Genomic DNA, 106,255 nt, shown 5'->3' with positions numbered 1-106,255 from the left:
CGCGTCTCTGTTCATGATCGCGTCTCTGTTCATGCTCGCGTCTCTGTTCATGCTTGTGTCTGTGTTCATGTGAGTTCTCGTTTCTGTATGTGATAGATTAGTTTTTTTTTATAATAAGTTTTCTGTATCTATATAATCTAGTCCCATAATTCAATAATATGTTCAAGTTCTTGTTTTAATAGTAGGTATTTTTTTACTGTTTATGTTAGCATCCAACCAAGCCTTAGGGCTTGGTAACGATACCGATAACGTTAACTCTGACGTCATTAAGATAACATAATATGCATATTGCATATGTAAAAATATAAAATGCATAGGTAAGTATGCGTAAGTTAAAAAAATACTTTCACGTATTAAACTAATAAATACCTATTAAAGTACTATTAACTTTTACCCGTGTGTAACCCATAGATGAAGTAAAAAAAAAATAGATAATGCGCGGCCTTTGTTGTTACTGAAGCCACAAAACTCGGCTCCTTCAAGTAAACACACGCGCTCACGCACACATATGCATCAAACTACGCTCATTTTCGTTAGTATCTCACGGGGCCTCGTACAGTAACTTTGCCTATAAAATGCCGTTCTTTTGTAATTAAATGGTGCAAAAACAATACCAAAGTGAACAAAAAGTCTGAAGAAATATCGTTTCACACATAAGTACATACAAAACTTTATATTTTTTGTTATTCCAAAATAATATTGAGGTTATTCGGAACTTATAATTTCTATGTTGTTTTAAAATTTATCCCCAATAGGGAAAGGCAAAGGACTATAATCCATACAGCCTATAATTTCTATGCGCCGAAATGACGTACCAAGGGAGTGTTACCAGTAATTCTTATTTCCATTAGCCCAAAATGCGGGTAAGTAAATTGTAGGCAATCATAGAAAAATAATTAAGTAGAAAGTGGACATCATTATTGTGTTTTTTTTTTTTATCGTGTGATTTTATGTTTTAATTAAATTGAAGTCAATATGAATTTTTAACTCGTTTGTGTCTATTTAAATTTGTGAATTGACTATTCATGTTTTACTACTAAATATCATGATTTTAGGTTTATAACGAATATTTTAAAAGGAGATAGATAGAATAGGTAGCTGCTGTGCAACTGAGCTGAAAAGAACTACAACGACAGCCATCATCATCTAGTGTGGTTTGTTCAAACCTTTTTGATAAAGCTGACATGTAAGGTACAAAACGTGGACTTCGCAGAGTACCATCACGTATATACTACTACTTACTACTAGGTATTTTAGTCGTTAACCAAGATTCAATCTTTGATACACCTAGAAAACATAAACTAAGAGAAAAGTTAAAAAAATCAGGAACTTTATTTAAAATAATTGTGTTTGCTCGCAAACGAAAAAAAACTGACTTCAATTACATCGACGAGTAATACAACGTAGATCGACGAAAAAATACTCATGTAACTGCGCGTTATCAAAGATTACTCAAAAAGTAGTTATCAGATCTCAATGAAATTTATATGTGACCACGTGACAAACATCAGCTTTCGATTAAATTAAAAATTATCAAAACCGGTATACCCAGTAAAAAGTTATTGCAGATTTTCGAGAATTTCCCTCGATTTCTCTAGGATCCCATCATGAGATCCTGGTTTCCTTATCATGGTACCAAACTAGGGATATCTCCTTTCCAACAAAAAAAGAATTATTAAAATCGGTACATCCGGTAGAAAGTTATGCGGTATAATACAACGTAGGTCGACGAAAAAAGCGTCAAGTAAAAATGCATTATTAGATATAGCTCGAAAAGTAGTTGTTAGATCTCAAATAAATTTAAATGGGACCAATTGGCACACACCACCTTTCGATTAAAAGAAAATTTGTCGAAATCGCTCTACCCAGTCAAAAGTTCTGATGTAACATACATAAAAAAAAATACAGTCGAATTGAGAACCTCCTCCTTTTTTGGAAGTCGGTTAAAAAAATGAAAAAAAATTAAATCATTACAGCAAAGAGTTAAGACGTCTTTAAAACAGGAACTTGCCCTTCAGAGGAATCATCAATTACTTAAAAACGCAATTTTCATTGACACAGATTTATATAATTCATTAAATCAAAACATGGCTGCAACAGATTTATTTAATAATTTGAAGCAAAAAAAGGAGTAAATATATTTAAAACTATAAACAGATTTTTATTTTCGCATACCCATTTTACCTATATTAAATTAATTGTGTTTAATGTTTAATCCCATTTAATAAAATTTTTAGGGACTTTTTTTAAAAAAGTGTCAACACTTCACTCACTCACACATATTTAAAAAAGTGGCTTCAATTTTTTGTTCTAAGTGCGTTATCTATTTTTTTTACTTGATCTATGGTGTAACCTTATAACAAAATACGTCCAAGGTTAGGGATGAGTTTGCTTTGGAAATTTTGTGGCTTACAATAATTACCGATACATTTTTTCACTATATTACTTCAATCTTAACGAATATATTTTTTATAAATTCTCAAATTTTCAGAAAATTTTGTTATCCTACTTTTTTTCTATTGAAAATAATTTCATTAATTTAGTCTTAAATATAAGTTTATAATAGTTATTTTTTAATTTATACAATTATTCACAAAGGGTACAAAAATAAAACATCCAACATCATTGCATATTATTCTTTTTATATTTTTTTCTTCAGTTTAAATGGAAAATACAATTTCATTTATTTATAATGTTGTCATTTATTTATTGTAAACAAATATATTATAAAAGATTTACATATTACTATCAAAACAAAATATTCACAAAATGGCAGACTAACTAAACAATTAATTCAGCTGTTTCATCAAGCATGCTAACAATTGCATCTTTTTGAGCTAAACAAGAAGGAGAAAGATTTGGCACTGATCCCATAATTCAATTACAATGAAGATGGCATAAATGCACATTGCAGCACAACTATCCGACATTAGGATAAGTTAGTCTGCTTATCCCGATTTTGAATAGGTACCTTTTATAACAATACTCTTCACAATCTCTCTTCCGCTCATTTAATGCGTGATGTAAAATTGACTTTTAAATCTTCCGCATAGACTAAATCGGCTTTAGACTTCAAGTCGTAGGGACTACAAAAGACAACGCCAAAGAGAGCCTACGCCTGACTATTGTTTTTGTGGTAACTTGTTAGTTAGTAACTAATCGCTGCCTCATTAATCTTCGAAACTGAAAATGACTTAATAAAAAACAACAAACTCTTGCTCCTTTCATAACAATACAAATTCCATTGAATGGACTAAATCAACTCAATAGAAACATACAAACATATTCGCAACCTATTTTTAAAATAAAAAAGTACCTCTTCTCATTTCTGCATTACCCTGCCTGAACAAAATATTATTATACAATTAGACAGTTGGCGAAACAAAAAATAAGCAATGGAAGAGGACGTGAGCAAAAGAAATCACAAAAGGAACATTCAACACTAAATTCGCTACAACGAGCGATGAATGCTCTAAACTTAAAACAACTGTATATAATATAGTCGATTTCTGAGTAGCAAGAAAAGCGAAGTCCCTTCCACTGTTACACATAATGCCGAAAAGAAAAGTATAATTCATAAATTGTACCTATATTTTGTTTATAATCTAATTTTTTTTACATTTTAATAATTTAAAAACAACCAGCACTTGGTCGAAAAATTTATATCCATTTTTTTTTGTGTATTTTATTTTTCATGAATTATTTAAAAGCTAATTAACGTGAGCCGATGTCAGGATTCATAGCTAGTCGTCGTTCGCTCGAACCGGCTGGCAAGTATCGGTCTCCTGCGCCTGACTCGAGCTTGTATAAACACTTCTATACACAATAACACTACCGCATCGCCTATATATCTTGACTAATATATAATGCACTGATATTTCGAGGGGCACAAGGAATATCGCAGCATCGTTTCGGCCGCAGCCGAGCCTTTGGCCCGTACCGACACTCCTATATAATTATAATCTTTTACTTTCCCGTCCTATACAATTTATAGCGATTCATAAAAATAAAAACACTACGATTATATTCCTTAACGCGTCTATATGTCTAATTCGTACTTTATTTACATTGACATAATACACAGTATTTAAGTTGTTCGGTAAATCGACAGTCTTGCGAGGTCGCCGTCGGGCCCGAAGCGCGACCGCGGCCATTTCTTTGTTAACTGTACAGCAATTTACAATAACGTTTGATCAGAATACGCAAACTCAAACATCTACATCTAAAAATTATGTAAGGTAAGGATTTTGACATAACGTCCGCCTTAAGCCGCTATTATATCAGCTAGGTTAAGTATAACGTGTTAAGTTTGACACATGAAAAACGCGCTACTTAATACATTTCAGTGTAATCTATGTACATGAATATATAAATCAAATAGGCCAATAATTCATTGTTAAGATTACTAATGGGGTTAATACAACCTGATTGACTCACGACCTACTTAATTAAAATGAAAACGTTATAACGCGAAATAGGATTCGTCACGCGTTTTTCATGTACCAAATATCAATATACATTTGGGAATTAGTATTACTAATATATCACTAACTAGGATTTAAGAAAAATGTTTGATGTTACTAGATTCTAAATATCCCCTACACTGTACAAATGGGCTATGATATTATTTTCTTCGAGTCATTTTCATTTGTATAAATATGACAAAATACAAATATTTCTGTCCAACCTTCTAATAACTTATTCGGTAACAATCGAGCAACGTTTGACATCTCCTTTGTGACGGTACTTTAGATATCGTTTAAATTGCCAAGGGGTGATATATCTTTCTATATAAAATTTATTTACAATTATAATGGTCTGCACATGGTATGTAATTGATGCACTCATATATTATATATTAGATCACACGGCGCACGCCAGTTAGTCTGTACTCTCAGACTTCTAGTTAGAATATTGAATACAAATATCGAGACGATCGAAAATAAGTCTAAAATAGTCGTTTCTCAACCATTAGTAAGTGCATCACTGAACAGTGCCCAACAGAAACTCGAAACGAATGGAATGCATCTTCGTAATGTCCACTTCAATCATAACAGTTTCGATTTCAACATAAAAAAATTACTTCTCGAGAAAACAAATGTTTAATAATATTTTATGGATATTATATACTATAATAAAACAATCGTTGCTAAAACTACTGGTAACAATAACATTTTAACGGTTTCGTCCCTACCGAATCGTTTTTTGTGTTTCCAACAGAGGATGTTTTGTGATGATCGTCTACGCTAGAGTCGCGACCACTCAAGACCTCAGCGTTAGTACGGGCAAGCAGTTTCACGTAGATGTTCAACACGACAAAACCATACGTGGCATGGATAATTCATCGACGCGTTCACTATATAAGAATTTCAAATGAAAGGATGAGTTCGAAAATAAATAGTGAAACATAATAAATTAATATTCCAAAGCGAAGTTTAATTATCTAATATCATGACCGCAATATTGAGCATTTTTATGAGTAAAATGATAAAATTAACAAACGTGTGAGCAAACAAAGGGCACTTACTTGTGTTAAAATTGACCAATTTAATTACATACATAGGTAAACATTGTGTCGTTACGTACAAAACAATTGACCGTATTCTTTACAAAAAACAAATAGTGAAATAGCAACGCCGTTTGACATATTAATTGACAAAAATTAACTGAAACAACAGCATCAATAACAAGGTTTCGTAAACCTACATCAATGTGTTACGCTAGTATATATATTAGAAAATATATATTAAATACGAATTCATAACAAATCAGTAGTTATATACATTATACGAAAACAATTTTAAGATGATAGTAAAAAATAAGGACTTCCATTATGAAGCCGCATTATCTTAAAGATGTTAAAAATGTAGTCAATTTTAATTCAATATGAAGCTGTTTAATAGTAATGATTATCTTAAAAATTTACTTGGACAAGCATTAAATGAATGAACAAAAACAAATTATCGCTCTGTACATCAACTTTTTAAAACAAGATATTGACCACATTTTTACAATCTTTAACTTTGACGATTTTGCAGCTTATAATGATTCCGTATCGGATACAGTGGACTCACAAAAACTAATTTATTTCATTGATTCAATCAGAATTACTTAACGCTAAATCATTTTCAAAAATATGGACGTTAGTTTTAGGACAAAATACGAAAGACGGCTTTTCTTACATTGGGTTTACGACGGAGCTCTCTTTCGAGAACGTAAAGTAAGTAAATTCGTAAGTAAATTTAAAACAGGTAGCTCATTGTTAAAACTAAATTTGATAATAATAATCGAATGTATTAAAATTAAATTTTAATTGATTTATAGAAGTACATATATTCACAAGCAAGGTTGAAAAAGGCTCCATTATACATCGAAAAATCCCAATGCAGACTAAAAAAACTACATTTTATTGTGAATTGGAGGGTTATTCTGAAGAGGACCAGAATGTTTCCTTACTTCTAGTGGATGTTCAACACTGGCCGGTTGTTGCTAACTCGAGACGTTTTTTAGTAATTAAAAACTAATTAAATATAATATGTATTTATAATTTTGGCAAAAACTATGACCACGTATACGTATTCAATCTCGGTCGTATCATTTCCGACATTTTTTTATAACTAATTGTTCATCTCTTTCGAGAGTTTAATTTGTGACATCAATGAGTGTTTGTTTTAAAGCCATTGAGATATTTACAAGATCTTTTAACGTCAATGACACGACCGAGTCAAAACAGTTGAACAAATATTAATATAATAATAATGTGTAATTATATTATTAATAAAGAGGAAAAAACTGAAAATATTACACTACCCACGTTAAAATTTAACAAGAACATGATATATCTTTCTATATGTTACTATATACAACATGCAAGCTGGGCAAGACGCGTACAAAATGAACGTCCAACATTAAAAAATGGATGGATTGTTTAGAAGCGAAGGGGACGATATAGCGTCAAAGATATAATCGACAGTGTTTTTAAATTTTTAATGGTCAAGTTCTCTCAATTGACATCAAAATTGAAATTATTGACAATCGATCCATCCTTTTAAAGGCGATGTATAAGAGAAATGATATTGAGGGTAAACGCTGGCAACTTTATAAGTGAATTTTATTTGGACAACAATAACATCAGACGGCAATATTTATAGTGTGGAATAAAGTGTGGACGAACAATCATCTACTATTGGACTATTATGTACTTATTCGTTTATTAAAATATATAAGTTTTCAGATATTTACATTATAAAAACCAATGATAAAAAACAAAGATAAGGACCTATAGAACATTGAAATGTCGCTTGCGATCGTCAAGATCCTTCACTACTAACAATAGCAAATAACATTATGGTACAATATTATTAACCTTATTTTGTAGCTTTCTGCTTTAATCAATAATCTATTAACATGAAATTTCATTATCCGAAGGAGAAAGTAATTAAAGCAGAAATATACAAGCCATTGGTAAAAAAATAGTTTGATATACATTTAATACAATTAATGTCCGAAAATATGTAATAATATAATTAGCTAGGTTTATAAATGTTTTCTTAAAATTCAATATGGGCCCTCATATCCGGTAAGGCGAAGGCATACGAGTATGCCTGCGCTTGGTGTCTCGATTTGTCATTTCAAATAGATCGTTTCCTTTTTAGAAATAATGGAAGAACCGTAAAATTAAAAACATTCAGCTGCAATGTAACAATTTTAACTAAATATATTTGACCAAACAACAATACTTACATTTACCAAATTGTCAGAACGCTTATGTGTGTAAATACACATATAAAATTTCGACCGATTCGTACATTATACGATAAAATTTAAATCTTTCATAATCGATCGCTACGTTTCTAGTTTAGCGGGGGAACCGTTGAAGACTGTCGCCGTCGCAAACGAGTCTGTCGCTAGGAGGAGTCAAAAAAAACTAACAGAAACTGTGTGACCGACAACTAAAAAAATTACGGTCAATATTTAAGTTTTGTATGTAAACTAAATTTTTCATACTGTTATAAAAAATTATTATATTAAAACCAGCGACAAATACGAAATATAAAGAAATAACGTTTGAGGACAGAACTCGCAGCGACAACGACACCTTTCAACGGCCGGCCCGACATTAAGGCAATAGGAGTATCGACAGTACAAATCTCATCCCACTCTCGAGGCACCTAGAATACTGCAATTTGGCTCGCGGCGCTGGAGACGACGGTCGCGCGGCGCGCGTGTCAGTACGCCTGCGTCGTGCTCGCCGCCGGCACGCGCTCCGCCTTCAGGTGGCGCTGCGGACAACACGCTCGTTACCTCCGCGCTGCACAGTACGCGCTGCGCACAGTACGCGCTGTGCACAGTACGCGCTGCGCACAGTACACACTGCACAGTAAAGACAGTACACAGTACACACGAATTAAACCATCTCAATTCGTTCTATATACACATTGTCGTGCAAATACAGTTACGAAAATGTAAAATGCGCACGCAGTTATTATTTTAATACACATATGACTAGCCCGTTGGCGCAGTTTGTAGTGACCCCGCTTTCTGCTCCGAGGGTTGTGGGTTCGATTCCCACCCCGAGTCTGGGTGTAATATAAATATTTATTTATGTATTTATATATGTATTATTTATAAGTATGTTTATCGAAAAAAAATATATGTAACCATATACCAGTTGGCTGTTACCTATAACACAAGCCATTAAGTTGCTTACTTTAGGAACAGACGACCGTGTGTGTATTGTGTAAATATTTTTATTTATTTACATATAGAACGTGTGAATAGATAATTTGAAATATTTACTTATAATTATACTTTAGCGTATCAGATACTAAAAGTACAAAATATTGTCATTGTACTCTGCTGAAGCAACAGTAATAAAAATGAGTTATATCAACCACATAGCTATTGCATTGCAAAACCAAAAGGTTGTATTAGTTATATATTAAAACGACGTCAAATTAAATTGTGTTTATTAAAAATTGAACTTGTGTTAACATTTTTTGATTTAAAAAAAAATACGAGGAATGAAGGATAAATAATATTTTGTTTTATTCCATGTTCAATGTTAGAAGCATGGCCATAATTATCTTCTACCATCGTACAAATGTAAACTAAGTACATATCAGTTACTACACAAATATTCTAACATTTCCAAGTATTTCGAAATCATAACGTGCAATGTTTTGCGCAAACAATATTATTTACCATAATTCATTGACGTAATTGATATTTAAATATTACGTCAATGTGGTTTATAATCGTGTTATATATAAACAAACCTCGAGTGTCTTTAAAATTCAACATAAGGAACCGTAATAATTTAATTGATCGGCCAATCTAATTATACGACGAAATTATTAATTAATATTATAATTTGATAAATTTATTGTTTTCGTTTCATCAAATACTTACTGGTATATCTCCATAGTCCATTAATCGTGTTACAGACTTGAAAATTTATGTACTAATGAAGGTTTGTTTAGATTTGATTAGATTTACATTTTTACAAATTTGAACGATTCCCTTTCATTTGAATTATTTTATATTTTAAATTTATTACTTTCATGCAATAAAAAAAAAAACCAAATGAGTTGCGCAATTTGAAAAAATATATAATGCACCGATTTAAACGATTAATTTAAATGTAAGTAAAATTCATTTTCATTTAATCGACTTAAGTTTTGGATATTAACCCTTTATTGGAGTTGGAGTTCGAAAATAAAACTAAAAAGAAAATTGTTTACAGAAACTGAATTTGTTTCATTTTTAACTAATCGTTATTTTTATGTCTTATAATCTAAAATTGCTAAGAAAAATAATTTCATAATTCTTATTAGTCCCATAGTTTAGGGATATAGTATATATATATATATATATATATATTTACTAAAAATATTAATGCGGTATATATACTTCATAAAATTTAAAAATTTAATTGTAACAAGCTTTCATAAATGTTAAAACAATTTAAGTACCTAATAAACTAGATTGAAGCAGATTTTTACAGAGCTTTGAGAACAATAATCAGTTTTATTACGTTATTTTTGAATGGATTTATTTAAATGGCCTTGATTTTTTATGCAATATATTATTATCCAATTTATACTGGTCATATAATAACGTGCATATATTAGGAAATAAATAACATAAATATATAACGCTAAAATAAATCATAAATTGTTTAAATTGTTAATTTTACAATACAAAACAATGAAAAAATAGTAATCAGATCAAGAAGCAGATTAAGCAGAAATCTATAAGTATATCATGGGAGAAGAAATTACGAAGTTTTGTACCTACATTTAATGCAGGATATTTACCAAAACAAAAATATAATATTTATTTAAAATATACAAAGTAACTAACTCGAAATAGCAGATATATTTTAATCACAGTCAAATGACGATGTATAAAAATGTCGAGTGGGCCTATCAGAGGTATCAATGTACATAGACTGTTTAGACATAGCTTTTAAATTGCAATTGGACTGCACTTTAGACATACTTGTTTGCAATAATCAGTGTCTTAATGACATTTATCTTTGACACTTCATCGGACACGGCTAAGTATAGAACATCACAACTTATATGTGCGACATTGTGGATGTTTAAATGTCATTTTTTTACATATATTTTCTGAATACAAGGACACTGCGCACTAACATAAGGGTGCATCACATTGTTGTTGAATTGACACTCACTATACCGATTTATAAATATTCATACCTATGTGTAGGTATGTAAATGAAAAATAATTTAAAAAAAAAAATAACGGCCAGACCGTTGTTTTGATTAATATCTAGGTATGAAATTGCAAAATATGTGACGTGTGATGGGGCCTCTGTGACCAGGTGAGACGTAGACGGAGGAGGGGTCATCGTAATATGTGGATGGCTCGTAACTGGGATCGCCGGAACGGCCCGTGCTAAGCAAGTACGGCGGGGCTCACCAGCTGGTCGTAGTGCTGCACCATGCGCTTGATGTGGTTGAGCTTGCGGTGCAGGAAGTTGACGCGCCGCCTGTCGCGCTGGTACGTGAGGTCGTTGCGCGTGCGCTGGTACTCCTCCACTATGCGCTGTTCTATGCTCTGGAACACAGATAATATTCTAATTGTAGACTCATTTAACATGGGTAATAAAAATTCTAATTATTTAGAAACAAGTTTAAAAAGTTAGAACGAAACTATGTTGATATGTACGTATATACAGTAAATTATTGTTGTTAATTAAAAGTAACAATTACCGATAATTGCATTCTTCGTGTGCACTTATTTAAAATTATACGCCCCGGAAAGTTTTAACCTTGTTAAACCAACTTTAACATGTATTAATGGCAATTATGGAAAGTATTGACCTCACTAAAATTTTATAATAACATTAGAAACAAAGCAAGATAACTATTTAAAATATATTTTCATATTCAAACAAAGTATAAAGTTAAAATCAGTATTTTTAAATAAAAAATGTATATTTAGTTTATTCATAAGACCTTGAATCGAGCTAACCGCTAACCTTTTTAGAGTCGTAAGGAGTTGGCCTTGCTTTTAATAACATACACGAGATTGTTTCGAAAAGAGAGTAAAGTTATTTATATCATTACTCTATATAGAAATACTTAAAAGAGAAGTGTGAATTTGTTGTAATTTTCCATTACATACTTTTCAGGTCAGACTACACACAGGTATTTTAAATGTACGCAATTTCTGAACATTTATATTACAATTAAGGAACTAATTATATGACATTCCTTAAAAAAAATTGTTTGTTATATTGTGTTATTGTGAGACCTCTAACATTGTATTGTTTTCCTGGCAACGTTCGTATAAAATAAACAGCTAGTTAAAATATACAGAGCCAGTTTGATTGATGTAAAAAAAAAACTAGTAATTGAGTTAATATGGTAGTGTTAAGTTACAAATGGTAGTGTTATGACCTGCAATAACTTACCCAGTAAAGTGTATGTATGTCTAGTAAAGTTTATTAGTGTGTGGTTGAGCTAGTAAAAGAGGTAGGTGTGTATTAAGAGTATCCAACATATGAACAGAGAACAGATATAATAATAGTAAAACATTTCAGAATGCGAGAAACAAAAGAAAGACACGTTTCTGCACTGGTCACAGCAATTGGCTGATGCAGTTTATATAAGATATACATATCTTTGTCTGGTGTTCATGCTTGTGTGTTGTGTGTGTTTCCAGATCCTCGTAGTAGTGTTCCAATAAACTCATTGTAGAGCGAATCGAGTGCTAGTAGAGTGTAAATGGAGCACGTGTAGAGTAAGTGTAGAGCGTGGGTAGAGTGAGTGTAGAACATGGGTAGAGTGAGGGTAGAGTGAGTGTAGAGCGAGTGTAGAGCGTGGGTAGAGCGAGTGTAGAGCGTGGGTAGAGGGAGTGTAGAGCGTGGGTAGAGGGAGTGTAGAGCGTGGGTAGAGCGAGTGTAGAGCGTGGGTAGAGTAAGTGTAGAACGTGGGTAGAGTGAGTGTAGAGCGTGGGTAGAGTAAGTGTAGAGCGTGGGTAGAGTGAGTGTAGAGTGTAGAGCGTGTATAGTGTAGCGCTTGTGTAGAGTGTAGATCGTGTGTAGAGTACGCACCCGGTGCTGCGGGGACCGTGGCTCCGCGTGCTTGAGCTGTTGCTCGAGGCTCGTGAAGAGCGCGGCGACCCGCGCCACGCGCTCGTACAGCGCCTGGTACTCGGAGTACAGCGTCGCAAACTCGTTCTTGTACGCGCGCCGCGTCGACGACGACGTTATTGGCGGGTATTGTCTGGAATATCGACGATGTTTACTAACATCATAAATGATTATATATTATTTATATAGTATTTATCGAATTCAAAAACACGAGCATTCAGTTGCGCACATTAGGAACAGTTCACCGTGCGTATGTTATAGATATTTATTTTTATATTTGAGAAACAATTATTCAATTAGTGGTCCGCACACCACAGTTGACCTATGGCCACCCGAGATAGCCTGCGAAAGCAAGGTACAAAGTGAGTCTCACTAGTCTGTTACTAAATACTCCCACTGTTTAACAACTAGAAATAAGTGCTCCAGATTTTTACCCAAAAAAAAAAAACCCTGTCTAAACACTGTCTTAAGTTTTATTTTAACATTACACAAATTCATCTAGTACGAAGTACTATTTCATGTTAATAATAGTTACTTCATCCAAGTCTATTACATATTCTACAAATCACAGAGAAGTCATTAAAACTTCATTATTTTATTATTGTATAAGGAATCATTATTATCACCTTTGGTTTTATAATCAAGACTTTTCTGGTATGGTTTGTATAAATGTACTTTCTATATATATGATAACTCTAAGTAATAAATACCTTTCAAGATCTACCAATTCAGTCACATTCTCTTCAGGCACAGACGTTAAAGCTGTATTTTCTATAGGTTCCGGATTTGCGATGTCTTTAACTGGAACAAAAAATATATTTTTTTTTATATTTTAGTATTATTAGATCTATTAAAGTAAGAACGTAATATAACATTATTATCATTGCATAACGAAAAGCATGTAACTTTATTTGTTATGTAATAATACTCTTAGATTATTAACTGTAATAGTTAAATACTAGAAAAAAAACTAAAATAGAGTAAATATTACATAATTATAATATTAAAAATAGCTAGCAGATACTTACCTGTGATAGTTGTTTGCTCTACTGGAGGACTACTTCTACTAAAGCCGTTGGTCTTGACAGGACTGGGACAGAGATCCTTGACTGTAGTAAAATTGAGTGTGTAACCATTGTCCTTTTTAACTGAAAGAAAGAAACAAAAATACTTATGTTATTATTTTGCAATATATTTATGTTCATTTTTAAATATAGGTAACTACAATTTATTATCATTAAATACTGACTGACATATCATGTCAATGATGATGATAAGATCCACACTGAAAATTCACCATCTTCACTCGTTTTGCTTGTAATTATAGTTAAATATTAAATGAATTTATTTTGATCATTTTACTATATTTTATTACAGTCTTATACACAAAAGAATATGATTGAATTGTAAATGAGTATCTCATATTGTATTTGTCATACGAAGCACATAACTACACAAGTGTTAAGTAGGTTGGTAGTCAGGTTAATGTATGGAATAAAGTCAATAACAAATTCACACTGAGTTACCGTTGTGTTATCTATCTTTAATTATAAAAACGTTTAAGTACACGCTGAAAAATGACAGAATTGTTCTAATTTGAATATACAGAATGAAGAGAAAAAACTAATTCTAAATTTCAAGGTTAATTAATATTCCATTACATTTTGTCGGTATTGTTGATCGTGACTTTTTTGTTGTTTTATAAAAAAAGTTTTCCTTGACTCTTCTATAAATATGAGAAATTATTTCATTGTTGACGTACCATTATAAATATTCTCAATAAATGTAATGTTATACAGTTTCCAAGCCACTTAAGAATTTCTATATGAAAATTGAGCATGATTTTTAGTTTAAAAATATTACTTAACATTCGATTTGTACATATTAACCATTAAATTATCTTGCTGTCGTTATTTTTTTCTTTGTATTCTTTAAACTACAAGTTTCGTAGGATGTGGTCGAATTGACGGAAATTAGTGGTTCGAAAATGTAATTACGATAAATTTTATATAATTGTCATGGAGACATTTGCATGTATATGAAAAATGTTGAGCTGACTGTTTAATATTTAATATACAAACAGTAATAATATTTAGTACGTGTGTGTGATATAATATATATATTGTTTTTTGTAAAGTTATAAAAACACTATATAATTATATTGCTTAAAATAATAAATGTACTTAGTTTGACGAGGATATTTTCTCATTATTTATTCAAGATCTTTAAGGAAAAAAACAATAATGATAATATTGTCTTTGTTTTGTGTTGGTAATGTGAACATTTTGTTAGGAAATATGCCAAATTTCATAATCCCGTATCTATTTGGACAGGATTGCTTATTGCATTAGTAACGAGGTCATGTACATTTTCTATTTAAATATGGCTAAATGTGTAAATGAGTAATTTAAATAACGTTTGGTTATAATTACGAAATGACTAATTGAAAGTTATATCAATATTTGCTGTTGAAAATGCAACAAATTCGTAAGGAATATACATTATATGAATGGATGGGAATTACGACTCGCAACTGTCAAAAGCTTCCAAGACTTTGTTGGCCTCAGAAACTGATATCATAAACTGTGGGTTATGGTTTGTCTTCTTTTAAATATTTTTGGTGTTTTGTATAACAAGAATAATCTTGACCCTTTTTTTTCTTTTTTTGAATAAATACATATTTACGTATACTTGATAAAACTTGTGTGGGGGACACACGTAAAAAGCATAAATTGAGATGATAATTATACTTGAAAGAGTATGGAAATTAAATAGATCTCTTCCTAAAGTTGTCATCGTATGTTTGTACCAAACACATATTCTAAGTTAACTAAGACACGAGCCTAGTGAAAGTACTACTAGACCTACCTAGACAATTTAAGATTGATACTTGATAATACAAGATAAATATGCTCTCAAGTAGTTTTGTGTTTCTGTGGTAAGTTGACCAGAGCTCCCAGGGATGATCGGGGGTAAAATCAATGCCCTCGCTTCTGCTCTGGTGTTGCAGCCTGACGTTTACCGTCAGATGGGCATTAAGCTTGTTTGCTGACTTCGCATTCGCATCGCATCCAGCCTGTAACCTCCCACTGCTGGGAATAGGCCTCCTTTTCCATGAAGGAGAAGGATTGGAGTTTAATCCACCACGCTGCTCCACTGCAGGTTTGTGTACATGTTCCCTTTTATGAGCAACGATCAGATCAGGTATTTATGATAATAACCGGGACCGATGGCTAGCGTGCTCTCCTAGATGCTGACCTAGACGTGTAAACAAATCGACACCAACAATTTATACTACGCCAATTCGATTTTTCGATAAGTTTGTTTTTTAATGTGAACTTGATAAAATGTGTTTTTATATGTAATAAAAAAAAATTGTGAAATTGCAATGAATAAATTAACTATTAAAGATACCAAATTTCAAATAAGTTTCTTAATTAATATAAAAGGTATCACGTTTTTCCCTTTTATAAACCTTTATTGTAAAGTTCACTTTTAAGAGTTAGCTTAGTATAAATTGCTGGTGTCGAAATGCACGGGAAGCAGCGGTGCCGCAGCGCCGTCACTCACCCACGGCGCGGTCGTCCTCGGTGTCGGAGGCGTGCCGCTCGCCCGAGGAGGTGGTCGCGTACCCGGAGGAGGGCGGCGAGGGCCGGCGGTAGTGCGAGATGCGCTGCTTCTTGACGGCGGGCGCGTCGTCCGCGGCGCCGGCGCGCTTGCCGGGCGAGGCGCGCGGCGACAGCGAGTTGGCGGAGTCGCTGCTCAGCGGCGGTGTTAGATTTTGAGGTTTCCGCCTGTGGGTTATTTTAACCGACTTTAAATCGGAGTTTAAATACGGTTAAAATTTAATTTTCGAGTGTTTTTAAAGCTAGCTCTTCACTCTCGTCGAGGTCAGGCGAGGGAACGCGAGCACGAGAATGCAGTCGGAGCCCTCGCGTCACATCGCCGCGCCTCGCCTCGCCTCGTCTGGTCTCCGTCTGAAGTCGGTTTTTTGGGCGCGAGTCAAAGGACGCGAGGTCCGGCGGTAGACGAGGCAAAGCGCGGCGTCCACATTCTCGCGTTCATTCCGTCAGTATGTTATGGTGTATAGATGTTATCCACCATCGCCTTCTTCTCCAACGCTTTTTAACTTTATAAGTGTGATATACGTTAACAAAATTCATATACGCAAAGACGCATAAAGTCGCGGCACTTGTTAGTTCGAGCACGTGCATTATGCACGCGACACAGAGAGAAGTGAACAAAGGCGAGAGTGAAGATGGATACAACCTCGTGTTGTCTCGCCTCGCTTAACTTCGTCAAACCTCGCCTCGCCTGACTTCGACGAGAGTGAAGAGCTAGCATGAAACGATTTAAAGAATAGGAGACATTCACATTTCAACTATTTTTTATATTCGTTTTTTTTTTTTCGAAAACTGTTGATTGAATTATCCTTAATAACCCGTTTTTTAATTTACTATTTTTTAGTTTATATAGCTATTTTTTAGTTAGTTTTATTACTTGTCGATGTAAATTGAAGTATTTTTGATAGCTAACGTGTTTACTTTATGTTACACCGGCTTTACACCCATAGCGATAAATGCTAGCTAGTCGTAACTAATCGTCGACGTGCTTGGTGTTAGAAACTGAGGACAGTGGTGACGCCCGAGTGAGATCTGTTATTTTTAATGGAAGTCAAGGACTATATCAATACGACAGACGATACAAAAGTGATTTTGGACCTTACTTGAATTAAGCTGATTTTGATTTCACGAATATATCGTCTTTTGAGAATTAAAAACATCTTAAATTCGTAATACTAACATCTGTTTTTCCTCAAAATACAATATATTAAAACAATTTGATTAGCATCAGGTTTCCATTTCCATGAACAGCGGAAGAAGATTACAATTAATAGTACAATTAAACATGTCGATGATATATTAAATTATGAGTCTACTTTGATGCTCGAAACTCCAGCTCACACTACTCCTTTTTACTCCAATTCTTTTTCAGTTAAAGCTGTACAACTTTGGAACGCTCTACCTCTTCCTATAAAACAAGCCCAATCCCTGTCTTGCTTTAAAAAATACCTCAAGGCGCACTATTTGTCACTTACATGTATTTCGTTTATAAATATAGTATTACTTATGCGATGTGTGTGTGTGTGTGTGTGTGTGTGTGTATGTTTGTGTGTATGTATATATATATGTATGTATGTATGTATTATGCTGTATATGTATTTGTATTTGTACTCGATAATTGATATAGTTCTAGGTGACTATCGTCACTTTTCTGTGTGCACTTCTCTACCGCTTTCACTACGCTGTGTCCTATATGCCTAAAGGTTGTCTGGAAGAGATCGTTCTTCTAGCGATAAGACCACCTTTGTACATTATTCTTTATTTGTGACATGTTATTGTGTCGAATGTTGTTGTTTAAAATAAAGAGAATTATTATTATTATTAAAAATTCCCAACCTCTTGAGCATGCGTTTCTCTTCCTCGGTATAGAAGGACCAATCTTCATTGACATCGTTCCATATGTGCCTACGTAAGTGGTAACAATTATCCTTGAGCGTCCCGATCTCTGGCAGAAACTTGTTTACCATACTGCGTTCCTTTTCCTTGAGACCCTCTGAGAAATAATATGAATTAGTGTTAAGTTGAGAATTATAACATCGTATTTCATTACTTGAATATATAATCTTACCGCTCATGAGTCTCGCGTACAACTCGGGCTTCTTGAAGGGTTTCAGTGCTAATAATTGTATAAGTCTTTCTCTGTAAAGAAAAAAAAAATGTTTTGTTTTACATTTAGCTGTGACTCAGTTCATTATAAACAGAACCATTTACGTTATACATTGAGGAAAAAAACAGTAATTCACGGACTTTAATGTAAACATTTTTTTATTGAACCTACTAAGCGGTAATTATCACGGTGTAATAATGAAGAATACTTATTGGCCATAAGATATTACTACTTTATTAGATTGTTCTTATTTTTATGTCAGTATATAATAAGTAAAGTTAGCCGGCGGTAGTTATGATGTCGGCAAAAAAAAGATAAAATTGACACGCTAGCGGAACGGTCACAGCTCTGGCCGTTGCAGGTTCGATCCCCGCACATGGCATTCATTTTTGTTAGCCATACAGATGTTCGCCGTGGTCTGGGCGTTTTTGCTTGTATATTGTGTGTGTTTCTGGACTCCCGACAATCCTGTGTCAATCCAAATCCTAGTGCAGGCTGTTGAGTGTAAATCGTTTATTATTATAAAAAATTCTGACTATGCTATTATTTATAAAAGTAAGAAGTCAAAATATTATTATGTAACTTTTAATATGAAATTAATAAAATGCATCAAAGGCATATCACCAAGCAACTGTCACATTTTAGCATTATTTGTCTATTAGCTGACAACGAAATTTTATTCGGAAAATGCATAAAATATTCCACCGACGCATTGAAATCACGAGTTCTGAATTATTGCCATTGACTTGCTTTGGCTTTATAATAATTTGTGTACAACCTTGGTTGCGCGTGAGTCAGCCGTCGCAAGCACTATAATCGCCATGTTTAAGTTAGGCTTACATTACAAAATCAATAATGGAAAGTGACACTTCTTCATTCGCATAGAAATCCAAAGTAGATCGCTTTTATTTAAGTTTTGTTTTTCTTCTGACACTCAAATGTTATTTTTTATTTAAAACCACAATTTCCCCATCCGAATATTATCACTGTTAATGATAACGATAATATGATAATATCATTCAAAAAGAAACTTAAAATTAGACTTGACTAATGTTGTATTTACACAACACATTTGGTGATTTTTTTAAATTTGGGCACACAATTAATTTCTAAGCATTTTAGGTTTATCATCTTACATTGACAAAGATATAGAAATAATTTAATGGATATTTTTTTAAGCTTTACAAGTTACAGGAAAACAACAACCATTGAGTAAATTATTACAAATGATAACTATATCTTAGAAAATTCAAGATAATGTTGAAAGATGTATATAAATGGTCAACGGAATTGAAAGACATATTACACTAGCATCAACTTATCGACCGATTATGATGCGCCACGTCAATTTATTGATTCAGTTGTTTATTAAATTTTATACTAGCTGATAACTGAAAAAATGTTTTTAATAAAATCATATCTGTGTTTTATTTTATAGCTATGTCGGCATACAATCGTACGGCTCATCTGGGCCTGTAACACCAGAAGCATCGCAAGCGCGTTGCCGACCCTATCACCAATTCCCGCTAGGAGCTTTGATCACCTTACTCACCAACAGGAACACAACACTGCTTGAATATAGTACTATTTAGCTGTGATCTCCTGTAAGGTCGAGATATTACCCTAGTCGTTTTGCTCCGTATTTTGAGCAGAAAATTTCCTGCTGTGCCCTACCACAGTTAAGTGTTGTAGTTAGTTTTTAGTATACATAAACTATGATTTTTTATTTGTTAAATAAAATTGTTAACATTCTTTTTTAATATCATTAACGCCTACGATTTTAACTGGGATAAAGAATTATTATTACTTTATTTGATGTTAAATATGTATACACTAGCGACCTCTGTCCGTCCATATTTTTTTACACGATAGGTACCCCCATATCATATACTAAAACCTTTTTCGAAACACGCTGCATTATGGTATATCATTCCGGTCGGTTCAGTAGTTTTCGCAGTATAACCGAACAAGAAAACTGCTCTCTATTTATTAGTATAAGATTTACACAACAATTTCATATTGTCAGTAGAACAATGGCAGATAATTTGGTAATATTTATTACTCCTTGAAATAGCCCCCATTTGTAGTAAGATGGGAATATTGATGGGAAATTCCCAATAACATACACTAATTATGTTCGTTAGCATGATAAGATAATAATATCAGTAACTGATGACCGGTTCAAAAACACCGTTTGTAGATTGAGTATTGAGTGTGAGACTGTAGTGAACTATTATTGTTGATATTACTTTATCAAATATACGTCTTAACGTATCTTTGCAACTATAATATAGAGCTAGTTTGTTTACAATCATTTTTTTTTAAATTAACTACATAACAACCACTTGGCCCTTTTTTTAATGTATTTTATAGAATTCGACTTAAAAAGTTCTTCGGATACTTACTTTAAGGGTCGCCTCGTCAAGTCGGGGTTGGGAGGAGGCCGTTGCGGCTGGTGGGGGTGTGGCTGAGGGTGTTGCAGAGGTGGAGCGCGGTTCGCGACTGGCAATACAACCGGCCTCTCCACACGTTCCATCCTTTCTGAACGTTCTTGTCTCTCAGGTCTTTCCGGCCTGTCAGCTCGCTCCGGCCTCTCGGGTCGCTCCGGTCGCTCAGGCCTCTCTCTTTCGCTACGTTCAGCTAACTGGGCCGAAGGCCCATTTGAATAGGTCGGATGTGCGGGTCGACGTGTCAGGCGTCGCCCTATATCCGTTTGGTTAGGTTTAATGACGCGGGTACTGAAATGTAAATACAGAAGTTTTAATACCGAAACATTATTATCAAACTTTTTATTACTTAAAAATTTAATTTCTGAAATGTATATCCATTTACGTTTTTTTTTTTTTTTTTTTTTTTAAATATATATGATTAAACTTCTAAATTTTCAAGAAACATTGTTTTTAGTAGCAGACCATTTGCTCTGTTCCGCAGCAATAGTCTTGGACATGCGGTCCTTGGTCGCCTCGTACGAGTCGTCTTTGGCGTGCACGCGCATCCTCCGCGGCAGCGGCCCACACGCCTCCAGGCGCCTCGCGCCGCCGCTCCTGACGCACTCGAACGAGCCCTAAAATACATTTAGAATTTCATTTAAGTAATTAAGCCGATTAAGCATATATTATTATCAGAGTGTTACATCTTGCAGACATTCAAATTAAATTAAAGAAAATAAATGATTAAAATTTTTATGTTGATCCCGACATTAAGTTCGAACAAACCAATTAAAAAAATTAGTTGAATATAATGTTATCTCATGCATAGATGTTTTAAAAAACAAAACTCTAGAACTAATTAGGTAGTAACAAAGTATAAAGAAGTCAACAAAATTATTTTAATAAGGTTTGATAGCATTTTAGTAGCTATTTATTAATCTACTACTAACTCAAATAAAGCATTCGATATAATTGCTTCCTACGTGTAGAAAAACTCGTTTACAAAATTATATTTATTTCATTTTATATTTATTTACAATGAATATTATTATTAAGCTTGCGACGACGAATTATTATCGTCGACCCAGTTATATTCATTTGTCACCTTAAACATATACCGATAATATTGTTATGAGATGAAATAATAATTCGCCAGTATATAAGATACTTTGTTGACTTGGCATTTATCCGTTAAATGATTGTTAATCACAGTACACATACAGGAGTCAGTCGATCGTTCTAGATTCTTTTGTAATCAAAATATTCAGGACACGAAGTTACGAAGACATACATAAGTTACTATGACAAATTCTTCGGCCTCAACTTATGGCAGCTACCGCCCAGCGACCTACAAATTGAATCGAGCACACCTTGTTCGTATTAAATTCCATCATATCTTGTGGAATATCAATTGAGCGTTCGGTCAAACTATTAAGAAAAACACCTCAAGGTCCAAGGTTGAATCGAGACAGGATTTTTTTTATAATAAGCAAAGTATTTATTTACCTTACTTATTATAACAATCGCTTGACGCAAGTAGATAGCGATCATACCTGCAACACTCGTAAAAACCAAATAACTTATGATTTTATTATGGGTACAGTATTAAAAGCAATTAACATTATAACTATAATTCTATGTTTTGTTTGAAATGTACAAAACTCGTTTTATACATACATTAATTTAGTATACAAAAGTACTTTAAAATGCACAAGTTTCTAAACGACATAAGTGTTCAAATAATATCGAAAACGAGCCTATTATTTGGGACTCGTAATTTTTGGAACGATATTGTTGTATTAAGCCGGCGAGTTTATATTAATTAGAATGTATTAAGTTTTGGGCTGGTTAGAGACCGGAAAAGAAACTAAGACGCGTTTCATCTCGATACGACGCATGTTAGAAAGTTGAGAAAAGTTTCATTCAGTCTCCTCGTACGTTCAGATTTTAGACAAACTGTTTATTTGATTAAAACAAATACTGCTAAAGCATTGCAACTTATAACTCATATATTAATTTATATCAATTGGGTATTTTTTTTTTCGTCGTATGTTTTTTGAATTGTTGAATTTGTCAAAAATAACAACTTTAAAAAGTACTGTTTTATGACGAAACTTGTGTGTAAAAACAAATAGCGTCAAAATGTTTTGATGATGTTTTTCTTGTTATTACTGTGTTTGTTAGATATAATATTATATAATGTTTGCGGTTATTACCTGTGGACCCTCCATTTCTGCATTGCTATTGATACTGAAGTGGAACGTAGACTCGCCCGTCTGTCCATTGCCACTGGAAGGAGCCGGAATACAGATTTTCTGGAAAAGAAAAATAAATTGCATAAGTATATTGACGCTATTTTATTTTAAAAATAACACAACACTCGCTATACAGTCCCGAACATTCGTGATTTTTATCAACGTTACAATTAAAATCGATATATAAATAATAATATGTATTCTATTTTTAAAATCTAATAAAAATGTGGAATTCCCTCGGTGTTTATTTATTCGTCACATCAGCGACGTTTTGAGAACATTTTACCTATTATTGACTAGTTTTTTAGCCGACTTCCAAAAAAGGAGGAGGTTCTCAATTCGACTGTATTTTTTTGTTTTTTTTTTATGTATGGTTACATCAGAACTTTTGACCGGGTGGACCGATTTCGACAAATTTTGTTTTAATCGAAAGGTGGTGTGTGCCAATTGGTCCCATTTAAATTTATTTGAGATCTAACAACTACTTTTCGAGTTATATCTAATAATGCGTTTTTACTTGACGCTTTTTTCGTCGACCTACGTTGTATTATACCGCATAACTTTCTACTGGATGTACCGATTTTGATAATTCTTTTTTTGTTGGAAAGTGGATATCCCTAGTTTGGTACCATGATAAGGAAACCAGGATCTGATGATGGGATCCCAGAGAAATTGATGGAAATTCTTGAAAATCCGCAATAACTTTTTACTGGGTGTACCGATTTTGATAATTTTTAATTTAATCGAAAGCTGATGTTTATTATGTGTATAAATTTTATCGAGATCTGATAAGTACTTTTTGAGTAATCTTTGATAACGCGTAGTTGCTTGACTATTTTTTCGTCGATCTACGTTGTATTACTTGTCGAAGTATTGAAGTCGGTTTTTTTTTTCGTTTGCGAGCAAACACAATTATTTTTCATGTAAATAAATTCGACTTAAGATTTTAACTTCGTTACGAACGAAATTAAATGAAGGAATTTAAATGGAGTTTAACTAGATTTGTGTATGGCTAAGATTTACTTAAGTTGAAACCAAAAATGTTTGTGAAAAAAAAAGCTTTTATTTAAAACAATTTAATACAGCAGAAGTTGTGTTATTTGCTCGTTTGTTAACCTTCCGTGCACTAGGTGGGGTGTGACACACCCCAGTCCTCGATAATTCAAAATTATTTGAAAACTATAAAAGCGCGGCAGTACATGTTCTGAGTAGCTGGAGATGCGATGTTGCCGCTTCGATTAGCGCATTTACGTTAGTCCGGTGACTGCCGCCAAGCTAGTTACGCGCGTTTTAAGTGCGCATGGGCATCACATACCCCACCTCGTTCAGCGCGTCGTTATAAAGGTATGTTGCATAATTGAAGATTTTTGGTTTTTTATTACTTGTTTAAGTGTCTTTCATTGGTATTAATTGTTACAGATTTCAATTTATAAAAGAATATGTCTAAATTGACAGACTCAGATATATTAAGAGCACTTTTAGATGAAACAAATGAGTTTGAGTCACAAAATGAGAATTTTGAGGAAGAATCTGAAAATGACTCCGATCATTTGAGCATCCAAAGTGATACAAATAGCGAATTTGAAGCTGAGTTGCCTTGTTCAGAGTCGGGCAGTGATGACGATATACCACTTTCGGAACTACGCCAAAATAGAACTTCATATTATACAGGTAAAGATGGAGTTACAAAATGGCAAAAAGAGCAATACAGAAGTAATATTCGGAGTAGAACTGAAAATATTATAACTCATTTACCCGGTGTGAAAACGGTTGCTAGAAACAAGATGTCACCTCTTCAGTGTTTTGAGTTGTTTATCACTGACGAAATGATTGACGTGATTGTGAATTGTACGAATGAAAAAATACGCATGCAAAACTATTAGTGATCATGAAAAACTTGAAACCACAAAGGAGGAGATGAAAGCTCTTTTCGGGTTACTCTTTATATCAGGTTTAGTACGTTCTGGTCGTCAAAGTACAATAGATTTATGGTCCACTGATGGCACTGGGATGGACATTTTTCGCGATACAATGAGTCGAAATAGATTTGGTTTTTTATTGAACAACCTAAGATTTGATAGTACAGCCACAAGAAGTGAGAGAATTCAGACAGATCGATTAGCTCCAATAAGAAATATTTTTGTACTTTTTATAAAAAAATGTCAAGATGCTTATATTCCGCATGAAAATCTCACAATAGATGAAGAACTGGTTGCTTTTAGGGGAAGATGTTCTTTCCGTCAATATATACCTTCAAAACCTGCTAAATATGGTATAAAAATTTATTCTTTGGTTGACAGCAAGACATTTTATACTTTGAACATGGAAATATATTGCGGAAAACAGCCTGAAAATAGTCCTTTTGCTGTAAGTAACAAGCCTTATGATCTGGTGGATCGATTGGTACAATGCGTATCACGATCATCCCGGAATGTTACCATGGATAACTTTTTTACCAGTTATGAAACTACAGAAAATTTACTAAAAAATCATAAGCTTACGGTAGTTGGAACTTTACGCGCTAATAAAACTTGTATTCCGCCAGTTTTCAAGAAAAATCGTGAAGTAAATTCATCAATGTTCGGATTTCAAAAAGATATTACCATAGTATCTTACGTTCCAAGGCCACGTAAAATGGTATATCTGATGTCTTCATTACATCATGACAAAGAAATTGATTCTGCAACTGGAAACAAACAAAAACCTGCTGTGATAACGTTTTATAATCACACCAAAAGCGGTGTTGATATGGTTGACAAGTTAAGTAGAACTTATGATGTATCACGGAATTCTAAACGTTGGCCACTGACGATATTTTTTGCTTTACTCAACCATGCCGGAATAAATGGTATGATTATACATATGTTCAACAACGGAATAGAGAAAAATAAAACAAATTTAAGAGGAAAGTTCATTCGTGAATTAGGCATTTCTTTAGTAAAAGAACACTTGAATACAAGAAGACAAAATCAAAAACTTCCAAAAGACCTGCGTACCAGAATATCTAGATATTTTGGGAATCCATCTGAAAATTTATCAGAGCCTCCTGCAAAAAAGCCCAATACGATGCAGAGGTGTTCAAAATGTCCTCGAAAAAAAGATAGAAAAACCAAATACTCGTGTAAAAAATGTTACACGCCAATATGTATGGAGCATGCTGATTTTTTTTGTCAAGAGTGCGGCAATTTTGATACCAATGATCTCAATTAAAATTAATGTTTATTACGTTTATTTCTAGTTTAGTTCGTAGTATATTAATTGTTGATTCCTAAATTTAAAGAATTGTGATAATTTACATGTGCCATTTTAAATTAGTGTATAGGGAAAAAAAGTTGTTTTCTTAAAGTTAAAAAAAGTTGTGTTTTTGTTCTTTTATTGATAAAACTAATAAAAATAATAAATTACTTCGTTTTTTCATTTAAACCTACTGATTACAATATACAAATATTATTCCATAAACAAAACACTCAAATAATTAAAACATACTAGTTTTATGACATCTTACATTTTTGGGTATGTCACACCCCACCTAGTGCAGGGCAGGCTTTTTAGTCACCTGGTGCACGGAAGGTTAATCTGCTTATCGTCAGACTAAAATAAACGTGATAGTGTTCACGTGTATATTGGCAATATCTCCGACGAATCCGTGACAATGTTATGATAGCTATAAATTATAGTGATAGAGAAAAAATAATATACGATTAATTTCAACTGCTAAAATCTATTTTTTACTTGGAGTACCTACGTTATTATGGAGATAGAAAAAATAGTTAAAATACGTGTAATTGTTTACACGATGCGTTTCATACGGCTTATAAAATTGATAGATGATTTACATTCCAAACGATTGCTTATAAAATACTATACGCGTAAATAACATTCAAATAGAAGACGTAGAAATATCGCGTGGTAGTTGTAACATAATACGCGATGAGTATATAATATTGCTATTAGTTTTATTCGTGGAATGTACACGCTTGTTTCGCTTAGGCACTTGGCAGCCGACTTCTTTGAATACAATCTGAATCAGTCAACTGAAATTGTGATAGTAGGGGGCGCCGAAATGTTTCTATTGATAGATCAATGTTAAGATTTTAGTAGTAAGGAAAATTATTCTATTATATGTAAACATAATTATATTAGTAGTAAATTAGGCGTTGAAAGTGTGCATAATATAGCGCGGGGGGCTCGAAGTGAGTAGGCGACGACTTTCATCGCCTGGAATGGCAACGTCGCGGCTCCGCAAGCATACAAGCAACCACTAAGCGCAACGTACCGTTTCGCCACCGGCTCAGCGTTACACGCGATATTTTATGAATTTACACGAGAACGTAATGTTCATTTTTAATTAAATCCCCCGTACCCATAAGCATTGAACCTTTGATAGTTAGTTTCAACAGCAAATAAGACGATTTTCCGTCTTAATATCATGTCTCATTTATATGCGATAAACACGAGCAAAATCAACTTATGTTTTTATAAGAACAAACTTAACTGTTTAAGTGCGAGCGTACTGAAAACAAAAAATTAAGTTGTTTTTGTTTTCTAAACTGTGATAAGGTAAAGTTGTTTAAAACGACCGCGCAACGCACGTCACCTACATCATACATGCGTGGCCCCGAACTGCTGTAAGGTCGCGAATCGCGGCTGACGTCTGCCAGCACCACAATGCCAAGCAATTAGCCCATTAAAAACTGTGCAACGCTGAGACTCGTGATGCAGACACAAATGGAGCAATAACCTGAGAAGTCCCTACGCAACGTCGCCGCTACATTGATTGTCTTCTTTGTTAAGTAAGGACGGCAATGGGGTTAAGGCAAACTAAATTTCCTATAAATACATATAGTAATAACGATTCCTCAATTTCCGACAAGAATAGTTCTAAGTAGTTCGATATAAAATTCAAATTAATTTTACATGAAAATTTATTCAGCAGTGTCGTTAGTCAAAGTTCAGAAAGCATGTTGCGACTGATGAACCCAAGGTGAGATATACTGTACACAATTATAGAGTTGATGAGGAAAAAACCCGCTACGGGACGAGTGCGAAGGTAAAGCGGGGGAGCGAGGGAGTGCGGGGCGCGGCTTTCTCTGCGGTAGCGACTTCAGCCGATATAAAGAGCGCGTCGCGATGGAATACTTCGGCATTCGGTGAACAGCCGTCTCGCCCGCTGCGTTTTGTACGCATCTACAGTTCAGCAATTGTTTACTTGTATTGTTTTAGTCCAAAATGAAGAGTAATTCTTTAATGGAATAATATGATTAGATATCCATTTGTAGGTAATGAGTGCAATGCATCAACGGCAGATTGTATCGTGTCAAGGTTATTTAGTTTCATTGTTTGTCTTTTAATGAAGGTCGTTCGAGTCTACGCCTCGGTTGGACCGGAAAATACAAGGAAATTCATCATCCGTTTTTCAAGGCACTACTAGAATGCCGTTCGAATAATTCATTTTTAAGGCCTATTTCGTTGCACGGCGATGATTACTTTTGTAATTTACTGTTACATAATTTTCTACCTGTAAATTGCAAATGAAATAGTTAATTAAATTGTTAAGGATTTCTTTATTGCATTGCGTCGTTCGCAGCGACCAAGGCTTTTGTTGCTTACCTAATTTCTCAGCAAGCGGTACACGGAGTCGCGAAGTGAGAGGGCGACCGAACCGGTTCGGTTCGCTCGAGAGATATAAGCACGAAATATCTATGCATTGGCTCATTTTGCTCTCAAAGTAGTTTTATTGACTAGGTATGGGTAGATAAATATCTCTATAATATTATAATTTTCGTTTCAAAGATTCGTGAGATTTGTTATTATAGAATTCTAGGTGACAAACCCGGACACAAAACAGGCAGCCACACGCCCCAGTCGGGCTAGTTAACGCGTTGTATCTTATTGACGTAACGCTGTGGAGGTGGAACGGATCGTTCGATGAAAATTCAACCTTAATGGCCAAGAAACAAGATATAAAATTTTTTGTTTCCATTACGGCATACGTCAGCACCGAACGATAATAAATAGTTCTCAACACGCATCGTAGCGGGAAATCCACGCAGCTGGGCTGTGATCGGCCCCATGTTAATTGCTTACCGGCTTGTTATTATCTTATTTTTATATATTGGTACATAAGTTGTCAATAAATATTACGAATATGTGTTTACACATTCGTAATATTTTAACCTCACGTATCCAATGCTAAAAACAAAGATGACCGATCAATAAGTTTTATTAGATTACGCTATTTATAACTGGTTTTATGTCAATCAGTTTCCTTTTTCTCTCATTGTCTCATGAAAATGAATGTTTCAATAAGACAAAACAACTGAATACGTTGTTTATGATCGTTTTTGTATTAATAAAAAACAGTAAATTGTTGAATAATTATTATTTTTATGATGCAATATTCGTCAATAGTCAATATAAAAATAATAATAACTTCTCGTTAAATTAAATAAAAATATAATATCAGCCCACCAAATCTAAGAGGAAACAAGTACAAAATAGTAAGGAGATCGTTCTTATCAATAAACAAAATTATAATATATATCGAAGTAGCCGACTCGTTGATAAACATTAGTTCTCTTTAAACAAATCATTTTTAATGATAAAACGGGTATCCATTATCTAATGACGAGGTTATCAAAACTAAAATCGAATTATCTGAAGTATGTTATAGTTGGAAAATTTGCAAATTTGGTAGATAGTCCGCGAAAGAAATTGTTCTAACAATTACTAACGGTAGTCGTCACTTTCATCGCAGACACATTTAAAGGCAAGTGAGTGGCCAGTTGTTCGTGAGGTTTCTACAATACTATTTGCATATTCACCGACTTTCTAATGGACGATACGGCCGTCTTGTCGCAATCGTTGGCAGTGGTGAGGTAACATCAATTCATTTAATTATATGTCCAACATACGTGCAAAAATACAATATTCAGGTCGCGGATACTGCTGTCACTGGACAATCTAACGCCAAGTTTTTAGTAACTTCGTGTCGTCTAGATTAAACATTATTTAATTTCATAAAATATCTCGTTCAATATTTCTTCGGTTTTACTATTTTATAATTATGTTTTAATTCTAAAAGACTGCTAAATAACGGCACGTGATCACGCTCATCAAACATGTTAATTACTGCTATTGCATTTTCTGCGTTAGCAAAAATACTGACAGTCACTACACAATGCTCATTGAACGTTTGAAATACATAATATTATTTTCAGCTATATTTTCCAATGCGGTGAATGAACTTTTCCTACGTTAATAGTTTTTTTTATATGTTACTGATTAGATTACTAGCGCACGCGTTGTTTACTTGAACACGTAATGAGTTTTTATTCTCACGATAACAATGGATGAAATCGTCAATTTTTAAGATAAGTAATATTCTACGTTTCAGATGATTCGATTGATAACGTAGAACTGAGTTATACAAAAAAAAAATCATGTTTATAGATTCATTATGCAATTTCTAAAATAATCTTAAGGCAGACTTGGGCGTGTCGCGGTGCTCTTAAGGATTCATTCCAGTGCCGTTCTCCTCGCGATATCTGTTCACGACCTTCCGACGGAGGAGGGGCGCCACTCACCGGCGACGTGACTGCAACCACGGCCTTACGACGCGAGGTTGTATCGAAACCTCTACGTAACGAAGCTCTTTCCAGCGGTTACCCAATGGCCGATAGAAGTTCCGTCGATACTTTATAATGTTTAAGCTATGTACACTTTAATATCACTAACATTTCACGTGAACACCTTACGTAATGAGAGTACAAACAATTTAATTTCACTTAATTTTTTATTATTATTAGATGAGTAATTAGGTTATTATTAATTTTGCGGCCACATAACAGATAGCTATAGGGCCCCTTCGTGTTATATAGTCCAAGTGATTTTATAAGCGAGATTAACAAACAATGGTTAAGTAAAAGGCGTGTGTTGTTCTCACTAGGCGACCGAGTTTATGTAGTTCATTCAAAGCACTTTTACTAAAATAAAAATTTTAATATCACATATAGCAAGGTAATAATTTAATCGTATAATAGAAATAGCAATTAGAAAATGAAATAAAATAATTTATCGTTACCTAAACTTACTATGGAATCTCCTATAGCTGAAACGACTACTATTGTTGTGATGATTGGTAGTGATGGAGATGGAATGGTTTCACGCGCGTTGTTTTTGAGGAAAAACGTACTAAAATATTTTTAAGCCATTACTGTGCAACTCAGGCGAATTACAAAGGCGCGAGTTATCTCCATAAAATTGCTGTGATGACGAGGTATTTTTCATTCGTAAAAGATTCAATGCCTGACTAACAATAATGCAATAATAAAATTGGATATCCAAAATTGCACACCTCCGCGCACTCTTTTAAAACTACTGTTTTCAGCTTAGGAGCGCCCTAACTTGTAGGAACTAATGATCGACCATACAACATAAGTTCGGTTAGTTGATTAGGTTCTTGAAAATAATCACAGATGGCTGGATCTGATAATAGATTATTATGATAGAAACTTAAAAATATTTATTGTGAAAATCGAAGAAACAGGCTTCATATACAATCTTCAACAAGGCTTCTTAGTTACTAGTTTCCTGACATAATAAAAAACTGCTTAATTTGTCAAGTGGGCCTCGCGTTATTATCCTATCATCCTTACATCCAAAGCGTTGAAATTCTACATAATATTGTTTTAACCGATACTTTTTACTATAATAGTATTCAAAAGACTTCAAATGATATTTAATTTATAGTTTGATGTGTATTCTGAAAGTGTATAGATTAGTGTAGTAATTTTATAGCATATTAATGCATTGTTAAAAAATATAGGGGTTTAAGAGTAAGAGCTTCCCGTACTTTTCATTTTGTGACAGTAAAGTATAGTCGGAGGCGTGAAATATCACCTTTTCATTTTTTTGTGATCATTAATTCCTTGTAGAGTTATTTTAAACCTATAATATCTTCTAAGATATTCATTGAAATCTAATGATGTCAAGGACAATTTTGTTCAAAAAGTGATAGTTGTGATGGATAAAGTATTTATTTAGATAAGGATTTATATCCTGTCTATAGAACGGCCTTCGATACTTCGAACGATAAAAAAGGATAAAATGAGTTAACCTTAAAATATAAACATATGCGCGGACTATTTTTTTAGAACTTTTAACGAACTCCCGTCATTCATAATTTTTGAGTAGCTTTAACTGTGTACGTAGTGCGTTTTCGTAACATTTCTTATTAATGGTCATAACCTATTGGTCGAACCGTAATGTTATACAGCTTTCTATAGAAAAATAATTTTTCAATTCGAACCAGTACTTCCTGAAATGAGCAAACAAACTTTTCAGTAATTTAATTTCATAAGAATTAATTACATAAAATTTTCTATTTTAGGTCTCTTTAAAATCATAGGTACAGTTTATAAAAATATAGCTTGCTATTTAATGTACTAACTTTTGACATATAAGCGAGAAGTAGGTAAAGGAATATACATGTAAAATAGTATACTTCATTGTAAAATAATTGAAGTTAAATGTACATCACATTTATTGGGTCGTTTTTCTTCACTGATCATTCAGTGTAATTTATACGAAAAGGAAATTTTAACATCTGATTTATCAGTCACAAAAAAGTCGAAAAAAAGTAAATAAAATTAAAAACAATATTGCGAATACTAATGCCACACAAAACGTACTATACGGTGTCTACACAATGTCGCAAGTATTTAGATCAAGGTGCGAAACACGCGTTCGAGAGTCGAAATTGGATCCGAGGCTTTTTAGTAGAGGATCACGCTAGCTTAATCAAATCGAATAAATGCTGTTATAATGATTATATAGGTAAAATATGATATTTATTTTCAGTAATATGAATATAATAAAGAACGACTTCATATTTTACAATTATTGTTAAGTTTTATGTATAGAAATATATATATATCGACGCTTGCAAGGCAATTTTTTTTTCAAAAAAAAAAAAAAAAACTGAAATACTCTAGTGTAAAGTTGCCAACATGTCGCTTGGTAATTATTGCCTTTCAAGCGTCGATATATAAACAAAAACAATTGTAGGCGTATTGTAAGAGCATGTCAAACGACGTTCGTTATCATTTAAGGAACGCTTATCTTTGAATATGAGATAACAATTAATTCAAAACCAATCTAGGTATGGGTGTGATATTTGGATCTAGAACAATCTCGTTGGCAGACGCGGCGCCGACGCGGCGTGACGACGACCACGCCCCCGACTATAGGGAGCTATGGGTACTAAATGTGGATATGAGTTACTCTTATTACTGATGCTGATGGTACATAAACACTATATTACTCTATCATATTGTACACGTACAATCTTCGGGATATCCAATTACAAGAATAATACCGTTTTTTTTTCATTGCTCAAGTATAGTTTACTGAAATACATTTTTGCGCTGCCAATTTTCACACTAGAGCGAGCGTTTGGTTTCTTACGATTACGTAAGAATATAAAAATACATGGCAAATTGTGCTAATTCTCAGTAGTTTTCAGGTGAATACAAAGACGTGAAAGTACAGTTGACTTAAGAAATACTAAAGTAATAATCACTTAAAAATAATTTAACAAAGACAACACTTAATAAAATTGTGTGCAACATTTCTAAAGCCGAATTAAAAATAAATTATTCCCATTGTATTCGTGCTTGGTAACAATATCAGTGCTACGTGTCGAAGTTGGTAAATAGAACCACATGTCAACGATAGCTGAGCGACATTCAATTGGGAAAGACAAACAACGGCAGCGAACACACACAATAAAGCAGACAAATTGACTGCGAAACCACCGAGTGGTTACATTCAATACAAAACCGCTAAAGTAGGTGTGCCGTATTGTTGTTTAAAAGCGGATATCCTCACGAACTGTCTCTATACTGACATATAAAGAAGTAGTTCAGTCATACGCCAATGTAGTGACTTATTACATGAAAAAATTATTAAAAATAAGGACATAAAAAATAGTTTACTGGCACCATTATTGCGTAATAAGTACTAAACCTAGAAAGTGTTAAATATTTTAATAAAATAAATTTAATATCTCCATACATTTTTCTGTTACAATACAGACGCTTTGCTAAATAAACGTCGACGTTTACTTAATTATCGTCAAGTTGTTAAGATTTCACTCTCGACAAATATAACCCAGCTCGGCTATAGAAATTTACTATTTTTGACAGATTTTTATGGACTACATCAAATGGAATAGCTTCATTTGACATAAAAATACAACACTGAACCAATTAAACTTTATTTTTACTTTTGATACGAGCCGGGAGGATGGTATTGTGTCTATCTATATTACTTAGATAGACCAACAAAGAAAATTATACACAGCAATTAGATATACGTTATAGGAAATTGACCACGTCTGGTAAGGCATAGATGCCACGTAACAGTTAGTCTCTAGTTCAGTTAATAAGATTTGTTGTATAACGGGTGTTACGAAGCGGGCGGTAGGCGACTACCAGGGCGAAAATAATTGTGAGACCGGTTCCTTATTTATTCCGTGATATATACAAGATATTGATCGAAAAGTCCTAGTTATAATGTTGTTTTAATACAACGCTTAACTTTTTTTTTTTTATTGAAATGAAAGATCAAGGCCTTAAAAACTGGAATTTTTAACATTATTCTGAACTATGGCATTTACGTATTTATTTTTTTCAATAAGGTTCATATTATTTTATGATTGAAAGAATAGTTACAAAATCCCTTTCTCTTGTTAAAGATTAAACATAATAATTATTTCAAGAAAAGATAAATGTCTTGATTTTAGAATTAGTGGCGGTCTCTTAACTGCAATAATGATTCTATATATAATCAGTTTAATAGATTATATCATTAACACCTATGCCTTGAGCCACAATTCAAAATTACTAACAATTGGTGATCGTGTCAAATCGACCTAATATCGGTTTTGAGGCGAAGGCCACGTTGAGTATTGCATTTGTATGCTGCTCGTACATATAAAAAAGAAGGGATCGAATCAATTATTTTATAATCACATACTCATTACTGTCAATATGAATATAACGGATATATGAATGAGTATTTTTTCTAGAAGACGTTTGAATTTCAGAATACTTGCAAGCGAGCGGTTACTTTTACCTGAGTTACGTAAGTTCGCCTGGTGTAATTTAGTATCGACTCCATAGCGAGCTTTCGTAATATAACTAAGCTAGCTCTATCAAGGCATTACATTATATCTCTGTTGTGTGCATTGAGATTTACAATATGAAACGTTTTATAAATTACTACTAATATAAATTAGATATAATTATAACATATTTAACTACGGTTATAAGTTTATTGTTTAATTATTTGATCGGTACTCTAATAGACGGAAGAAAATCATAAAAATTAATACGAGGTTTCCAATAATACATAAAACTAAATAATAATAAAAAACATCGAATATAAATTTACATTGGCTGAATTGGAAAAGCGACATGTTTTACGCGAAGTAAAGCCTGAAAAAAAAACATAATTCAAGTGAAAGCTGTAAGCGTGACGAAATCGGTTGAGTACTTTTTTTTATACTATCAGCCTGATACGCATAACACAACATTGTGTAGATGCTATATCGACATCGATGTTGTGCAATCAATCTTATTTAATTTTATCATGGAGTTACATAAAATTGGTATAATAATTTAGGCAACTTTTCCTAGATCAATTATGGTAGAAGGAAAATAATTAAAATTACACAACAATTATATTACAATATTTAATATACCTACTTAAGCCGACAAATTTGCTTTTCAGGGTTTCGTCTAAAAGAGATACACATAAACGTAATAAATTGGCAAGAACAAAAATTTAATGTAATTTGAAGAATGTCAAAACTAAAGAAAATATTATTAACAATAACCGAAATATATAAGCTTTATTGCTGTACTTACTTGAACAGAAATAAAATATACTATATAAATACGTACCTAAAAATTCAAATATAACACGATGAAAATATAATAATAAATCATCATATATAATACAATAAACACACTAACGCTAAAATTAATTTACAGACGTACCAAATCAGATTTTTACGCTTGTGCAGTCCAACCATGTCGTATTCCCTGAATACTTACTACGGTAAGGCTTATACTTAAGAACATGGACAATACATAGTTTGATTTAATTTAACAATTATAATTTTATGTTAATACTAGAATTCTATTAATACTCATCAGATTGTTATCATTTACGGTCACAACAAAATTCCCATGTCACATTCGGGTCATACAGCGCGTTCTAGAAATGTCGTCGGTCAAAAGCAGTCTAAAGGCTACCTCATATCCTAACTCGCAAACTTTTCTATACTATGTATTTATTTTAACATATCTTAATATATATAAATCTCGTGTCACAATGTTTGTCCGCGATGAACTCTTAAACTACTTAACCGATTTTAATCAAATTTGCACACCGTGTGCAGTTTGATCCAACTTGAAAGATAGGGTTTTGTTTTGATATATGTAATTATTATATTTAAGAAAAAAAATAAGGCGATACGAAGTTTGCCAGGTCAGCTAGTCGACTATATATTATTGTCGTGTCGTGTCGTGTCATGACGTGATGGCTAGCGTTTACATTATTATGTCGTGTTCTAACGCATCAGGACAATATTTTGAATCAATACAGCCGCAGCTCTAGAAAGGTCAAAATTTTAACTGTTCTAAGAATCATCGAATTCTGATTAAGATTTTAAAGAAGATATTCAATTTTTAATGCTGGCAACTCTTTTAAAAAAAAGAAAGAAAGAGAAGGAGATTTTGGATTCATTCAATCAATAGACAGAGAAGTTTGAAAACAAGAAATTTGAAAATAGTTATTTATACGATAATTTGAAGCGAGGACCTGTTTTTTGGTCGTCGACTGAAATTTGAAAACAGTTCTTCAGTATTTACACGATAATTTTAAGCGACGACCTTTTTTTGGAAGTCGAAGATCAACATGTCTAGGTATCGAGTACATACACATTAATCTGACGTGTCGTGATGGCGCCGTTTTAGCACCCCCCACAACCGCTTATCTGACGCGAATCGGGATCGGTTCTGATGCGACACATCGGAAGCCATCACGACATGTCACAACACTTCAATGTAAACGTTGTCATACAAAACGTATGATACCGATTCTGTACTGATGCGACACGACACGACACGTCAGTCAAATATAAATCCGCCTTAATTATAAATGTGTCATCAATCATCAGATGTTAAAGTATAATTACAATCGTGTCGTAAGGTAATCCATTTACCAATGTCACATTGCACATCTGATTCCTACACATACATACATGTTATTGTCTTTTCGTTTGATAAGAAATATAACAACGTTATCTGTTTTTCACTTAGTGCAGTGTCAAGTTGGTCGCCGTGTACTGTTGATATTGTCAATGACTTACCTACTGATTACAGTGCACAGATCTCGATCACTGTATTTAAAGAAATTAATGCCTTTTTGTATATTTAAATTGCATGTTTATATGACTTATTATAGAGGTGTATTTTTTTATATAAAACTAGCTGCACAGTGCGCGCATTGCTACGCTTTTTATTTATTTTGTTGGTTGCACCAACTCAGAAACCTTTGTGTGTCATGCAGAACACTTTGCTCAAGAGTATGATATGATCAAATGCATAGTTTACGATTCTATAAAGGACATACAGACAAACATACATTTTTATATATATATAGATAGAAGATTTACGACATTTTTTGCTTAATTTTGATTCAATTATTCATTCAGCATTAAAATTTAAAGCAATTTAAAACAGTTATAGATAATTTATATTTAAGATACAAAATTACCATTAATATTATGATGATAAAAAGTCAGCTTTTGATTGTTAACTTATACAGACGACATCGACATTCACATATTTACACAGTTCCTTTCACTTTAATTTAAAATGATTTAAATTAAACAACGAAGTAATTAAGAAATTAGTAATTAAAAACGTGGTTACAAATAAATTATTGCGTAATCAATTTAAACACTAGTTAATTATAAGTAATTTGAAAGAATAAAGAAATCTTTTACGAGTTACAATTTAGCGATAGGCATTTAATAACCAACAATGTACTAACCGACATATTAAAAATAATATAGTAAAAAGAAGTTTTACTTCAAAAATATATACGCTTCAGCCTTTAATATCCCACTGCTGGGCATAGGCCTCTTTCCCCATGTATCGAACAAACGATCGCTATCAGATGTATATAACAACCGGGACCGACGGCTTAACGTGCTCTCCGAGGCACAGTGGGGAGACCTACAAGGACTGACCACGGCAATTATCTGTATGGCCAATACAAATGTGTGTTATATGCGGGGATCTAACCCGCAACCACTAGCGCAACAGCCACAAACCAGCGCTGTGCACGTTGCGCCAACGCGGTGTCTAAAAATATATATGGCAAAGTAAATCCATCGACGGATCTGGAATGATTTTAATGTTGTTAAGACAAAAACAATCTGTAAATAAAGATAATGGCACTTCCTACTTAGGCATTGAAAGCGGTATTAGCAAACTATGATGAACATGCATTCAGGCAACTTTCCCTTCTATAATGGAAATAAAACATTATGTCAACCGACTTTCGGTACATCTTATGTTGTACTTACATTTTCCAATATCTTCTAGTTTCGGATATATTTATAATATTGTATATAATTAACCTATTGATGTTATTAGTTAAAAGTTAATGCGATGTTTAGTAATTTATAAAATGGTAAGGTCCCCAAGCGGTAATTTAGATAAATAATGAGTTGGCTCTCCCAACACGTTTCCAACAACGGCTCTGATGGTCTTAAATAAAAGAACGTGCTCGGGAAAATCCGGACGAAAACAATCCTGTATGATAACGTAAATGCTAATTTTAATATGTTGAAGATAAATGCCACTTCTTTAAGAAATAGCTTAATTTTTTTACATTATTCATAAAAGGCTTTTTAATATCTTGCTTTAGTGTAAAAACAACTTAATATACGATATTTATTGTTTATAGTCCTAAAACAATGAATTGAAAACTCCAATGTGTTTAAAGTGTTCCACTTTACAATCATTTTAACATAAATCTTGAAGCAATCTTACGGCACTTAAAATATATAGTATAGACCTTTAAAATCCAATAACGATTAACGCATTATATTGTGTGTCTTCGATCAAAATCGACAAAGATCGAACGGTATTCAACTAAAGTTCGCAATTGTAAAGCATCTAATAATTCTTGATCTCACCAAATTATACAAAATGGCGAATAACGGAGTGCCAATTAGACAGTATTAAAAGTGAAAGTTATGTGGGTTAATAGTAACCTATCTTTTTTAACATTTAATAACTTCCTATGAGTGTGATCATATTAAAAGTATGTATATCGCACCTTTAAAGTGAAACCGTTACTAAACGAAAATTTTCATGAATTGAGTTATCAATGCCATCTATCTAAAATAGACTTAAACTACAAGATAAGCTTGTCTTTTCTTAAAAATGTCGTATTTTACGTTATCTAGCGGTAAATTAAAGCGTTACTAAACCGAGCTATGATCGGCTCACTAAATACAATATTGTGTCTTTACTAGTAAGAAAGAACACGATCGAGTACGACGAGTGACGACGAAATTTTAAAACAACAGTGCTATTATTTGTATAAACACGGCTGCAAGTCACATAAAGGTAAGTTGTGGATTTTTTTAAAATAGGTATAGTGTTTTTATTTGTTTAGACACAGTTTTCGTGTTATATAAAATTACGCAATTCATAATTCAATTTCATTGATAAAATGTTACAGTTTGTAAAATCACAGTTTACCTTTATTTTTAAGCAATTCATCCAATACTCGATCCGATACTCGAGAAGAAAATCTTATTGTACAAGGTCCTAGCAGTAGAACAAGATCCCATTCAACTAGCTCAGAATCATCTTCGAGTTCATCATCAATAAGTTCAGTTCATCTGAATCGGGTAAGGACTTTTCCCCTGATGAAGCAGATTGCGATCCTGATTACGTACCGGCAACCCCACCTAGGCATATATCATTTAGCCCAACAACTCAAAGTAGTAATACTATGCAACTGTTAGTTGAAAAAAAAGGATAATTTGGGTTCTGCAAAAGATAACAGAACTCTGAAAAAACGAAGTCGCAAAGGGTTTAAAAAACTATCAGTGATGCAAGATACTAAAAAACTTCGTAATAGTGGTCAGCAATATACTTCAGTTTCCAAGTATAAAAAAGTCATGCCAAAGAAGCAGATAGGACCACCATGTAGGGAAAAATGTAGATTAAAGTGCAGCGAAATAATCAAACAGGAAGACCAAGAAATAATTTTTGACAATTTTTGGAAAATGGGAGACCTATCTAGACAAAGAAATTATATTGCAAAATGTATTGAGGTTATTAAACCCAGATATCAGTATAAAGTTCATTACAGTAATAGAGGACCTAAACATTTATTTTCATTCCAGATCAATAATTGTAAGCGCCGTGTATGTAAAACTTTCTTTAAAAACACATTGGCCATTAGTAATCGACCTATCGCAACAGTTATATCAAAAAAAAAAACAATCGGGAACGGTTGACGAAGAACTAAGGGGTAAACATGGGAAACACAACAAAGTCAGCTTAGATATCATTAAAAGCATAAAAAAGCATATAGACTCAATCCCAAGGGTATATCCCAAGGATATATACTGATTGATATTATTATTCCAAGTGATTGTCAGGATCTCTCTTTATTTTGTAATAAAACATTATTAATTAAATGTTAGTTTTTATCTAAATTTATTTAGTAATATTATAACACCGCATTAATGCCAACAGCTTGTACAAATCATCCATCCCGAGCGGGAATCGAACCCGCACACCATCGGTAGGCGACTACACGCATCACTACACCAGAGTGGTTGCTATATAATATTATACCATAATGAACAAATAAAATTAATTGTAAAGTGTTACTATAATAATATAAATCAAAATAAATAATGCTGTAAATAAAAAAAACATACTTTTTTAAATCACATGTCATAATATAAACAGAGATCTATCATAGGATCTCATTAAATATCTTAAAGAATCCCGAACTCAGACTCTATTGAGAAAAAACAATGACTTTTTTCTAATATTCGCTCTCCTGTAAAATTTCATAATTTCGTTTAGTAACGGTTTCACTTTAAAGGTGCGATATATTGTTGCAAACAATGGGAACGTTTAAGACAGAGTCAAGTAACCTTTCTTAATGCTACCGCGTGATATGGCTGAGACTAAGTTATCGTCCAGTCGTATTTAATAGTTAAGTGCGCTACTGTGCGCGGCGCAAAGTGAAAGTGAATAGTGCGCACGTACGGCTGTAGTCCCAATAAGACGACACCGCCGTCCGCATACCTCTGCAATTACCACGAGGAAATCAAAACGGTTCCGCCGCTCCTTGCACCCCTAGTTTAACACTGTTCCTACTTCGGAGATCCTATCGGGATCCAGACTATAATTACTTTAAACAGAAATAAAAATATGAAATTACATTGTAATTTTTTTTTCGAACATTGGATAGACAATATTTTAACTATTAAACAGCCTATGTCTATTTAGAAATCTGTTTGTAGGTTTTATCGGAAGATGGGAAATGGATATTTATCATATTGTCATATTGAAATATTGGCCATGTCTAATATTGCAAGTAACGACGAAAATTATAAATTAATATAATCTGCTAATAAGCCATTAGTTCGTCGTTAGTAAATCGTTACTGCTGTGTGCTGTGTGGCTACGGCACTAAAGAATTTAGCCACCCCCTCTCTTCCCGTGGATGTCGTAAGAGGCGACTAAGGGATAACAAGGTTCCACAACCACCTTGGAACTTAAGAAGCCGACCGATGGCGGGATAACCATCCAACTGCTGGCTTTGAAATACACAGGTTGAAGACGGGCAGCAGCGTCTTCGGTGCGACAAAGCCAGTACTGCGGTCACCAACCCGCCTGCCCAGCGTGGTGACTATGGGCAAAACACATGAGTTCACGTTATTTTTGGCGTAAACTTGTGGAGGCCTATGTCCAGCAGTGGACTGTATAGGCTGTAATAATGATGAAATCGTTACTTCTATATTAGTAAATATATTTATTACATAGATAAATGGATTTTTCTAGAATTAAATGTAGAATAATAACGTAAGGTTTTGGGAAAACTGTATTTGAGTTAAACAAGAAAACAAGATTTTATTTAGTTTTAAAACTTATAAAATTAATTTAATTCAACATTATGAATCACTCGTATTTACTGCTGTGGAATAGTGGATTTTTATATCTAAAACAAACAGGCAGTTAGAAGTGCATATACACTGTTAATTGTTTTCCTTCTACAAATTCAATTTTAAAATATGAATCTACAAAGAACGAAATAACCTTACCTTAACCTAACCTTCCTTTAGGTAGATAAATTTATTAAATTATTTTTTATTTCCGTAAAAAAAGCATTTAGCTTAACAATTATTTCTTGAGACGCCTCGTAATAATGAGTTATAAAGAATAGAGTTCTTTATAGAGTGAACATCGCTACCACATCCTTGTATCGAATGTAAACACTATTGTTTGATCACGTGGCTGCTGCTTATAATCTGATAAAATCGTTTTTCTGTTAAACAGTACAATGTTTTTTGAACAGAACTAGGAACATGTAGTCTTTGTCACAATGTATTTGTTAATACATATAACAAAATTTATTAGGTGTTGGTTTGTAAATAAATTAAATTATTTATTTAATAACGCGCGACGATGCGTTACTTAGTTCCTAATTAACATAATTACCTTGTTATAATAAATTTGTGTTTCCCAAATGATATGAAATAAGTACCTAACGTAATTTAATCTTTGTTATGATTGTAAATAAAACATGGCACCGCCTTGGTTATACGGTAAATATTTACTAAGAGGAGCTTTATATATCCATATTTTGAATAACTACTAAGTATTTAAAGTGAACTTGAGCATTTTGTATTATATTTAAATAACAAAAATAAAACGATCTAAATTAACAGACGTGTAAGACTATCTAAAATCGTTGAATACATGGGAATAATTCCCGATCATATAACGTTTCAAACAATATAATGTACAAAGCTTATACGAGGCGCTTAAGACTAGTTAGTTTTCATGTGCATAATAAAAGAATCCTGTGTTCAAGGTTTGCAATAACGGGCCCGCAGCCGATGTTGTAAATAAAGCGACTCGGGAGGACATCGACCCTGTGTATCAAATCGTATTCAACTTACATCAATAACACATACGATTTTACATAACTACATTGAGTTCATTGTACATAGATTACCCGGTGATTCATTAGATGTCATCGATAATATACGACATTGCTGTCATATGATACTAACGGAAATCGGGTGTTGTGATTGTTTTGGTGTTAATCAGTTAAGTATGGATAAATAATACATGTATTTAGAAATAATGCAGGATAGGTAAAACGCTCTCTGCAATAGACGTTTGTCAATTGTAAATTTATGATTGCCTCTTTGATTTTTTTTTTTTTTTTTTTTGTTAGGGAAAAGTCACGAAATCGCCAATTCTACGTTATTGTGAAATCTTATGAAGAAATATTAAATGATGTCATTTTTCAAGCAGAAAACATTGAAATACACTGACGTAATTGCAAATAATTTTTATTGACAGGAATATAAATTTTATTGCTTACAAAGATATTTTCCCAAATACTTATAACGCTATTTATTGTACGACTCAGTAAAAAATATCTTCTTTCATAATCCGACATCCGCATTTTTTAGGAATGGCAAGCGATAAAATTTAAGATGCGTAAAATAATTTACGGCAAAACTTATAAGAATAGTTTTATATTATAAACCACAATTAAAAAATGTCAACGATAACAACTCGATTTAAAAAATCACTAAAACACGAAAGTATAAAGTTTGAGTTTAAATAGATTCCTAACTCTATTACTAGAAAATATTTCGATACAACAGTAAATAGGACGAGAAAATGTAATATTTAAATAGTATTGAAAAAGTAGCACAGGAGTCGTGAGTAATAACCATGGGGGACAACGGCCGTCGCACCTGAGAGGTGCAATCGCAAACTTGCTAGCGACTGGAACCGTTTCTATTTTTACACCCTCCACTCTATCTTATTTACTATTCTGGTCCGCCACTTATTGAATTGTGGTTATTATGTGTAAGTTGGATATGTGCCAGCAACTCGGACCTGACACACCGATAGCGAGATATTCGAAGAATTATATTATGACGGTAAATTGGTTCACTGAAAATTGTAACGAAGGATTTTTGGTACTTTTTTTTTGATAGCCTATAGTCATAGATAGTCAAGGATGTATGATTCGAAACAAACGAAGAACTTAAGGATTTAGTCTTTATGTAACGATTTGAAGATAGCACCGCAGCTGTAATTTCTGTATTGAGGACAATCGGGGTCGTTTACATGCGATATGGACAAGTGAGAAAGAGCAACAAGAGAAGATATCACGTCAAACCGGCGAGCGGGCGACGGTGGCTAACCAAACCGGTCGACGGCGCCGGCCGTCGGGAGCAGAATCGCCCGAGGATTGTAAACAGTATTGCATTAGTTACGTTTTTTGTTCCGAATAAATTAATGCGACTTACAGCATTAATCTATAAAGCGATTTACAAAAGCGGAGTTAATCTCGTACCTACAGTAATTATGACAGGTTTGTTGCAACGAAGTAGATGACAAAATTTTGAAATGAGAAAATCTTTATACTTCAGTGTTTGCGTTTAAATAAATAGTTTGCAAATATTGACGATAAGATAACAAACAACTTCGAGTCAAAAGCGTTATAAATGAAATATTATCTAGGTATTAACCAATGGAGCGCGGCTAACTCACTTTTCGAAATAATTTTAGGGCAAAAAGTTTTATAGACCAATCGCAACGACAAGCAGTAAAACGAAATCGGTTAAAGTGGGTCATCATATAATTTCGCAAGCGTATCGAGTGCCGCAAGCGTTAACTGGTACGACCGAGGCGAGTCAAGGCCCGCATCGACGACGTCTACCGCTCCTGCTTGCGTACGTCTTCTTAGATAACAATGATCGAGATCGTTAAATGACTTTAGAACACCTTCAACTTACAATAGTTATTAATAGCAAAACTTGTTAAATTGCCAATAAACATATATATAACCCGATTCGTACACAGTAGGATATGTATTCAATTATTAAATTAACAGCGGATTTACTAAACACAGCTCAAACGCGACAAATATCTAAACTGTCTAAATAGCTGTCACAACTTGGATCAAATCAGCGACCTGTGGCGCAAAATAGAATAAGGGTGTTTCCACCCCCTATCACACGATAATACATTTGTAATAAATATTTTTGGTTTCTACATATAAATTAGGACTAAAATTATAAAAGAAATATGTTAAGTGCTTAAAACATTGTTTACATCAATTGTCAATCATACTTAATTAAAAATTACGAGGTATACATAAATAATTGATATATATATATATATATATATTTATATTATACCAGTTAAATATGATAATATAACCCATAAACGTAAGAGCTGGCTGAGGACAACATAATAAAAGTTAATAACGGATCTTTTTAACGATCGTTTTGGGCAACGACCACAAAATAAGGCTATAGAATGCCATTTTTAACTTCGTGTTTAAGTTTTAAGCTACATACAATTACATAATAGAACACGCGTAACAAAAAACGGTAGCATGTAAAAATTGTAAGATTCGCGAACAGAAGCTAAAACTTTTTTATATATATTTAGTTAATTTGTTTTAACTGTTATTACAAAGATTCTTTAAATTAGTAGAAATTATTACTATCTAGATTAAAATCACGAAATGTTAACTTCTAGTAAATTAATGGAATAAAATTTGTGTAAGAAAAATATTATGTAGACATGTACGAGTATAACACAAAATAAGATAGGATAGTTTTAAAGTTTTGAAACAAAGCTATCAAAATTAATTAATTAAAATACAAAATTTTCATAACGTAGATCTCTACGTGATCCATCAACGGTGCATTCTTATAACCTTTATTCATTTAAACATTTCTTCATATCGGATTTCTTAATGCTTCACTGATAAGGTCAAAATATTATGTAAATAGATGGATAAGTACGTGTTATTATTATATAATCAATCATACTATATTTAATGAAATGAATGTGGTACTTGAACATTATAAGTTAAACGGTTTTGATTTAAAATGTACCATTATTTTAGAATACTCGATAATAAAAATACTTACAATACCTAAATTTAAAATAATGATACTAATGTATTAAATTTATAGAAAACCTTAAAATACATTAATTTGAAAGCACTTACCCCTTCATTTCCGGGTAGGAACTGTATTTTAGGTTTAGCCAATTTGTCCTGAAAAAAAAAGTAAATTGTTATTAAAATTTATTGTACTTAAAATTAAAAATTATTAAATTTTATTAAAAAAAATTACAGGTGACGGAGGTGACATAATTAACACGAGACTGCCCAAGATAGTCCATTTTGACTGCTTTTTAATTTCAGTTAAAAAAAATTATGCACATAGTGATACATCTTTTCAATTTGTGACTTTATACAACATATGAACGCGTTTATTAATAATTGTAGTTACCATATAAATGTGTGTTATAACTTCTATTGAACAAAAGCGGTAAAAATTAATGGCATTGTGAAAAAAATAACAAATGTGTAGTCAGTCAGTCTTTCTAGTGTTAATTAATTAAAATATTATTAAAGTCCTCTAAAATTGTTATTAGTAGTGTATATTATGTAGTAATATCACTATATGTTTCTTAAAGTTGAGCTAAAATTATCACAAAAAAAAAACATGTTACTGATATCGAAACTCCTTCAGACATTATTTTATTTCTATTAATCGTAGTCATAACTACCTACAATATGCATTAATTATTATTAATTATTATATTCAAGGGGTAGTTACCCATTAGTTTTAACCAGGTTTTTTAAACCTCTGGATGCGATATTTTAATAATTATCAAACCCAATTTTCAATTGCTACTGATGCTGGATTCGTCCTATAGAATATAATGTACTGAAAATTGTGTATTACTTAATCTATAGTATTATAATATATAATTTTATTCATTAATAAATAAAATTGTAATGAAATGTTTAACTTCGATTTTAGTATTAAACGGATTGCATACAGGTAAATCATATTTCAATGAACGATAGAGGTTGTGGAAAATACAAAATGACGCAACAATGCTCGGTATGTTTTACAAGCGACGTTCACTGATAGTTTACAGTGTCATATTACAATGCTAAATTTTCATACACCACTACGAAGAACTATGAATCATCAAATTAAGTACTTTTGTCCATACAGTTTGTCATTCTTCAACGGCGTGAAGAACTAAACCCAATTTAAAATATTGGGAGTTTTTACTTTTTTTTATATAATTATACAATTTTTGCAAATATAATGAGAAAAGTGTTAGAAGTTACAGTCGAAACTTGGTAAATGTACACACGGAAAAGTATGAGGGTGTCTTTTCCATATAATTACGGAGCGTAACTTAATAATTTTGTAATTAGATGACAAAAAGTCAAACTAGTTGTCAATTAGTCCAGCTGGCCACAATAAGTGTCGGCAAGTTGTACGGTTGCACAACCGGCGATGGTCGAACGCGAGAAACATAACTAGGCTCGGCGGCAGCGCCGATGATGTAAACTTAAAAATTGCTTTAGTTACTTACTTAACAACCAAGCTCATGATGTGAAATTGAAAGAGTTACATCGCGATCTAGACTAGAGGGGATGACCCGGAACTAACGCTAGACACCTGGGCTACTAATATTTCAATTCCTGACAGATTTTATACATTCGACAGTAATTTCGATAACTTTTTCTGTCTGTCTGTTTTATATAAATATAAACATTGGATTTTGCACTTAAAAAATATAAGAATTGGAACATGTTGCGGGTGCCAAACCAGTTTTAACTGGCAAGGTCGAAGTAAATAATTTAATTCCAATTGTAAGATTTTATTTATATCAATCTCCGAAGTCTTAAATAATATAACCTTTACATTATAGACTATCATATATATTATAGCATAAACCGTACGTAAAAAGCACACTGTAATTAAGTACTTGCAAAATGAATTTTAATCAATGGTTTTTGTTCGTATTTTATAATATAACTTAAAATTATTACTTATGTATTTTTTAATTATTTAAATTAAAGCTTAATTAACTTTAAATATAAATGAAATCTAAAACATACGTCTTTAGATACAGATTGATAATCTTTGTACCATATTGATTCGTATCTCTTTTATTTTATAGTAAATTCAACGAGTCACGATTCCCGAACAACATAATTAGCTGCAAAAAGATTACACAAAAAGGGAAAATTAGCGCAAATTTAGGAACAAGTAATCGCTACATAGGGATAATTTAAAGGATTTATACTTATTATAATTCATCATTTATCAATAAAAAATACAAAAGTAATTCCGACCTTGTGTTGAATTGCTATTGTACAGTGAGGCAATATATACGGGCGTGACCTTAGCGGAATAAGCCGGTGACCTTTTATTAAAGCAGAAAGAAACTTTTACATGCCTAGATAGGATATTACATAGTTTAAACATGTACGTAATTCTAACAATAATACCGTGAGCATATGTCAATGTCTGTTCATTATTGAAAATCTTCATAATAAAATTGGGAATGCACCACACAATGTTTAACTTTTTTAGCTTTACTCTTCATTAATACTTGCCTTATCAATATGATGAAAATTCTAATATTAAGACTAATTTTACACTAATGGACTGGGAGACAAAATATATTTGAAGTGACCTAAAATACAGTCTTGCCCTAAACATTTATTTATTATAACAAAATTTACTACTACTATTAGTGTCTTAGTTTAATGCATTAATATAAAATCACTGAAAACATATAAAGCTTATTCGAAGTGGTCTCAATTGGCTGCAATACAGTCCCTTAAACGTTGAGGTCAGTTATCAATAAAAGCATGCACTCTTTCCATAGGAAAATTCTTCACTGCCAATCGTGCTAAAGTATGAATTGTTTTAGGGACTCCAAATTATCATTGGCATTTAGAGCAAGCGATACTCTCTAAAACTGACCATAAATCATAATCCAGCGGATTAAGATAAATAAGGACTAGATGACCACCATCCGTCCACCATCAGCTCTGATGAAGTCGGGAACGTTGGTTTCTAACCAAGATTGGGTGGATCGAGCTTTATGACCCGTCGCCGAGTTTCGCTGAAAGGACCATTCTTGGTTATTAAGCTCGGTGTTGTTAAGGGGTTTAACTACCTTCTCAAGAATGGTATCTTGATACACTTAAGACGATGTTTGGTACCTTTTCCACAAAAATATGGCTCAGTCATTCCTTCATAGCTAACACCCCACCAAACCATCACTCAAGTCGCATAATGCCTACGTTGTAGTCTATTGACTAATTGGGAAGCTTCCTTAGAGCTTTGAACATAAATACGGTCATTTTGTTTGTTAAAATATTGCTCAATTGGCAAAACAATTGTCAAATTTAAATGTGTGTTTTTTTTTTTTAACAGTGGCCAGACTATTTATGGTGAATCTTTCATGTCAACACCTAAATTCTACTAATAAAATTGGTCTAATATTTAGGCATTTAATTTAAACTGTTTATTGAAGTCTGAGCCATAATACAACCTTTGTTAACAATTTCTCATACTAGGTATTTATTACATACTTACAACTTCGTTTAAATAAATGACTTATATTTCAACTTTCAAAACAAATTTACAAAAAAAAAAAAAATACAACATGCTAGACTGGATTTGACCCGACAGTCTTTCGTTATTTAGATATTAAAATGTAAAAACGTGTTCTATCTACCGAATCATCTTCAACTAAATTTAGTATAGAAAAATCGAAACTTTTTAACTTATTATTGGTATAGAAAAATAAATAATCGACACCCTTTACCTATATATACCTAGGGCTATTCAAGTTATCCCACACACAAAATAACAACATTTAAAATCAAAAAGCGATTATGTTTTTGTAGGAGCACATCGATAATAAAATTTGAAACTCAGTGACTAAACACATCGTTATTATCGCATCAATAACTTGAACAGTAAAATTGTGATTCAACAGTTGTCCGGAGATCAGTTTTAGGCAAGACTGAATTAAAGATAAGAAAGTGTAAAATCGCAAGGCGGGGCCGGCGCCGTTGTACGAATCTTAGTTTGACCAAGTAGACCCGGCGACATACATTCTTTGAAAACAACGCTGCTTACGACCAAACTTGTAAATTTTATTTTATCTGACTGTGAAAGTAGAGAATAAATCAGAATAAGAATTGCGTTACGCCAAAGGAATTTAAAGGAATAATTGTACTTTCAAAATATATATATTTTGATTTCATAAGCATATACATGCACGAAACGTTCAGAATATTACATCATGAATGCCTCAACTTTTTTATTAAATTTCATGTTCGAGTACAGCTTAGTTATCAGTTTATATGTATTTTCCTGGTTAACCCATTTAACCTCGCTGTACTACGTACGTACTATTTATTTTTACCATAACCGCTCTGTTGGCTCCGCTGGTTGGTTGTTAGTATCTGGTGTACTGTCTGATAATAGAAAGAAATATATCCACCAACCCGCAGTGGGGCAGCGTGGTGGGTTAAGCTCCCTCATCCTCCTACCTACATGGAGAAAAAGGCCTATGCCTAGCAGTGAACTGTTACAGGTTGAATCGTATCGTATAATGGTAATTTTTATAAACAGTAAATAATAATAAAAAAATGTTAAAACTCCAAAAATTCTTAATTTAATTGTGAAATCCTTAATCAATACATATAATAAAAATGTAACGAGTCGCTGTCTGTACATTTAAGATATATGACAAAAAATATTATTAGGACCTTTCTCATTCTGCTTGTGGTTACGGCAGCAAAGAACGTAGCCACCCCCTCTCTTCCCGTGGGTGTCGTAAGAGAGGACTAAGGGATAACACAGCTCACTACCACCTTGGAACTTAAAAAGCCGACCGATGGCGGGATAACAATCCAACAGCTGGCTTTGAAATACACAAGCCGAAGTCGCCCGACTTCGGCTTGTGTATAGGCCTTCACAAGTTCACGCCAAAAATTGTGTGAACTCATGTGTTTTGCCCAAAGTCACCACGCTGGGCAGGCGGGTTGGTGACCGCAGGGATGACTGTGTCGTACCGAAGACGCTGCTGCCCGTCTTCGGCCTGTGTAGCCAGTAGTAGTTGTGTCGGCTAGTTTATAATATATTAAATTGATAATAGTTAAAAAGCTAATAATAAAAAAATAACAAAATTTATAGCAGATTTTTGTAACCTAAGTATCTGGTTTCCCCTGCTTCCCATTATTTTATTTAGGATATATTGTAATAGGAATATAATTAGGTTAAAACAACAATATATTGAATTTATCACATTTTAAATTAGACACAAGTTGTTACGGTCCTTGCGGTAGTAATGAAAATCATCTTTACTATTCGGTGATTCTTTACGAGCTTGTAAATTATTACCTGATTAGACTTGGGTTACGGAGTATCTACTGCCGTATTACTTTGATACTAAGTATTAACCGCCTATACTAGACTTATTTCAGAATAGAAAATCGAAAGATGCAGCTTTTATCAAGTATTTTCTATATTTTTATAAAATATTCAACCACCAATCAAAGTTTATAGACACAATCGACACACTACTTTACGAGTTGTGGTAAACTTTTGCGTGTTTGTGGTCATATGATAATAAAATTTGAAATGTTAATGAAAATTGTTAGTAATACATTTTTATAACAAACGGCCACGAAGGCAGATATGGAACAATTCCCTTATCATAAGTATTGGTCACGAAACATTTTCCATCCAAAAAATATTCAGTTATCGTGATCTTTATTGAAAAATTGAATGATTAGAGATGCTAATAACATTACCTCAAAGTAATTGGAAAGTTACCTACGTGCCATTTCAAGGTGCTCTAGAACTAAAGGATGACAGTATATTTCAATACAATACATATATTTCAATTGACAATACGACGACATGACATAAATAAATCGTTCAAGTTTTTTCTTTTGTTTTCGGCTTTACTAGACCATTATAAATATCAAACAAAAAAAAAATACAATTCATAATGGGTAAACTAACACCTTTATCTTTACAAGTATTCGAAACTAGCTGAAACAAAGCAATCGGCATTTTAAAAGACAACAATATCATTGCTAAAAGTAAAGCTTGCAATAAACATTTTGTATTAATTGCAAAAAGCGCATTCCGAGAAATAACAAAAAATTCCAAACCTGGAACTGTCTACCTGTTTAACATAAAAGATTCTAATAAAGCTATTGTTCTCGTCGCTAGCATTGTATTACACTCATTATTTAAGAAATTTATGTTATTGTTTAGGAAGGAACTATCGTTGTATTGTAAATTACATCAACGACTCCGTTAAGCACGGACACATTTTTGCTGTGGCCAAATGAGAATATATCGTTATATTTGTCATTGCTGGTTTTGAAGATGTAACGTGTTTTTCTAAAAAAAAATCTATAACGTTTGAGTCAAAATCCAAGTAAGCAAAGTTACAGATAGATATTTCATAGAAACTACAAATGATTGCGGGGAGAAAGCTCATTGTTATTTAGCAAAATGTGTTTTTTTATGAACCTAATACATATTTAAATCGAAAGATTTTTTTTTAGTAAATGCATTTGCAATGAACTGTCTAAAATCCCTTTTTAATCTACATTACGTAAAGCGGCGCAAGCGCAGTAGGACCTGTATAGATTGTCTGGCATTTTGCAAACCAGTTTGATTTAACCATGTATATTAGACGCGAGATACAACAAGTGTTTTGAAGTCTAGAATATTTAATTTATTTAAAGAGTATGCATATACTATTGTTCCTAGTAATAAAGGTATAAATCATTTTATTATCATTCAATGTTTGCTCAAGTATATTTTTTATTAGCAAGAAATCATTAACGTGGCATGTATAACGCACGACGATATAAAATTCTAATACAAAGAAAATATAGGGTTGTAAAAATAGAGCTAAGTAATAGAGAGGGCTTACTTGAGAGTCTAACATCTGTTCACAAGGGACAGCCAAGGGGACAGAGGGTGCGACGACCCCGGACCCATTCGTGTGATGGTCGTATTACTTCCCTAAACTCTCTACCGTCTTGTCGAGAAGTAAGACTCAAAATACTACCATTTTTAAATCACGTTTAAGGTACAGGACGTTGCAGTATTTACTCAATACAATTAAAAATACTAACAAGTATTCAAATACTTAAGTATTGTACAAATTCACTAAAATTACTTTATCAGCTAATTAAAATATATATTTAATTAACTTTAAAGTATACATATTATGCTATTTTATATTTTTTATCAACAATACACAAATTTATTCAATATTCATAAAAAAAAAAACTTCCAACACTTAGCACGTTACCTGCTAAGATACGGCACAAATTATAATCCTACAATAAGATCGACGTCAATCCAAGATTATTCATTGGTAAATACATTATCGTATATACATATGTATAGTTTGCCAATTCTAATGCACAAATTTCCAATGTTTGCAAAATAATATTCAAATGTTATTTATATACAGAAGAGGCCGTTGTCAATTTTGTTACTAATTAATCACAATTTTAAGAAATAATATTTATATTAAAAGTATGTACTTTGTGTGGCCGATAAAATCATGTCACTTCGTGGTTTAAAATGATAGCCGCTGGATTCAGCGACATTAATAAAATCAATTTAATAGTAGGGTGCATATTGCGCGTATAAATATTAGATCGGCAGTTTGATTATAGTGATAGGCATCCCAAATCATATAATAAAGTACTAATTCTTATTATATGGAGTAAGTTTTAAAAACTTCGTTTACTATGTGGACATTCACAATACACAATTTCATTTGGTATTTACGCTTAATGTTAAATAACCTTCAAAATGTCCCTAGGAAAGTTCCTCGGTCCTTTTGTTGTAATGGCTACTATTGTTTATGTATGGAGTGGACGGCAAAATTTTATTGCAACACTGCCTTCACAAAAGCGACTTACATCTTTCAATGGACATAACACCCAAAAAAAGACCAGGTGGCACATTTACAACGGTCACAAAAAAGCGCTCGTCAAACATTACTGGAATAAAGTGAAACTATTTTAAGTCTAAAAGAACGAGTGAAAGAGGTTATAATTGGCTGGCAATTCTCTTGGAAAGAATCCTTAACCTCCACGCAGAGAATAAAGCCCATGAACACGTGCATACAGGGAATCAGTCAGGTGGGCCATACTTTAAGACTTCTGTTACAATATAAATTGTTAAGGTTAGCAACTTGACGGATTTCGTTTTTTATTATGATTTCATACGACGCATCTGACTCGCCATGTACTGTTCAAACATTCAGTTAGTAATGTAGACAAATCTTTTAAACTAAATCAGGAGTTTTACATGCATCAGTTTCTTAGCGATAATAACGCAAGAATCGACGTGGTCTTTTTGTTTTTTTATTTTTTTTATTTGTTACCAACGAGCGCCACGTTAGAAACGTTGGTAACAAAAAAACAGATAATAGAATAGATAGCAGAAGTTTAATTCCGAATCACTCTAACAACGTTTTGCTTATATGAATAAGGCATTTATTTATTTTTAAATGTTGTTTTTTAGTGTTGCTCTCCAGTGGGCAACATTTCTAGTACAGTAGAGGTCTGTTAGTTCTGTTCGTATCGCTTTATTTGTTGTTAATGGAATTTTAAAGACATATTTAGCATAAATATTTGCACCGAGATTCATGTAAAAAATGATACAAAAAAAACCTTTAACTTTCGTTAATTGTATTTATCTATCGTTACAGAGACTACAGTAATAACTATTCTGTGAAATGTCTATTATGACAACCCAATCATATCATCATATATAATATACCTACGGAATACGAAGTAAAAGTAACGGGATTCGAATAAATAGATTTTAGATACGACAAAAAAGGAGTCGAAAAAGTGCAATAAAAACAGGACACAAACTTTATATGCAACTAAACAATTTTTATATTTTTAACCGACTTCGAAAAAAAGGGGGAGGTTCTCAATTCGACTGTATTTTTTTTATGTATGTTACATCAGAACTTTTGACCGTGTGGACCGATTTCGACAATTTTTTTTAAAACCGAAAGGTGGTGTGTGTCAATTGGTCCCATTTAAATTTATTTGAGATCTAACAACTACTTTTCGAGTTATATCTAATAATGCGTTATTACTTGACGCTTTTTTCGTCGACCTACGTTGTATTATACCGCATAACTTTCTACTGGATATACCGATTGTGATAATTCTTTTTTTGTTGGAAAGGAGATATCCCAAATTTAGTACCATGATAAGGAAACCAGGATCTGATGATGGGATCCCAGAAAAATCGAGGGAAACTCTTGAAAATCTGCAATAACTTTTTACTGGGTGTACCGATTTTGATAATTCTTTGTTGGAAAGAAGATATTCCTAGTTTAGTACCATGATAAGGAAACTAGGATCTGATGATGGGATCCCTGAGAAATCGAGGGAAACTCTTGAAAATCCGCAATAACTTTTTACTGGGTGTACCGATTTTAATAATTTTTAATTTAATCGAAAGCTGATGTTTGTCATGTGGTCACATATAAATTTTATTGAGATCTGATAACTACTTTTTGAATAATCTTTGATAACGCGTAGTTACTTGACTAGTTTTTCGTCGATCTAGGTACGTTATATTACCCGTCGATGTAACTGAGGTCGGTTTTTTTTTCGATTGCGAGCAAACACAATTATTTAATTTAATTCAGCATAAATTACATATATCACACAACAGTAATGAATATCAGTAAAAATTTAGAGCCTGCGGGTCTAGGCATGATAATTTAGCGATTATGGGATTTACCATTAAGTTTAAATGTAAAGAACAAAAAAAAAAAATATCACAAAAATTATCGTTTGTATTATTTTCTTGTATTATTTTTTTTTTTTTTTTTGTATTATTATATTACTTACTGAGAAACGAATTTGACAATAGCTAATCAATTTACTTATTAGCTTGATAGCAGACTGATATTCATGCTAAATATTCGATAAGTAACAGAAAATTTAAAAACTAGGTACTTAGTTTTAATAAAAATATACGGTTATTTATTCATATTTTTTTAATATACGTAATATTTCAAAAAAAATAATAATAATATTTTATATATTTACACAATGTAAGTCATTGTTTAAGTTATTGCATTGCATGTGCATTGTATTATAATAAATAAAGATTCACGAAGTATTGGTAAACCAATTACAGTCACAGTTAAATTTTATTTATGAAAACGAATGTTACACTTAACTATAATATTTGAAGAATAGTGTGTAAAATTTTGAAGAAATATAATTATGGCATAGGCAGTAATTATTTGTAGGCGTCTCAGAAAAAAAGTAGTTTTTGTGGTGTCTGGTTATTACGCGGTGCTAAATCATCCGAAATAAAAATATTAAAGTTCTATTGTTAGCTACTTAATGGTTTTCTCTAGGTAACACTGGGTGGGCTAATCTAAATTTTACACTTTATGGGAAAAACAAAGTAACAACGTGAGTTTTGTGAAAAAACAGTGTTCGAAGTTTAAAAAAAAATCGATGCAGTCAGTAATTTTGAGTTGTGGAAAAACGCTTTAGTTTTGAACATTAATCATGTGAAACAATATTATCTTCCTTAGTTTTACTTCGATCCATCTAAAAATCCTTAAAGGTACTTCAGAAGATTTAATTTTAAACAAATTATAAAAAGGATGTTTAAATACATTACAATTAATTAAAAATTCTGTATTATTGTAATTTTTACGCATAATACATTACTTATTTTTTAATTAACAAAAAAAAAAAACGAAATAGTTTTATCCGCATTAAGTTTTGTTATATGTTAAAGGTCTAAAAGAGACTAGAAGGCAGCATCCGACTGAGTTATAATGTGACATTTTATAGCCTAAGACACTACATACATAATAATCTGGTTGTCAAACTCAAAAAGTATTTATTTATTTTTTTTAATTTTTCCTATATTTAAAGGGTTAGATATCGATATTGTTAATAAACAAACTCTTCAGATTAATTATTGAAGTGAAACTTTTATTCTATCGTCCTAAAATTTTTCGTTCATCTGTCGCATGTCGCAAGTGTTCCGTGGTACTTGTGAATTTTGATCTGTGTATTGATATTAATGCTTTTATTCACTAAAGTTTCACTTGCATCCTGATTTCATAAAACCACACAAGTCTTTTTAGGGTTCCGTCCCAAAAGGGTAGAAATTTTTGGGGTACCTATTTTTGCTCGATATCAATAAATGGTAACAGCTAGGTACTTGCAATATTCACAAAATACTTAATTGTATATTTACTTTAATAAATAATAAAATTATAATTAAAAAATAATTTTTTTTGCCTCTTTTTGCCCGATATTAAAATCAGCACTAGGTAAATGCTTAAAACATTTAATTTGTAATTTAATTGTAGATATTTAAAACATTAAATATCTACAATAGCTAGTTTATCAACTGTTCATTAAGTAAATAAATAGTTTATCAACTGTTCATTAAGAAAATAAACTAAACTTTTAATTTCATTTCATTATATACATGTCAAACAATTAAGGTTAAGAATTAATTTCATTTCACTTGTTAAGTAACTAGAAAAGTGGTGGAGTAATTATAGACATAATGTTATTATGTAATAAGTAACTACATAATTTTAAGACTATCGAAAACAATGAAATGATTCGATATTTAAAATCGTAACGTAATATGCTTATATATTAAAATATGTAGAAATTTACATAAGCCGTACACAGTTCCAAATCTTTATCATATTCAAGTTCATTGTTCCTTATGAACAGTTCAATATACTGCTAGGGATTGCATTAAAATCTATAATATAAAATTCTCGTGTCGTGGTGTTTGTAGTTAAACTTCTTCGAAACGGCTTGACCGATTCTCATGAAATTTTGTGTGCAAATTGGGTAGGTCTAAGAATCGAACAACATCTATTTTTTATCCCCCTAAATGTAATGATAAAATGTTTTGTATCCCCCTGCGCGCGTCCTAAAGGCCTGTGCACCTGAGCTGTCTCCTGTTCTCACGCGCCTGTACCGCCTCTCTCTTCAAACTAGAACGGTGCCAAAATCTTGGAAGCTGGCTAATGTGCAGCCAGTGCCCAAAAAGGGTAGCCGAGTGAATCCCTGCAACTACCGACCAATCGCCATCACCTCCATGCTCTGCAAAGTCATGGAAAAGGTACTTAACAGCAAGTTGCTGAACTACCTAGAGGACAATGAACTCCTCAGTGACCACCAATACGGCTTTCGTCAGGGGCGGTCTACTGGAGATCTTCTGGTGTATGTCACACACTGCTGGGGCGAAGCCATTGAGAAACATGGTGAGGCGCTCGCTGTATCACTAGATATCTCGAAGGCCTTCGACAGGGTTTGGCACGCAAGTCTCCTTAGCAAACTTCCTGCTTACGGCATCCCTGCTGACTTTTGTAGCTGGATTTCAGACTTTTTGAGTGAACGGTCGATCAGAGTGGTCGTGGACGGCTGCTCCTCTGACCTGATGGATATAAACGCCGGCGTCCCTCAAGGTTCTGTTCTCTCTGCAACTCTTTTCCTGCTCCATATTAACGACATGCTACGACCAGGCATTGTTGGATACGCAGATGACAGTACTATTGTTGAGAGATATTTGTCCAGCGCAAAAGACAGCAGGGACGTAATACGTTCTCAGAGAGAGGCCATGGTGGAACGAACAAATTCAATACTGGGGCAAGTATCCCAATGGGGTGATTGCAACCTGGTCACGTTAAACGCCGCCAAAACGCAGGCCTGTTTATTCTCCACCAAACGGAGTCCTTTCAACTTGACTCCTACTTTCCGTGGTACACCTGTCCCTGTGTCCGATACCCTCGACCTCCTTGGCATAGAGTTGAATTCTATCTAACCTCAACTTTGGCAATTACATTGAGTCCAAAGCGCAAACTGCGGCCAGAAAGCTTGGCATCTTAAATAAGGTTAAGCGATATTTCACGCCTAAACAGCTTCTTACGCTATACAAAGCTCAAATCCGATCGTGCATGGAATATTGTAGTCACTTGTGGGATGGCTCAGCTAAATATCAACTCGCCACACTGGACTCAGTGGAACGCAGAGCCAAGCGGCTTATCGGTAATGCCAGTTTGGTGAAATCTCTTCATACTCTGGCTCACCGAAGAAAGGTTGCCAGTCTAACGGTCTTTTACAGGTTGTACTTTGGAGAGTGTGCCCTGGAGCTGCACGAGCTCATACCCCCATCTCCTTTCTTCCATCGGACTTTCAGACGTACCGCAGGCTTTCATCCCTACCTGATTGATATACCTTTCATACGTACAAAGCGCTTCGAATCATCTTTTTTAATGCGCACAGCCAAGGAATGGAATTCCCTACCGGCGTCTGTATTTCCGAGTTCATATAACCCGAACATGTTTAAAGCGCGAGTGAACAGGCTTCTTCTGGGCGAACTCGCTCCATCTTCGACCTCGTCTGTGCTCTAGAGCTAGACTGAGGTCAAGAGTAAGCCCATATCATAATAATAAAAAAAAAGGGTAGTCCACCCCTAGTTTTTTTTTTTAATTTTTAGATAAATTATTTATTTTTTATTTTATTATGATTTGGCGTTGAAAAATACATACAACCCTAAATTTTCACCGTTCTACCACCAACCCCTATTTTTAAATAGCGTTTAGCGGCAAGACAACGTTTGCCGAGTAAGCTAGTAATACTATAATATAAAACAAAAAAACACGTATCATCGCCTAAATCCAGATGTGTGTTTATTATATACTTGGGAGATCTCAATGTTTTGTGAAAATTTCTTGTAACATTAATGATACCATCAATCATTTGAAAAATACGAATTTGACAAATGTTTAATAATCTGAATGTCATCGTAATGTCGTAGACCGAAAGGATGGTTGTTTTGTTATATTTTAATTTTATTTTACGTATTTTTATGTAAATAACTAATTTTTTTTTTAAATATATATAGTGAAGTTAAAGAAAACATTATTAAATAATGACAATGATTCATAAAGTGCAGGAAAAATTCTCTGATATATGTATATTGTTTTATGATGAACTTAAAACAGAGACCAGTTCCGGTTCAAGTGAAGTAAGATGAATATGTTAATTCAATTTTCTGTAAACCTCTAAAGTAATTTACTTTCACCTACCCAACCCCATCATTTTCATTGCACCGAAATCTCTTATCTAACGAAACTAGCTAGGTAAGCAACACGCTTCATATATTTGTTTTAAGAATTATACCATTTTTATAACTTACCATTGATATATTGGCGAAACATACAAGTTAGAAGAGACAGATGGATGTTACATTTTTTAAGAATAATCATATCAATATTAATAAGCACGAAAGATCTGTTTATATGAATTTGTTTGATATAATCGTAAAAATACATAATTTAATATAACAATATATTTTAGAGAGGATGAATCGAATCGATTTTCGTTTATTTTTGGACTATGTGAAAGATAAAATACGAAACTAAAGAAAATCACGACTAGAGATTTTGATTACAACAGATAATTCAATCAAGAAACTAAAATCAATTTAGGGTAATAGAAAAAGCCATTTTTTTTTCACTACAAACACCACCGTCACACCAACTTTAGATCACGCAATAATGCGCAGCATTATCAGTACTGGAGTATTTTATAAGAGCGTCTATATTTTTGACTTAAAACTTGATGAAATCAATAGAAGTAATAAACGATGATTTCATATATATACCTATATATAACTATATAATGAGAAATAGAAATAAATAAGTACAAAAAATATACCCATGACTAAATTGATGAATACGCATAATAAAATAGTCTAAAATTAGTAGAAGTCAGGCAATTGGCAATAATTTTGAGATGGAATTTGGATTGGAATTTATAGGAAATTACAGCTAAAGAAAGAAATTGACTCCATACAATTTATGTTACTGTTACATAACTAGTATTAAAACAATTAGATCAATAATTTATTTCAAAAAATTAGTAAATACAATGATTAATTGACTTGTTTTAAAAGTAATATCATCTCTATTTGAAGTCTGAGTGTACAAACTGAAAGCACAATGTATTTTCAAATTAACGAAAAACATTATGAATACTACCATGCAAACAATAGAATTAAACAAACTTTACTTATGTGCAGACATATTACACTTTCCTTGTGAATAAGTAATTTTTTTATAGTAAAATCACAAGACAGAGCTATTATAGTAAAAAATATGAAAGTTACAAATTTTTTATTACAGTAAAAAAACATGAAAGTTACAAATTTTTTGTGCATTTAAGCTCCTTCCTATTCATATAGGATCTTTTGTTCTTTTTTGGACTATTGTTATAATTGTTATGTTTTATAACACCTTTATTTATTGTTATAAATATAATGTCCTTTAAATAATATTGTCAAATACATCTATACAAATAAATAAAATAGGAGTGTCTGTTTGTAACATTAAAATAACCACATTTCACTAAATGCATATGGATTTATACGCAGTACATATACCAAAATGACGTTTTTCAAAAATTTTGACTGTCTGTTTGTTCCGGCTAATCTCTGAAACGGCTGAATCGATTTTGACAGGACTGGTAGATAGCTGATGTAGAAAGGAGTAACTCACTACTACTACTCGCTAGTTTAGTAAAATATAACAGGTCATTAAGAGTTTTTATTAGGTACTAAATAAATTTTTAATTAATTATAATAAGTAACATTTAAAATATTAATTTAAAGGTGAATATTTAACTCACATGTGTATTAGGTCTGGTAGAATTTCATCAATTTGAAAATACATTGTGCTTTCATTTTGTATACTCAGACTTCAAATAGAGATGATATTGCTTTTAAAACAAGGCAATTAATCATTGTATTTACTAATTTTTTTTTTAATAAATTATTGATCTAATTGTTTTAATACTAGTTATGTAATAGAAACATAAATTGTATGCAGTCAATTTCTTTCTTTAGCTGTAATTTCCTATAAATTCATCCATATATAGCTATTATCCCATAATGTTTCCCATAAATTTTATATTCCAATGTTTTAGTAGTTTTTATCATTAAAATATTTTATAGTAAAGATACTATAATTCTATAATAAAATGTTTTGAATTAAACTAAATAGAATCAGCCTGCAAGCGGTTCCAGAGAATTATAAGGATTCCCATAAATGAGAAGGGTTTCAGCTTAAACTGCCAAGTTACTTCACTATGGGTTGGTGGATAATTTCCCTAGGATAAATAATGATTTCTTTGATATCAACCGAGACCAATAACTGGAAAAACCAAATTGGTAGATATACAAATATCTATTCCAAGCGGGAACTGAGGCTATGCCCATTGATATTAAGGCAAATACTTCATTTTTTTTTTTAATTTTAATATTTAGTAAGTAAGACTATTACAGAGAGAAAATTTATGAAAAATTGTTGTCCTAAAAATCTAGGAAATTAATCTTTATCTCTCAATTTTAATTTATATTAAAGTTTTATCGAGTCTAGCACATATATTTAAAGATAGAGTATATTTGCCTCATATTATTTAAGACAAATTGGGGATTATTTCATTGCTTACAAGTTAATAGTTTGTGATGTTTTAATTGCTTTTCATTTCCTGCTTGTAGGGCATTATATTAGTTTTCATTTAAGTAAAATTAATCATAATACTCTTTAGTTCATCTGTTATATTATAGCAGAATATTTATCAGTTATAGAAAATGTTAAAGTAAATAATGGTTTAGAAAAAATGTCTTCATATACTTAACTGAGTTAAATTACCACAATTAATTACTTTGTTTCTTTTATTTAATTTAAAGAACTCCTGCACAAACTTTGTTATAACATATGCTATGTTTTAAGTTACTAATATTAATGAAGTTTTATGAACTGCCTAGATAATTTTTAAGTTGTCCTACATTTTTTTTTATAAAATGTAGGCCAGTGTTTATTTTAAATTTACTACAAATATTACTTTAAAATTATTGTATTAAAGAGGTAGATAATTAATATTTTAATATAGATAATAATAATATATATATATATATATATATATATATATATATATATATATATATATATATATATATATATATATATATAGATAATTAATATTTTAATACTGTAGTTATAAATGTATACTAACTATTTTCTGAAAAACTTATGTAAATGTATTATAAATTTATTAAAATTGCATTATTTTTTTAAAAAGAATTTAAAATAATACTACACAATACTTTTTATAGTTTTTCAGACTTGTAGCACCATCTAGAGTCAGCTTCTAGAACTTACAGTTATTAGATTGTTTCAAGTTACCACATAGCATTTCATAATGTTTTACTTGAAATAAATTGTATATTCATTAAATAGACTTTTAAATATTTGCTTAAACAACAGTAACAAAATTCAAGGATTACCAAAAATGAAGATTTTTATCATATGAATAGATTTTAAGAGAAAATTTAAATTAAAGTTTGCTACTATTAAGTAAATTAAAAAATATATCTAAACAAGCTTTCTAATTGTATAAACATAATTTTAATGGCATTTTTTGGGTGTAAGATATAGTATCCTGAATTTTCCTAGGCCATATTTTGTGAAAGTATCACTTATTAAATTTTGTTATAATTTAATTTACAAGGGATATATTTCAGTAAAATAAATATACCAACCTATCAAAAATAATTTTAATCTTTTAGAATTATTACCTAATATTTTTTATCACCTTTATTAATTATGATTTTATTTTTATAACAAATAACTTGAATTTTAAGACAATATTAATAACTGGTTTTATCTGTAAATGTTGCGTTAAATAAGAAGATAATACTTCAAAACTATTTTTATTTAATTTAATTTAACTCGAAAATGTTTTAAGAACGTTTATAGCAACTTCCTGCATAAAACTATATTAAAAACGAAAATGTTGGTTTTGTTACATCTTTCCGTAACCGACAATGTTAAAAACCATAAGATTTAGTTTAGTCCTCGTGTTGTTTTTGGATAATTTGGTACTTTTCAACAACTTTTTTATTAACATAGTTTAGTTTTGAACGATTTGTTTTTGTCGACAAAAAACTTGATAATTCCGTTGCAAACGAATTTAAGTGTAACTTCAGTTGCATCTGATACTCGTAACTGTGATCAGATTCCGTGACAATAAGACAAGAATACGCTAATTATAGCCATATGATATGTAAATCTGTGAAAATAACATAGCAAAATTTCTACATGTTGACGTGGCGTGACATTGTAAAGAACATATCTGTTACAAGCTAATCCATATATAATATCGGAGAAGTATGTTATATGCTATAAAAACAAAATGTATTGGCAAAAACAATATTAATTTGCAGTTTCGGTTTGATTACTTGTAATATAAGTATGGCGCCTCTGACATTGTTGGCCTGTTTTGGTGTTAACAATATGGCGTAGGTACTTACCCTATTATTTCTAATGAAGTCTTCTATAGCTTTCAATGCTGAATCCGTTAATTTCACAAACACTAGTTCCTTGTTTTCTTTATAACTAGACTCCGATGATAACGCATACTGAACACCTGCTGGCAAGGCCGCCATTTCTTATTCACTATTCGCACTGTAGACCAGCTGACTCCTTTGCTAGTCGTCACGATTTATATCATTCACACATTTCTTAACGTAATCACAGATTCACAACCTATTTAAAATTAAAATTACAACAACAACAGGGTTTTAGAAGTCCTAATTAAGAAATTTTTGTAACCCCATCGACTCGGCCTTTGTTGGCAGCGCTCTTCAGTCTGCAAGGCCGCACTGACTGTCATGCGCAATGGCGCTTTTGACAGGAAACGCGAGCATTCACTGCAACAGTGGCGCCAAATTTAAATTGTCTATTGTAGTAAGTTACTAAGTTATAAAAAATATTTTAAAATTACTTAAATTATTGAAATACATAAATACAACCTAATAATTTTTTTTAATTAAATTTAAATCTTTAACAAATATTTGTTGACATCACAAATAAAAATATTAAATAAATATTTGGTGTTATCACCACATTACTACATATATATATATATAATGTTATGATGATGATGTGTTAATGTAATGGCATGGAATAAATAAATGTCTAATGAAATGATATAGCTAATTAACAAGTATGGTCGAGTATACAGTATGAAATTATACATACAACCAAGCAAACATACATACCAACCAGTGGAGTGGCGTATTTTGGACTTGCATACTTGGGCCCTGTATCAAAATTAATGAGGCCTTCATTTTTCTCATAAAAGAAAAAAAAATGTTTGCATTAAATTAAAATAAATATTTATTGATTATAAGCTGCTCCTTTCTCCTAGAATAGACAATAGTGACAAGTCTGCTGTCGCTGTTCCTGTTCCATCGAAGTTCTTAGGGAATTTTTTATCAGTTTTAGTTTTGTAAAACATCAAGGATAGAAAGCAAGCTGTTATTACCTCCGGAAAACTGGATGCAAGGCTATTGAATTTTATCAGCAATAATTTCATGAGTTCCATAATGGAATGAATTTTTTGAATTTCGGATTTCAAGCTAATTTAAAGAGCTTGTAGCTCCAAGCTGGAGAGTTTTTTTTTTATATCACTAGGTCGGCAAACAAGCGTACGGCTCGCCTGATGGTCAAAGATTACCGTAGCTTATAGACGCAGTCTCATAGAGCAACACCAGAAGCATCGCAAGCGCGTTGCCGACCAAATCCCCAATCCCCCCCAGGAGCTCTAGTCACCTTACTCACCAACAGGAACACAATACTGCTTGAAAACTACCCCAGTCGGGCTGCTCCAGATTTTGAGCAGGAAATTCCTGCTGTGCCCTAACTCAGTTAAAGTTATCGGCTTTAGCTACAGTAATAGATGCGAAGGATCGTTCGTCTCAGCCTGTAAGGCTAATAATAGATGCGGGAGATCGATAGGCGCATAACCTGAAGAAGAGATTTAACGCTGTCTCCAGGTCTTACAGGAAGCAAATCGCTAGGGCAAAGTTCAAACACTTTAGCAGAAATGGTGACAGACTATTGGGCTTTCCAAATGGAACCCGTGACTTTTGGTCTCTTGGCAAAGCTGTCGAAGGTAACTTCTTTTAGTCTTCACTTCCATCATTGCGCAAACCTAAAGGCTCTCTGGCATATTCTGCGAAAGAGAAAGCGAAAATTTATATATACTTATTCCGTCGAATTCAAGTGTTGACGATGAGAGGAAAGCACCATCATTCAAGCATTCCACGGTACAAACATGCGTAATGTGCACTTTGAGCAAAGTGCCACTAGTCTTGTTCTGCATTCCTTCGACGTCAAGAAGTCCAGTGGTCTTGATGGTATCCACACCATTTGGGTGCATGGTTTGCAACCGATGTGCGAGCTCCACGCGCATTCTTTCCGCGTACATTTAAACTGTGGAATGACCTTCCTCAATGAGGTTTTCCCTGAGCGCTAAAATTTGGGGGTTTTCAAGCGTCGAATGTATACATCTTTTCTCTAAAAGTCATAGGCAACGGTAGCCGTTATACATCAGATGGCTTTGTCTGCTCGTTTGCCCCCATTGTTATAAAAAATATTAATTAATTGTTCATAATGATTAACTGAATCCCGCAATAAACAATACAGAATGTTATCAAATTTTGGGCGCACGCTTAACTCGGAATAAAAGGCGATTGGGGATTTTTTGTGTTCTTTTTCCAGGAAGTACGAGATTAAGTGACAGTGTGGATAGAATTTTACTTATTTTTTGCTTACACACGTTAGGAGCCGCTGTAGATAGGGCCTCATATCATTGATACGGCTGATACGGCGGTAGCTACACCCCTGATACCAACAAACAATAGCGTACTTCTATTATTCTGTCTTTTATTTCTTAATTTTTAATTATTTCTTTGAATATAAATATATCATAATTGTAACGAATCACTGCTTGTTATGTTCATCAAAACTTTTTTGTTTACTTATTTTACTATACTTTTTCAGAAAGAAAAGTAGACAGAAAGTTTTATATAAAGTCTTTATTGCTCTGACAACCATTTTTGTATTTATTCGATATACACATTTATTGATTTGGATTAAAATTTTATATTGTCTGATGAATAAATATAGTCTGATACACGAAAACTAAAACCAGTTGGGAATAGCTGGTACAACTATATAGTAAATCTGAATCTCTTGAAAATTAAATATATAACTTTAAAACTATTTAAAACAATGTTTTTTAAGGATGCTGTAGATATTTATTATATGGTAGAAAATATAACACTATATTAATATAATTTGAAGTCTATCTCAAAGATAACATTAGAAACGAGACTATCCGTAAGATACGAAAGTACAGACAAAACGAAAATAAGACATACGAAAGTAAGACATAGACCCCAGAATTAGCAAAATTATTTATATTTTAATAAAATTACATTAGTCGCTATTTTTTTTAATAGGGATTATTTTAACTGATATCTTTAAAAAAGTCTAAAAAGTGTTTTTTTTTATCTCATTAATGTTGTAATTGTCAATGTCATTATCAAATTGACATCTGACATATGAAAGTGATAGGTTAGATTTCCAATAATTTCGTCAGCAACGTACCATATGTGAATTTAAAGATAAAGGTATTAAACTATATTGAAAGGTAATTTCTTATTCTTTATGTCTTATACCATACGGTAAATAAAATAAAGCGACGAAAAAGATTAGATACATTTACAATTTTTACTCTTGCTTGTAACGTAAGAATGTTTAACATTACTTTTCTGATTTCTCTGCCTTTTAATTGTTTATCACTAAGTAAAAAGTAATCAAAATATCGTGCTTACTTTTCAGGCCAGGAAAAATATTGATAATGGCGAATTTGCAAGAGAAAAAGGATCTCATCACTCGTAACTTACAAGAGGTATTAGGCGATGAAAAGTTAACAGAGATCTTAAAACAACGAGATCTGAAAATTTACTGGGGTACTGCTACTACTGGACGCCCTCACGTCGCCTACTTTGTTCCTATGTCCAAGATAGCTGATTTTTTAAAGGCAGGCTGTGAGGTTACTATTTTATTTGCCGATTTACATGCTTACCTAGATAACATGAAGGCACCTTGGGAATTACTGGCTCTAAGAACTGAATACTATGAAGCAGCAATCAAAGCTATGTTAACTTCAATAGGAGTTCCATTAGAAAAGTTAAAATTTGTGAGAGGTACAGAGTACCAACTAAGTAAAGAATACACTTTGGATGTTTATCGAATGTCATCTGTCATAACTGAGCATGATGCTAAGAAAGCTGGTGCAGAGGTAGTGAAACAAGTTGAACATCCATTATTGAGTGGCCTCCTGTATCCCGGTCTACAAGCTTTGGACGAAGAATATCTAAAAGTTGATGCTCAATTTGGTGGTGTTGATCAGAGGAAAATATTTGTTCTGGCAGAAAAATATTTGCCACAGTTAGGATATGCTAAAAGAGTGCATTTAATGAATCCTATGGTTCCAGGACTAACTGGAGGGAAAATGTCAGCTTCTGAGGAAGATAGCAAAATTGACTTGTTAGATAACCCAGCTAATGTTAAAAAGAAACTTAAGAAAGCATTTTGTGAGCCTGGTAACATCACTGAAAATGGTGTATTGTCTTTTACAAAGCATGTAATTTTTCCATTAATGAAAGCAGACGAAAAATTTGTGATAAGTAGAGCAGCAGAACATGGTGGCAATGTTGAATTTGACAATTTTGTTGATTTAGAAGCTGCATTTGCAAAACAAGATATTCATCCAGGAGATCTTAAGGCAACTGTCGAACAGGTAATTAATAAACTTTTGGCTCCTATCCAGGAAATTTTCAAGGATCCCAAACTTCAGGAGTTAGCTAAGAAAGCCTATCCGCCTCCAACGAAGACTAAGGCAAACCCCCCTGCAGGTTATGATGAATTAGTACCAAGTAGATTAGATATCAGAGTAGGCCGTATTGTTGAAGTATCGCAGCATCCTGATGCTGATGCTTTATATGTAGAGAAGATAGATCTGGGTGAAGATGAACCTAGAACAGTGGTATCTGGTCTTGTTAACTTTGTACCTATAGAAGCAATGCAGAATAGAGATGTTGTAGTTTTATGCAATCTAAAGCCAGCAAAAATGCGAGGAATTGAGTCCAAAGGTATGGTCCTGTGTTCATCTGTAGATGAACCTAAACAAGTAGAGCCATTGCTTCCTCCCAAAGACAGCAAACCAGGAGATAGAATTGTTGTTGAGGGTTATGAAACAGGTGAACCTGACGATGTCTTGAATCCTAAGAAGAAAGTCTGGGAGAAATTACAGGTTGATTTAAAGACAAATGATAATTTAATAGCTGTGTGGCAAGGAAATAAACTTATAAGCAAAGTAAATGGTAATCCAGTTAGTACTTATACCATGAAAAATGCACCAATTAAGTAAATGATATATACTTTTAAGTAAAAATACAATATTTTTATTTTAATATTTTCTTATTAATTTTACATGCATTTTGTTTACATTTGTTTAGATTTAGTTATGCGTTTCGAATATATTTTTATTCATTATTTTTTGTATTTATGATTTACATAATTAAGCAAATTAAATGAAACTTGGGATAACTTGTTATGAAAATTTTAATTAGATATTTCCTTTTGTCTGAATTAGCAATGGTTCTTAAATTATTTTTATTAAATATTTTAATTTGATATTTCTTTCATTAGTAATTCAAGAATGTTAACTTATTTTTATTGAATTTATTATGACCAATCAAAGATAATTTACTAATATCTATTTGTTGGACGAATGAACTTAAAATTATATTATCATAGATTAAGTAGGTACAAATATTCGTTACTTATTTTTATTTCAGGAGAACAGTTCTCTAATTGTGTATTTGGATTAATTCATTTTTTGTTTTTTGAACTACTTTTATTTCTTACTACAGTTCATCACAATACTGATTATTAAATTTGATGATGATTTTTTGGAGTCATTACTATTATATTCTTTTATAATTATTATAAAAATGATCGCAAGAATATTACTTAATTTGAAATTAATCTATACTAATAAATGGAGAGCCGGTATTTTTGTTCGGTTATACTGCGAAAACCATTGAACCAATTGGAATAACACTTATACCATAAGTTGCGGCGTTTTTCCTTTTCCTTTCCTCTTTCTTTCTTTCTATATATTTTAGTGATTACTTATCGTGTAAAAAAATATGAACGGACAGAGGTCGTTAGTGTTAAATAAAATAATAAACTATGATTGCATGCTATGATATTGCCCATTATTTATTTATAAACAAGACATTCTACATAAACAAACTTTCTAGAAAATTTTATCTTTAAAATCAATATTAATATGTTTGCTTGTAGTAATTGCTGATTTTCTAATACTATTTGATCGTTACTAGTAGTCGTAGGGAACAAATCCGCTCGAGTAAGTTACGGAACCCTGATCCCACGAACATGCTGACGTACCAATCTGATGCTTCCCAGGCGATCACACAGGCGACCACCTTAAGAGTTTCCCGTATTAACCGAATTACTCGTATTTGCCTTTCAATGCCTCATTGTTTTAATTTCTAATTTTATTAATTGTAACATTATTTTGCATACATTTTTAGGATAAGCAAACCCATTATGCGTGAGTCTCCACGACAAATATATTATATATATAATTTTGTGCGTATAAAATTTTTTTAAATAAATAAAAATGAATTATTTTGAGCACTAAGATAATTATTGTAATAATTTGATATTAATAAATAATTAATAATTATTCGGTTTTTTATCAACCTCCTGACTGCTGCAAACGTAATTAGTAGGATGAGAACTCTATCGGGTTTCTAGAAAAAACTTACGCTAAACATATGGGGATCAAACTCTCGACCGCTAGCGTAACCGTTAGTTGCTGTGATAAATGGTCGACGATACTCGATTCACCTCTTTTCTGCTGATAGTTAGACTTATCATAGATAGCGATCATCAGTACCTATTTTAAGAACCGATGATCGCACAGAAAGTAAAAGTAGCATACATCCTGATAAGGAAGTAGAGATTATATTATAAACAAGATAGATAAGCCTTGAACATCTACAGTATCATTGGAATAAAACCTATAAGCTAATCAAATGTTACGAGGAACTTGCTTGTGGATAATATTCGTATGGGGTCAAACACCAAATCGTTTTAAAGAAATACCTCGTAAGAATTGTAAACAGGATGTTTTGGAAAAAAAAAAACTGAAAATGTTTTTCCAAGTTTCGTATTGTGTGACGACGCATATTAAGTCAGCTATCGCTGATTTATGCGCAAGTGGCCGGCTGTAGAGTGCTATGACTACCATAAGAAACTTGTCTAAGCAAATTTTAGTAAAATATATATCGTTATTTTTACCTTTTCCAAAAAAATAAAATATATATATCAGCCATATGTAAAAATTAAGATTGATAAAAAAATTATATCAGAGATTTTGGAACATTTCGTAACATAAGTATACTGTATATGAATATCTGACGACGATCACGATTCAGTTCCATGTTGGGCGTAGGCCTGTTTCTCCATGTCGGAGAAAAATTTGAGCTCATTCTACGCTGTTCCACTGCGGGTTGGTAGATATATTCCCTATTATGAGTATCTAACGATTGCTAATAAGTGTATATGTAGATATCAACCTATCAATCTATCAAGATATCAACCGGGACCGACAACTTTACATACTCTCTGAGGCACAGTGGGAAGACCCCCAAGGCAGACATCCATACCGGAAAGAAATATTTGTATAAATACAAATATCCATCCCGAGCGGGAATCGAACACGCAAACCGCGCCGCGCCGCCGGTGTGTAGGCGTCGACACGGCACACGCACCACTACATTGGAGCGGTTGCATGTACTCGTTAATCTATTGTAATGATATTCCATCGATGCTAAATGCACGTAGTTTCTTCAGCTTAGTTTTCGTTTAACATTTACGGCCGCATTAAGAGACGTTTAATGATTTAGTAAATCTGTACTTAGTAATCGTTAAACGTCTCTGAGTGCGGCCGTATTATTAAAGCCACTATTTAATAATAATAATAATAATATTGATAAAAATATAATAATAATAATTTTATTAGGCATTATTTAACATAATATAATTAAGTCAGGGGGTCAAATAACTAACAATAATAACTAAATATTTAAATGATTTTAAATTCTAATTCAAAACCAGTAAGTGGGATTTAGTACAAATAAGTTAAGAACTTGTCACTTAAATAATTTGAACGGTAAACTTTCATAGGCTCATTAGAGCTCGTTAAGACTTCAAATTAGTTTTTTTTTGTTACTATTGTGACGAGGATCGATTAATTGATTAATTATTTATTAAATGAATTTATTACTGAGTAATGAGTATGTTCAGTTACAAAATTATTGACCACTACTAACTATTTATTATCTATTATTAATTATCGTAATCAGTGCATGATATTGAACGATTAATACGTAGACTTTTATATCTATTAATTAAATTTAAAAAAAGTAATCGTTAATTGTACCGTGGCATTCATTATTCATTGTTAATTAACTTATTTCTTGTAAATTCATGTGACATCTATGAAATATAAAACAAATTAATAGGTGTAAATAAGTGTACAAAGATATCACATTTTTTTCTAAGGTAAGCAACTTAATGCTTGTGTTATAGGTAACAGCCGACTGATATAATTTTTTTTTTGATAAATATACATAGAAATAGTTTCATACATAAATACAAATATTACACCCAGACTCAGGCGGGAATCGAACCCGCAACCCGCGGAACAGATAGCAGGGCTACTACAAACTACGCCAACGGGCTAGTCAAACATTACTTATTCTAACTAGCTATTTTAGAGACCAACTTAGTTTTTTCGCTCTATTAATCCGTTATACTTATTAACGCAACATAAGCGTATACACAAGTATTGTTTGTTTGCCTTATAGTATAGAATCATTAAGCATATAAAACAATATTGGTATACCCGCCAGCTTATTAAACTGGAACCGCACGTTTAAAGGTTTCAGTACAATCTAGGTTTCAAGTTACTTGAACCTCGTAATGAGGGTTATATAACTGTAAAATGTAAAAATGTATACCTTGCAATAAGTATATATTTTTTGTATACAACTAGGAAAACAAGCGTATTGGTCACCTGATGGTAAGCGATTTCCGTAGCTTATAGGCTTCTGCAACACCAGAAGCATTGCAAGCGCGTTGCCGACCTTATCCCCAATTCCCCCCAGGAGTTCTGGTAACCTAACTGACCAACGGGAACAAAACACTGATTGAAAACAGTATTATTTGGCTGCTCCATATTTTCAGGTACTTATGTCCTGTCTAATAAAAAAGGATAAATGATATGTATACACAAATAGGCAACCGCTTAATAAACTAACTATAAAGTAAAATTTTGACTTACATCCCTTTTATGCCTTAGGAGCATTAATATCTTTAGCTCTAAAGATTCAGATAAACAGACAAAAAGAAAAAAAAAAATACAGTAATTTTAGTATTTTTCTGCTACCGTGCAATGTACCAAAACATTTAAAAAATGTCTTAACTTTTTGCGTTATAGTTTAAATAAGTAATTAAAATATAAAACAAAGTATTAAGAGACATTTCTAGGCAAAGGTTATTGTATAGCACAGCCTATAGTCTGCCTGCACAAATTACAGGATAGTTGTAGTATGCACTGCGGTGTTTGGTGTCTGAAGAGTAAGCAGGGGAGTTAACGGGGTGCAAGGGGTGCACCTCACCGGCACGGGGTGGTAGTTAGGCTTTCATTACATAGCGGTTTTTTTTCAAACTTTATTTGAGTTCTGTCATACCTGCGTCAAAACTTGTCGATGTCTAAAAATAAAATTAGTCAGTTTGGACTTTTTGCCATTATGTTAAAGTTCATATTATACTGTTTGGTTTCTTTAGTAAAATAGGGAGAGGTAGCAGTAATACAGTAAAATTTATTACGTATGGTTACTTCTGAGATTAAAAAACTAATTTTTGTCTGTATAGTAAGTATAGTAGTAGGTAGGTATTTTTTATAAGTAAAATAAAAAATAAAACACATCTAAACAATGCATTATGTAAAAGCTAGCAATGTTGGTACGTGTTCTTGTAAATATAAATTGAAAGTGGTACGTGTATATACAGGTTTTGTTTATGATGTTTTGGTATACCACATTTTTTTATTAATTTTAGAACGATACATTTTATTCAGTATAGGTAGGTATTTCTCTATTATTACATTTTTACATATATTTCTATAAAAGAAAAATAAAAATATAAAAGCAGTAGTCCTCCGGTGGAAGGACCCAGGCCGCCGATAGTTAAGGCTCCAGGCTGAAGTCTCCTCTCAATGCGAGCCGTTTCAAGCAACACTACCCTTAGAATCCGACCCTTTATCCAACAGTCAAGCGAGAGTTTCTTAAGGTTTTGGTCAAAACACTTCGCTAATACATCATTGACCGACACAAAAAGTGAAATAATTATTGTTGAGTATACATATCACATGCCGGTCATCTCGTGATCAAGATCTAAATATTTACTTAATTTTTCTTTTTCTGCCTTTACGACATTATCGTACTGTGGAACTGCAATGTCAATAATAATTGCTCGACGCTGATTGATTGGTGCATCGGGCTTATTGGCTGTAATAAACCTGTCAGGGCATAAAATTTTCAAGAAATGGCGTTGGTTATTATCTATAATAAGACAACTAATTTTCAACGAGGTCGTATCGAATAGCAAGTTATTATTGATGGATAATTCTGGCCACTTGGTTATGGTGTCTGTGGAAGTAAGTAATGTGTGTAATGGATTCTCCAGATGACAAGATCGGCCATGTCTGGAGATTTTTCATGATATGTTTCCGATAGTTATTGTCTTAATAACTTCGTTCATAATTGCACAGAAAATTCCTTCGGTTTCTCCAAAGAGGTTCCGGTTTTGTAACCAGGATATAGAGCTAGGTTGGCCTACATCTGGGTCTGTCAGAACTTTGTAAAACCGACCATGTATTTCTTTGCTCTTCCATACGGTCACATGGTCACTCATTACTATAGGCTTAAGCCATTTCTCTTTGCCTAAATACAGCGGTAAGTAAAGCTCTCATCAACAACAAAAACGTCTTTGTGAACTTTACGTCTCTGAGACTTTACGCCTTACGAGTATGGACATTTTTAGCGTTTAAAAAGCCGCAACCATGTTTTCGTCAGATCTCATCACTAACGATCGAGGTTGACGTATAACGTATGCTGTTAATAGTTTACGGACTTGGTGATCAAGGCAATTTAATTCCATTGAGTCCAACTAAAAATGCCGCAGGTAGGTATAGATATTTAAGGGCATAACCCAACTGTTAAAAACACGTACCTTGTTACCGCTAGATAGAGAGCTATTGAGAACTTTCTTCAGCCAGCCAAAAATCGTTATTAAAAAGTAATTAAAATATATAATTAATCTTTATTATTGAGTACCTAAGTAATCTTAATATATATAAATCTCGTGTCACAATGTTTGTCCTCAATGGACTCCTAAACCACTTAACCGATTATAATAAAATTCGCACACTGTGTGCAGTTCGATCCAACTTGAAAGATAGGCTATATTTTATTTTGATATATTAATTATTATATTTAAGAAAAAAATAAAGACGGCGGCGGCGGTACAAAGTTCGCCAGGTCAGCTAGTTTATTATAACGTAATATTTTTTAAAAATTTGAATAACTATTATTTTTGTAAATATAAAAGAAATCGATGTTGAACGTTTCTTTTGAAATAATTAATCATTTTATGTGATAAATTATTTGTTAAGCAATTCTGTTTTTTTTTTTTTTATACCCAAGAACAAAACAAATGGCATCGAGATAATTCTATTTCAAGAAGATCAAAAGCAATTGAAGTTCACGAAGCTAGAAGAAGTAATTTTTATGATTCATAAGTACCTATTACTTTCATTTATTATTTTAAATGGCAAAGTAGTAAGTCACAAAAGTTATCCAATAACAAAGAAATAGGTACAAAATATAACATACTTTTATAAAAGCGCAAAGCAATAGTTGTTACGTATACTCATAGTAGCATAGCAATAGTAGTTATGTAAACTCTACTGCTGCAAAATACCTTTTCGTCCTAATAAATGATTATTACAATATGACATTACTAAGTATCCCGCAACAGGAGACAGCTTGTTTCGTAATGTAAACGCCGCCTCCAGTCCCGACGGGAATGAATAGCATTAACCCATAAATCGCTTGAAAAATTTACTATACACATAAGTAGTTGAGTTAAAACGCAACAGAGTTAGTATATAACTACGTCAAATGCACGGATAAAATTAGATATTCAATAACGGAAAGGGGGGTCGGAGGTCCGCCATTTTGGAACTTCATTCGGGCGAGGGATACAGGCGAGGGGGACTGCGCATGCGTAAACTGAGCACCCGCACCCTGTCTGTAGGGCCGGGACCTTACCAAACGTGATGTCAAAAAACAAGTTATTCTCTCCCCTCATTCCACTAACCTAGTACGTCTTAATAATAGCGATTAATGATTTACGCCCTGATATCAGTGAGTCACCAGTGATGTGTTGTATCACCAACGATCTAATCACAAATATCCACAGGGAGTGCAAATCTCACGAGACGATAATCTTGTGAACAATGAGAATCAGTGGGTGATCTTCAAGTGATTTATTGCGATAACGAATACCGTCAATGGTGGTTTACGACGAATTAATTTAACAACTTTGTGTTATCTGAACTAATGCGTTAATTAGTACAAATAGGACAACTATTAATGTTCATGTTGTTAGTGTGATTTGCTTTGTATGGGCGGCAACTTAAGCGGTGACCAAAATATAATGGGATGACAGGAAATACGGATTCATGGAAAAGGTTTGGCGTCGAGTCGGGCTCCATTCCTCCCGAAAGAAAAGGGATGGAAGTGGAACTAGTAGGGAAGTGACGTCATCGGCCCCGCCGGAGGCTGAGTATCAAAACATCCACACATTACGAACAGCTGATTTGATAAGGCAGCGGCAAGGGGAGGAAAAATCAACGCTCCGTTCATCTTATATTATCCGAAACGGGGATAATTTTATCTTGGTTGAAAGGAGACGCCGAAGACGGCGCAGGAGCGGTACCAGGGCATCATCAGGAGGGAGGCACCATACCCCACCTGTGGAGGAAAATACTCGCACCGAACAGAAGCGTCGACCTCCAGCCAAACTAAAGATATTCGGCATTCAATGGCCGTTGCATTCGAGTGATTCGAGGCAAGTAACATAACAATTTTAAATTAGTATTATTAGTTCCTCAATCTTCTGCAGTTTGCTTGCCATGAGTACGGTAGGTTGCACGACATGATTACCACTCTACTTATGTAAACTTGCAATCTCGTTCGATGAATGCAACCAATCGAACTCGTTGCAGATCAGCAGTTGATTGAATAATGAGGTTTAATTACTTAATTAAACAAGCCTTTTATGGCTGGTCGTACACGAAAATTGAATATCAATGATTTACATAAACTATTATCGCTTTTAAAATATAAAAGATAGATTAAAACTAAACGAGTTTTTAATATATGTAGGTCATTGTAGGTACGAATCCGCGTAATTATATCTATCTTGCTATTACAAACTTTAGCTTTTATCAAAGAACGTCTTTAAATACGTCTTTAGTATGAAAGCAGCTAAAAAAAAAAAGACTGTTAATAAGCTTAACTTATTCTTTTTTTGTGTTAAAACCATTGATGATTATTAAAAAAACTGTTAGAAATTGGCGTCTTCTTTGTTATATCTTTGTTCCCAAAAGAATTTTTGAGGTCTTTATATATTTATGTTTATATATAATAAAATTGAAAGCGGTTTTAGAGATAGTTATTGAACAAATAATAGAAGATTTTATGATAGCAATAAAAAAAGCATCTAAAAGAATGGTTAAGAATTTTTTATTTTCACGTCGGTTTTTAAAAGTGATCCTGGAAAAAGCAATTCAGATGTCACTTTTATTTTTTTTATAAAAGCAATTGTAATAATTACGGAGTTGTTTTTACCGTAGTTTTACATATTGATGTTTTTAAATGTCGACTGAGAAAAATATTTGTCGGTCTGTCTGTCCCCATGCTATGCTACACGTACTTATAACTAGAGTAGTAATTATCAAAGTCAAATGGGATAAAACCGTGAACCTAGCTGTAAATATAATATAATTGGAACGAAGTTCCTTACGTTCGGCTTGACATTTGGCTGGGGGACCAAAAAGAAAAAAAAATGTGATACTAAAACCGTAAGAAAAATATATAACGGAAGTGACGTAATATCAGTCACACGACTGTATAATATGACGATTGTAAACCTAAAATATTATTATTATTATATTGTTTGATTTATTTTATGGTATTTTTTATTTTCTAAAATACTAAATTTCCTAAATACTTTTATGTACTAAATGTAATTAAAAACCAATCAACAAAATTTAAAAAAAATCAAGAACTAGAAAATATATATAAAATTCAACATTTTTCTTCAAATTGTGTTGCTTCTATACTATCCGAAGAAACTTCGTTCCTACCTGGTGTTCCATGACACCACATAATTTTTACATAATAGTGATCTATTGAGAAACTTAAAAATAACAATTGAACGGGATAATAATCCGAAAAATATTAGATTATTTGTCTAAATTATAGACAAAATTAATACAGGAAAACTAGGAAGGTTATGTTTGTAATAAGATAGTTAATTAATACAACATACATCTATACAAATAAATAAAATTGGAGCGTCTTTTTGTAATATTAAAATAACCGCTTTTTACTAAATCATATGTATGTACACGGTACATATACCAATAACATTTTTTTATAATTTTTGTCTGTCTATCTGTTTGTTCTGGTTAATCTCTGAAACGGCTGGACCGATTTTGACGGGACTTTCAGTGGCAGATAGCTCATGTTAGATTTTTTTATAACTGCGAACTGAACCATAATTATTTTGTTAAATTGTACGCAGACGAAGTCGCGGGCACAGCTTGTTTATAATAAGATAAATACTTAATGTTGATTTTTATAAAAAAACCGACCAATTACATAAAAAATTATTAAAAATATTTTTATTATAATATGATGTAACTAAAAAATTGTGCTTTTTGCAACTTTTACTTTATCTGTGCTGTTAGACGTTGCTTCGTATTAAATTTCAAGATTCTGAGTTCACGGGAAGTAACCCTGTAGGTTTTGATTCCCTTGCGAGTGTCGAAAATTTGCAGCATAAACGACTGTATCTTTTGATTGCTTTGGTTAACAAGTTTGATTTTAGCACAGCTCCAAGGGACAGTAGACTTGAATATTTGATATGAATTGCAGCTTGATACCTTTACGCGTTACTGAGAAAAAGGTTCTTGTCAGACAGACGGACAACAAAGTGATCCTATCAGGATTCCGTTTTTACTTTTGTGGTACGGAACCCTAAAAAAGAATTAGTTGACCCAGCGATCTTTGTAGGTACTGCCATATTTTTATATATCAATTCTTTTTCATTTTCCTTAATACAAACTGTGTCTTAAAAATAACGAACACAAAAAAAATATCTAATTTGTTTGAGTCGTTTGGAAATTATACGCATGCATACATTTTGGCGATTGATATAGTTATCACACACTGTGACATCAGTAAGATTTTGCTGGTCATAATTCGTTTTTATATTTACTTTGTTGACTTCACAAAGTCAATACTAACAAAATAGCTAGAACAGTTTTATTCACGTAATAATAAAACCTTAATCAGGGAAGTGTTAATGTTAATTTATAGTTAATATGTATTTTGCTTAAAAATCCCTGTTCCTTGACATAGTCATTTTTCATTTAATATGAGTGACGAGTTGTGAGTGTAATCTGAAAAGTGACTACAGTGCGTGTTCCGCCGAAAGTGTGCCGCGCCGAATGTGTGCCATACCGAAAGCGTGACGCACCAAAAGTGTGCCATACCGATAGCTTGTGGCGCCGAAAGTTTGCAGTTACGAAAGTTTACCGTACTGGAAGTGTGCCGTGCCAAAAGCGTACCGTGCCGAAAATGTATAAAAAATAATAAATTATTAATAATTAATTCGCCTCCTTACTCAAAAAACAGACCAAGATAAAACGAAATGAATGTAGATAACGTTAGCAATTTATCTGAGTTGCTATTAGTAGTCAGCGACCTTGCATAATTGCAATTTTCTTTCTTTTTAACTTATCGGAAAATGTACAACTTCAGTTATAACATTTAAGTTTTAAAATTTGTTATTAAATGTGTTAGAAACTCTTAATTAAAGTCACAAAATACTAGATATGGTGTATTAAGTTAAATTTAAATCATGTTATATCATCATGTTCAAGGTGTAGATAAAAGCTTATCTTTATAAGATGTACATAATTATAATGATGAATCGTAAAATGTTCTCATTTCAACATTGCTTACAATTTAATTTTGATAAGTATTCAAGTATGAAGAAAATTGTGATTTCTATTACGTATTGTATTTCATAATTATTCTTACGTTTCGATCTAAGTTAATTTATATAATTATATTTTAATATACTGTACATCTTGCATTTCAATTTTGATTAAATAATAAAATAAATCAACTTATAATAAATGCTCTGAGCTCAACGTTCCGAAGTAGTTCCGAGATATCCTGCGTTCAAAATGGAAAAACATGGCATAAACATCACATAATCACACAAAAGCTCAGGCAAACATTTGTACGTTCTTTATACAATTTTGTCATTTGTTAGGCCCGAACCGCTTGGTATTATGACCGCAGCACTTATACGTCAATTGCATTAATATTGTATGGCTGTATGCGACATTAATGATATGTACCTTATCCATATGCTTGTATTTTTATTTTTATCCTTATTCCTCTGTTTCGTTAATTAGTTAGTCGAAATATAACCTATAGATAAAGGTTGATATCTAATATGTGCGTTACGAGTACATAATATGCACTTAAAACTTTTGCGAATTGTCTGAGGCACAGAATAATTTGAATAATTTACTTGTTTCACTAACACATACCTTGTCTTTAGCATTATTAAAGAAAAATTCGATTACATTTAGTAGTAATTAATCACATTGATTCGATATAATTACGAGTCAATAAGTTAATTGTAAGGAAAAAGTTAAGGAAACTTTTACTGTTTCTCATTTAAAATTTAATATGTTAGTTAATTAATTCTTGGGTTTAATCGCTTTCAGTTGTATTTATCATTTTACACTAGCGACCCGGCCCGGCTTCGCACGGGTGCAATGCTGATACTAAATATACTACAGGATGTCTTTATTTATAGTGTGAAGCTAGCTTATAGCATAGTTATTAGCATAATAACAACAACATTCAAATATGCGTCGTTAGATTACACGTTTTTACAGAATGCGTTGAAGAAATAAAGGTTCACTGCTCGTTATCCGTAGGTGATAGCGTGATAATATGTAGCCTATATGTTGACCCGACTTCTTAATAATATTCATGCCAAATTTGAAGTAAATCCATTCAGTACTTTTTGAGTTTATCCCGGACATACATACAGACAAATAGACAAAAATTCTAAAAACTATATTTTTGGTTTCGGTATCGATTGTAGATCACACCACAAGTATTCTTTAAAAAAAATATTTAATGTACAGTTTTGACTTTCCTTCCATTTTATTATAATCGCTAATGCCATCCTCGATGGAAAGATTAGAACAGGAATTGCGAGTTAAAAAGGTTGAGCTAAAATAATCAGAAAAAAGATTGCTGATTCCTTGCCCATCACAACATGACCTACCTTGATAGGACATATTAGAGGGAATTGAAGAACTGGTCCGCATGCTTTTATTGAAAGTCCAAAATGCTTTAGGATTAGATGCAATTGAGTTCTTGATATTAGATAGATAATTAGGATAAGATATAGATATGTTTCTTGTCGTGAAAAATCACATTGTCTAAAACCATATCTAGTGTAAAAGTTTTTTAACTGCAGTATTCTTATTGAGTAAACTTTTATTCCCAAGTAGCTGCTCGGACAGACTTCGTTCTGTCAAAAGTTAATAGTAAAAATCAAAGGTTTTTTAAATTTATTTAGTGTAGTATTAAAACCTTCCGCGGGCCTTACGCTTCAGCTTGTTATATCCCACTACTGGGCATAGGCCTTTTTCCCCACGTAGCAAAAGGATAAGAGTTTAATCCACCACGCTGCTCCAATGCGGGTTGGCGGATGGCAAACACTAAAAAAAAGAAATTAGCTGAATTGGTCGATCTATGTCTCGAGTTATGGCGCTTAGCACCATTTATTTTTATTTATATAGATAAATTATGATTATAACATTGGAGAACGGCGAATTCATAAAATGTAATAAAGATTGATTTGAAAAAATATGGTAGCTGCTGGCAAAAGGCCACAGATAGACACTTTTGCTCAATTTAATGCAAATGAACTAAAATACAGTATTCAAAAGTACACATAAAGGTGTACTAACTAATAGTAATCCCTTGCGGTTCCAACTTTGTTGAATTTTGATGTCTGTCAGAATAGTTCTCATTTACAGTAAGGAACTGTTCTGTACCCTAAGCCGCAATGTAACATTATAGCAATAATAATAAAAATAAATTGATATTGCAGAATTCTAATGGTGAAAGGATTATAAAGTAATTTTAAAGATTTTATTGATAATACCTATTTATATACTATTACACATTTTATATAGAATAGGAGAACTGTGCATATTCACTATCAATTATTGATACTGTTATAGCAAGACATTATACTTATCATATACTTAATTGTGTTTGCTAGCAAACGAAAAAACTGACTTACGTTGTATTACATCGACAAGTAATACAACGTAAGTTGACGAAAAAAAATTAACAAACGCATTAGTCGTCACTACGATTTGCGAGGATTCCTCTTAATTTCTCTGGGATGCCATCATCAGATCCTGGTTTCCTTATCATGGTACCACCCTTGGGATATCTCTAAAAAAAAAAAAATATTAAAATCGGTTCATAAACGACGAAGCTAGCCCCGAACATACCTACATAAAAATATTATATATATATACGGTCGAATTGAGTAACCTCTTCCTTTTTTGAAGTCAGTTAAAAATTTAGGCTAATGCAACTAAAATGTAATAGGAAATTTTCAACCAATAATTGTGTTTGCTCGCAAACGAAAAAAAAACCGACTTCAATTATATCGACGAGTAATAAACGTAGATCGACGAAAACAGTCAAGTAACTACGCGTTATCAAAGATTACTCAAAAAGTAGTTATCAGATCTCAACAAAATTTATATGTGACCACATGACAAACATCAGCTTTTGATTAAATTAAAAATTATTAAAATCGATACACCCAGTAAAAAGTTATTGCGGATTTTCAAGAGTTTCCCTCGATTTCTCTGGGATTCCAACATCAGATCCTGGTTTCCTTATCATGGTACTAAACTAGAGATATCTTCTTTCTAAAATAATTGTGTTTGCTCGCAAACGAAAAAAAACCGACTTCAATTACATCGACGAGTAATACAACGTAGATCGACGAAAAAATAGTCAAGTAACTACGCGTTATCAAAGATTACTTAAAAAAGTAGTTATCAGATCTCAATAAAATTTGTATGTGACCACATGACACACATCAGCTTTCGATTAAATTAAAAATTATCAAAATCGGTACACCCAGTAAAAAGTTATTGCGGATTTTCAAGAGTTTCCCTCGATTTCTCTGGGATTCTATCATCAGATCCTGGTTTCCTTAGCATGGTACCAAACTAGGGTTATCCCCTTTCCAACAAAAAAAGAATTATCAAAATCGGTACATCCAGTAGAAAGTTATGCGGTATAATACAACGTAGGTCGACGAAAAAAGCGTCAAGTAAAAACGCATTATTAGATATAACTCGAAAAGTAGTTGTTAGATCTCAAATAAATTTAAATGGGACCAATTGGCACACATCACCTTTCGATTAAAACAAAATTTATCGAAATCGGTCTACCTGGTCAAAAGTTCTGATGTAACATACATAAAAAAAAAAAAAAAAAAAAAAAAAAAAAAAAAAAAAAAATACAGTCGAATTGAGAACCTCCTCCTTTTTTGAAAGTCGGTTAAAAAAAAGAATTATCAAAATCGGTACACCCAGTAAAAAGTTATTGCGGATTTTCAAGAGTTTCCCTCGATTTCTTTGGGATCCCATCATCAGATCCTGGTTTCCTTATCATGGTACTAAACTAGGGATATCTACTTTCCAACAAAAAAGAATTCTCAAAATCGGTACATCCTGTAGAAAGTTATGCGGTATAACGTAAATATATAATACAATATATATAACTAGAAAAGTAGTTGTTAGATCTCAAATAAATTTAAATGGGACCAATTGACACACACCACCTTTCGATTAAAAATTTTTTTGTCGAAATCGGTCCACACGGTCAAAAGTTCTGATGTAACATACATAAAAAAAATACAGTCGAATTGAGAACCTCCTCCTTTTTTGGAAGTCGGTTAAAAAAGGGAAAGGAGACTCCACATTACAATATTAGTAGAGATCGATAAATAATAAAGATAACGTTTGAACAAAACTTTAACAACTTTCAGGCATACGTCGATAACTCGTCGTTTCTGTCGTGGTCGTCGTTCGCGAGAGGATAACGAGCTCTATCGCTCCAACAGCTTCAAGTTCGAGCGGTTCGCGCGGGAACAGCCAGCTGACGAGTTCAGCACCGGATCACAGGTAAACTATATTAAGACTTGATGAAAAAATATACGTTTTTATTGTCTACTGATTTGTTTCTATTTTAGCTTCTCAGAAAAATGAAATTACTAAGATAAATGTTTTTTTTTAAACGAAGCGGTAGCTCAATACAAATACACATGAGCATAACAAAAGATACAAATTTAAATAATATTGTGTTCTTGGTACCTACGAGTTTCGTGTATCTACAAATTCGTAATAAGTATAATATTATATATTCAAATGTCTACACTTAGCGATAATTTGTTATTTTGACATTCATCATCATCATCACTTCAGTCTATCGTAGTCCACTGCTGGAGATAGGCCACCACAAGTTCACGCCAAAAATGGCGTAAACTCACGTGTGTTGTCCATAGTCACCACACTGGGCAGGCGGGTTGGCCACCGCAGGGCTGGCTGGCTTTGTCACACCGAAGACGCTGCTGCCCGTCTTTGGCCTGTGTATTTCAAAACCAGCAGTTGGATGGTTATCCCGCCATCGTCGGTCGGATTTATAAGTTCTAAGGTGGTAGTGGCACTGTGTTATCCCTTAGTCGCCTCTTACGACACCCACAGGAAGAAAGGGGGTGGCTATATTCTTTACTGCCGTAGTCACACAGCGTATTTTGACATAACAAACGACTAATATATTATTTATTTTATCTAATATATAAAATTCTCGTTTCGCGGTGTTTGTAGTTAAACTCCTCCGAAACGGCTTGACCGATTCTCATGAAATTTTGTGTGCATATTGGGTAGGTCTGAGAATCGAACAACATCTATTTTTCACCCCCCTAAATGTTAAGGGTTGTCCACCCCTATTTTTTTAATTTCTAGATAAATAATTTTTTTTTAATTTTTTTTCAACATTAAAAAATACATATAACCCTAAATTTTCAACTCTCTACGATCAACCCCTATTTTTAGATAGTGTTTAGCGGCAAGACAACGTTTGCCGAGTCAGCTAGTATATTATAAATCTTAGAAGCAAAAGTAAATTAAAAAAAGTGTATGTTCAATTCACACACGGCTGAAGTGAAACTTCTGAAAAGTAGTTTACGAGATTTTTTTTTAACGAAAATATAAAATACCTACTGTGTAATGTATTCTATCTCATTCCCTCCTATACATTTATGTGTTTGTTTCTTTATCATAACGAATTTTAGTTTCATCGGGTTTCAAATCCGAATGATTGTAAAGAAGTTTAACTTCGTAAAAGTGTTTTTGTGCAATTCACATACGGCAGAAGTAAAACTTCTGAAAAGTAGCTTACGAGAGATTTTTTTCGGCGAGAATATAAAATACTCTGTAAAGTATTCTATCTCATTCCCTCCTATACATTTATGTGTTTGTTTCTTTATCGTAACGCATTTTCGTTTCATCGAGTTTAATATCACGACGATTCTAAAGAAGTTTTGGTTAAAAAAACAGTAAAATTCCTCAAGATTATGTGACACGCTTCTATGAATCATCCCAAGCTTGAATTGAGATCCTTAGAAATTCCTCTAGACTTACGAAGTGTTTTGTCGTCGTGTAAGGATGCGTTTACCATGAAAGCGTTACCCACTTATCTAGATGAGTCATCTCGCCTACAAAGGGCTCGTTTCATGGTCTGCTTGCTCGCCTTGAGATTCTCGGAAGTAACTTTTTAATGTACGCCGTAAGTTACATAAAAATATAATGACTTATTTTGCGACGTTTTATGTCATTCATTTGATGTAATAGCCTTCAATAAGGCCAAACAGAGCTCAGATGATTACGCCCGTGTTATGTAGAATAGAAAAATATAGAGGACCTGTTCAGCTTACAACCTTTGTTAAGTTGGATATATAAGAAAAAAGCAATATTTACTATAACTCTTTTCCTACAAGTTAGAATTGTACTGACGTTTTGTCTTCATGGGACATTTATTTGTCAACGTATTCCATGTGTGTAAACTTAAATTACAAGTAAAGTGATCAAATGCTACCTGTGACTGACTACCTGTATTAATGTATTGGTTGCGATTTTATTTCTTTGCTTAGATCCCAGTCAAATCTGGTTTTTTGTTGCAAATAATAATATTAGATGGGCAATAATTGTATGATGATATGATTTATAATTTATGATTTATGATAATTGTTCTCAAACAATAAAAAAACCGATTTCAATAACGTAGACGAAGTCAATCAAAATACGCATTATTTGGAATAACTAGGTAGGTACTTGTCAAATCTTGCTTGACAAAAAAATATATAAACTTACCATAATAAGCATCAGCTTTTGAATAATAATTGTGTTTGCTTGCAAACGAAAAAAAAACCGACTTCAATTACATCGACGAGTAATACAACGTAGATCGACGAAAAAATAGTCAAGTAACTACGCGTTATCAAAGATTACTCAAAAAGTAGTTATCAGATCTCAATAAAATTTATATGTGACCACATGATAAACATCAGCTTTCGATTAAATCAAAAATTATCAAAATCGGTATACCCTGTAAAAAGTTATTGCGGATTTTCGAAAGTTTCTCTCGATTTCTCTAGGATTCCATCATCAGATCCTGGTTTCCTTATCATGGTATTAAACTAGGGATATCCTCTTTCCAACAAAAAAAGAATTATCTAAATCGGTATATCTAGTAGAGAGTTATGCGGTATAATACAACGGAGGTCAACGAAAAAAGCGTCAAGAAAAAACGCATTATTAGATATAACTCGAAAAGTAGTTGTTAGATCTCAAATAAATTTAAATGGGACCAATTGGCACACACCACCTTTCGATTAAAACAAAATTTGTCGAAATCGGTCCACCCGGTCAAAAGTTCTGATGTAACATACATAAAAAAAAAAAAAAAATACAGTCGAATTGAGAACCTCCTCCTTTTTTGGAAGTCGGTTAAAAAAAGAATCATCAAATAGGCCGGTACACCCTAATTTAAAAGTTATAACATTTTTTTTTATAAGTCAGTTAAATATAGTTTTATAAATGTTTTAAGATATAAAATAAAATTTCATTGTTATTAAATTAAATAAGAAATATAATAGAAAAAAAATTACTGGTTAAAAGGATACATATTATTTTAAAATTATGTTTGAGTTGTAGGACATACAAAGTCCTTTCTTTTACAGTCTAGTCTAGTAGTCAGTTTACCCTCATGTTTGTCTTTTGTCCCAAAATAATCGTTGTGGACTATTCATTAAAATAAAAAAAGTTTTCAAATATGCGGGCGTGAAAAATACTAAAAAAACATCACGTGTGGACGGCCCGTATAGCGTTTATTTCTAGTAAAAAAATTGTATATTTTATTTTTAGTAATAATAATAATATATATAGCCATATTACACGTTTAAATATTGATATCACTAATATAAGAATTTTTCTGATTTTATAATTTTTATTAACTTGCTAGCGCCATCTCTTGGCATCTGGGAACACCACGACATTTATTTTCCGTAACGAGATATGAAAAAGTTATACTATTTGACGATAGGTGACGCTTGTACTGCTGGTCTGTTTTTCTCTCAGTACGAATAGATGGCGCTGTTTGAAACAACCTAATAAATAAATTTTGTTTGTTTTTAATTTTGATAATTTTCATAACACGGTGTGTGTATCCCATATCTATTTGTAGGTAATAAATTATATGCACATGTAGCGTTTAGGAACTGGACACAAATATTATGCGTTCTATCAATTATATTACTAGGTGACAGACAACCTAACGAAAAAAAAAAAAAAATTCTTTGAATTAATTTTGTTACAAAAAGATTAACTTTTTTTCTTAGTTTTCTGATATAACAATCTAATAAACAGTCGTTTTGAAATACATGAATATATTTTAAATTATAGAGAAATGTGTTTCGTTTGATAAATTTGTGAATATTAATCATTGATAAATAATAATATTTAAACAATATTGATTTATAATTTAATTATTTAGGACTATTAAATTATTTAGTTCTTTTGTCAAATAAAAACAATTTTTTGTTTATGTAACGTATTATACTACTAACGAATAAATTATTTTATATTTTAATCTTCTTTATTTGAATTCAGGTATATTTTTTATTGCACTAAGAAAACAAAATCTAACTACATTTTAGTAGGAATACTTAATTCTCTGTGTATAATGGTAGTGTTGTTGTATGTACATTAATTTTTTGTACTATGATAAAAATATATAAATGAAAATAAAAATTGGTTTATTAAATGCTTGTTATAATCGTATGACATTATTTATAATGTCACCAATAAAGTTATTATTTTCTTTCGTGGATTCCCCATAAACACAAAATCTTAAAGGCATCAATTTTACTACAATTAATTTCCTTGACAGCCCTCACGCCCTATATAAATCACGTTATTCCCAGCGATCGCGATTGCCTCATCAACATACTAATGCGTTGCGCCAGATGTTCCCTGCCTAATGAAATCGGCTTGACTGATATATTAACCATTTTCATACTTTCATTTTAACATTGAGTGGAGTATGAAGTTTTTTTGTGCAATTTTGTTTTTAATTTAATATTTTAACATTTAAGGATATTTTTTTTTTTTAATTTTGTTACAGAGATTTCAGTCTTTATTGAATTTAAATTTATTATTTTTTGATGTATACAACTGTTGAACACAATAAGCTTTTTTATTAAACATGTTAAAACATCATTTTAAAATATCAATTATTCCTCTGTGCCTTAATTTTAAGCCATCTAATCGGTAATGGTGTACTCTGTGGTTTGTGTGTCTGTTTTATCATATACTTAAAAAAACTACTTCTATCGTTGATTTTCTACATTATACTTACATATTTAATTAAAAGATATATGCGTTTTAATTATTTTTACATACCTACTTTTCTTAAGTTTTTTTCATCTTCTAGATAAAAATACCGTGTCACTTTGGATTATGTGGTTAAAATGAAAAATATATTGTTCACGAGTTACATAAATTACAAATAGGTATTATGAAAAAACTTTATGGTACTATATGTTAATAATAGGACTATATGTTATTCATTTTGAAATTTACATGAACGAATTAAGCAACTCTATATGAGGATAATTTTTTATTCATAAGAGAGAAGGCGAAGCGTTGTGAAGTTTATGAGTTATTTTTTTCAGACGTGACAAAACGCCGTATACTACACTTATTCATAGATAAACGTTCATAAAATTTAAATAATTACAACATAAATAAAGTAAATATGCATACATAATCAACAGTATACGCTCATCATAAACAGTTTTTATGTATTCCACGTACCGTGCGGATCTTTCTGGTCTCTACAATGTCAGTCAAGAAGTCTTCATAAAAACTTCTGCTTTTGACGATAATCTTAATTATAAATTATGGCCGAAAAATCCTTAAACGCTCTATAATTGAAATATAAAAAGTGTAATTATAAAAACCTACATCCTACAACACCTACAAAATCTACAACCTACAAATTGTAGTCTTTGTTTACATTTTATTTTAGCAATTATAGGCCATATATGTTGTTCGCTGACTCACTTTTATGCAACAATAACTAATCCGGAAATCAGTTTAAGCGTTAGATTTTATATTAAGTTCTCAATAACTAAAGTCTATTATATATATTCTAAATTATTTAATTATACTATTTTACTTAAGAAAAAGATTTAATATATAAAACTGTAAAATTTTCATAACCATCTATTGTGAGACACATTTACTTCGACTTCTCGTGTTTTGAAAAGAAAGTCGCCAGACATTTCAGTGGTCCTGAACGAAGCGAAATTCACCACTTTCGATATGAGAAAACTCTGTACACTTGAGAGCACGATCGTTGTTTGCTATTCATTAAAATATTTTTGAACCAGACAAAGCTTGTACCTTTGTAAATTGCACAGCTTACTTATACTTTTTACGTTTAACACATTATGTGTATTGAAGCTTAACATAAGGCCTAGTAAGATAGTAAAATTTTATTAATTTATTACAATTTCGGTCACCAACCCGCCTGCCCAGCGTGGTGACTATGGGCAAAACACACGTGTTCACGTTATTTTTGGCGTAAACTTGTGGAGGCCTATGTCCAGCAGTGGACTGTATAGGCTGTAATAATGATGAATTTTTTTTCTTGTTAGGGTTCTGTTCGGTAGGTTGATGGTCACCCAACTGTTTGTTTAAGTTTGCTCAGTATTTTAGACCAAGTTTGTTTGACTTGTCGTTCGCAGTTAATTAATTATAGATGCCAATAAATAAAATAAGATTTTATGTAAAAAATTTATACGAAAAGAACACAACATTAATTAAATGGTAGAGATGCGTGGGATTAGTTGCTTTGGCCTTTGTAGAGAATACAGACTAAGCCCAAAACTCTAAAACTATATTCTATCAAAATAAATATGATAAATGCTATAGTTGAGTTTCTTTTTGTCTTCTCAAAAGTATAAATATTTATAAAAAACAGTAAAAATGAAATAATCAATATTGATGACGTTTTAAGAACATAACTTATAGCTTTATATTGTATATATTATATTATATGAAAAATATAGATACCATAATTGATTTTATACCCTTATGAACTCTATGTATTACATTAAAAACGTAATTTGTACCTCGATAAATAATTATGGAAATGACAGCATATTTTGAATGATTTGGAGGTATTCTATTGCGAATCATTCCAGCGCGTAGTTTTTAACTTTATTATGGCCGCATTAAGCTCCGGCTATTCCCTTCGGCCATTCTGTAATCAAGTTCTGTTTCGGATAGCTGTAATTGAAAATGTCGAACGGTGCGATGTTCATTTTCCACTAATTAATCGCTGTGATGACATTCGTCCCCTGTCCCTAGGCACGTCTACCTAGGTACGATATTTAATTCTTCGTTAATTTGAAGGTTATCATATCGACTTCGCGTGCGTGATTTTGTCTATACTATAGCAGTAATATTTTTAAATTTTCTTGGTACTTAAGAATAAAGATACATTAATGCTGCGTCCGCCGAAACTAGGCGATGTGCTAGCGATCGCAGGTTCAATTGCTGCTCCGTAGTAAACGAAGTTGTAGTAAGGAAGGCTGCATTCCTTGGTGAATATTCTGGCACCTGTAGATTCAGTTTTTTACTTAAGAGAAAAAAACGCTAAACAAAATGCTAAACAAGACACTAACCTTATCATTCTATTCAAAAATGTTTTCGAAATATTCTGGCAATTTGTGACACCAGTATCTTGACCGTGTTTAGGTATTAAAATAATGTGTTTATATGAGTTAATAGTATAATAAATTATAATATAAGCTTTGCGACTGACTTAATATTTGTTTAGACAGAAAATATGTAAATTGTTAAATAAATTATAATAGAAAGAATAAATTAAAATAATCAATTACACGACAGAAAACATTAAGACGTAGGTGCTTGTAAGATTTATTAACGGTGACTATAGAAATATGAATTTAGTTGTTTTTATGGATTTGAGAGATGTAATTTTTTTTCTGAGAATATAAACTTAAATGACTTTAGGTCGTTACTTTTTATATTATGATGTACCCAGAACTGTTTTGTTTACATAAAAATACAGTATATTTCAAAAAATAAACGATGAGACCTAATGGTCTCATTAAATATTACATTGTTAATTTTATTGTCAAGTTTATGTCTAACCTTTTAGAAGACTAAAATTGAAATAATTACTATTAAATATCTTTTCAATACAATTTGCTCTTAAATCTTCTGAAAAACAGCTGCCTTCGTATTATTTATAACATTAGCATGACGGCAGGCTTATTTGAAAGAAAAAAGAACAAATTAGTTCAAGAAACTTTCTATGAAATACGCTAAACAAACGCGTATAAATTGCTTTCCGCTATATTGGTAAACTTTGGAACAAATAGTTACAGTAAATCTCGCTAAGACAAATGAAAATGGGGTGAATGTCACGGAATTTCGAATCAACGGTGCCTACTGGCTACATTTCTTGTGACAACATTCTTATACTTCTTGTACCTTTATTTAATAAAGCGATTGATATTAAAATTAATTGTAGCACTTGTTGGAAATAGTTATTGGCTTTTAAGATTTAAATTATTTATTTTAATGTCGACAGTAAAACACTTTTGTTTATTATATTTTTAACTACGCATGAAAAACCAAATAAAAGAATCAAAATAGGTAAAAACTTATTTTTGAGACAGGTAATATTGAGATAGAGAGACTTAAATATCATTCCTTTACTGACTAATTAAAGAAAAATTGGTTGTCGGTAAAGTTGGTTTACGGATGATCGTTTAACGTGACAACGCCATAACAAAATATCTCGGACGCATAGGTCAATCGAGTGATAGTAGGTGTACTATCACTGAACCTAACTGGACAATGAGCGAAACGCAATGAGTCATCCTTTTTCTTGCATGCCGCCGGCGTTCATCGATTTATTAGACGTTGTCACGTCAAAAAAAAAGGTAAAGAGAAAAGTTCCGTAACAACTTTTCAACTTTCCTTTGAAATATTTAGAAACTTTTCTATATGGTATCACTTATATTTCTATGAAACACTATTTACTGAGTACGAAATACTATCCTTTGTTCTCCCACAATCATAATAACCGTAGATAGCCCAACTTTGATAATTTACGTCGTTATGAGCTACTATATCGCTTTCGGTAAATGATAAACACCTCGTTATATTGAATATCCTGTAATGCTCTGCAATTAACACATAATACATTAAGGTATGTATATGTAGCGTTACATAGGTAGAGTTATTTTAGAGATGTTTGTGGTGAATTAATTGAAATTATTGACTTACCTAAGTTTATACAACTATCGCTGACAAGCTGCCTTTTGGGGTTTTGTCTGCGTCCAGTTTAGTTATTTGTCAGATTGGTTGACATTTATTAACAGTCTGACTGAGAGACTGCAAAGTATGCAAAAAAAAAAAAAAAACTTATCTTCGTACCGCCTCATTTTTTCCGTAAATTTTTTTGAATATAAATCTTGTACTGGTAACAATAAGAACCGGCCAAGTGCGAGTAGGACTCGCACACCGAGGGTTCCGTACAAAAATTGTTAAAAATATTTTTATCATCATTATAATGACACTAATGGTTTTCACAATTTTTTCATTTATCTGTGCTCTTAGACGTTGCTTCGTACCAAATTTAAAGATTCTTAGTTCACGGGAAGTAAAATTTGCAGCATAAGCGGCTGTATCTTTTGATTGCGTTGGCTTAGAAGTTTGATTTTTTCACAGCTTCAAGGAGCAGTAGACTTGAGTATTTGATGTAAATTTCAGCATGATACGGATGTACGCAAGGATACACGTTCCTGAGAAAAAAGGACTTCACAGACAAACGGACAACAAAGTGATCCTATAAGGTTTCCGTTTTTTCCTTTTGAGGTACGGAACCTTAAAAATCAAAAGAAAAAAAAAATAGTCCGAAACTATACGCGTACATACCTTTCGATAATTTATTTTTATTTATTTGAATGATACATACATAGTTAGATAAAATATAAAGAAATTTAAGCTGCGCGGTATAAGTCACATGTGTATATAGTTACAAACATTATTAAAACTAAAATATATTTATCGGTAAGCGTTTAAATTACTATCTAAGCTTTTATTTTATACCAAACAGGAATATCCAAGGGATCGGCCACAGTCGTACTGGGGTAAGAAAAATAAAAGAGCAAACCGAAAATCAGCCGGCAGCCGTGCATTGACTTTGATCTTGCCATCGGTTGCATTAAAATTTACATATTTTCCTTCGTATTTGTGTTTCCACTTTGATGTTGTTTTCAATGTGGTTTGTATTCAGCGGGATCGATCGGTTGTTAGAACTTGTTTATCACAAAGCGACAGGGTGTAACTCAGTTTGTGGCGATGCTTTTGTTTCGAATTTGTTTACAAAGTATGGGAGTACATTAGAGAAGTTGGGATAATATTAAGTTACCTTTAGAGTCATTATGTATTACTCAAAAAAAGAGGACTGTTCACATTTATGACATTCAATGCCTTGGTTGATTTAAAACCAGTTTTAAGGCTGTAATCGCATTTTACACAATTAACATCGGTAGTAAAATTAATCGATTAGAAAGAAGCTAAAATTTAAAAGTACGAAATTAACGAAATGAAATATAGATACTCGTAGTACATACATTGACGGGCAACAAAAAATGTTGAAGTATTTTGTATAGTATGCATATAAATGATATCAGGTTACGTTATGCCACGTCTCATTATGAATATTTTCTTTACAGAGAAAGGGCTGTCTGTAAGAAATTGCTTTCGATGAAAAGACAGCCTTTAGATTCTGTTTGTATCTTGTATTTTTCGATTATGTACTTTCAAAGTATTTAATAACATATTAATCTATAATATAAAAATGAGTCGCTGAATGTGTTGCTAAGCGCAAAACTCGAGAACGGTTGGACCGATTTCGCTAATTCTTTTTTTAAAATATTCCTTGAAGTACGAGGATGGTTCTTACGGAGAAAAAAATTCTAAAAAAAATATTTAAATTTCCTGAAAAAGTCTAAAAACAACACTTTTCTATACTCCCATACAAAAGATTTGTGATAATACTTAAAAGTCAATTTGAACTTTAATACCATACGATAAAGTATGTGTTAGGCGATACGAAGTTCGCCGTGTCAGCTAGTATTTTATAAGACTATTTTAAATGTATATGTACTGAATAAATCAGTTACATGTCACCAGCCTTCAGACAATCACGCGTCTGTGTGTAGATTAAAATAAGTTTATGATTAGAGGAAATCCTATACAAATGAAATGATGTTTGTTCAAGTAAATTGTGTAGTCTAGCGTCGCGACGCAATCAGACTCGTGTATTGTGAATTTGTAACTATATAAAATTCACAAATGGGGTATATTCTCTACATATTTTACTAAAAATATCAATTTCAAACATCTGATCATAATAAAAGTGCTTTATGTTGTCGTTTCCCACAGTTTCCTCTACTAGTTTGATTGATTGGTTGGTTTGTTGGTATATTATCATAAGTTTTCAATAGGCACTAAACTTTCAAATGAGACCAGTAGTTCTTAATGACAAACCAACAAAGTAATATAAATTATTATTAGTCTTTTTAGCTACCACAACGACAGTCTAATGTATCTGGAAACCACACGTTTTTACCGGATATTTGTGTTCTTACCTTACACGGTCTTTGTTGCTGGGCTGGTTCACGGATCTTCCAACCGTGTCTGTGTGTGATCATAAATAGCTGACAAAATATGTATGTAGCTCGATCCCTTATGCTATTTGTAAAAGACGTCTTTGGAGAGCAATGGTACACCTACAGACGTTTCTTCAATTGTCAATAAGAAGAGTAAGAAGTAGACTCTACTTTATTACAAGTCAAGCTAACTTAATATTTTATAAGTTTTGTAAATTTTAAAACACACTTCAAAATGTTAAATCAGTTTTATATTAAATCAGAATTCAATAACCATTCTATTTTATGCATCGGTGAGTCTATGAATAAATATTCTGAATTCTATTTTAGTCTTACGTTACTACTTATTTGTTTGTAAAAAATAGTTAAATTACAGTGTAAAATTGTTTTAATTTTTTTTTACGGATTAAAAAAAACATTCTTACCATTCTTTTCATATTGAAATTGTCTGTATTTGCTCTTTCAAAGCCTAATGAAATAATGCTAAGTGTATCGCTTTAATGAAACTAAACCCTATATATATAAATAATATAACCTAATATAAATAGTTGAGAAATACGGTTAAAACTAGTTTTCAAATTAAATAAATAACTCAAAGGATTTTGATTAGGTTGTATTTTGTTGGTAAACATTTTAACGTTCTGTAGAGTGGTGTGTTTGATGTTTTAATTATTTTTTTAATTTCCGTTTATTTCGTTGTAGTTTTATTTAAATACTCTTTTCTACATTTACTTAAATTTTTCTTTTTAGGATAAACTTGTAAAATTGACGTATTGAAAAAAATACATTTACCTATAAATAAACGTAAAAGGCTATATTGATGTTTGAAGTGATATGGGTACATCGTGGTTGTTTGTACTTGCATTCTGTGTATTTCCCGACTTCTATGATACAGGTTCGTGGCGTTAATTTATTTACCCTTTCATCGTTTTTGTTCAATTTTATTTGCGTTGATTTAAAGTAATATCAAAGAAAAATAATAACAAATAATTGCAGCTATCTGATTAAAAGATAGGAACGCCCATTACTCTTTTTCTCTTGTTACGCTTTCAATTTCGATAGTGAGATGCTATTGAGAAAGTCACTCGCCACAACTTGTGATATTAGAGATCCGTGCGAATTTAAAACAAGATAATTAGAGACAACTACGAATAAAAGAAAATGAGTAGCGATAGTATGGGAGTTAATATTGATTATTTTTAATATATAATTTACATGTGTTAAAACCCTGACCTGGCATTTCTAAATTTCAAATTATTATTTTCATGATTCGCAACTTGGATTTAAAAATATCTGATGATTCTTTGATTTCATTTCATAAAAGAATATATATAGAAATATTTTTTAAATAACCGAGAAGCAAATACAATGTATTTATTATGTTACACACACATAGTTTTGTTCAATCTTCTGTTAAAATCATGTGGTATTTTTCATAATAAGAATAGCTTTTACTTAATGTGAAAAATAATTGGATTGCGTTGACAATGATGGGCGTTTTAAAGATTTTATTTCAGTTCCGTTGGCTTTTCACAAAACCCCCATTTCCTCTGTGATGTCAGACAGCCTCATCCTGTCTACAGTCGATTTTTTTGCAATATTTTGAATGATGATCTTAATGAATCGACAAACAGAAAACTTATAAATTGTGGAAATATTAAATAAATTATTAAAATAATAAGTAACAATTATTTTAAGCAGATTTTCGTTTATTCCTTAACTTAATAAATGCAATTCCAAAACATGTACTTACAATTATTTAAATTAATCACAGTGGTTTTGTCATTTATAAGTATGTTGGTGGTAAGTAGCTTTTCATAGAAGGTCCAGCTCGTCCTAAAGGTGGTAAGCCTTGAGTGTGGAATGCTTTTATGTGACGTTGAGGTTCTATCAAAGGTTGACTCTTTTGCTGTTGCATATTTTTATGACGTTGGAGCACTTTATAATTTTTAATAAGTCCACGCAATTCCTGCTGTTGTTGAGAATTCATGACTCGATAGTCGCTTTCTTGTTCCTGTTTGTTATTCTGATAATATAAATCGGTTTCTTTCACTGGTATGTAATGTGTCGAATGGTCTTTCATCTTTTGGTTAAAATTATTTACAGGTTTATTCTTGGGTTTTGTTTTTATTGACTCAAAGTGATTTTTCATTACCACATAATTGAGAATATCATTTATATCTAATGGTTTCGATTGAATCATTTTTATTTCATTTTGAGGTTTTTCTTCAAATGGAATATATTTAGGCATTTTATCTTGTTTCGCTTGTAATGTAATATTTGTTTGTTTGTTTTTATCCTCAATATTTATTTTATTCGATTTTTCTTTACTGTTTTCCGATTTCAATAAGTTTCTTAAAAATATATTATCTTTAATAGCATCTTTAATCGATGGTTTTTTAGTTGTGGTTTCATATTTAGGTATTTCATTAACACTGTTGTATGATACTGGTTTAAAACCATTATTTTCATAATTATTTGATTCAGATTGTTCAATTTCTTTAAAAGTATAATGAAATGGACTTGTAGATGCAGTTTCTGTTTGAATATTATCAGATAAATAAAATTTATTATTTGAATATTCAACATTATTTACTTTACTCAAGTTTTCTGTTGTATTTTCTTCAACAGCATTTATTTGTGTTGATTCCTGTTTCGTAACTTCTACGTTATACGATTGCATAGCTATTTGATTTTGTGGAATAAAGTTACGACTGCTTATTATTGTAGAATAGGAATCTATATATTTTCGTTCATTAGTATCTTCTGAATATAAATTATTAGTTTCAGTAGACGTAAAAGACTGATGTTTTTCAGTCTCTGTATACTGTTGGGGGTTGTTTTTATTATTGGTGCTGTATGTTTCTATTTTTATATCGAACGGTGTCGATGATTGTACCTCATTATATTTCTCAATTTTGTTAGGGTCATCCACGTTTTGTGTAAATACTTGTGTTTGTATCATTTTTGTGTATTGATCAGGTGTCATTTCATGAAAATTAATAACTATATCATCGCCTTCGCTAAATGACCGAGATATCGAATTTTTATTTGGTGTTTGGTTTGTATTTGCATTTAAGCCATATTGCCATCTCCACAGTCCTTTATTTGCATCTTGTTCCGGTTCCTTAATGTCTGCTTCGTAGTTCATCAGTAATGGTAAGGATGACTTCTCTGAATTAATTGTTTTTGTTGGAGTTGGTTGGGGTTGTTGTGACGGGTTACGAGCTCCTTGAGATGCCAAAAAAGTTATTTGCGGTGAAATTGGTGTTGCGCTCTGTTTCGGCTTAGACTGATCAATGATTATATCAAAACTTGATTTAGCAGGAACTTGATAGCTAGATGCAGTAAATAAATTATTTTGTGAGTTTGTTCCTTGAGAAAATCCAAATGAAAAAGCTTCAGGAGTTTTACCTGTAAACAAGTTACGAGGTGGGGGGATATTAAAAACTCTATTCCTGCTTTCTTCACGGTTTTCGAATTCATTATCTTCATTTTCCCAGGATGATTTTAAATGAGGTGGTTTTTTGGCTTCTTCTGCCAAGTTGTACTGAACCGCCCTACAAAATTATTTCTAAGCTGTAGTCATACGTATATCTTTAAATTTTTTAATTAAAAACAAGGAATAATATATTGAAATCTACCTTTGTATTATTTCTGGTACTGGCGGCGGCACAGGCAAATGATCACCAGTTGCTCGATATCCATTAGAATCGGCGACATAGTGAACTGTGTATGTGCGTCCGTCATCGCCGACATAAGAATACGAGCCCTCAACTACTTGTTCTTCTTTGTCAGTACCCATATTTTCCATGCGACTGTGTTGCACGTAATGGGTTTGATCTGCTCCTAAGGCTCTGAAATTACAGAAGTGTTGCAATTACCAAAAAAAAGTTAAATAATATAGATTATAATTTATATAACTTACTCATAGCTAAAACTTCCGTCTAAATCCATTTCATTAGATAATCGGAGTATTGGTATTGAAGGTTCAGCCGTTGATGTGATAAAAACTCCTGGTGCCTTTACATACTGAGAGTTTTGAAAAGATGATGCCTTAACTTGTTCGGGTCCTACTTCAGTTCTTTGAATTTCGCTTGTGACAATCATCCTACGAGCAGCTGAATTTTCTACAGAAGCTTTATGACCACTTGCGTAATTTGATTGCTTAAAATCAAACTTTTCAAATGGTGAATGTTGAATGTTTGTTACTTGACTATTAGTATTTGCATCTCTCTTTTCTAATGTTTGTTGAGAGATAGATGTATTATGAATATTTTTTTGAGTAGGTTTCAACATTAGCAAACGTCGATTATTATTTATTTTATTTAGTTCTATCGTACCTTCATCTTCAATATTAGAGTGTAAAGTTGATGACAAAAATAAAGGAAATGGTGTAGAGAATATTGAAGGTATCTTCGTTCCAGATGATGGAAAAGATTGATATGGTGATTTGTTAACATGGTTTAAGATGTAATATGGAACTGGTGTATGTGACTCTGGCGGCAAGTAAATTGAACTATCAGAGGAGAAAAATGCTGAGCTAGGTGTTTGAGATTGAGGCGGAAATGAAAATTGTTCTCGTTGAATGTTTTGACCGCGAACTGTCCCTAATAAAGTAATGAGCGATATCTGAAACAATATTTATTAAATTAAACTTACGAATGTTTATTATCAAAATCCAAATTGAGATCACAGACACTTTCACTCACCAACTTCATTATTATTGAAGCTGTTATCATTTTCTAAAAATATTTTACGTCAAACCTTTACACAAATAGAAAATAGACTGGTAATGAAAATGAATTCCGCATACATTTATACACACGCAACGCTGTGTCCGAGCATTCGTGAAAATTGCGCTCAACAGCATTCTTGGTTTCTCTTGTCTTGAGTGATAGATACAGGAGAGCACTATACCACAATGGAAATGTTATGCGTTGGGTACTGTTTTATTTACGTTAGGTAAATAGACTAATATGTTCTTAGCTATGGTATATTTTGACTACACAATTTTTTTAAAACGATTTGATAGATTGTATTGCTAGATTTTACAATATAATTATGTTAATATTGTCAAAAATTAACTAACGTCCCAGTATACTAGTGTAGAGTACAGATTTAGGGCAGGTGATTTAATTTAACAATATCGATGTATTAAATAATTCGCAAACAAGCGTCGGCTCACCTTATGGTAAACGGTTACCGAATCTAATAGGCGACTGCAATACCAGAAGCGTTACAAAGGCGTTGCCAACCTTGCCCTTAGTCCTTTGCAAAGAGCTCTGGCCACCTTACTCACCACAGGAACTCAACACTGCTTGAAAGAATTTACGTGTGATCTTCTGTAATGAACTTCCCCATTCGGGTTGCTCCAGATTTTGATCCAGATATATCCTGGTGTGACCTACCTCAGTTACATGGTTCGACAACCGGCTGATGCAAGTTGCAAATTGTATATTTCGTAGTCATGTTAATATTGGTGTAATACACCCAGAGGTATTTGCGTTTTTGTTTTGTGTATTGTCGAACACAGGATTCATATTCTAATATAGAGGTCTCTAAGTCTTAAGTGTTTTATTTTCATTCAAAATCATAAACAGATTTATTCAAATAGGCCTCAAAAGAACCTTCATATCGTCATCTTACAAATTAAAAACTTAAAGTTATTATTATTTTTAAAACGTGAAGCTATCACCGATTAGGAATGTAGATTCTGCAGAGAAAATTTAGGTAGTAACTCCGCAGTTACTCTTTTGAAAATAATAATATATAAACTGTGTTTTAGTATAAAATTAGTAATATCTTTCATGAAATACAGCACCACTAAGTCCACACATCTTTATCAACTATGTAATTTGCACCGAATATTGATATAAATTTTCTAATAAAATAAACCTTTAATCCTATGATTTCCGTACTGATTGTTTCGTTATATGTATTAAACTTAAAAGAGTAATATCACCTTTATACATGTGGTCGATAATTCGAGACATTGCACATTCTTTATAATTATGCACGTACACTGATCAAAATTTATTACAGAAATGATGCAATTTGAGTTGTATTCAGTGTCATTGTCCGTTAAAACCGGCTTAACTTTTTTGTTTCAAGAGTTATACTGTATGCTAAATATTCAACTTATGGTTTATAATAATGTACCATTACAAAAACAAGTGTAATACTTAAGGTAGTGTTATTTTTTATTACAATATCTGTATAATAGTAATTAAATATTCTTTTTTTACAGGTAACTGTCAATATTAACAATTGAGATGTATGCACGTGGTATGTATAAAAACAAATAGTATCATTTAAATTTTATTTAAAAATAATTATGAGTACATCATATCACACTGGTTTCGAGAGAAGTTCATCACAAACTGCTTGAAACACTCACAGTTATCAAGTTCACAATGTAAATCGTGACCGTGATAACTGTCCTTAGTTGAGGTAACTTGTCGAATATTAGTACGTATCACATTTATAAAATCAAATCTTATTACAGTTGTTCATATTGGATAATTTGTAACTCATTTGACGTCCCTTATATTGTTAGATATTGTCGTGATTTATTCATTTTTTTCCGTAACCAGACTGGGAAGGGTAATAAGTTTGTTGTGGTGGGTTATAGACTTGCTGCTGCTGTTGTTGGGGGTAGTATGTCTGCTGCGGGTAATAAGTTTGTTGAGGGTAATAAGTTTGCTGAGGATAGTTTTGCTGGGGATAGTTTTGTTGGGGGTAGTTTTGAACTGGTGCTTGGGTAGCTGGCTGCGAGGGTACGATTGGTTTTGGGATTTCCTTTGCTGCTTCAGCCTTCGCTGCCTCCTCCTTTGCGTTTTGTTCGATCGATCTATAATCAAATTATATTACTTATTAGCTACATGATATGTGATAAAAATATTTATATTATCAGTATTCATTTATTTTGTATCACAAATTATCATTATTCAAAAGAATATTCATATTTTATTGAAAAAAATTCAATACTTTCTACGCAAAACATAAAATATCCGTTTTACCACTGCACAATGATGATTTGGAATATTTTTTTATGTATTCATGAATAATGTATGTATTTAGAAGTCATTATACCCATGTTAATGCAAATTTGGAAAATAAATTTAGTTACATTGAGGAATTGCTTTGTAACGTCAATTATAGATATTTAGAATCGTATTGGTTTACATTATAACACTCTTTTATGAGATTTTTGAACCGTTATATTCTTTTACTGGTTTTATTGATTGAGTTTTGTTTGTTCTTATACATCGACATTAAAACTTGTCCTAAGAAAAATATTAAAGCAATTTTTTCAACTCCTTTCCTAATGTTTTTCGAATGAAAAGTAGATAATTGTGATGAATTGTTTAATTTTTCATTAATTACAATAGTTTTTTATCGTTTTTTATTTATAATCAATTTAAAACGTTAATAACAATTTATAAATATTTCGAAGGTCACTAAATTTTTCAAATTCATTTGCTTCAATTTTGAGAAGACTTGCTTTAAGGGACAATTCGAGCCATAAATACATCTTTAACTATCAATATTATCAACAAAAATTATTTCTTATTTTATTTTATTTTTTTATTTATTACTTCTTGCTTTAATATAATCAAACACTTTTACGTAGTAAAAAAAAGGAAAAAAAAAATAGCAGTACAGAAATAAAATTAAATAAAAAGTAGTTACAATGACAGTATCTATGCAAAGGCGGTCTTATTCCTTTAAGCAATCTCTTCCAGACAACCCCAGGTAAAATTTTATTAGTAACAAAGTGCGGGATTGTGCAAAAGTAGATAAAGATAAATATAATTTATGTATATATGTGCCAAAATTATCTCAGAATTGAAAAAAAAAAATGTATAAATGTAGAAAGACATAATATTACGATTACGGGTAAGATTGTAAATTTTTAACTGGTTGTATGTATAATAATTAAGTACTTACGCTTGGATCGCTGGTGGAATTGGAGGGGGCTTGGGGAGGTGGTCACCAGAAGCGTGGTAACCTGTTTCGTCAGCCCAGTATGTGACGGTGTATATCTTGTTGTCCGCTGCCTTGTAGGAGTAGAATCCTTTCTTAACTACAATTTCGTTGTCTGTATTTGGGTTCTTGATGTATCCCTCTTCGGAGACGTGAGTGCCGTCTCCGATCTCGTATCTGTAAGAAAATTACAATACTTTAATTAAAAAAAAATATATTAGACAGTTATATTGACACTGATATCTGAGTAATGAAATACGTGCTGGTATTGTTGACTTTAAAAATGTTATATTTTTGTTTAAAAAATATCGCCTGTAAAGATCGAGAGACATTTTACATGTAGGTACTTTACGAAATTGTAAAACATGATTGATCAGCAATATAACAATATAACAAGTACAAATAATTACGGTAAGTACAATTAGAAAATATAGTATTGTAATTATCAAAATCCTAGTAGTAGATATAAATTCCAAATTTTCAACATCTTAACTATCCATTAATATTAATAAGAAGTCTTAAGTTTCATTCATAAAGTAAACTTTTACGTTGGTGTATAAATTATTCAAAAGATTTTTTTTTTCAATTTATGCAAAATTTTAGCATCGATATCTGGAAACAGTTAGATTAGCAATAAAATAACAGGTTTCTTAGCTATTTACACTTTTAAATTTCATAATGGGCATCCTACCGTTACTAAAGCCTTTTAAAGAAACTATAAATAACTACCGAAAACGCGGCATGTGTACAATAGATTATGATGGAATTATAAGATAAAATACCTATTTATGTTCATTATAAATATTTTTACTTTACAAGTTTTACCGTAGGTAATCAATTTTATTTCATTAAAATAGTTGAAAAATTGTAGATAAATGGCAAAAATTATAGCCTTATTTTAGTAATAAAACCATAGGTAATTAGCCTGGTCATAATTTGATGATGACAGTGTGCACGAAAAGATTTCCATATTTAATACTAAAATGGTTTGTGCAAGTAAAAGGCTATCCGAAAGTACATTGACACTACAAAACACTAATAAAAAACCAAAGCTTTGACGTTTTTTGTTATAATATTTCAAGAATGGTTTTCCTTTTTTCTAAATTGGAAATGCGTTCAATAAATTAGCACGAAAGAGGGTCAGGCCATCTTGACAGTGTACATGAAAAAGCAACGTTAAAATGATCGTCGCGGGTTAACCTTGATCAACCGATATTCAGGCAAGGAGTTTTGGGATCAATTTAAATTCATTGAAGAAATATGGAGTTTTTTAAATTATGTATCAAAGTTATTATTTAAATTTTTGTTTGAGTATTGGTAGTATTTTAATGTTAAAGTAATGTTACTATTTGGACATTATTTTAGCTTAAAATGTATATAATTTGGAATTTACATTTTAATTTTACATTTACTAATTATACATTTATATTAAAAAAAATGTATATATGTACTGTCAGCTATCATTTTACTATTACAAGCATTGTAAGCTGTTACAAAAATTACTTACTCGTATTTGTAACTGCCATTTTCACCAATTGTTTGTTCGTTCTTGATAACTTCTACTTGAGTAGTCGTGGCGGGTGCGGGGCTTGTATTCTGATTCCAGTTGTTCCAGTTGTTTTGATTGTTGTTCCAATTGTTTTGAGACCCTGAATTTTGGGGGTCAGTCCATGTATTTTGAGAGCCTGTACTTTGGGGGTTGGTCCAGGTATTTTGAGAGCCTGTATTCTGGTTGTTGTTCCAGCTATTTTGCTGATTATTCCAATTATTTTGATATCCGCTATCGGCTTGATTATTATAATTGTTCTGGGGATAATCGTTTTGGACTGGGAAGTAGTTGTTTTGTGGGTTCGAAGGATTTATGGGGTTATAATTGGAAGGGGGGTTCCAAGGTTTTGGTGGGGGAGGGGTTGGTTTAATATAACTGTATCTGGAATGTCTTCTTGATTCAGATGCTGACGCTTTAAGATCTGCGAATGCTTTTGAGTTCGCGCTATAGTCATCTGCTAGCGCAAATGCTATAATGGCAGTTAATAGGAATACCTGTGGACAAAATAATATGATTGGTTATTTCATGAACTC

General features: G+C 32.2%; 4 protein-coding genes and 2 long non-coding RNA genes across 6 annotated transcripts; 3 read left to right on the top strand and 3 right to left on the bottom strand.

Annotated features, from left to right (window-relative positions):
- Positions 1 to 5,415: 5,415 nt before the first annotated feature.
- LOC123659312 (RNA polymerase II elongation factor Ell) lies at positions 5,416 to 65,076 on the bottom strand. The gene is made up of 13 exons (XM_045594561.1): positions 64,714 to 65,076; positions 46,434 to 46,481; positions 23,001 to 23,099; positions 21,268 to 21,419; positions 20,761 to 21,093; positions 18,317 to 18,387; positions 18,085 to 18,241; positions 16,196 to 16,419; positions 13,654 to 13,773; positions 13,336 to 13,426; positions 12,587 to 12,758; positions 10,948 to 11,085; positions 5,416 to 8,282 (listed from the first exon to the last, which is right to left on the bottom strand). Exons 1-13 carry the CDS (start codon positions 64,846 to 64,848, stop codon positions 8,229 to 8,231), a joined length of 1,794 nt encoding a protein of 597 aa, XP_045450517.1. The 5' UTR covers positions 64,849 to 65,076; the 3' UTR covers positions 5,416 to 8,228.
- Positions 24,148 to 24,556, top strand: LOC123659313. The gene is made up of 2 exons (XR_006744004.1): positions 24,148 to 24,383; positions 24,459 to 24,556. It is a non-coding gene; the product is annotated as an uncharacterized LOC123659313 (long non-coding RNA).
- LOC123659314 lies at positions 28,187 to 28,637 on the top strand. The gene is made up of 2 exons (XR_006744005.1): positions 28,187 to 28,318; positions 28,396 to 28,637. It is a non-coding gene; the product is annotated as an uncharacterized LOC123659314 (long non-coding RNA).
- A 2,755-nt stretch (positions 65,077 to 67,831) lies between the features above and the next one.
- Positions 67,832 to 69,870, top strand: LOC123658991 (tyrosine--tRNA ligase, cytoplasmic). Its single transcript, XM_045594276.1, has 2 exons — positions 67,832 to 67,901; positions 68,093 to 69,870. Exon 2 carries the CDS (start codon positions 68,112 to 68,114, stop codon positions 69,684 to 69,686), a length of 1,575 nt encoding a protein of 524 aa, XP_045450232.1. The 5' UTR covers positions 67,832 to 67,901; positions 68,093 to 68,111; the 3' UTR covers positions 69,687 to 69,870.
- A 28,069-nt stretch (positions 69,871 to 97,939) lies between these two features.
- On the bottom strand, positions 97,940 to 100,294 carry LOC123659294 (protein PF14_0175-like). The gene is made up of 3 exons (XM_045594542.1): positions 100,113 to 100,294; positions 99,829 to 100,041; positions 97,940 to 99,744 (listed from the first exon to the last, which is right to left on the bottom strand). Exons 1-3 carry the CDS (start codon positions 100,292 to 100,294, stop codon positions 97,971 to 97,973), a joined length of 2,169 nt encoding a protein of 722 aa, XP_045450498.1. The 3' UTR covers positions 97,940 to 97,970.
- A 2,198-nt stretch (positions 100,295 to 102,492) lies between these two features.
- Positions 102,493 to 105,931, bottom strand: LOC123659293 (putative uncharacterized protein DDB_G0285119; the record flags this gene model as incomplete). The annotated part of the gene is made up of 3 exons (XM_045594541.1): positions 102,493 to 103,037; positions 104,138 to 104,350; positions 105,681 to 105,931. Coding segments are annotated over 3 exons (741 nt in total), but the record flags the coding sequence as incomplete, so codon positions are not given.
- Between the last annotated feature and the right edge of the window lie 324 nt (positions 105,932 to 106,255).

Source organism: Melitaea cinxia, chromosome 13, assembly GCF_905220565.1.
Source record: "Melitaea cinxia chromosome 13, ilMelCinx1.1, whole genome shotgun sequence".
NCBI lineage: Eukaryota > Metazoa > Arthropoda > Insecta > Lepidoptera > Nymphalidae > Melitaea > Melitaea cinxia.
This window is presented reverse-complemented; position numbering and strand designations above follow the sequence as displayed.

Coding starts and splice junctions, on each gene's coding strand:
- LOC123659294 (XM_045594542.1), bottom strand. CDS start 100,294: ATGATTGTCACAAGCGAAATTCAAAGAACTGAAGTAGGACCCGAACAA. Junction 100,042..100,112: donor GACGGAAGTTTTAGCTATGA/GTAAGTTATATA, acceptor CTGTAATTTCAG/AGCCTTAGGAGCAGATCAAA. Junction 99,745..99,828: donor GTACCAGAAATAATACAAAG/GTAGATTTCAAT, acceptor ATAATTTTGTAG/GGCGGTTCAGTACAACTTGG.
- LOC123659312 (XM_045594561.1), bottom strand. CDS start 64,848: ATGGCGGCCTTGCCAGCAGGTGTTCAGTATGCGTTATCATCGGAGTCT. Junction 46,482..64,713: donor ACTTCATTAGAAATAATAGG/GTAAGTACCTAC, acceptor TTTTTTTTTCAG/GACAAATTGGCTAAACCTAA. Junction 11,086..12,586: donor CACGGTCCCCGCAGCACCGG/GTGCGTACTCTA, acceptor TCTGTGTTCCAG/AGCATAGAACAGCGCATAGT.
- LOC123658991 (XM_045594276.1), top strand. CDS start 68,112: ATGGCGAATTTGCAAGAGAAAAAGGATCTCATCACTCGTAACTTACAA.